The sequence below is a fragment of the Hemibagrus wyckioides genome, linkage group LG20 (genome assembly GCF_019097595.1).
Source record: "Hemibagrus wyckioides isolate EC202008001 linkage group LG20, SWU_Hwy_1.0, whole genome shotgun sequence".
Taxonomy (NCBI): Eukaryota; Metazoa; Chordata; class Actinopteri; order Siluriformes; family Bagridae; genus Hemibagrus; species Hemibagrus wyckioides.
In genome coordinates, this window is record NC_080729.1 from 14,796,623 (window position 1) to 14,918,518 (window position 121,896).

At 39.6% G+C, this 121,896-nt stretch overlaps 2 protein-coding genes across 4 annotated transcripts; both read left to right on the forward strand.

Moving 5' to 3' along the window:
• The first annotated feature begins 39,619 nt into the window (after positions 1-39,619).
• gna11b (guanine nucleotide binding protein (G protein), alpha 11b (Gq class)) lies at positions 39,620-86,957 on the forward strand. 2 transcript variants are annotated; one of them, XM_058418369.1, is made up of 7 exons: positions 39,620-40,324; positions 67,761-67,945; positions 71,054-71,208; positions 74,777-74,905; positions 79,323-79,452; positions 80,022-80,175; positions 81,304-86,957. In XM_058418369.1, exons 1-7 carry the CDS (start codon positions 40,189-40,191, stop codon positions 81,492-81,494), a joined length of 1,080 nt encoding a protein of 359 aa, XP_058274352.1. In that variant the 5' UTR covers positions 39,620-40,188; the 3' UTR covers positions 81,495-86,957. The 2 variants fall into 2 exon arrangements, with proteins under 2 accessions (XP_058274352.1, XP_058274353.1); XM_058418370.1 differs by lacking the exon at positions 39,620-40,324 and adding an exon at positions 46,925-47,169.
• Positions 86,958-91,139: 4,182 nt separating this feature from the next.
• chico lies at positions 91,140-118,774 on the forward strand. Of its 2 annotated transcripts, none has more exons than XM_058418434.1 (7): positions 91,140-91,840; positions 105,062-105,159; positions 107,460-107,523; positions 112,860-112,904; positions 114,159-114,221; positions 114,612-114,686; positions 114,854-118,774. In XM_058418434.1, exons 1-7 carry the CDS (start codon positions 91,814-91,816, stop codon positions 115,097-115,099), a joined length of 618 nt encoding a protein of 205 aa, XP_058274417.1. In that variant the 5' UTR covers positions 91,140-91,813; the 3' UTR covers positions 115,100-118,774. The 2 variants fall into 2 exon arrangements, with proteins under 2 accessions (XP_058274417.1, XP_058274418.1); XM_058418435.1 differs by having other exon boundaries at positions 114,857-118,774.
• Positions 118,775-121,896: the final 3,122 nt, after the last annotated feature.

Genomic DNA, 121,896 nt, shown 5'->3' on the forward strand with positions numbered 1-121,896 from the left:
TTATTAAAATCTTTTAATTAGCATTTTTTCAAATCTCTGTTGAGTCTGTTAGAGCTGTGTTAAGAAATCACATTGATTTCGCATCTACAACTGTGTTTATTACCTGATGTCAGGCAAAAAATGTGAGGTTGAGGTTAGAAAGTAGCCTAAATAAAAACATTGTGTCACTTTGGAAAAATATTGTTTCGCGTTCTTTAAGTGGAGATGACAGGGTGTATTATTGGCTCTTCCAAATTGCAGCCACAGTAACGTATGATGGGTTTTCCCAGGCTGCCACTCAGATAGCCTGAAATTATGCTGTTTCCATAGCAGTGCTGGCTGCTTTTTTCTTTCTCCTACAATGGCAGTGTTGCATCTTTGGCTTGACCTGGCTAATCTAACTAGGGAATACCATCTAGTTTAGTATTTTGTATTCAAGCTTTGGGAGTAACTGGTCTGAACAAGTGCCAAGAGCTTCAATACAGCTCAATGACATCCAGTTCCTTTCTTAAAGCTTGCTTAAAAAGCTTGGATTGGTCTGCAAGGGAAGAGGGTGAAGGTACTTCCAAGATCACTAGCTGCCCCGTATCTCCACCTCAAATATCTAGTAAAGCACTCTAAACTAAAACAAGCAGCCATTCACCTACGGTATTGAGTGCATCAAAATATCCAGCATGGAGTCTCCTCATGAACACATACAAGAGCTGCACTCTAAAGGAGGAGGAGATGACAAATGCATTGTTCAGGAAAAATACTATGTCCCAATATTTTTTTAGCAGTTGATTCTCCTGTGAAAGGTTTTCTTCTCACTTGCCACTGAGCCACAATTCAGCACTCAGAGATACCGCCTACAAGCATCTGAATCACTGTGAGCACACCATCCACCGCCACACGCTGAACCAAACTCCATTACCTGCTCTCTCTTCTTTTTGGTTATAATAGTTATTATTTGTTTGCGCAAAACCCTAATGCCATTTCAAATGAGGTGTGGAAACATCTAGGTTTTTTAAGATGTGGGGAACTTAATTACACTGTTAAGAAAAAATATAATAATGTAATCTGAAAGGTAATTACTGCCATCCTGAGCTGGTGGAAAAGTTGTGCATTATTAGAACTTAAACCATTGGCATTTTATAAGGACAAAAACAAGCTCTGAATGTTTCTCTGGGATCAATACTGATTTCCATATCAGCCAGCTAAACAAAGCCCCTAGGTGGATCATCCAAATCCATTTACATTTCTGGCATTCGGCAGATGCCCTTTTCCAGAGCAGCTTACATTGTATACAACTGAGGGTTAAGGACCTTGCTCAAGGGCCCAGCTTGGTGGACTTGGGATTTGAACTCACTTCCATCCGATGAGTGGGCCGTCACCTTAACTACTAAGCTACCATATCCAAACAAAAATCTGATGAGATCTGAGGACATGTTCATGGAGCAGCATCACAGTGCATCACACGAATTATTTAGAGTAACTATAGGCAATGGTTAATGACTCCTGGTGGTCCAGGATCCTGCGTTCTCATTGCCATGGCCTGGGTTTGATTCCTGGGCAGGGAGCTAACTCAGCCACTGAAGCTAGTCCCAAGATCAGATAAAATGGGAGGGTTGCGTCAGGAAGGGTATCCAGAATAAAACCTGTGCCAAATCGAAACATGTGGACCAAATGATTCACTATTGCGACCCTGAACAGGAAGCAGCAGAAAGAACAACAACAACCTATAGGACATGGATCTGATTGGTGCAAAATCATGATCTCTTATGCTCCTGTCACGTTAATACCCTGGGGAGGAAGGCCCATCAGTGTCTTTACCACCTTAGATGCTTACGGGACTTTAAACTGAGCTTCTAAGGTGCTAAGGAGCTTTTACACCTTCCCCATGGTTGCAGACACCAATCTGGATCAATGTACCATACACACTCAGCTCTTTGCCCTGCAGCATTTCGACAGCAAGTAGTCCTGGATTAAGGCCAGTAAGAACCAGGAAGTGAAGGACCTCGGCCACTCGAACAATGAACTATTCATTCTGTTGAGGCCAGTAAACAAACCCAGAGTGTATGCGGAGGAGCTTCTTCCCACAGGCCATTTGGGCCCACAACCAGGACTGAGAGGAGGAGACTGCAAAAAATGAACAATAAGTGAAACTTGATTTTTTTCTAATTCATCTAGTATTTCCTAACGCAAACCTAAGTTTCACGTTGCATAACATCACAAACCCTATTGAAAGCACATTGAGATTAATCCAACCTATCCAAGATAGGAAGAGACACCGCTTGTGTGGGTTTAACAGATAGCAGCAATACATACATACACACAGCATCAAATAGGCTAAATTAAATTCCAGTGTAATAAAATGTATAATGAGAAGGATATCAATATCGGTCCATAACTGAATCAGGCAAAGCATCTACAGATAGATCTGTTTCCAAATCATTTAAAATCAAGCATCCAGTGATATCAACTTCTTAAGTTTTGGCTCATTTTGAAAGTAGCTCCAGGGAGAAGGAGTAGCAAATCTGAATGCCTTTTCCCAGTTTAGCTCTGGTGTTTCACCTCCAATCCCACACTCACAGTCACCAGCCTCCTGATTCTGTTCGCCTGTTCTACATTTACATTTCTGGCATTTGGCAGATGCCTTTATCCAGAGAGACTTACAATTTATCTCATTTTGTACAACTGAGTAATTGAGGGTTAAGGGCCTTGCTCAGGGACTCAGCAGTGGCAGCTTGCTAGCCCTGGGATTCAAACTCACAACCTTCTGATCATTAGTCCAACACCTTAACCAATGTTCTCAATTATTAATGTTTGATTAAGACTCTTTATAAGCACATTTGCTTCAGTTTACTGTTGTGACGTATATGCTCAGTTCCTGAGAGTTTGTGGTGTTACTAAGCTTGCTTACTGCTATATTGATTTCCTGCTTCTGGATATTGTGTGTTTTGGACTCTGACCTTGCCTAGCCCATGTGGATCTGTCTTTACCTGTTTGGCCCTGCTTGACGTTTTTTTAAAAAACTTTTTTAAAGTATTTTTATTTTGAAATTGTTCTATTGGTTGAACATTTTGCATATTTTAAGAAATGATTTCTTTTAAAAAAAATTATCAAAAGAACAAGAAAATGTGAAGAATGAAATTTGTTTAAAAATATCCAAAAATATTTTTTTCCAGTTGAATATATTTTTTGCCTTTCCTATATGTATAGATAAATTATATTTATTATAATATATATATTAGATATAAATTTAATTTTGTATTATTTTCTTTTCTTATTTATTTATTTATTTATTTATTTATTTATTTATTTATTTATTTTTTATTATTATTATTATTATTATTATTATTATTATTATTATTATTATTAATTTTTATTTGATTTTATTTTTACTTTTTTTGTTTTATTTTTTGTTGTTGTTTATGTGAATTTCACTGAATGCTGTACTGTGTATGGTTGTGTATATAGCCAATAAAATATAAATTTTATTTGATTTTATTGTACTTTATTTACTCAATACCAGAGTGATTTAAATTCACATAAAGCCATATCTGATTAATTAATTCTGCATTAATTGCATAGGATTAACAGACCCCTCAGAGAATCTATCATTTGTGTGGAAATGTTTATCTGTGCTAAACTGTACAAAAATTTCCCATCAGATTTGGAACTCTTTGCTGATAAAATGCAACAAATGTGTATTTTATGTGATAATTTGGATTTAGAGACATCCCCCAAACAACCATAAAATGAATAGCTGCAAACAACAACAACAACAACATGTTTTTGTTTACACAATGCACACAAACTCGGGAGCTCTCCTAGGATATAAATATTTATTGATCTTCTATGAATACCACATTTCTTGCGGAGACGCCCCTGCAAACAGGTTCAGAGTAATTTGTTTCCAGCATGATAAATGAAACCTGGAAGATCTTATTGGAAAGTGTAAGTCTGTCGTTTCTGAAATCCTGAGGCTCTTTTCCTCCAGGAGGATTAATTAAATTAAACAGCTTCTGACTAGTTCGAGTTGCCAAGGTGTTGCCTCACTCCTGATCAGTTGGTAGTGGTTTGATGGATGAGCAGGACCATGCGGGGGAATTTGGTCTGAAGTTCATGCATATGATAATCTAGCAGCTTTGGGCAGATTGTGTGTTAGCCTGGAGAGGCATGCACACACTAGCGCTGATTAAACAGAATGGTTCGCGGTGTGTGAAGATGGTGGCAGTGTCGGTACACCAGCTGTTCCTGAGCACAGACGCTTCCTTCATCTGATTTTCTTGACGTGGCGTTGAAATCTGTGGAAGAAATAACAGAGCCGGGAGTGGGAATGTGTTTCCAATATGTGTGAGCTCAAATATATTGTTCAGATCAATGTGTTCTAAACAGGTACTAATATTTGTAACCTGTATAAGAGGTACAGAAATTTTCACTGTAATCCAAGCTACCTGAATTGGCACAAGCACAGGAGTCTTCTTTTAAACTACTATGAAACTCCTTCTATGATAGCTGTACTCATGTCCGAAGCATATAAATCGAAGAGAGCTGAGGCTGAGTGTATGTTGTGATGATGTCACATGATGTGTCTTGGCAGAAATCTTCAAATTAATCAGCACTCTCCTCCGAATATCGTGGGATTTGTTCGATTTTGTGTTCATTTCTGCGATTGTGAAATCCTGGAGGGACTGAGCAAGCAGCACAAGAGGAATGTTATCACTTTCATGGTGCAAGCAGGAGGTCAGATATAAAGCTTATTAGGATTAACATGAACAAGCAGCACTGTGCAATGTAATTACATTTACAACATCCTTTTGTAAGTGCTTGGACAGGGTTGTGGGGGTTTCATTTAGGCTAGCAGTTTGTTTCGATTTCAGTTTTGAGCAAGGACAAATAAAAGGAATAACTGCGTGAATAGGATTTTAATAAACAGGCCTGCACACATCTCTAGTTAAGAACGATTATGAACTGGAGCTGAGCTTGAGGAATTGTCACAATTCACAGAGCACACTGACAGTGCCGGCTTTTCCATCCCTCGTCAAGTTCTGCAGCAGTTCTGGAGCCGGCAGTGCCGGAGGGTTCATATTTAATAAAAACTAAAAATCTTTTAGATTAGGCTATATCTACTTTGAGTTGGAATATAGATTATAGATATAGATCCGTATCTATAGATTTAGATACGGATACACAGTGTCAAAGCATTACACCAGTATTGCACATGCTATTTCTTATTATGACTCTTGTTGTTGAATGTTTTCATTCACTCGAACCATTTCCCCTGATGAAAGTTGACAGTCAGTCAGTCCAAAAGTGTGTGTGTATGTGTGTGTGTGAGAGAGAGAGAGAGAGAGAGAGAGAGAGGGAAACCTCCGACGTGGCTCTGAGAGCTGATAAACTAACGAGTGCACGTGGGTATGTGATGCTTTATCAGAATACTGAGCTCATGGTTACAGTATGGCAATAATTTCCATTTCGTCTTTGGACACCACTTTGAGTCAATGGGTACGGCACTCTGCCTAATAATGTAATCCAGAGCAGGGTGACTACTGTCAATTACACTCAATTACAGGTAATGCTCCCACTTCACTGTCTGAACTGACGAGAACAACATGTGCACTCAGATGGAGAGAGAGAGAGAGAGAGAGGTACACATACGCAGAAATTCAGGAAGAGAATAAAGAAAGAGGTGACAGGGACAAAGAAAGAAGTGGCGTGAGGATTACACGCTTGCCTTGTATAGATGAAAACAACCTTCAGTGTTTGGTGTCTGAGGTAATTAACGTCCTGCATCCGGCGGCACAGAATCAAACGCAGTGACTGAAACAGCCTTCAACCCCCAGGATACATCAGCGGTGCCAGTCGCGTGACTCTCATAACAATCCAGGGCCACCTTAAAGAGAGAACACAAATACAATCCGTAGTTGGGTTACAAAGCAGGTTCTGTGCTGAGGTTTGAAGATAAATGGAGGCAATGTTTTTTTCTCCTTTCAACCATTCACCATTCACACTACCAGAGACAGACGTGTCTTTGAACTGGGGAGAAAACCAGAGAATCCAGAGGAGACACGCAAGCTCTGCACAAATACAAGGCGAGGGTGGGAATCCAACCCACAACTCAGACGGTGTGAGCTAATAAACACCTAAATCATAATATTTCTGCTTTAATATGCAGTATACATCCACTTAACAGCTCATGCTTTCCCAAAAGTCATTCATTACACATTATGAAAAATGTACATTCAAGTTTGATAACATTTACTCAAGCCTGTCACCTGAACACCTTCTTCTTTATAAAATGGTTGATATTTTAATATTCTAGAAATCAGGAGCTTAGAAAAATAAGAACATAACTTTGAGCTTCATTTATTTATTTATTTATTTTGTTTGTTTTGTTGTTGTTTTTGTTTTTTTCAATGGTATTTTGAAATTGTCATGGTCTACTTGAAAGATCACTCTGGATAAACAAATAATAAATAAATAAATAAATAAATATTTTAATTTAAAATTTAAATTAAATGATTATCAAGTCCTCAGTGTCTGTATGCTATGTCTATCAGGATGCTAGTATTGTTATGTATGTATGTACATTATGTATGATATGTATTGTTGTTGTTAAAATATATATATATATATATATATAATTAATAATTATAATAATAATTATAATAATAATATTTTATGGGGGTTTTTTCTGTTAGATTTAATGTTGAAAAAGGATTAAAAACTTAATATGATTTTTTTTTTAACAAAGCTTTATTGGCAACTTAATTACAGACTCAATCCACTGATCTCAAGTTAATTGAACTGAAACCATGAATTAAGATCTGAAGTGAAACAAATGATTGATGCAGAATATTTTCTTTGTATACGTCTGATCAAGCAATGATCCATATTGTATATAAATTAACACTGTTGTTGGATGACGTTGCTATACCCAGCGACAGTGACTCCAGTTTTGGGCAGCAGCACATGTGGATATCTGTTACGTTACAGTCGAGAAGTAACTCTCACTCCTCCGTGCCCTTGCATTTCTCTCCTTTCAGAAAACGTGTAAACAGTTTTTTTGGCGTTCTTTTCAGCTGAAGTGCGCATGCAGGGCAAGAGAAACTGAGAGGAGGGAGAAGTAGCAGCGTGGAAAAACAGGCTTATTGTCAGAGTAATTACAAAACTTACACCCCCGAGTGAAGCACGAGTGACTGGCCACAAGCATTAGAGTGGAGAGAGAGAGAGAGAGAGAGAGAGAGAGAGAGATGAAAAAAATATAAATTTCAATTCATGGCATCAGCTCTAATTCATGCATAATAATCTGCCTACATAAATATGTGCATTGTCCATACATGAATAATGAGGTCAGTTACATATACATAATGTTTTGAACCACAAAGTAAAAACTTGCAGATAAACAGATTGTGGTAACATCTTCATCTCATAAATTATTAAAACTGTGTTTAGAATTGTTTGCAGGTTGGTAATGTATCAGTCGAAGCATTTTCATCCACTAATAATTCATCATAAAGCTCATACATATAAGGAATCATTTTCAGGGTGTATGCTATCAGTAGCATACATTTTCATCAGGCCCAATTACACCACCCCAGCCTTGCCTATAACAGCACATATTTTCTTCCTCTTGCAGCATCTGTCAACACTTAATTTTTTCATTTATTAATAAACAACACGTCAATTCATACCTATAACTATTTATAGTCCAGCTTAATGTGTTGTGGAACGTCTGTGAGACATATTCGTGTTATAGTTATTAATATTATAACATCTATAAACAGTTCCCACACTGAACTGCAGCCACAGATTAATACTCTTAGCTGTGATGCTTTCCTGCTCATCAGAGTTGTAAAGAGTGATTAACTTAGACTATTATTTTAGGCTTTTTCACTATACACCGATCAGGCATAACATTATGACCAGGTGAAGTGAATAGGACTGATTATCTCCTCATCATGGCACCTGTTAGTGGGTGGGATATATTAGGCAGCAAGTGAACATTTTGTCCTCAAAGTTGATGTGTTAGAAGCAGGAAAAATGGACAAGCATAAGGATTTGAGCGAGTTTGACGAAGGGCCAAATTGTGATGGCTAGACCACTGGATCAGAGCATCTCCAAAACTGCAGCTCTTGTGGGGTGTTCCCGGTCTGCAGTGGTCAGGATCTATCAAAAGTGGTCCAAGGAAGGAACAGTGGTGAACCAGGGACAGGGTCATGGACAGCCACGGCTCATTGATGCACGTGGGGAGTGAAGGCTGGTCCGTGTGATCCGATCCAACAGACAAGCTACTGTTGCTCAAACTGCTGAAGAAGTTAATGCTGGTTCTGATAGAAAGGTGTCAGAATACACAGTGCATGAAGGGTCAGGGCTGTTTTGGCAGCAAAAGGGGGCCCAAGACAATATTAGGTAGGTAGTCATAATGTTATGCCTGATCAGTGTATTCTTCCTGTCCATGCTCGAACCAGTTTAGAAACTGGTGTGTTTGAAAATCCCAGAAGGATCAGCCATTTCTGATCTACTCAAACACTCTGGGACATACAGACAATGGTTACAGTTAAAGTCATTGAAATTTTCCCTGCAATCTGATGAGCTCTTGACCTGTTTATGCACTGTGCTACTTTAACATGAGTGGCTGATTGAACAGCAGTCCTGCACTTGATATCGTCTTCCTGATGGGAGAGGACAGAGGAGAATGGTTAGACTGGTTTAAGCTGCATTGATATGGTCTTTTCAACTGCCTTTTTTGCCCCTGGCACTAACAACCACATTACAGTTATAGTTCCTGACAGCATGTTTTCTCCCCCATGTTGAATATAAATATTTAATGAAATACTTGACCTTTATCTGCATATCTTGCATCAGGCTTCTGCTACATGATTGGCATTTTTGCCAACTCAATTGCATGAAGCAACAGGTTTAAAGATGCTCCTAATAAAGAGGTCAGAGAGTGTATATAGTGAATACTAGTGTTACTAGAAAGTACTGTTCTGGTTTGATGATGCTGTGCATATTGTAGTCTGGTACTAACAACTATGATACGGTCAAAGCTACTGAGATCAGCAATTTTTAAATAAGTATAACAAGATGAATGAGTAGGAAGGAAGGAATTAGTGCTAAATTAATAATGAACTCAGAAACTACACTGACCTATTAGTTCCTCAAGAGCCCTTGGATGCTGTTGCAGATTTTCCTTCTGAGCCTGGTTCCTCTCAAGGTTTCTTCTTCATATCAACTCATACCTTGCCTCCATCGCCTCAGGCTTGCTTATTAGGGATAAAATAGGGATAAAATTTAGGGATAGGGATAGGCTTTTCCCTTCAGGGGTCACCACTTATCCCTCCATCTTCTGCATCCCCAGCACTTGCACCCACTAGCTTCATATCCTCATTTATTCCATCCATATACCTCCTCTTTGGCCTTCCTCTTTGCCTCCTGCCTGGCAGCTCCATGTCCAACATTCTCCTACCAGTATACTCACTATCCCTTCTGTGAACATGTCCAAACCATCTTAATCTGTCCTCCCTAACTTTGTCCCCCAAACGTCCAACATGAGCTGTCCCTCTGATGTACTCGTTCCTCTGATGTACCGGTTCACAATAATACTGTACACAATAATAATAATGAAAAAAGCAACATTTTAATGAAGCACAAATGATATAGTAGCATATTAGCAGCCTGGAATGGTGCCATAGTCAGTTCCTAGAGTTCATTTAATGCATGCCAGAAACCACTAACAACTTAGAATGATTTCTGAGCACATGAATACGATCTTCATAGAAAGTGTTACCAGGTTCATTTATTAAGTAGCATCTCTTGAGTGAGCACTGCTGCCTCGAATCTTTTTGCAAAACATACAGCTGCTGGAACATAACTGTGTTACAGACTGCGAAATAAAGCTTCTTTTGCTAAAGTAAATGTCAGAGAGTGATTGCAATGGGGGAGGTGTTGCCTATGGGACCACGGTCTAGAAGATGTCTTATTATGGAAGATGTGAATCATTTGGAAGAAAAAGAAAAGAAAGCCTGAAATCACTGAAAGGAGCGATTCCAAAAACAGCATTGTTTTTCTCGTCCTCGGTTTGCTTGAAGCAGTTGACCCCGGTGCTTTTGGATGCATATGCGGCTGAATCAGAAAATAAGCAGAGCATCAGCAACCTCCTACAAGCATCATGAAGAGAAGCGCAGCACAGTGCAGGAGACAGAGCATTTAAACATATGCCGTACGAGTGCCCTGGATCAGTTTGAAGATTCGTTTCTTCTTGTTTTCATCATCGCTGCAGTTCATCAACACAGGCTAGACTGGCTAATTAAAGGTTTTTGTTCAGACTCTTACGCTTTACCAGACACCACTGTTCGGACAGCGGGGAAGTGTTCCAGGACTTTTCTCGTGAAATGATTCACTAGTTCCTGTTTGTCGGTGAATCAACAACATTCGGCTTTCTTGCGCGAGGAAGAAAACCAAAGTCGATCGTGTTCTTTCACCCATGATGACTGGATCTATTTCTCCTTGCCTTATCATAAAGACAGATGGGCTTTGAAAGACAATTCTCACTGGAACACTTGTTGTCACTGAGGTGGCAAAAATAGATCTCTGAAGCACTATGGTAATGATGATGAGTTTCACCCACGCAATTATCTCACATCCCTCTCTCACTCCTTCTCTCTCAATTATTACTGCCATCACATACTCATGCTTTACATACAAGTCTTTCAGTAAAAAAAGTTTAAAATGACAAAAAATAATTTTTTTATTTATTTGTTTATTTTGACCTTTGAGCATTGAGCACGGGTTATGCCCTGTAACATTAGATACAAGATATAAAGGAAAATCCACCCTGACTTTATGACTGTAAATTTGTAGAATTTTTTATTCATTTTCTTTCTGACTTTCTCAGCTTTTCTTCATCTTTACATAAAAATAGAACTAATACTATAAGCCCAGATGCTTATCTGACTTTCATCATTTTTAAATAATATACATCCGTGCTTAGAGTTTGCACTGTTACCTTTATTTATTTATTTATTTATTTATTTAACATTTATTATTATTTATTTATTTTTTATTTTATTTTAGATTGCCTCAGCTGAAGACCAGACAGAGCAACAGATAATAGTGTCATCACCATGTAACTGAAAAGCAGTTATTAAATGTCAGACATTATTGCAGACCTGATACACAGTTTAAATGAATACACAGTCAGCATCCACTTTATTAGGAACACCTTTACACCTGCTGATTCATGCATGTATCAAATCAGCCAATCATGTGGCAGCAGGGAAATACACAGAATCAAGTAGATGCAGGTCAAATTATTGTTCACATCGAATATCACAGAATGGGGAAAAGTGTGATTTCAGTGTTTTTGACTGTGGCATTGTTGTTGGTGCCCAATGGTTTGTGTATTTCTGAAACTGTTGGTCTCTGAAGCCTGGCATTTACAACCATGTTACAGTTAAATTTACAGATATTAACCTTTATAAAAAATGTTTCATATGAACATAATTGAAACACTTGAGCTGTATCAGCATGCTTCAGCCTCAAAAAGTGGTCAGTAAGTCTATATAGTGAATACTAGGGATCATGTGGCACTCGGTTTAATACTGATTTTATCAAAGTCTCTCTCAAAATACAGAGATCTTTGACTTAAACCAGAGAATCTTATATTAGCTGTACCATGCAAGCCAGCCATGCATTTGATACATCCAAGAAAAGAAAAGCAGAGGCTTTCTGGTTAATTAACGCCATTTATAATGTGCCTTTTCAAAAAGACACAAATCACTGTAGTGTAATTGATATAATTGACTCCCTCTGGGACTCGAGTGCTTAAGGCAATGCCAACAGCAGACGGCTCCCACTTCTTAGCCGCGGTCTTCTGCTATGATATTTTGCTCCAAGGGTGGTTTTCAAGAAAATATATTAGAGGATCTGCAATATGTGCAGTGAGTTTGAGTAAGAATGGATCAATGTCATTTAGGCCCAGAGGACTTAAAGGACCACTTCTCTCAGGAGTGGCACAAAATGAAACCCGTCACCCGTCTCATTTCTGCACGGCTCTTTAGCAATGAGTAAATGACAAGCAATAAGATAAAAGCAACTAGACAATCATTTAAACAGATCCAGAATGAAGGAAATTGATATGGCACAAACATTATTATGGTTTAAGGAGTTTACTCTTAAATGAGAAAAAGATGTGGTATATTGCAGGAACATGTCTGATGCAATGATATTGGTTCTCTAATTAAGGTGGTTTGCATATTTCAGTTAGATTTGTTAATTACAATTAAGAAAAATGAAAAGCCAAAAACATCTGTACAGTATATCGTTTTGTATATTTAATGTATAGCTCCTGTAACCAGGAGCCAGAATTTTGGTGATGTCAATATATTACAATGCCACGGTTTCTAATCTTTGTTATGTGATTCTTTCATTCGTTCATAAACCAATTTGAATGTTTCGATTTACAAAAGAGACTAAAATTAATTAAAAAAAAAAAAGATCCAAAATTGCACCATCAATCCACGAGTTAATAATAATTGGTGGTTAGCTCATGTATTTTATACCACAAGGGTTGTGGGTTTGATTCTCGAGTTTCGAGGGCTTTCTCTGGGTACTCCAGTTCTCTCCAAAGACATGCATTGTAGGCTGATTGACATCTTTAAATTGTCTGTAGGCACCCTGCCTAGGGTGTCTCGTACCTTATGCCCTGAGACCCCTGGGAAAGCCTCCAGATTCCATGTCACTCTGTGTAAGCATGCACTACAGAAAATGGATGGAGATGAACTGAACAACTGAAATGCAAAAAGAAAAGACAAAACAAGCATTATTTTTACAAACCGCAGCTTGAGACTGTGAGAATATTTAGCTAAATAGGCAAAGACAAAGATTTGGTACAGATGTCTCATGATCATCTGATCCTCATATTTTTTGATGTAACCCCCCAATTTCATCCAAACTTAAGACTGGCACTGAGAGTTAACCCTCCAGTGGTTGGTTGGTTCCCTGCCTGGGAATCGGACCCCGGGCCACAGCAGTGAGAGCACGAGATCCTTCAGCTGGACCACCAGGGACTAATCTATCTATCTATCTATCTATCTATCTATCTATCTATGCACACCAGCTAATAGTACTTAAACAGGCCAATAAAAGAATAATGATAATTATTGAGGCTGGCATTTTACAAACTGCTCATTTTTCATTCATTCATTCATTCATTTATGTAAAACTCACATATCTACTTGACTTGACTTGAAGCTGCAGACATTTATGGATCTCAGAGATGGAAAAGCCCAGCACAGTGAAATGTATATTATTATATAGCTTTCTCGACACTGATACCATGGAAATGTGATTAAAATAAGTTTTAATGTAATTCAGGGTTTCAGACCCGACGTTTTCTGTATTCGTTTTCTGTTTTGCTGTGAGGATTATATCACATCATCTTCTGCTTTAGATCCAATGTGATTCTGGACAAAGGATAAAGCGCTTACTGAAGATGAATGAATGATCTTCTGCTTCTTTTCTGGCAAAGACATGATATGATTAAGCTGCCTGGTGATAAAATCCAGCTTAATCTCACCAGCTGCCAAAACCCAGGCTGAGCTGGTAGTATAATTTGGCCAATTGGTAAATCATTTTCATCCTTATTAACTCTTTTTACAACAGGCCAAAAAAGTGGTCTGTACCTGTTTTGTTGTGTCCATGTTCAGCATTGAGACTTGTCACACTCCAGAGTGGTAGTTAATGACTCATATGAAATTTAGGCACTCAGGGAAAAACAGAAACGGTTAGGTTTTTCACACATCTTCATATCTTCAAAGTTAATGGTGATATCAAACCCATTTCTGCTCTCGGATATGTTCTTGTGCTTGATCATAGGCATAAACTAATTTTATTCCAGGCTTGCACTGATAAAATAAGTCATTTGTTTATACTGTTTGAAAATGTCCAATAAGTTGATTTCCATTCTCCCAGTGCAATGAACCACTGTGTACTGGTATAAAGGGTTAATTGTCTTAATTGATCAATGGATGTTTGAGATTTTCCATAACTTACTGTTTATTTTCCAGCTGTCAGATATAACATGTGTTTTGGTAGCTTGTCAGAAGCTGGAATTTTCTATTACCTGAAAAAAATTCATCCATCCATCCAGCCATCCATTTTCTGTACCACTTATCCTACACAGGGCCATAAGGAACCTGGGACTTGGAGCACAAGGTGGGGAACATGCTGGATCCGTCTGAGCGGTTGGTGATTCTTGCCTCTGCCTTCTATGTGTGTGATGTTTGTCTGTTCATCGTTTTGGAGGTTTACTCCAAGTACTCCAGTTTCCTTCCCTAGTCCAAAGACATGCATTATAGTCTGAATGGAATCTCTAAGTCATACTTCACCTGCACCTCCACCTTATCTTACCCTCCTACCACAAACTTGCCCACTAATGTACAGTTAATGTTTCTATCTGCACTGAATGTAGAATTTGTAATTTCTTGTACCTGTAAAACCCGCAGTACTTGGCAATAAAGCTGATTCTGATTCTTCTGAAATTGTCTATAGTGTGTAAATGGGTGGCGTCTTGTGATGGGTGGGCACCTCGTCCAGTGTTTACCTGCCTTGTGCACTGGGATACACTTCAGGTTCCCCATGACCCTGTGTAGAATAAGTGCTACAGAAAATGGAACTTCTTTCTGCTACTACTAATAATAATGATAATAATTTCCATTAAATGATAAATAGAACTCAGCTTCCTTCACATAAAACCAAAGGCACTGGAGCTCCCTCTCCTTCATCCACTGTATGTGATTTGTAATAAGTAGGAAAATGTCACCATAGCCACAGCTGGCAGACCTGAAGCTGATTTAGCAGCATGTGCAATTTTGTAGAAGATTCTCAAAGCCCTTCATTCGAAGCCCCTCGATCTGCCAAATTTGTTGGCGAGTGTTTAGCAGGCAGGTTGGCTGAAACAGTGAGCTCTAGCACTCCTGCTGATCTCCATGCACGTGACGGCGCATTTAGCCAACCCGGACACCTGGACACTCGAGTCCGTTTACACGTGCTCACAGTTTGCGCGCTCCTTGAACGTGGGGAGTGAGTTTCTAATCACTCAACCAGGTGCAGAAATGGATACGGCGTCAAAGAATGACAGGCAGTTCACGAAGAGGCGACAGGGTGTAGGAACAGAGAAGAGTTTTGGCGAAGGTAGTCAGTCCTGCTGAGACAATTACCTCAAATGATTCCCCTTCCTGTCAAACAAATTAATGTTTTCTCTTCACTAATTGTGGCTTCCTGCCTCGCTAAAATGGAAAATGCCCTCGTGGATGACTGTGCAGAACAGGCTGCTATTTTGTTATGTGGCAGTTCATTATAACAAAACAATTACAGGGTTTGAGGTTATTATTAAAAACAATATGTTGCAGGTTAAGGTGCAGACAAATAATTGGCCACGCAAGAAACTTGTTCATGCTTAACTAAATGGTTATATAAGCTTTATATATTTCTTTCTTTCTTTTTTTTTAATCTGTGCACATTAATCAAACCGTGAATCCTGAGGTCATAGTCACTGAATTGACAAGCTGCTGCTTTGCAATTAAATACAGAGTGTATCCAAGAACTTAGTTTATGTCTGTTCATGGATTGGTAAATACATCTATAATATATGGATCTATTCAAAAACAATACCAGGCCATATTGTTTTCATCCTTCACAGAGCCTTTCTCACATCTTTAGCCTCAGATTCCTGCTCTTGACTGATCATGGGTGGTTTTCTGCTCTTGTAGCTTGCCTTTGACATGTTGTGCTTTCTGAGATGCTTTTCTGCTCACCACGGTTGTTCACATTATCACCAAAGTCTTCCTGTCCACTTCAACCAGTCTGGACATTCTCCTCTGACCTTTCTCATCAGCAAGGGTTTTTTTTTTATAATGCAGAAATTCTGCTCACTGCATGTACTTTGGGTTAGGGTTAGGGTTTGGGTTAGGGTTTGGGCCATTTTTTAGAGACAATACTCAAACCAGCCAGTCCGGCTTTGACAACTATGCCATAGTTAAAGCCAGTGAGATCACATGTTTGATGTCATCATTCACTGAAGCTTTGGCCTGTATCTGTATGATTCTATGAATTCCACTGATGCCACCTGATGAGTGAGTGAGTTTTTAACTTGGTTTCTCAACACCGATATCCACAAACACTGATATATGTTTCTTCAATGGTCATTTATTCGGATATAGCACTACATTGGTTGTACCAAATGATAATTTATGATGACCGAAGGCACAATGTCACAATGTGTCTGGCTTTTTTTTTTTGTTCTTTTTGCCTTTATTTGTGGTGACTACAGTAACATGGCAGTGAAGTGGTGAGTGTGCAGCATGTGCAGTTAGCCAGCGGGGGGGCCTTCTTCTCCCTGATTCATCCCCTCTCTAATTGGACAGTTCCCCCATGCTATTTTTCATGCCTAATAATGCGTGACACATAGCAGCACATCTAAAGCCTGATTTGAGGACTCAAACCGAGTGTACAAAAACGACTGGCCACAGAAACTACATCCAAGACATGTGGGGATAAAGCTGAAATGAACTGACTGTGCTACTGCCAAAAAAAAAAAAAAAAGTGAAATCAGATGAAATGATATGAGAAATGCTGGTGAGGGGGGAAAAAAACAATGAGTCTTCTGTACATTCTACCTTATTTCTCTAAATCATTATTTAATCACATGGGCATGTTGTGGACCCAAACCTATAAGGTTACAGGTTTAAACAATAATTAAGTTAGAAGAATATTAATCCTGCTTATTGTTAGAAATGTCTCTGCAACTACATTCTTGAAAAGAGGCTTGGGGTTCTATATAAAAGCCTGGGGTTCTGTATTTGGCCAATAGAATATTTTCCCAACAACTGGTTCTATATAGAACCCTTAGAGAGCATCAAACCTTTTATATTAAAACAGTTCTGGGGTGTGAACATTTTGTCCTCAAAGTTGATGTGTTAGAAGCAGGAAAAATGGACAAGCGTAAGGATTTGAGCGAGTTTGACAAGGACCAAATTGTGATGGCTAGACGACTGGATCAGAGCATCTCAGAAACTGCAGCTCTTGTGGGGTGTTCCCGGTCTGCAGTGGTCAGTATATATCAAAAGTGGTCCAAGGAAGGAACAGTTGTGAACCAGTGACAGGGTCATGGGCGGCCAAGGCTCACTGATGCACGTGGGGAGCGAAGGCTGGCCCGTGTGATCCGATCCAACAGACGAGCTACTGTTGCTCAAATTGCTGAAGAAGTTAATGCTGGTTCTGATAGCTAGGTGTCAGAACACACAGTGTATGATGGGTCAGGGCTGTTTTGGCAGCAAAAGGGGAAACAACACAATAATAGGCAGGTGTTCATAATGTTATGCCTGATCAGTGTATAATTCGGAGAGTGTGAGATGAAATCAGTGCCATCACTTTGTGGAATTTTATCTATATGTAGATAACAGTGTAGATGTTTTGACATTATTTTTGAAAAGATTAAACTAGTGAAATAATTCAAAGTGAAATGATAGAAACACTTTAATAAGAGGGAGGGGATTTCTGTATTGTCAATACTATGGACAATTTGGTCATAACACAGTATTGATGTTTTTGTTGAAATAAATTTATACTGAGTTAGTAAATATTAAAGAACCCATACATGATTCTAAGAAGAACCATCTAACTTGGATTCTAAGAGCTCATTTGATTCATTTCACTGAACTGTTCAAATTAATTCTGTATAAAGAACCATTTTGGGGTTCCACATACTATGACATTCACAGACAACTGTGCTACACTTCATTCACAACCTAGTATTTTCTTGTTTAGTCTTTCTTCTCATTATAATGCTGTATGTTATTTCCATTTCAGATCTCCATGTTCCTTCTCTTTTGTAATACATCCTTCTCTTTTGTGTACATAAGGTGCTATTAGAATGCCCAGGGTTAGTGGGCACCTGTGCAGAAAAAGCTGCTATTTTGTGGTATATATATATATATATATATATATATATATATATATATATATAATAAAAAAGAACAATTACAGGGTTTGGGGATATTATTATTATAATTGCAAGCTAAGATACATGAATACAACCTGTCTATGTTTACTAAATGGTTGCGGTATATTTCTGAACTCCAAGAAATCTTCTTTATCCCTGTTATTAGTTATAAAAATAGCCTCAGCAAAGCATGAAATCGAATGAGGCAGTTCTCAAACTTTTTGTAGCCAGGAACGTCTTTAAAATAAATGAATCTTACAGACTCTGACAGTTATTTTATGAATATTAACTTAAAGTTTTTAAAGAATATTTTTCCAAAATTTTCCACTGATATAACAACATTAGGTCTGACTTTACTTTGGGGCTTGGACCCCTAAATATGATCAGTTTGATAATCTGGATTGTGATCTTCACTGTAATATTAAAACACACACACACATACAGATAATAATATTACAAACCCCTGAAGTAATTTAAGTAATATAATGTTATGTTGTTCATGAGTATAAACTACTTAAATGCTAACATTTAGAACACATTTAGGATTTCTAAAACTAATAACAGTTGTTTCCTTGCCTGGAACTATACTTACTGTAAAATATATATATACATATACTTACATACAAATTTTAGGATCCACATCTCTATCAAATAAGAAACAAGTGGTCTAGGAGGATTAGCATATTTATGTCTAAAGAGTCAATGTTTGCTCTTCTGATTAAAACAAATAATTCACTTGATTTGGTTTAATAGTATGAATGATGCATAATTCCCAACATTGGAGTTCGATCCAAGCGTTAAGTTCATATCCAACAAACAACATCTTGGCCAACATCTCTGTCTGGCTTGTATAATCTCTGAGTCGCAGCGCCTCATCAGCACCAGACCCGACATATGTTACAGCAGATTGGTATCCAGGATACACTGTGTGGTTGATCGCGATTGATTGATGGCATGTTGAGCAAGAGGAACCATATATTATTAAAACCTCCTTCTGTGGATTCTCGTGGTCTCGTTTATAACGTCGCCTTAATACCCTGTTCCTTCTCCCGGTTCTCAGAGGAATCAATTTGGCCAAATGCCACACCACAGGAGAAGCATTAGTTAAAGCATACAAACTTGGCTTGCTCGGCTTTCCAGAACAGAACGGTATGATCAATGCACTCTCTCTCTCTCTCTCTCTGAATTTTCCCAGGTCAATGGTGTATTAAATATCAGAAAGGAAGCCCACTCCACTAATGGCGGCTGCTGCGACTCCAGCGATGAAGTCAATTACGGAAACAAAAGGGGCTCGGAAATGGTGCGATATTTGCAATTGATTTCACTTGGTTTGTACTAAGGCACTGCTTCTTGGGTTGTACTCACCGCCGCAGGTTACGGAAAGAGCTGACACAGCCAGTCTCTGCTACACACCTGCCTCTCCATTTCTCTCTCAGTGTGTGTATAAACCTTCTCAGCAAGGAGAAACACACAAAATCACGTTTCACCAGCGCACACATCGCATTGCAATTTAGCCGGGACAGAAATTGCAAAGGAGTCAGAGGCTTCGCTGTGTTGCCCGTAACTTTGGTAACACGGTTTGCCTGCATTCAAAATGGAAACGGCTGGCCGAGGAGATAGTTTTTCAAATGCTTCTCCCTGTTAAAATGAAAGCAGCTTTAATTTTTCAGGTTATGAGCATTGGGGAGCTGTAATGAGAGACTCTGGCGTGTGCAGACATTCACCAGGCAGACCGGAGGCAATAATAAGCAGCTCGGAGGCATGACATTGTTATAACTCCTCTCACAGCCTACTGGGTACATCAGGTCTCACTCATAGCAACAGTTCTCCCACTCAGCACTAATGCAGTGAGAGATGGTGTGAGATGGAGGATGGGGTACAAACAAAGATTTCCTCACCAAGGATGATCACAAGCTTGCAAACGAATCTGTCTATAGTATTAATCTATTAACACCACCGATAACAATAATATATTTTACACTCCTGGTATAAAATAGAACATGGTTTGCAAAATAGAAATAACACATGACAGTTTAGAAAAATAATAAACATTGGAGTGTTGTGGTCCAGCTACAGTGTAACTTACCTCTACATTTTTTCATTTTTTGATTTATTAATGAACAACATCATGTTTTCTATCCATTTAATGTTCTGGACAATTATGAAAGAAGAAGAACAGTGATATTCTTTTCTACGCATATATCTTAGCTTGTTAATAAGTTGGGGTCAGAGCACAGGGTCAGCACTCCTGTAGAAGAGACTTTGCTCAAGGGCCCAAACAGCGGCAGCTTAGTGGGGCTGGGGCTTGAACCCCTGGCCTTCGGATCAGTTACCCAGTGTCATTAAAGAAAATGAATCCAGAATTTCTGATTAAAAAATTCAATAGCTCGAATTAAACATTAAACATCGCTGAGCAGTCTTAACCCGATAGTGTACCCGTTTATTTTTCATCCACTCGTCTTTTATCGCAGCATTTTCCCACAAGAACCTGCAGACTGTAATACTCAAGCTTGAGTCGTTAAACGTGGCTCGACGGAAAGATTTAACTGTTCAACCCAAAGCACATAACTGCATTTTATACTGATTGCACACATCTATCCAGCTCTGCTTCCTTTCTTTTAATACCCTTCAACCTCCCATCGCAACCCAGAGACTGTCATACTCCTAACCATTTTAAAGCCAAAGCCAGCAAATTTGGTAGAAAGATTCATCTGTCCAACCCAATACAGATTCCCACAATTCATACCAATAGCACATATCTACCCAGCAGTATTACCCATCATTTTATGAGATTCTACTGAGCTTGAGATTCAAAACAAAGCAAAATTTGGCCCCCAAAAAAACCTGAGTGCTTTTTATACTAAGATCCCAACCTTAATTAACCTTTCTTTCGTCCATCCATCATCCAGTGACACCGATTGATTTCACATTACTGTGAACTTTCAAACCACAACAATTAATTCTGCTAGAAAGAAGCAGCCGATTCACAATTTCATAAGACTCTATCTGATTTAACGGCCGCTGCCTCAAAAGCAGTGTATTACCATTGCTAGAATTTAGATTAGACCCAATAACAAAACTATTAGAAAAGCTGACACTAAAGCACATAAATTAATTTTATGTCAGCAGTAAAGAGAGTATTTGGAGCCACTAAGGTTTAATTCTCAACTCTACACCATTTCTGTGAAAACCAATCTACTGCAACTTATCAGCAAGCAAATTTATCATTTTTCTTACAACCGGTTCTTATAGTAAGACATCCTGATCATTTATATCCCTCTTATTCCATAGCAATTTCACACCGATTACTAACATTAATTAATACTCAATGGTTCGAACATATGGCACGTCATAATTTTGACTGTTTCCGCTTATTTTTATATCACAGTATGGTTGAATGCATTTTTTCCCCGTATAACGGTAGTTCATAGAAGTGCATATTAATGTGCTAATGTTTCTATAGTAACAGCTCATACATCAGGATCTCTAAGACAGATGCTCCACATAATCTAAGACTAATAATAAACAGCTTGTTGTTTAACAAATTAACAAACTAAGCTTGGTGAGTGTATGTGTGTGTGTGTGTGTGTGAGAGAGGTGAGAGAGAGAGAGAGAGAGAGAGAGAGAGAGAGAGAGAGAGAGAGGGAGAAACAGGACTGTAAATCACTGTTATAACATAGGTGAGAACAGAAACGTGCCTCTTGGACATTCCGCAACATTAACCCTTACAATACACCATCACACTAAGTCTATGAGACTATGTCTTATTCTCACTGATACTATGTCTCATTCATTAATAAATTAAACAGTGTAATCAAAGGCAAATCGCTGTTACATTAGTAAAGTAACACAGTCCAGTTATTCAAATGTAATGCATGTTGGAGTGGTGTGAAGCGGCATGACGCAGAGCATGAGTGCCTCTACCACTGTAAAGTGCATTAGTTTCAATTAGCAGCACAACCTGGAGTGACTTATTTTACTTATGCCAAAGCAATTGCATAATATATGAATGAATGAGGTGGCACGGTGGCTTAGTGGTTAGTACATTCACCTCACGCGTCCTGGGTTCGAGTCTCGCTCCCGCTCACTGTGTGTGTGTGGCATTTGCATGTTCTCCCCGGGCTTGGTGGGTTTCCTCCCACAGTCCAAAGACATGCTACTAGGCTGTTTGGAGTCTCTAAATTGCCTGTAGTGTGTGTGCCCTGTGATGGGTTGGCACTCCGTCCAGGGTGTATCCCTTGATCCCCGATGACGCCTGAGATCCCGTGACCCGAGCATAAAGCGAATAAGTGGTACAGACAATGAAATGGAAAAAATGAATGAATGACACAACACACATTTTAATGGTTACATTAGTATTGGAGAGCATCTGCAAAACAAGTTAGTTCCTGATATCACTTAGCATCTAACAGCTGTTCCCTTAATAATAGACTCTCTTTTTTTCACTTGTTTCACTAAGACACAAATTGTCATGATAGAGAACCTGGGAAATCCTAAAGACATTGCTATGGTCAGAAATCAAATGCAACATGACAATGACAGTGACACTAGAGACTCCACCCACTAATAATTTCTTACAGGAACTTCTTATCATCGATCAAGTAGATTGATAGAATATGTTATTTCTAGCTGTCTATGTGACAGGAATTTACTCCAAGGTTTTGTGTTCATGCTGTCATTCAAGTTTGGTTGTTGTTGAACTGTTCCTAATAGTCAGTAAAGGGCATACTGTCATTTCCATACCAGTGTGTTACTGCATATACAATTTTCGACATCTATAATCATTCAGTTTTTTTGGTGCTGCGATCATACAACTCCCTAAGAATGAGAAAATAAAGTACTAGAACAAGCACATTAATATCAACTTGTGATTTAAACTACTATGAGAGCTGCTTTTATAGAACATGATTTAACATACAGTATTAACTGACCAATCAGAATCACGAATTCAAGACTACTGTGCAATTATAAAGCAATTACTAATTGTGAGATTATGTCCAAATCTCAGATAGTTGTTCATCTGTAACCAAAGCTTAAATTTAATACAAACCGGTTCTAGATTTTGGTTGAACTGGACAAGATTTCTGTGGCCAATCAGTTGACCGGTACTAGTCATCAATACAAAAGTATCAAAACCTGCAAATCCAGACATTTTACAGAGTTAAGTTTGTTCGTTAAAAGTGAAGAAATGCATGAATAATGCAAATGTATTTGTAGTGTTTCTTTTCCCTCTGCTCTTTAGAGATACACACACATGCTGAGAAACACAATCACTAACTGAGACAGAGTCGCAAACATTCGCAATCTGTGACAGAGGGAAAGCAGTTAACAGTGGTGTAATGGCTGAAGCAAGCATAGCATCATTTGCAGTTATCTCCTTCCATTAAACTGAAAGAAAAAACCCCTACTGTGTGTCATGGCTTGTGTGACATTGTGCAAAGCCCACAAATCTTTGAGTACATGACAATCAGAGAAAAACCTTTCGCAGAGAGGTGTGTGAGTTAGAGATAACTTGAGTTATTTTAATTACTTAAATAGAAAGCATTATTGGGTGCCTTTATTGAGCGGAGAGATTTAAGTGTGAAATTCATAAGCAGTGAAATGAGAAGAGGGAAATGACTAGGATGTCCAAGAAATGCATCAGTTCCCAGAGACGGTGGAACTGTAATGTTATATATGATGCATTGCAGCTGTCCATCTGTTGTGCCTTAGTCACAAAAACTGCTTTTTTATTTCTTCCGAATCGAAATGTTTGCACAGCTGTAGCCACGGAATGTCAGGTCTTCCAGTGCTGATATGATGGGATTTAGCTCTTATGTAGTCTCAGTGCCAGCACTTTCTTGTTCATAAGCCACGTGGCTAGAACTGATAGCAATTCATACAAAGCTTCTTGTAGGTTTTTCTGAAATTTTGACAGGCCCTTTTGTAAGGCGTGACAGAAAAACAGCATGGCATCAAGCTGGAAAGTAGATTTGAAGCATTTGAATGTGTATGACTTTTGTAAGAAAAACACAGCAATCAGCCATAACATTTAAACCACCTGCTTAATATTGTGTCGAACCAAAACAGCTCTTATTCTTCAAGGCATGGACATGAAGGTGTGCTGTGCTGTGGTGCCTAGCATTCAGATTTTAGCAGCATATCCTGTAAGTTGTGAGGTGGAGCCTCCATGGATAGCACATCCCACAGATGCTCGGTCAAATTGAGATCTGGGAAATTTGGAGGCCAAGTCAGCACCTTGAACTCTTTGTCATGTTCCTCAAACCATGAACAATATTTTCAGTCTGGTACGAAGCATTATCCTGCTCAAAGGGGCTTCTATCATTGTTTCTTTCTTTTGGGAAAACTTGGATCTTGGCATTCATGTGGATGTGTCTTTGACACATACAACCAACTTACAGATCAAGTTCACCACTTCATTGCAGAAATAAGGTAGCGGTGTCTTTCAGCAGGATTGGGCTCTTGGTTCAGGGATGGTTCAAGGAACATAGCAAAGAGTTCCAGGAGTTGACTGCCTCCAAATACCCTAGAACTGAATCTAATCAAGCATCTGGACAAACAAATCAGATCCATGGAGGCCCCACCTCAACCTTGCAAACTCAGCCTTGAGACTCAAAAGATCTCCTGCTAATGTTTTGGTGCCAGATACCACAACCTTCAGACATTCATGTTTTGGTGGCACAATATTAGGCAGGTGGTTTACACCGATCAGGCATAAAATTATGAGCACTGCCAGGTGACGTGAATAACACTGATCTCCTCATCATGGCACCTGTTAGTGGGTGGGATATATTAGGCAGCAAGTGAACATTTTGTCCTCAAAGTTGATGTGTTAGAAGCAGGAAAAATGGACAAGCGTAAGGATTTGAGCGAGTTTGACGAAGGGCCAAATTGTGATGGCTAGACCACTGGATCAGAGCATCTCCAGAACTGCAGCTCTTGTGGGGTGTTCCCAGTCTGCAGTGGTCAGTATCTATCAAAAGTGGTCCAAGAAAGGAACAGTGGTGAACCGGCGACAGGGTCATGGGCGGCCAAGGCTCACTGATGCACGTGGGAAGCAAAAGCTGGCCCGTGTGATTCGATCCAACAGACGAGCTACTGTTACTCAAACTGCTGAAGTTAATGCTGGTTCTGATAGAAAGGTGTCAGAATACACAGTGCAGGATGGGTCAGGGCTGTTTTGGCAGCAAAACGGGGACCAACACAATATTAGACAGGTGGTCATAATGTTATGCCTGATTGCTGTATATTATGGCATTTAAGATATTTAAGATATTTTCACTTACTAAGATGGCTTTTATTGCAGTGTGATGTTTCCTGTTTTTGGAGACTGATATCGTCATTAACTTAAGGTGGTCTTATAATAATATCTATCTATCAATCTATTTATGATTGAAATTTACAAATTCTAATACAATATAAATGACCATTTGTTGAACATTTTTCAAGTTTCACTGCTCCAATAAAACATGTACTCAAGCAGTTAATTTAATACTCAAGCAGTAATTAATTTAATACTTAAACTATATTTATACAGATTTCCTTTTCTGATGTGCATAGTCTTTTTTCTTAGTTTAGAACTTTGAAGCAGATTGAACACAAAAAAAGACGATCTTCAAAACTCTTTAAAGTGAGTAGATCCATCACGTCAGTATCGCCCAAACCGCTGTATTAATAAACAGGTCCTTGTTAGCTGTACTGATTTCAATTCCTCCAAGGTGCTTAATCACTGTATTAATTGGATCAGACTGAGTCTTTTGATGAGTTCAAGATTGTAACACTGTCACAGATGGGAGAATGCCTTAATCAGAGAGAGAGAGAGAGAGAGAGAGAGAGAGACTTGGAAATATCTGAGAGGACTTACAGCTCTGCGGGAAAAGTAATAGGACTTGTGTCTAGTGATACTGATATGACGGCTTCATTATTGCTATTTTTTCAAATTATGTTATATAACAAAGAATGAAATTACTCTAAATACAAGAAGTTAGATGCCAATGATATGTGATGCTATGGTGCATGTTAAACTGCTATTTATTGAGCTTGTAGACTGTGAAAGACAAATAGACAATACAGAATAAAAATTCACAAAACTATGAATTAGCAGATAACATGAATGTATGGTGACACAAATGCAACTCTCAACCATTAATAATTATTTTTACGGCTGTGATTCAGACCATTTGAAGTGGTTTACAGTACTGCCAGGTTTGACTAGAGGCATGGACTCTGGACATGGATGTCTGGCTGTCTGGAGAATAAATGTAGGGGTTTTTTTTTCATTTGGCCTAAAATCAAACCATATTGCCTGTTTCCTGGTAAGAAAGGATCAATTAAATGAAAAGAAAAATAATAATTAAGAAAACCTTTTCTTACTTAATGTCCCGAACCCTGTAACTAGTCTCTGGTCTGATGAGCTGCCTTCTGCTAATAATTAACACTCCATCCTTGGCAAACCATGTTTACATTTATACATTAATCAGCTGTGCTACAGGATTTTTTTCAAGCATTTGTTTCAGACCAGTGATATACAGTGGAACCTCGGCATATTGATTCAATTCGTTCTGGAGGCGAAAGTCTGTATTGCGTTATGAATTTTCCCGTAAGAAATAATGTAAATGCAGATAATCCGTTCCAGCCATCCAAGAATATTACCAATATTACCAATTTTCAAAGGTCAAGGGTCCTCACAGGAAGTCATGCCACCAAGCTTGGGCTAAAAACCAGAGGTGGACAGTAAAGAAGTACATTTACTTGAGTACTGTACTTAAGTACACTTTTTGAGTATCTGTACTTTACTTGAGTATTATTTTTTCTGGATACTTTTTACTTTAACTTCACTACATTTGAAAGACAAATACTCGACTTTTTACTCCACTACATTTCTGTCATGGTCATTGAGTAGAAAGTAGTTACATTAATCATAGGATCAATTGCTGACAAAATGGACAAAGATATGCTTTGTATATTATACACCAGCAAATGCATTGGTAATGATGTTAGTTAACACACAAAAACATATGCTGTGTTCAAATCCTCATACTATGTGTTCTAAATAGTATTCAAAAATAGAATTAGTATGCCCCAAATCGTAGTATACTGAAAAGAGTATTCCAAAAATTCCTGGATGGTCTACTACTTCCGCTAGAAATTCAAAGTGCAGAACAATGCACACTCTAACAGGTAATATTGCCCACAGCGCATTGCCCACAGTAGGGAGGAGCCTGGACAATGGTGTAAATGCATATTAAAACGGTATAAATGAATTGTGGAAATATATATAACTCTTTGTTAAAGCAGTGTTGCTGTTGGGTGGTTGTACAGCTACAGTTGTGTAGCTGGGTTTTAAAGCAGATTAGATTTTTTTTTCCTGACCAGTCTTCATTTACAGACCATTTGATTGAAATGTGCATGAGTGGATACACATAGATGTGTACAGGTAGATCTCAAAATTTAGAATATCATGAAAAAGGTCAATATTTTTTGTCACTCAGTTCAGAAAGTTAAACCCATATATTATATAGATTCATTACACATAGAGTGAAATATTTCAAGCCTTTATTTCCTGAAATTGTGATGATTATGGCGTACAGATAAGGAAAACTCCAAAATTCTGTGTCTCAGAGAATTAGAATATTGTGAAAAAGTTCAATATTGGAAAGTCATGGTGTCACACCCTAATCAGCTAATTACCTCAAAAGACCTGCAAAGGTTTCCTGAGCTTTTAAATGGTCTCTCAGTCTGGGTCAGTAGGCTACACAATCATGGGGAAGACTGCTGACTTGAAAGTTAATGACAGTCAATGACACCCTCCACAAGGAGGGTAAGCCACAAAAGGTAATTGCTAAAGAAGCTGGTTGTTCACAGAGTGCTGTATCCAAGCATATTCATAGAAAGTTGAGTGGAAGGAAAAAGTGTGGTAGGAGAAGGTGCACCAGCAAAAGGGATAACCGCAGCCTTGAGAGAATTGTCAGGCAAAATCCATTCAACAATTTGGGGGAGCTTCAGACGAATCCTAGACATGGCCTACAAATGTCGCATTCCTTGTGTCAAGCCACTCCTGAACCAGAGACAACGTCAGAAGCATCTTACCTGGGCTGTGGAGAAAAAGAACTGGACTGTTGCTCAGTGGTCCAAAGTCCTCTTTTCAGATGAAAGTAAGTTTTGCATTTCATTTGGAAATCAAGGTCCCAGAGTCTGGAGTAAGAGTGGAGAGGCACAGAATCCATGTTGCTTGAAGTCCAGTATGAAGTTTCCACAGTCAGTGATGATTTGGGCTGCCATGTCATCTGCTGGTGTTGGTCCAATGTGTTTTCTGAAGTCCACAGTCAACGCAGCCATCTACCAGGAAATCTTAGAGCACTTCATGCTTCCTTCTGCTGACAAGCTTTATGGAGATGCTGATTTCATTTTCCAGCAGGACTTGGCACCTGCCCACACTGCTAAAGGTACCATAAGCTGGTTCAATGACCATGGTGTTACTGTGCTTGATTGGCCAGCAAACTTGCCTGACCTGAATTGTCAAGAGGAAGATGAGAGACACCAGACCCAACAATGCAGATGACCTGAAGGCCGCTATCAAAGCGACCTGGGCTTCCATTTCACCTGAGCAGTGCCACAGGCTGATTGCCTCCATGCCACGCTGCATTGATGCAGTAATTCATGCAAAAGGCCCAACCAAGTATTGAGTGCATAGAAACGAACATACATTTCAGAAGTCTGACATTTCTCTTTGAAATATCCTTTTTTATTGATCTTATGTAATATTCTAATTTTCTAAGATACAGCATTTTGGGTTTTCCTTATCTGTAAGCCATAATCATCACAATTTCAAGAAATAAGGTTGCTAGTTTGCTACAAAAGGTACAAAAACAATGCGTTGACATTTACTTTTGATACTTAAGTACTTTTAAAAACAAGAACTTCTGTACTTTTACTTAAGTAAAAATCTGTCTTTACAACTTTTACTTGTAATGGAGTAATGTTTGACCAGTAGTATTTGTACTTTCACTCAAGTAAGGAAGTTGTGTACTTCGTCCACCTCTGCTAAAAACAGAACAGACCGCCCACACCACCAATCTGTCAACAAGAAAGCGTGTGAAAAATCACGTAGCTTTTGAACGCATGCCAAAGGCAATGTTGGTATCATGGGTTGACTTTTTCAAAACAGCTTTCTCTGACTGAAAAAAAACATTTGTAAACTTGCTTCGCTTGGCTTCACTGACGCAAACAAGTTTTGAAAGGCGTACTTAGCCGGCGTCCGGTTTGTTCGTTTGCTAATAATGCTTCATATGCCGATGCAAATTTCTTGCATAATTTAAATTCATAAGGGAGGGCATTCATATGCCGAGGTTCCACTGTACTGGTTAATAGTTACCTGGCTAAAAGCATATCCATACTGTATAACATAATCCCAATTAAGTTATGTGAACTTATATCTTTTCTTTAACACCAATTGGCAAGACAAGGTACAGTGCACTTTTTCGGAGGCTCAACCCACAATATATAAAAATACAGAGACGGCTTTCAATAAATGAACAAGTAAACAATCCAAACACGGCTAGATTAGATAAATCCATTATGATTTAAATCAAATTGTTTTCAAATTGGGATCACATCCCAGGCAGATAGAGAATTTACTGCCTGTTCTTTTATTCATGCACTAGACCTTGTTCTGACTTGCTAAGCAGACCCCTGATCCAAATCTCATTAAAAGCTTCTTCATGGAAATATGAAGGTATGACAAGGTCATTTAGTGCCTTCAGTCTAGCCATCTCGAATTTTACAAGGGGAGTCCAATTTCAGCATGCAGTTGAGTCTATGTGAGTATGATTGCTGATGGCTGGACAGAGAGATACCTCTTCTCAAATAATCGCCCCTCTGTCCAGCTTATACTTGCAAAATTATGTCCCAAAGGTCAGGACAGAATTCAAGGATTTTAAAGAAGTAGACTGCTTCTTCGAATATGGAGAGCTTGTTGTTTCTTGAAGGAGTCTAGAGGAAAAAAGGCATATTGTTTAGTAGTTTGAGTTGCCATCAGTGCTCCGTCACTCCTCTGTGGTTATGAGCCTTACTTATGGCTATTAGCTCACCAGCTCACTTGGAAAACGTGGCTCAACATGTTCGAACTGGTAATCAATGGGCATTGGGCAATGACATTGATTTCTGAGAACTTTTGCTTTTTTATTGCTTTATGATGCATCTGTTCAACAACCATAACAATCAGCCATAACATTAAACCACCTGCATAAAATTGTGTAGGTTCCCCTTGTGCCACAAATACAGCTTTTCAAGACATGGACCTCTGAAAGTGTGCTGTAGTATCTGGCACCAAGATGTTTAAGTCCTGTAAGTTGTGAGGAGGAGCCTTCATGGGTCAGGCTGCTTGATCGGATTGTGAGCTGAGAAATTGATATTCATTTAATTTGAATATTATGTAGGTTGAAATCATTTTACATTTCATTGTCTGTACCACTTATCCGATCTATCATCAGGTCACAGGGAGCCTGTGCCTATCTCAGGCGTCATCAAGGCAGGATACACCCCTGGACAGAGTGCCAACCCATCGCAGGGCACACACATTACGGGCAATTTAGAGACTCCAGTCAGCCTAGAAGCATGTCTTTGGACTGTGGAAGAAACCCACCAAGCCCGGGGAGAACATGCAAACTCCACACACACACTGAGCGAGACCGAGACTCGGACCCAGGACGCTGCAGGTGTGAGGCAACCGTGCTAACCACTAAGCCACCGTGTTACATAAATAGGTGAACAGTGAAACAAAGTGTTGATGTGATACCTATGTATATATTATCAAAAGAATCACTGAATTCTTTACACTAAAAACATTTATTGTTATTGGTGCATAGCTAAATCCCTGTTTCAATCTTTAATCCTATTTTGTCAGCAGTCCTGCTGTGATTTGTTAGAAGTAACCTATTATTCATAATATGAAAAATTGTAATTTAAACTTTATAAATATCCAACTATACTTCAAAAAATGACACCTTACCTCGTGAAACTATCCTGAAGATCCTATCCTATTTGGAAGATGTTTGTTTGTAGCATTTTACAGAATTATCTGCCAAAAGAATAAGTAAATGTAAAGCTTGTCTAGAAATAGGTTTAATAATCTGCTGTAATCTTATAATAGAAAATACTACGAACAATATTCAAGATATTTTCACTTGCTAACTTCTTGTGGCCTGTAGCCACACAGTGGAGCTAATTACTGAACAGTGCATGACGGGTAAATAGAACTAATACCATGGTGTTGATTCTGTATGATTCCTTTTCCAATAACTTCACAGCTAGGTGGACTTCTACAAACCTCCATATAGTCGTGCTTTCTCTCACACAAAGCTGTGATCTCCTAATCCCTATTGCAGTACTTTCCCCCTCGTCCTTGCCGTACAGTAAGCTCCACACACCCCGCTGTGCAGTCAGATGGCAGCAGAAACTTCCTGCGCATTTATGGTTGCCACTGGCAACAGAGGTTCGGTGCTTGTGAAGCCCCAGCTCCGTTCTAAAAGCCTGAGTCTAGATTAAAGACTGAAATACCAAAAGCCAATATTTAAACCATGTGTGCGTGATATCTTAAGCTGAAGCATGGAATCTGAAGCTGGTGTGTGTTTACAGGTGACCCAGTAACAAAGGAAAAGGAAAAGAGCTAGCCGGCATCCTGTGTTTGTTGTTTGTTTACTGCGTAATTCACCGATCATTTCCTCCATTAACACCTGAGACAAACCGCCATCCTGTTGGTCTTTTAACAGAAGAGGAAAAAAAAGCCATCTCATTTACATTTTCCTGACAGAAAGAAGTCTTTACATCTCTCACTCCCTCCCTTCTTCCTTCTATCTCCTGCTGTCAGTTAGCAGGCACACTGTTTGCAGTTTGGCTTGCAGCTTCACAGCCATGGAGAAGCCCATATTGTGTTCAGTGGCAGAAGATTCAGCTGAGGGAAAGAGCAATGGACTGAAAAGGGCTTAATTTTCATTTTACTACTCTGAGCGCTACTGCACAGAGCTTGAAAAAGGATTGCTCTCTTATTACTTTCAGAAAAAGTTGAAATAGTCGAAAATCTGATTTGCTATTTGTTACTGAGTTGTCTTAGGGGCAACATGCAGAGCAGGGATGCCCAGTCTCATCTGGTGTGGGTGCAGGTTTTCATTCCAACCAAGCAGAAGCCACACTTTTACAGAACGTCTATTGCAAGTCAAGATCTACTGATTAAACAGGTGGAATCAGATGTGGCTCCTTCTGGATTGGAATGAAAACCAGCACCCACACTGACTTTTTGTGGATAAGATTGTTCATCCCTGATGTAGAGCCTCACAAATCCAGGATCCAGGGTTCAATCCTGGTTTAATTCTACCTTGCACAGCATGCTGATTGGCTGTTCTAATTTGCCCCTATGACTACATGAGGGTGTGAATGTGTGTGCATAGTGCCATGTAATGGACTGGGATTATACTAAAGAATGAAATTAATAAAATGATTATAAACTCCAGGTTCCCTGGATTGACCCTATGCTTGGGTTACTGTGTGTACATAGTTCCCTAACTCATATCTCAGGCAAATATGCAGGTAATTCATGCCTGTATTCATGCCCAGTGTTCCCAGAGATGTACCACCAATGGTTACATAATGAAACTATTGGCTCAATAGTTGCTATGTAGTTCTTTATATGAAGAAATTTGCTCAGAGTAGTTATAATCCTACAGCTAAACAAAAATGGGTTGGGGTGCCAAAACTTGTGAGCTTATAGGTTTATTATTATTATTATTATTATTATTATTATTATTATTATTATTATTATTATTGTTGTTGTTGTTGTTGTTGTTGTTGTTGTTGGTTTTTTTTTTTTTCAAAACATTTACACTTTAGTTCACCTGTTTATTTACTCCAGCTGATGGAGAAATTTTAAATATATTTATAGCGTGGGTTTATAGAGCCCTCTGTTGTGCATAGCAGTAATAACAAGAGTGACAATAATTATATAAAAACTGTAGTTTGTCTCCATCTTCTGGTTAAAATGCACAATGCAGTTGAACTATCTGTTGATTTACTAATGGGATTTAGCCAGTGCGGCCCTGCGATGGACTGGTGACCTGTCCAGGGTGTACCCCTGCCTTTCGCCCTATGTGCGCTGGGATAGGCTCGAGCAGACCCCTGTGACCCTAATTAGGAATAAAGCGGGTATAGACAATGGATGGATGGATGGATGAATGGATGGATTTAGCCAGTGCAGCAATATTTCAGTCAGTTTGTCAGTCTCAGTCCTCTCCTCATCTCTCTTCTCTCCCCTTCAGCAGTACTTATCAAAGCTGCTACTCAGAACTGAATGTAGTGTCACAAATTGGGTTGGGTTGGCATCTCAAATTGGTCAACTGTGGTGCAGAAAATTGACAGAAAGTTGATTATGTTGGAGCAAATCGGGTTAGAATGTACTGTCGCAAATTGGGTTGTGCAGCAATCGGGTTCGGTTGACATCGTAAATTGGGTTGATTGTTGAGCAGCAAATTGGGTTGTGTTGATGATGCAAAATCCATTCGACGGTTGTGCAGCAAATTGGGTTGATGGTGGCAGCGTGAATTTTTTTTGGAATGTAGTGCTGGAAATAGCGTTGGCTGTGCTGCAGCAAATGGAATTGGTTTGATGGTGCAAATCAAGTCAACTGTTGTGCAGCAAATCGGGTTGTGTTGACGATGCAAATCTGGTCGATGTTTGCAGCAAATCAGGTTGGATGTGGAGGCACAAAATTTGTTTTAACATAGTGCCGCTTAGAATATATTGTCACAAATTAGTTTAAAAAGGTGGTGTCACAAATCATGTTATAAGGTGGTTTTGATAAAATCAGATTATAAGGTGGTCAAATCAGCTGAAGATGATGTCTACATCAGCTTAAAAGGTGGTGTCACAAATCAGGTTGTAAGATGGTTTGGTGCAAATCAGTTTAATAGGTAGTGTCACAAATCAGGTTATAAAGTGGTCTTGGTGAAATCAGCTTAGAAGATGGTTTTGGTGCAAATGAGTTTAGAATCTGGTCACAAATCAAGTTATTAGGTGATTTTAATGCAAATCTGCTTAGAAGGTGGTGTTGCAAATTGGGTTGGCTGTGATGGCATGAACTGAGTTAAAATTGGAGGAACAAATTTGGTTAAAAGTGATGCAATGCAATACAGGTTAAAAGCTAGTGGTGTTGGTCAAAATCAGTATAGAGGGTAATGTCACAAATCATGTTATAAGGGGGTTTGGGTGCAAAGCAGTTTCAAAAATGGTGCAAATCAGCTTAGAATATTGTTACAAATCAGTTTATTCAATTTAAATCAAATTTTATTTGTCACATACAAAATCATACCGACGTCTTTGTTCCAAGAGAAAGATAAATAAGATTAAAGAAAAATAGAAATATAAAAATTAACAAGTTTTAGAAATATGTAAAAATATGATAATATTAAAAATATATATATATAAAAATATTTTAAAAATTTAAATATTTAAAAATATGATCAATTAATGAATAACCAATGAGATATAGGATATATGCATATACAATATCTATCATATTTTACCATATATATGATATATGGTAGAACAATATATAATATGTAAGAAAATACAATATATCCATGAGATAAATATATAGATATAAAAGACATAAATATGAATATCCAATTAGAATCATAGGCAGCACTGCTAATCATGTTGGGTTGGAATTAGTGATGCAAACTTGGTTGGCTCTGGTAGGGCAAACCAGGTTGTGTTGTTGCAGCAAATTAGGTTGATTCCCAATGCAAATCAGGTTGTCTGTGGTGTCGCAAATCAGGTTTAATTGTAATCATAAATCAGGTTTGTTTGCAATGCAAATCTTGTAAACTATGATGGTGCAAATTGGGTTGATTGTGTTTGTTTTTAATAGGTTGTGTTGTCGCTGCAAATCGGGTTGAATCAGCAATGCATATTGTGTTGGCTGTGCACCAATTAGGTTTTGTTGGCTATGCAAATCGAGTTTGATCTGGTTGTGTAAAACAGGTTACATTCTGTGCAGATCTGAATCTTTGAAATTGGTGTCCCAAATCAGGTTGTGTGTTTGTGCAAGTTGGTTTAGAATGTGTTTAAATCATCATAGGAGGTGGTTTGGTGCAAATCAGTTTAATAATTTTGCAAATCAGCTTAGAAGGTGGTGCAAATTAGTTTATAAGGTGGTCTTTGTGCAGATTAGCTTAGAAGGTGGTTTTGTGCAAATCAGTTTAGAATGTGGTGTCACAGATCACCTTAGAAGATGGTGGAAACTAGTTTAGAAGGTGGTGTCACAAATTAGGGGATAAGTCTTTCATCCAGTCTTCCATTTGAATCTCATGTAGATAATATCACTAGGGTATCCTTCTTTAATCTAAATATGTCACTACATTATGCAGAAATACTAGTTAATGTTTTTGTTACCTCTAGGGTGGATTAATGTAATGCCTTACTGTCAGGATGTTCCAGTAAGTGTATAAGCTCAAGTTGGTCCAACTAAAAGCAGAAAATATGAACACATCACCCCTATTTTCGCCACACTGCATTGGCTTTTGCATTAATCATAATATACTATTTCTGACATATAAAGTACTGAATGGTCTTACACCACAGTTTCTAAGCAAACATTTGTTTTTTTATGATCCTCCATGCCTACTTTAATCAAAAGGTGCAGGTTATTTGTTAGTATCTTAAGTAGTAAAGGCTAATCTATCTATCTATCTCTATGTTGAGCCAAACATGCTACTCCTGAGCTCCCAGTGTTCTGAGTTTTGAGTGTGACTTTTTCTCCTCTCCGGACATGCTTGCTCTATCCTGATGCCCTACATCTGATTGGAGTCTTGTCACTTGGTGGTGCACACTGCTGCTGGGGATGGCTTAATGTAGAGAGCCTGGAGACCCATGCTGACTGCAGTGGATGGAGATTATGGCACCATCTTTGAACCGCTGTTGCACCGTTCAGTTTTGTGCTCAGGCTTCATAAGTGAACATTTGAAGGAATTTACGTTAAGTCTAAAATGTACTCATTTGACCATGACTGAGTAGATCGGGTTGAGTTGGTGACGTAAATCAGGTTGACGGTTGTGGCACAGATCTGCTTGAACACTGGTTGTGCAAATCAGGTTGTCTATCATTGTAAGTCGAATGGGAATGTGACTGTGTAAATAATATTGGGTGTGCAGATCGGGTTAGAGTTTGTGGCTCTTTATCTTTCTATTTGTTGAGCCACACATGCTACTCCCAAGCTCCCAGAGTTCTGAGTTCCCAGTGTGATTGCTTCTTCTCTCTGGGCATGCCAGATTTATCCTGATACCCTACCTCTGGTTGGATGCTTCTTGGTGCACACTGCTGCTGGGGATGGCTTAATGTAGACAGCCTAGAGACCCATGGGACTGCAGTGGATGGAGATTATGGCACCATCTTTGAACTGCTGTTGCACCTTTCAGTTTTATGCTTGGGTCTTCATAAGTGAACATTTGATCGAATTTGTGATAAGTCTATAATATACTCAGAAATTATGCAAATCGTTTCACCATGACTGCGTAGATTAAGTTGAGTTGGTGACGCAAATCAGGTTGACGGTTGTGCCACAGATCTGCTTGAACATTGGTTGTGCAAATCAGGTTGTGTATCATTGTAAGACGAATGTGACTGGGCAAATAATATTGGGTGGGGTGTTGCAGATCAGATTAGAGTTTGTGGCTCTTTATCTCTTTATTTGTTGAGCCACACATGCTACTCCCAAGGTCCCAGTGTTCTGAGTTCCCAGTGTGACTGCATCTTCTCTCTGGGCATGCCAGATTTATCCTGATACCCTACCTCTGGTTGGATGCTTGGTGGTGCACACTGCTGCTGGGGATGGTTCCACATGGACAGTCTGAAGACCCATGGGACTGCTGTGCACTGAACCACACGGAGACTATGGCACTGTCTTTGGACTGCTGTTGCGGTGGTCGATTCTGTGCTCAGGTCTTTATAAGTAAAAATTTGAGGACTTCGGCAGGAAGGAATTTGTGTTAAGTCTACAGTGAAATTTCACTGACCTATAAGTTGCTCAAGAGCTCTTGGTTGCACAATTGCACTTGACTATAAAAGGTTGTAAAAAGGACATTATTTAAATTCTCACTTTGAGTCTCTCAAATGAGTCTGGATCCTCTCAAGGTTTCTTCCTCATATCATCTCTGGATGTTTTTTGCCACCGTTGTCTCAGGCTTAGGCAATTAGGGATAATTGAATTTCAAGCTTTGAATTTCAACATTTTTTTTATATTTCTGTAAAGCTGCCTTGATACAAAGTCCATTGTTAAAAGTGCTATACAAATAAAATGGAATTTAATTCTTTAATAAGATGGTTTTGGAAATCCATTTAGAAGGTGGTGCAAATTAGATTAGAAGGTGGCGGTTGTGCAAATCAAAGTAGAAGGGGCTGTCGCAAATCAGGTTATAAGATGGTTTTGGCGCAAATCGGGTTGAATGGAGGTGGAGTTTATATTGATAGGTCACTGTCTCAACACAGTTTACGCAAGAACTTGTATGGTGGATGCTCAACATAAACAAATGATAATAAATAATTGCTGGTATGGGGACTTGTTCTGTTTTTTAAAATTTTGTAAGGAGTCTCTATGTAGCAGACAGAAGTTATGTTAAAGCTGGTTATGTTTTTCGGTACAGACAAGTCTGTGGCTTTTCTGGTTGCAATTTCTTGGCTTTTAAATTCATGATAGAGAAAAAATAGAGGCAGATAAGGAAACATTGTAGATGTTCCACAGTATATAACAATAAAAATAATAAATAATTAATTGTTAGCATTAGTGAATTGCTATGGTGGAGGAATAAAACTTACGTTATTATTGGAAAATAATCAACTTCATGGAGGTAAATTCCTGTTCAGCTCTATCACACCACACGACCCACGCACTGGATATTGTCCTACAGTATGCTTCATGTTATATTCCTTACTTTTTACAGCACACATGCTTCACACTTGTTTTGGGTGTGGTATGATGAATAATATCTTCATAATGTGTTGCTTAGTCAGAGATTTCATTCCTGTATAATAAGCATATGCTTGTTGCCAGAAAGTGCTTCTCTTCCAGTTTTGTCTGATCTGACTAATAGAACCTGGTTTCGGTGGCATCTACCAAACTCTTTTTATGTTTGCAGTTAGATAAAAGAAAATGCATAGTGGAATAATGATAATAATAATAATAATAATAATAATAATAATAATAATAATAATAATAATAATAATAATAATAATAATAGCAATAATAATAATTTCTTTAAACCATGCCATTTTGTTTTGTATTTTTTATACACTTTTATATTCTTTACCAGGCAGGTTCATAATGGCTCCAGTTATTTGTTACTTCCAAAATAGTATTATTGCCATAGTAATAGATATGGGTGGTGCTGGTAAATATTTTTTAAAGGTACTGATTGATTTTGAAAGTCAACACATTTTTGTTTCATTTGTTTATTATCTACTAAGATTACTGATGGGATTTTGGTATCTTTTATATATGTATACTGCATTGAAACAGGAAGTCATGGATGACTAAGAGTTCTTGATAGATAGATAGATAGATAGATAGATAGATAGATAGATAGATAGATAGATAGATAGATAGATAGATAGATAGATAGATAGATAGATAGATAGATAGATAGATAGATAGATAGATATTTAATGCAATATAGCTTATGGCCACTAGATGTCAACAAAGGTCTGCCATTTGTTTTCAGGTTCAACATCTCTTAAAATACTTGTAAATTATCAGTTGTAAATAATATCACATTGATTTTAATTGCTATCCGGGATTAAAATATTAACAAATCTCGGTTAATGATTTAATTTCGTCTATGAAAGACAATTCCTCTTATCATTTGTGTTATATATCAAATATACACAAATATATATCATTTGTGTGCAATAATTCAATAATTACTAATTCAGAGATTTCTTGTCTATGGAGAAAACATTTATTTTTGACCTTAAGACTTTCGTTTTTGTTGTTGTTTGTTTGTTTGTTTGTTTGTTTGTTTGTTTAATTGCTAATGCACTGGGGACCTTGACAGAAAAAAATACATTTTGTAAAAAGAGAAGAAAAAAAAAGAAAGAATCCATGAAATATTAAAGATTTTAATTGAAATAAACACTAATGCAATGTGGTCATTACTGTATAATGTTTGAATAAAAATTAGAATTAGTTTTAAAATAAGATCAAATAAAATGAACACATTTAGTTGAAATAAAAGAAAATGGATTAAAATAAAAAATGAATTGAATTAAATTTCAGTTGAAATAAATACTAATGTATGAGGTAAATGGTACAAAATAAAATAAAATGAAAATAAAATAAATTAAAATAATAATAATAATAATAATAATAATAATACAAATAAAATTAATTTCAGTTGAAATGGTAGTATAATTAATAGGTGTCCTTATTAATAAGTTTATTAATAATTAATAATGTAGTTGGTGCAAAATAATCTAAAATACATCAGAGTTGAATTAGTTCCTAATACAGATGCTGGACTAAAAGGATCAGGTTGTGGAGTCATTTCATGCAGCACTTCTCTAACGCCTGCACGGGCGGATGCGGCGCGTGCCCAGTGCCACCCGCTTTCCCACTGCGTTAACGCGCGCCCCGTGTTTCTGAGCGCTCGCGCCTGCAGGTTGGAGGAGTGCTCTCCTCGCGCGCGCGGCTCTGTAATCTCGCCTTTTCATTTCTCTCTGCAAGACCAGAACAGCTCCTGGACGCACGGACGGACGGACGGACAGCTTTAAGCAGCAAGCACTAAAGGCACAGGTCTCCTCCTCCTCTTCCTCTTCCTCCCCGTGTTTCTCCTCCTCCATCACCGCCTTCGCCTCCCCCCTCCTCCTCCTCCTCCTTCTTTCCCCGGTTTATTCCTCCGCGATTTTTCGCCGAGATCCGCAGCCGGGTGAACGCGGAGAGCTTTTCGGTAAGGGGACTTTACTCGAGAGCGAGGCCCCCTGGCCCCCTCCTCCTCTTCCTCCTCCTCCTCCTTTTCCTTTTCCCCCCGCTCCCTTTTCCGCTTCAGACCCGTGTTTGTTTTGTTTTTTTTTTATTTTATTCTATTCCGTTTTTTTTGGTTTTGTTTTCGTGCGATCGGATTTATTTGGAGGATTTGGGAGCTCCGGACGAGGCCGCGGGCTTGAGCGCAGGAGGGGGGATGACTTTAGAGTCTATGATGGCTTGCTGCCTGAGCGAAGAGGCGAAGGAGTCGAAACGGATCAACGCCGAGATCGATAAGCAGCTGCGCCGAGACAAGCGGGACGCGAGGCGGGAATTAAAGCTTCTCCTTCTCGGTAAGTCTTGAGCGTCTGGCGTGTGTGTGTGTGTGTGTGTGTGTGTGTTAAACAAGAAAAAGAAGCGAAAACAGATCCTTGTCTGTGGTTTTGGCGTGGGTTCATATTCAGCCGCCCAACAGGTTTGACCGTGTTCAACTGTTCCTGCACGGGTAACGGCTCTGCGCTTCACATCAATGGACGCTAAATAAATATCAAGTCATTTATATAAAGCCATGGCGCTAACGATTTTTTCCCCCTCTCCTGTATGAATATGAATATGAATGGCGCAGTCAGAGTCTCTCTCTCTCTCTCTCTCCCTCTCTCTCTCTCTCTCTCTCCATACTTAACGCCCCCCCCCAACGCGACACTTGTATGTAGGTTAGTTAGCCTGCTTAGCCGCAGTGCTAACCGTTAGCATTGCTAGCTTTAGCCTCTGTGGGCCGACCCCGAACAGGTTGAGAGCAGAAATGTGAATGAAGTGTTTGCTTACAGGAATATTCAACATGACTTTTCTACAAGTGTATGGTTGCTGACACAAGTACGAGGCGCTTTCACGACATGACAGCTTTATTAACTAGTCTGTCATCTAGCAAATATTGTTGTTGTTGTTGTTGTTGTTGTTGTTGTTTTCTAGCTGTGAGATTTCAGAGTAATGCGGTTTTGTTCTCCCATAGCCGAAATGCCCGCCGTCACTCTTTAATACAGCTCTCAAGTGATTAGCCTAACATCAAGCTGCTTTAGCACTCGACATGAAACCCTCTCCATGACTAGGCCTTGTGTGTTGCACAACACTGATTTTTATGGCCAGCAGTGAATCATAACTCCGTCCTGTTGATTTCTACTGGTTTGTAATGGTCCACTGTAAATTCTACTGGTTTGTAATGGTCCACTGTAAATTCTACTGGTTTGTAATGGTCCACTGTAAATTCTACTGGTTTGTAATGGTCCACTGTAAATTCTATCGGTTTACTGACCGGTCTGAGGGTGGTCCGAAGAAGTCTGTGGTACGGTGTGTCTGTGTGACACTTCTCAAGTATTTAAGCCCTATTCGGACGGGATTTGGTTTCTTTTTGTGTGGTTGTGGGATACTGTAATTATCTCCAGAGCATCTGTAAGATTTTATTTGTCACCTCCAGAAACCTCCAGTCATGGTGTTTTGGTTTTTTTTTTTTTTTTGCATTCCTTTGTCACCTGCTGTGCGTGCACACATCTGGAAAGGTTATGCATCTGGTCGATAAAATGACCTGTAGAGATAACCAGACCAGAAACAATATACGAATAATAATATCATGGCCCTAAGCAATGTGTTAAAGTTTCCGTTGTATTCCTGTGGGGTGGTGGTGGGGGTTTCGTCTTCAGCTGAAACCAAGTTTAAAGCACAGGGAAATAAAACGGAGAGGACGTTTAAAAGGACAAGCAACACTTCCAGGGATTTTTAGGCAAGTACTAAATTCGTAGCCCCGGCTTCGACCTACATGCGTGTCACGTGACCTATGCACGTTATAGCAATTAGGTGATTATTAGTTGCAGTTGTCTTCAGTCATCCGTCGCCTTCTTCCATTAGGGTTCACCGCAGCGGATTATTGGTTGTACAGGTTTGGAGCCGGCACTGAGAGTACCCTGGCTTGTGAGTGCACCCCTATCAGATGGCATGGTTCCCTTGCTTGGAAATCGAACCCAGGTGGTTGTTGTGAGAGCACGGGATCCTATCCACCGGACCGCTTAATAAAGGACTGAACAATCATTTTCATGAACGATATGTTGTGTACATAGGATAGTCATAAAAAAAAACTATAAGGAAGTGATAGCTTAGTGTTTAAGACATTGGACATTATATCAGCATAGGCATTATCTGTAACAAAAATGAAATGGAAGTGCACCCAAGACAAGCTTGGAGATGCTGTTACACTAATGTTAATGCATTTGTTTTCAAGTCACTTTTGATGGTTCCTCTCAGTGACATGTGATCCCTCGAATTAATTTTTTGCATGGCGCAACAGGCAACTTTTGGTGGTTTGCAAATCACACACACAATACAGGAATCTGAATTCACTCAGAACCCAGAGATGGAAATGTTAAAAAAAAAAACAGAAATGATCCCGATCCAGTGAAATAATGAAAGTGTAAACAGGGAATTTGTGGTGGTGATGATTGTTGTGTCTGTGGTGATCTTCAGGCAAGGAACAGGGAAACTCTGATGTATGGACAACGTTCCTGGTGACATAGCCAGAGCTGAAAGGATTCAGTTAAAGCAATAGTGAGATCTGCAGTCAGCTTTAGATTCAGATCTGTTGCGATTCCAGGAGGAAGAACTCAATCAATTTGTCAAACTTCAACACAGTGATTCGAACTTTTCTCAAATTGATCTCGAGCGAGCGAATAAGTCCACGTCTCGTGGGTCTTTACACCATACTGTCACCAGCCAGCACCAAGCATCATGGAGGTTTTGTAAGAACTAGGCTACAGCTACACACAAGACAGTTTGAGGTCATCATTCCACTTCCACACCGTCTCCTAATCGGCAGGGTTTATTTTAAAACGACGGCCGTCTGTGGCCACACGCCCATGATAGTGCTGTGGGTGGAAGAGCTGAAGATCCATTAGGAAGTCGGAATGCGCGCTTTATCAAGCCATGCCAGTTTGTTTCGAGATCCGGACGTGTTTGTTGTGTGACTTGGACGGTGGAGTAGTGCTATCTGACTTAGGCACGCTCTGCATTCATTTCCTATTCATTTCCGCTCGCCACCACAGAACTGAGGGCATAAAAAGGGAGCTGATCAGTGTGAAAGGAGTGAAGAGGAAGAAAGTTTGGGCAAGCCATCTCGAGAGAAGTCAGCATTTAGGAGTGTGTGTGATGTGGCAAAAACATATGATATTTATAGACGTTCAGATGATATGCAATGTGCGTTATGGTTTATAGGCTTGCTGACACAATGCAGGCAAAAACCTAATGCCTACCAAAGTATTAATTTGATCCTGAATTCTCAGCTTTCAGTCCAATTTTGTTTGTAATATTTACAAAAAAGTGTATTGCGATGTGAATAACAATGTTACATCATCATATAACCCAGCCCTAGCTACTGTTATCTGTAGTTCAAAGGGTCTGTCTAGATCGTTCATGCTGAATTAAAACGTCCTCCAAAGCTCTTTGTAAATGAAATGAAAACCTATAAGTAATGAAATAATTCAAACCTGTTTTTTAAGATTGTGTAATGATCCATCAGAGCAGCCTAACGCCGATCAATCAGGACTCGGGGGGTTAAACGGCATTAGTCCGATGATTAATCTGCAAAGAAGTGAATTTAATGTCACAAGCTTCATGAGTCAGTACACAAGAAAAGCCGTGATTCATGCTCGAATTAAATTTCCAGTAAAAACATTTAGCCGCCTAACCTGCCGAGCGGAAGTCGAGGCCGAGATGCTCTGCCAGATTTCTCACCAAGCTGTTCATAAGAAATGTTTTGAAGCGTAGGGACTTTTAGCGCCTGTTATAGCGATGCCCGTTTTAACTGATTGGTCAAAAAGTGTTCTGTTTTCCTTCATAGAATTAAAGATGATTATTTATTTATGCATTTTTATGAAAGGACGGATGGCTTCCTGTTTCCAGTTTCTCAGTAACATTGCAAGCTGAATTATTTCAAGGAAGGGGGGGGGGGGGTAAACAAGATGATGGTCAGGCAGCAGATGTTTATATCTTTATAATGTAAGTGATAAGATAAGCTATGTTATTTTATTGAAATTCCACAACTTTTAACAGAACTCTAAACATCAAAAGTATGGAATATTACAGAAACTTTTTTCTTCTTCTTCTTTTTTTCCCCCCTCTTTCCGTCCATGTCCTGTTCGTTTCAGGAATTTTCTTATAATGGTTTAAGCTCCTAATTTAGTTAAAGTGGTCAGCATAACCCTGGATCAGTCTCGAAAAGTCTGGATTATCCAAATCCTTAATCAGCTTTAGGAAACAATTCTCTGCTCCGATGCCGGATGGTGATCTGTATATCTGTGTATTTTTTTTTTTTTTTCCACAGCACCGAGAAAGAAAGGGGAATTATGGGTAAGCCTGGTTGGCTGAGAAGGTGGCATGCACACCTTCGAAATCTTAACACCTCGTGCAAATGTGTGCTTCTGTCCCAAATGGTGTCTGGTTGAGCAGACAGGTGTGTTCTATATAGTAGACCTGAACTGTGAAACTGTATAGTGGACTGTATGGACTGTATAGTGGACATGCGCTTGTATGACCTGTATAAAGTATATACGCTCATATGAAATCAGTTCAGCGTGTTTCACCGACGTGGTTCATCCCCGTCTCAGGGAACCGATGGGAAGAAAAACAGGAAGATAAACGCGAAGCTTGGCTTAGTTTTTGATTGACAAATGCATCCCAAAGGGTCAGCATAAGAATTCAGGGTGTGGATATTTTGGGCAGTTTGGATTTGGATGTTGATGAAGCATTTTGTTGCTCTTTGCTAAATAGGAAAGCATCGATACCCTAAAGATAGTGTTTAAACGGATTATTCCGAGCTTGGAGTACTAAAAAAAAGCGCACAGATTCTTTTTGGCATCGTAAACACTTTTAACAGACAGGTTTCTATCCAAAATATGATATTAATGTCGGATATTACATCACCCAATGTGATTTAGACTTAAACCCTGGCTCTGTATGTTTAGTAAAATGTGCTCATGGCTATTAAACTAATGCTTATGGTGGAGCGTGTCGCAGGGTCACAACCCAACAGAGATTTGATTTCCCCCAGCGCCGGCTCCTCTCATGCATCCGATTCAGCTGTAGGAGCAATGACGAGATGAATCAGGAACATGAGCAGAGCGTTAAACTCTCTCGGTCTGGCACAATAGAAAACCAGTTTTGCTGGAAGAATGGGAACACCGAGGCACGTTATTCCTCTGAAGTGCTGCAGAGCTCAGGTGTTGCCTTGTTTACCATTCAGGACAAACGCTCATGCTTTCACTTTCTTTTCTGAACCTGTTGAAAGGCCATCCATGTCGTGTCCTCTGATCCTCTTCAGAAAAATCAAAACCTGCTGAAAAAACTCAACAGATGAGCAGGGGGGAAAAAAAGCAGAGTTCTGCAGCACCTCCCACTGCAGAGCCTTAAGACGGCCGACGTCGGCTGTGCAAACACAGGTTTATAGACTTTGGACTTTTCATTAGGAGGCGATGAAACGCTCAGGCGCCGTTTGCGTCAGGCACGTAGTGTTTTCGATGACTGTTAGCCAATCCGGAGCATAATGGGAATCAGAGTTTGTACTCGGGTAAGGTAAAGCCGGTCCAGCTGCTTCAATGGATGTGCGGTCAGAATCAGAGGAGCGTGTCTTTCAGCTGATCTTTCAGCTTGGAAACATGTCTCAGACTCACTTGGCTCTGGTTGACGTGATAAAACTTCACCTATTTTCTTAAATGTCCTGACAGGAAAGAGTTTCATCGTTGTAACAAATACAACCTGACTTGCTGGACCAGGTTATAATTGCCCTCGCTTCCGTCTATCTTGTAACAATTTTGACTAAAAGGCCAAACGTTTTCGTTCACCTGACCGTTGCCCGTGTGTGTGTGGTTCTTCCCTAAACTGTTACCACAAAGTTAGATGTTTTGGATGTCTGTGTATGTTGTAGTTCTTCATTAGATTGATATAGAAGAGGTTCAGACACTACTCCAGCATGACAACGTCCCTGTGCACAAATCCGTGAAAACATGGTGTTAAGGATAGAATGGACGAGCTCAAGTGGTCCGTGTCCTGACCTCAACCCCACTGAACATCTGTGGGACGAACTGGAACGCCAACTAAACACCAGACCTCTTTTCTTAACACCAGCGCCTTATCTCATTAACATCTGCATAGCTAAATGAACACAATCCCCACAGCTACACTCCAATATGTAGTGGAAAGGCTTCCCAGAAGAATGGAAATTACATGTGTAGAAATATTGTAACTGTAAAGAGGAGAACCAACTTGTACGGGTGCGATGCTCAGCTGTCCTCATGCTTTCGGCCATTTTATTAGGTACGCTGGCATACGGAACGTGAATTTAAACAGGGTCAGGTTGTCAGGAAGGAAGGAATGGAGGATCATCATGTCATGCCCCACGTTGCTGTTTTCAAGCACGAATTACGGCCGGTTTGGGAAAACAACCGGTGACTGGTGTCTTTTGGTTGCCATGACAACAACATGACTAACTTAATTTGACCTTCATTAAAATCAGTCATCAACAGAAATAATGTTTTTAGAATTTTATTGTTGAACGTGAAGAAATCAGCGGTCAGGGTTGCCAGATCTGCTGTTTCCTTAGTAAATGGAGACTTTTGGTTCATGGGTTTGGGAAATGTCTTTGCATTAGATTTGATAGGTTTTATTTATTTATGTACTCAATGGCGGTCAGGTGGGGATGCTGCAGTGGGGTTTTACGGTCAATATATTTCAGTTTAGTTTATATATGCACAGTCAGCTCTGTGGATGTAATTAGCAAATGCTGCTTACAGAATATTTACATTATCTAGCTATACTGTGAGCAAGTACAGGAAGGGAGGATTGTCGTGTCTTTGGTCAGTATATAAAAAGGAGGAGCTATGATTTCTTGGTCAGGAATCGTTTCTATAGTAACACGTTCACAAGGATGTGGTGTTCTGCAGGATGAAACACCTTGTTGAGGAAAGAGGTGATCAGAGGAGAATGGGCTGACAGGAAGTCTACACGTAACTCAAACTAACACTCTTTAAGCATCTCAAATAAGCATCGTGCGACGTGACACCTTGAGCTGGATGAACGACAGCAGCCGAAGACATCAAGTTCTTCTTTTGTCAGCCATGAACAAGAATCTGACGCTGTTACATGCACAGAGGTCCATATAATAGTGAGTTGTTTTATTTTATTATTTATTTATTTATTGTCCAGTTTCAGTGTTTTTTGCACCAGCTCTAGAGACTGTTGTGTGATACCATACCATACTAAAGTCACAGTGATCAGACGTTTTTATTTTTTGCATGCGGATGTGTGATGTGAAGCTTTTGGCCTGTATTTGCATTTATTTATTTATTTTTTTGATTCATCCAGACATGTGGTGCTGTTGCTGAATTACTAAGTGCATGACTTTACTGTTCCTAATAAAGTGAACATTGAGTGTGTCATATATATAAACGAAAAGGGCTTAACAAGTATGAGTTTAAGCGGAAGAAAAGGCACGAAGTGGCTGCTGTAGGAGAATAATCACGGTGTGTCTGTTTGTCTCAGAGCCCCATGTCATGCTTTATTCCTTATGCACTATAATCACCTAATGCTATTTAATAGACTTTTTTAGAAACCTCTAATGATATTCTTCTTTCTTGTGGAATATTTTTATCCCTCTCCTTTCCCTTTGTATTGTGTGTGTGTGTGTGTGTGTGTGTGTGTGTGTGCCTCAGTTCTCCTTGATGAAATGCTTCAAGGTGGCTGAGTGACCCAGGTTGCTCCCCCTGTGGCTATATAAATAGAACAGGTGCCACTCTTCAGCGTCACAGAAAGAGACCTGCAGGGATGGATGAAGCGCTCTCTCTCTCTCTTTCTCCCCGTCCCTCCCTCCTGTTCTCCTGTTCTCATCTGCTTCCCTCATCTCATCTCAGTTTCATCTCTCCTCTTCATCTTGCCCTTTCCTCAATCTAGATTTTCAGCTCGTCTCCCTAAAGCAGCAGGTTGCTTTCAGACACAAGGTACATGTGCGTCTATACAGATGACTTCATAAACATGTTGATCGTCAACGGTACATTAGGTAAGATTAGGTGCTTTTTTCCTTCCCCTCCAAGATGAGGGCACCTCCCCCAGGAGCTACAGCGGCTCGTAAAATGACCGACAGCAGGTGCATCCAATTACAAGCAAGAAGGGGAAAAGCATTCTGTACTGTGAAGGTCCAGTTTTATTGACCAGCCTAACCTTTGACCAAGTTGCAGACTTGTTTAATTGCCGGTACTAGCAATACCTGATGCAGATCTTCAGGGGAAAACCGTGACAGATGTTCCCGAAGCAAGATATTTATACGCAAAAACCTTTTGTTAGCATTCAAACAGACAGAACTTTTCGGAAGAAAAAAGTGGGTCATGCACGTGAGTGGACTAACGTATCGATGGCAGATTAGTAAAACACGTCACACGCTGAAATTCTGACAACTTTCCTGAACTGATTTGTACATCATCCTGTAAATTCCTCTCATGCGATAAAGGTTTTATAGTTAGTCATATTAGTGTATGATTAAGGGTTTACCTCACTTTTTTTTCAGGAACTGAATTCAGAATAATGTAATCTCCCCCTCTCAGTGCACTGCATTTCCTCAAAATTAAGACGGCTTGTTTCCTCTCATTCTGACCATGATGGGCTGAATACCGACACTGTAAAGAGTAGGACTTTATTAAACGTTTCCAAGAATTTCAATAAAGAAAAATAGCGCTTTTTCTTCAGCGCAGCGCTATGCTCCGGGAAGGAACTCGCTCTCTTCTGTCGTCTCTCAGCTCAACCACAACGAAACCAAGAATTTGCCAAGAACAATAAAGCGCTTTAGGGTTATTGCGTTCCCAGTACAGATACAGCCTACGGGATTATTATAGTCATGTGACCTGCTAATGATCCAACACAGCAAGCGCTTCTTGAATTCAATTTTCATTTCAAAAAAAGAAATTTGTATGAGCTTTTAGCTATCTATTAATAATGATAAACTGTACAAGTGGAGAAACGTGCCAATTTTCCTGTTTCTTTTCTTGGAAAAAAAAAAGGAAAGATGATATTTTTCCAGTGCATTGGGCATTGTCTTTGAAAATTATGTTCAAATTTTTATTTTTTTGTATGCACAAACTGTGCAGAAAGATACTAAGATTAATGAAATCTATTTAATTTAGTCATCACTGATGACTTTGTGGTTTCAAATAGACAAGTAACTGGTGATATTTCTAGACTAGGCAGTTACCGGCAAAAGAGAAACGACAAACAACAAAAGATAGAAACAGTCGATTTGTCATGTGACTGTACAACAACCATGACTGCTGGTTTAGAGCTTTCTGTAGCGTCTGACCGGGGCGTTGAAGTCATTTCAGAAAGAGTCGAACGCACGTGAACAACACCACAAAGTCGTAAATACGAGCGGGATTGCTTTTTCTGTTGGAAGTTCTCGAGTAAGAAAATAAATCAACCGATGCAGCAGTCGTAGTTGATGGTGAATTTGTTGAAGTTGGGTGTTGACTCATCTCAGAAGCTGGTTTTTGAGATGAGTAGTGTTTACAGGTGTGTGTGTGTTTTTGAATTGTGTTTGTGAAGTCGCACAAGCTTGTACAAAATACGATAGCATTGTACAAGATATATTAAGATGTGTAATATGTAAAGATAACTTTTACCTAGGCTTCGTAAATTCTAATAGAAAAGTAGAGAATACCTTGCCGTATTATTATTATTTTTTTTTTTTGTAGGCAATTAAGAGACCTCCACCTTGCTCTGACCAAAGTAACCTAAATGCAGCTGATGTCGTAATTACGACTTCCCAGTTCATAATTACGACTTCCCAATCACGGCAGGTAAATGCACAGCGATGGAGCAGCTGAACGTGACCGGTGGAGCTGTAGCTGCTGAAGTGTTCATCTCCTGTAAAAGTAAAATTACAAAAAAAAAATAAAATTATACAAATTTTCGTATGTAAAAAAAAAATATATATATAGGCTATATATATATATATATATATATATATATATATATATATATATATATATATATATATATACAAAAAAAAAAAAAATAAAAAAATAAATAAATAAATAAATAAAAGCAAAAAACCCCACAAATAAATAAATAAAATTGAAATAAAAAAATACAAAAGAATTACAAATTTTTATTTGTAAAAATTTTTTTTTTTTTACAAAAATAAATAAATAAATAAAATTGAAATAAATAAATATTTTTTTATTTGTGTAATTTGCTTTATTTATTCACTTATTTAATTTGCTTTTTTTAATTGATTAATTTTTTTTTTTTTTTTTAAAAATCAGAGCTCACCACATGACAGGTGGTGTCCCACATCTGGCAACCGCAGTTACGCAACCCGGGTTCAGCAGCAAGACTAAAAAGTGAAAAGCAGGAAGGACGAGTTTAAAAAAAGAACGCTGACGCTCAGCACGGTAACCGCACGGCTGATTTTACACCACAGGCTTCAGTTGGCTCGGCTCGTCAGCCATGTTGCACACTTGCACTCCTCTAACCCCTCTTTTATTATCCTTGACACATTTAATAGATCAATTTTTTTTTTTCCTTTTTCTAGAAGAAAGTAGGCCATGAAGTTGCTGAGCATAAGGGGGAAGTGTAGCATGGAGGAGGTGTGCTCTCTTTAAAGGGATGATTTTTTTTTTTTATGGAAAGAATGTCTTGCTTTTGATTGTGTCACGGACTCGTATCTAGTCACCTAGTCGTAATGCTTTTGTCTGTCGTAAGGAGACCGCTGTCATGGCTACAGTGCTGCTCTTCCTTATAACAGTACTAGCTGCATAGAGCTCCAGACACGAGCACGTCTCTTATTTGGATTTGTTTACAGCATAGATATGACTGTGATTAAAGTTAATAGGAAATGTAAAATGGCAACTTGAAGAGTTTAGTAGTTCATGAACAACACTTTCTTTCCATTTGTCCATTTATAGTTCTGTTTCATGCTGTGGAACATCCTCAGAAACTAGATGTCTCCTGTTATCAGCTTTAAACAGTCACTAGTCTGTCTCTCTTTTAACCCCCCCCCCCTTCAGTCCTGAAATTAGTAATATAAAATAACGCAGCATATCCATGTTACCAAGAAAGTCCTCTGTCCTGAAAGTAGATCTGGAAAAGTATTGACATTGGAGACTCCGTCCACAAATGGAAAACATCCACTTGGAGTATTTTTCTTTGTTATATTTTGTCTTTGCTTTGTTTTGCAAACTCAGCCATTGTAGTACATAATATATGCTACATACACTGTATCGCCAAAGGTTTTGGAACACCACTCCAAATCATTGAATTCTGGTTAGTTTTCAGGGGTTAGGCTCAGCCCATTAGTTCCAGTGAAAGGAACTCTTAATGCTTCAGCTTCATATCAAGACATTTTGGACAATTTCATGTTCCCAACTTTGTGGGAACAGTTTGGGGATGACCCCTTCCTGTTCCAACATGACTGTACACCAGTGCACAAAGCAAGGTCCATAAAGACATGGATGAGCGAGTTTGGTGTGGAGGAACTGGACAGAGTCCTGACCTCAATCTGATAGAACACCTTTGGGATGAATTAGAGCGGAGACTGCGAGCCAGACCTTCTCATCCAACATCCGTGACTGACCTCACAAATGCGCTTCTAGAGGAATGGTCAAAAAATTCCCATAAACACACTCCTAAACCTTGTGGAAAGCCTTCCCAGAAGAGTTGAAGCTGTTATAGCTGCAAAGGGCGGGACAACTCCATATTACATTCATGTGCGTGTAATGGAAGACTTCCCAAAACGATTGGCAATGTAGTGCATTTGTTTTCATTTGTAGTAGCTTAAAAGAAGAATCCTGTGCTTGTGCTTATTCCATCTGAGTGGGGAAAACAGCACAAAAATTCATAAAAAAACAATTTTTCAATTTTTATTTTTATTGATTTCTTTTTTTATGCAGATTGGGAAAGATACAGTATCACATAATTTTTTTACATAACTTATTAGGTTTAATCACAATAAACCTAAAAGGCGTTTTCTAAAAGTAGACGGAGGCTTTAAAATTGGGTTTTTGTAGTTTGTCTGATTTGGTTTATTTATTTTAATTCTTATTATTTTAGGAATAAATCTTAAATAAGATTTATATATTTTTTTTTCTTTCATTCTATACTGTGCAAAGCTTCTTTGCGACACTGTCCATTTGTTAAAAGCATTATACAAACAAATTGAATTGAAATTTTATTATTTCCCGTACATCGCTGCCAGCCTGTGTTCCTTTCAGCCACTCTCAGCAATTGTCCCATCAGTTTGAATCTTATAGATGCGGACAAATTGGAGCCATGCACTCGTCTCCTCTTAACACCACATTCTTCTTAGACATTTACGCCATTAGCAAGGCATCCAAAGTGAATCAAGGCATCATATATGCCATTAGCGAAGGGGTCCAAAGCGACGAATCGAATTTGTTCAAGCCTGGGAGGAGATGATGGACAGTAGTGAAAGGAGAATGTCTGTGATACTATACAGCAGAGTTAAGTCCATTAATACGCTATTTAAAGAGACGTGCAGACTCGAACGTAGCTGCGATCCTGTAGAGTAACGAAGGATTAGAGGAATTTCCCTGCTTTGGAAATCATGTTTGAATTGATTGATATTTAGTGGTATTAATGGCACCATGTTCTAGTTACAAAACCACTCGCATGAATAGAGCATTTTTTAAATAATTTTTTTGAGCAAAAACTGGAGTCGGATTTTTAGATGTGCATATCGGGGTTCATGCTCAAATATGTGGAATGCGATATGCAAATCCGACTAAATGCAACCGTTCGCCAGCTGCAGGGTTCAGTGGCCTCGCGTTTATCAAGTCAGAGTCGAGTTCTAACGCTGCATACAGTGAGTGAGATCAGAGAGCATTCATTTTCAGCGACTAGATGTAGGAGAGTCCACATGAATGCCGTGATAAAACTGAGAAAACTTCATGCAAATGCTAAGCTACTTGGAGCTGCTTCTCCTTCATCTCGTATCATATGATGCATACACCGATCAGGCATAACATTATGAGCAGTGAGAGGTGAAGTGAATAAGACTGATCTCCTCATCATGGCACCTGTTAGTGGGTGGGATATATTAGGCAGCAAGTGAACATTTTGTTCTCAAAGTTGATGTGTTAGAAGCAGGAAAAATGGACAAGTGTAAGGATTTGAGCGAGTTTGACAGGGTCATATTGTGATGGCTAGACCACTGGATCAGAGCATCTCCAAAACTGCAGCTCTTGTGGGGGTGTTCCTGGTCTGCAGTGGTCAGTATCTATCAAGGTTCAGTGATGCATATGGGGAGTGAAGGCTGGCCCCGTGATCTGATCCAACAGACGAGCTACTGTTGCTCAAATTGCTGAAGAAGTTAATGCTGGTTCTGATAGAAAGGTGTCAGAATACACAGTGCATGATGGGTCAGGGTTGTTTTGGCAGCAAATGGAGGACCAACACAATTTTAGGCTGATTTGTTGTTGAACGCTAGTTGCGCTACCTAGTAGGAACACTTACTGGCAACTTCATAGTACTGCGATTAAAATCACTGACTCTGTGAACGTAGCTTCAGGTGAGATGAAGTAGGATTGTATAGGTTTCTGGTCATGAGAATTTTGACCCCTTATGGTGGTCACACCAAGGTAGGAACCCTGTGTGTTCTGTGCCTGCTCTGTCAATTTATTGTTCGAGCGAGTTTTCATTGTCCGTAGCTCGTAACTGGTGTATGTAAATCTGTGGTTTCGATCTGATTTGGTGACCACAAGCACATTGTTGTGGTTAGACCTCCATGCAAATGCTCTATTGCTGATTTGCATGTGTTGGAGCAGTAGCTTGCCAATAAGGTCCTTCACACTGGAAAGCATTCCTGACCATTACATTGTGTGTGTGTGAACCCAGGGGTAAGTGAGGTGGTTGTGAGCACAAGTTTGATCCAGAACATATCGCACTTCTGCAGAGCTACATCTCTCAATCCAAAGTACACAGCATGCACCGTTAACTTCCTGCCGTTCAGTCGATTCAGGGTTTTCTGGGTTTCAGATATGTTTCCACCGCATATTGAATCGCACTATGGTTTGCTTGGAAGCTGACCGAGACTGCCTCTCAGGCCTGGGTTTATACTGGCTCAGCAGTATGTGTGGGAAAGCAGTCCTAGAAAAGAAGCACACAGCTCTGTTCATGGTTTATCCTGCCAGGGGTTCTGAATGTGGCAGGTTACTAATTTAAGAAAATCAGTTAAAATTTGCAAGTCGTTAACATTTCCTCGCTGTCAGTCATTGACTTGCTTACGTTAGGAAGCTTAGACATTGGTCCACGTGAGTCCAAATGAACCGGTTTTTGGTTTGGTTTCACACTGCACGTAATTAACCAGAAAAGACCCAGAGTTGCTCTGTCTCTGCACCATTCCTCAAGCAGGACACCAGAATTATAGGGGAAATGAGTATTTATCTATATATCTATCTATTTCTACAGCATGCATCAAAACGTAAATCAGTCTCCTGAGATGCGCTCTCGTTACATAATCACATATTTCATACCTTAAACTCACCTGAGCATGGGCTTAAAGCTGGCCTCTGATGAACCGGATCTGCACTTCAGATATGATTTCATAATCATATAAACAATTCGCTTAAAACATCTCATGTATCACATTCCATACCCCCCCCCCACACACACACACACACAGTTTCTACAGCTCTGTCGTTTGGCTCAGATTGATTGGCTCATACATAAATGAAAGCTACAGCTACAAGATTTCATCCAGTATGACTGAACTAACCGTCTCGTTTCACGCTCTAAGGCATGAGCAGTGGGAGAAGCGTCAGATCAGGCTGGAATAAACAGACCGGTGCTTGACCACTTAGAAGCCACAGGAAGTGTAACACCAGGCGTCTTTATGTGCAGTGAGAGCAGGCCTATGCTATTTCCTATTAAAGATACCGCCACCCCCCCCCCCCCTGCATGCAGTAAGTAAGGTACTAAAGTGCAAACGCTTCTATTTCAGCTGTACACAAGCTAAGACTCCTGTATGAAGGGTGGGGGGGTGGGGGGGTTGTAGGCCTGTCACCATGGTAACAGCACAGATTTTTGAGCATCATCCACCCACGTGGTGCTCAGTCTGTCTGCACATGCTTGTGTGTGTGTGTGTACATGCATGCATATACTGGCCTCTTTAAACACACACACACACACACACACACACACACATAGCTCATTGCTTGAGACTCCAGCAGGACATAAGGGACAGGAGTAGCCTAGATTGGAGCGATTTTTCTGGCCCACGTTCTCTCTCGTCTCACTCCGTATGGAGGCCACTCGTGCAGAGCCGCAGCCCGAGGCACTGCATTATCCTACATTTCTGCAGGGGCTGCTCTATCTCTTTCTCTCTCTCTCTCTCTTTCTTTGTTCTCCGAACTGAAAAATGGCCTTTCTTCTCCTTTTTCTTCATTTTGAAACGATTACTGTTTATTTCTGCTCACGCCACAGCAATCCTGAAACAATTAAACAGAGATACGAGAGTTGGCGAAGGATTTACACGAGATTTTAAGCGACAAAAAAACTCAGCTGCACACAGACAGGAAAGCAAGGCACCCTGGAGATGTGAGGCCGAGTACCTGCCCCCTGTTTCTGTAGTTTTATGGGTAATATTACAGTAGAATTGCAATGGATGAGGAAGTGCTGTAATGTGGTTCTAATGAAGAGCACAAGTAAAGCAGCGTCATTCATGATACAGCTCCTGTAGCAGAGAGGGGTTAAGGGTTAAACTGTTGAGCCACCACTGAGACTTTTTCCACTATTATCTTCACCATATTCCATTTTTATATTAGTCTGTGAAGCACTTCAACCGTAAAAGCCTTGGTGGATGAGTTGTTATGATGATGATAATATATTTAAAATTTGAGGTCAGTGTTGGTCAGATCTGAAGATGAATCCAAGACACCCGAATAATCCGAATCGAGAAATCAGCAACACTGTGTATGATGTATAATGAAGTTATTTAAATAAGCAACCTGAAACTATTATGATAGTATAAAAGTTTGGGGGGAAAAGGTGATAGTTTTATACTATATATATTTGTTTATCATGTGGAAATACTCCCTATTTCAGCTTCACCCATGGAATCTGAGGCTAAAATCAGTTCTTTTTTGGCTGGCCTTGGAGTCTTCCTTTAGGAAAAATAGCTCCAAATACACAATATTGTCAAAAGTTTTGGGACACCCCTCCAAATCATTGAATTCAGGGGTTGGGCTTGGCCTCTTAGTTCCAGTGAGAGGAACTGTTGATGCTTCAGCATACCAAGACATTTTGGATGACCCTTGCTTTGTGCACTGATGTGCAGTCATGTTGGAACAGGAAGGGATCATCCCCAAACTGTTCCCACAAAGTTGGGAGCATGAAATTGTCCAAAATGTCTTGGTATGAAGCTGAAGCATTAAGAGTTCCTTTCACTGGAACTAAGGGGCCGAGCCTAACCCCTGAAAATCAACACCCAAATGTAATGATTTTTGAGGGATGTCCCAAAACTTTTGGCAATATAGTGTATCTGTGCATCATCATATTTAAGTACAGGGAAAAACTCTTAAAATACAGAGCTATTAGGCATGACCTAAACAACGTGCTTGCACATATGTGGTTAAATAGTTTTCTCAACACGCTTGTCTGACTCCACTAGTCTTCATCGAAGGCTAAGGTGACTCGTCTCTCTGCGCCTTATTTGGGAAACGGTGTTGGCCGTGTGGAAAAAGAGCCGCTCTGCACCCGGCACGTACGATAATAGATGGCCTCCTATTTCTAGGCCATTTTAAAAAATAGAATGGAGAAATCTTTAAGTGATGAATGTCCTGCACTTCTGCTGGATGATCAGGGCTTTGGATGTAACCAGAGAGGTTGTGTGTTCTGTTTCACCAAGGAGGGAGGATGTATGTGTGTGTAGGGGGGTGTTGTTATCTTGTGACAGGGTCACGTGAAATAAATGAGACATTTGATTTAATTCCTTCACGATTGCGCTGTTCAACTGGTCGCTGCACGGGGAGACGGATAGGTGAAGACGAGGACATGTGAAAACACAAGCAGACCTGCATTTAAACAAGAGGTTGAGCTGCTCGGGGTTATTTCCTGTTCGTGTGACTAATCGGTGAGTGAGCGTAGGAATGTTTTTTTGCATCTGTGTGTACTATCAGGTCAAACTGCAGCCTGAAATTTTGCACGGTTCACTCCAGTGCACACACACACACACACACACAGAGGAAGAAACATTGTGTTGCATCTGCATAGATAACTATACCGGTATCAGTCTCAGTCTGATAGCATGTTTAATGCAGATTGGACACCTTATACAAGACCCACACATGGACAGACTTTTAGCTCAAATATGTATGAATTTGATAAGAGAAGACTCATGACCGAAAAACATTGATATTTATATATAACAGTGCAATCTTCCTGTATTGCTGTGAGTAGCACATGCAGCATGTCTCACATCCCTCTTCTAACACTCACTAAAGACCTCTATTCATAAATAGCGAGGGATAAAGCGAACCCTTTTTTTTTTTTTTTTTTCCTTCAAACGAGACGCGAATGATTTTTACTTCATTCAAGGACACGCAGTAGCAGTCGACAGCTTGAAAAAGCAAAGCTATTATAATCTCACAACCTCCATTTAGTCACATGACGGGTTCAAGCATTTGCGCTTGCTTTCTTGGAAAACTGTGCTGAATGCAGTGACCGGAAGGTAATAATATATCAACGGTCGCAACATCTAATAGGAAAAAAAACGGCAGTAAAAATGAATTGAATTTCGTTATCGATTAGCTGGACCGTGGTATGAAGCACGCTGGTGGATATGGTGGGGTGTGTTTGTGGAGTAGAGAGAAGTGTTCAATCAGACTTCAGGCATCAGTCTTATTATGCTTTGACTTGTCCTGGAGGATCCAGTTTTCTAGCAGTATTATTTCTTTATGGTCATATTTACAGATCTTGTTGCATTATCTTTGCTTATACAGAGTCAGTTCACTGAGTCAAGAGTCACATGATGAAAATGACTCGCTCAGAATGAGTTTAGGGGTCAGTGTTTCAGTAAGAGAGACAAATGCTGGGTATTTGTTTTTAAATGTCTGGTCAGACGCAGAACTAATAAGCATTTGCAATGCGGGTAATATTTTCTTGTCTCCTCAGAGACAACTCTGGCATCCTGACAGCAATAAAATGAGCACATTGGAAAAATAGTGAGTTTCTGATGGACTGAATATTTTTACAAAGCCAGATGTTTGTGTTGTGTGATCGGATCCTGAGCTAATCTAACGTTAAATGCTGATAAATTGATAACTAAAGGATTGGAAAATTTAAAAGATTCGGATCAGTCCATTTAAGGTACTGAGAGTGACACAACTAGTTTTGTTTGTTTGTTTTGTGTTTGTTTTGTTTTTTTTAAGGCAATGATATTGTGCATATGTGAGTATGAAGGTGACGCTTTATACCTGTAGCTGCCTCGAGAACGTTCTCCTTTATGCAGCCTGCTGGATCTTGCTTTTCTCACAAAGGTTTTCGTTCACCTCCTAGAAATGCTTTCCCAGATGACTGGCTTTTTTTTTTTAAAATTTTTAATTTCTTTTATTAAATAATTATTTACATAATTGGGAAATTACACCAGGATTTTATGTGCATTATGATTATGATATTAAATGGATTTTGTTAAATAATCAAATTAAAATAATCTACATACATCTAACTGATTAATTTAAAAAAAATTAATTCATTATTGATTAATAATATATATATGTATACACACACACACACACACACACTAGGCATAACATTATGACCACCTGCCTTATATTGTGTTGCCAAAACAGCCCTGACCCGTCATTCACTGTGTATTCTGACACCTTTCTGTCAGAACCAGCATTAACTACTTTAGCAATTTGAGCAACAGTAGCTCGTCTGTTGGATCGGATCACGCGGGCCAGCCTTCGCTCCCCACGTGCATCAATGAGCCTTGGCCCCGCCCATGACCCTGTCACCGGTTCACCACTGTTCCTTCCTTGGACCACTTTTGATAGATACTGACCACTGCAGACCGGGAACACCCCACAAGAGCCCCACAAGAGCCGTTTTGGAGATGCTCTGATCCAGACATCTAGCCATCACAATTTGGCCCTTTGTCAAACTCGCTCAAATCCTTATGCTTGTCCATTTTTCCTGCTTCTAACACATCAACTTTGAGGACAAAATGTTCACTTGCTGCCTAATATATCCCACCCACTAACAGGTGCCATGATGAGGAGATCATCAGTGTTATTCACTTCACCGGTCATAATGTTCATAATGTTATGCCTGATCGGTGTGTGTGTGTATATATATTGTTGTGGTCAGAATGATACATTCTCAAACCAAAGGCGGATTATCCTGCACTAAAAAATGGTGATTGCTGATTGGTTGATTGTGTTTAGTTTCTTATGATCTACTGCTTTAATGTGAGTGTGGATATTCCTGCATAAATCTGTGCTTTCCTCCTTTAATGAAATGTTTCAGATTTTCCTGCGTCTTTCACGTTTACGTTTTCAATCTCCGTTCTTCCCCGAGTCGTTTCTGAAGACGGTTACCTTTTCATTTGTCCCCATTCTATCAGTGTTGTTTTTTTTTCTTTCCTTCTTTTTTTTTCCCCCACCCACGTCTCACACTCATTCATAACACGAGAGAACGAGAAGGAAATCGAGTTCATGTTTAATGTCCTTCATAAAACAAACAGGAGAGAGAGGGGGAAGTGTTGCTATGACAACCAAACAATTGCCCTATCAAACAAGCGAACGCTGGTGTTTTCTTTCGATTTATTAATTTATTTATTTTTAATCCTCATCCCATATTTGTGTCCAAGGTTTATTTTTTCTTTCACTTCATATTTATGGATTGTAGTTCCAGTTCAAAGTTTTTCGGCATGGAGGTTGAGAAATCCCTTTTAATAATCTTTCAGAGGTGGTTTTCAAACTATTGCACTTGAAAGAGTTGCAGAGACAAACCAGGTTTTACACAAAAAATGAGTTGTGGACGCAGTGAGGAGGCTTCACACACTTCCCTGGACAAACATGATGCATGTAAAAGTCGTGTTCAAGCAAATTTATTCACCCTATAGTTTAGAGATGGTGAGATCAAGCTTGACAATCTTGACAATGGGGTTGCGAATAGGGGCTGAGGTTAGGGTTATGGGTTATGATTAGGGGTTGGGGTTAGGGATTATGGGTTAAAGTTAGGGGTTGAGGTTAGGTTTGGTTGAGTTTAGGGGTTGGGATTAGGGGCTTGGGCTAGGGCCTGAAGATGGGGATTAGGGGTTGGGTTTAGAGATTATGGGTTAAGGTTAGGGGTTGGGGTTAGGCTTGGTTGAGTTTAGGGATTAGGGGCTTGGGTTAGGGGTTGGGGATAGGAATTAGGGGTTGGGGTTAGGGATTATGGGTTAAGGTTAGGGGTTGGGGTTAGGCTTGGTTGAGTTTAGGGATTAGGGGCTTGGGTTAGGGGTTGGGGATAGGAATTTGGGGTTGGGGTTAGGGATTATGGGTTAAGGTTAGGGGTTGGGGTTAGGCTTGGTTGAGTTTAGGTGTTAGGAGTTGGGATTAGGGGCTTGGGTTAGGGTTATGGGTTGGGGTTAGGGTTAGGGGTTAGGGGTTTGGGTTAAGGGAGCAGAACTAGCTGTGCTCCCAGTCTCAGAGGGACAGTGTCTCTTCCTTTCTCACTGTTGATCATAGCAACACTAGCAATAGTGAGCTCATCTATAAGGAAGAGGGCAAATTGCCATTTCTTCAAGTGTGCTGCAGCATCACTTAATATAAAAACATCAGAAATAACATCATTGCCGGGTAACGTTCTCAAAAGCAGGACTTGTCCATCCCTGGAACTTTCCCCAATAAGGACATTCAGTGTATTAACTAGAAAGTCTGGAATACTTCATACAAACTGCTGTGTATGTTTGCCTGGTGACACAAGCTATATAAATAAATTAAGACAGATTTGCTTTAGCACAGCAACATCGTGTCCCATCGCGCGATCAATGAAGTAGATTTTTATCTCCAGTAATTGCACCTGGCCTGCGCCGATGCTACGTGTCTTAGTAATATTGCTAAGTTTGTTTATCGACCTTGCCAATAGCAAACATGCAGCTTAATGGCTTCCTTCATTGTCGTCCTATTGTTATTGAAGAGCATAAAATCCAAAGCAAATATGAAACTTTGTCACACCCAGTGTAAGAACAGATAACTGTCGTGACACAGCGGTGTGTGTGTTTATAGCTGATATGTGTATATAGCATGTATGTAAAGTATTTTACAAACCTGGTCAGGAATTGCGGTGTTTATATTTTTGTTTATATATTTTAGTGTCCCCATGTGATTTCAGCACTCTTTCTGGTGATTTCTTGGTTGTTAAACAAACTTGTTTTGCTAACAATAAGAGATGAGAAAGTCTACAAAGTGCTTCCTCGCATGGAGATACATACACATACACACAACACGGTCGTACTATAGGAACATTTTGCGCACTGTGTAAACTGTATACACTGATCAAAACTGAGAAAACTTCATGCAAATTCTAAGCTACTTGGAGCTGCTTCTCCTTCATCTCGTATCATATGATGCATACACCTATCAGGCATAACATTATGAGCAGTGAGAGGTGACGTGAATAACACTGATGATCTCCTCATCATGGCACCTGTTAGTGGGTGGGATATATTAGGCAGCAAGTGAACATTTTGTCCTCAAAGTTGATGTGTTAGAAGCAGGAAAAATGGACAAGCGTAAGGATTTGAGCGAGTTTGACAAGGGCCAAATTGTGATGGCTAGACCACTGGATCAGAGCATCTCCAAAACTGCAGCTCTTGTGGGGTGTTCCCGGTCTGCAGTGGTCAGTATCTATCAAAAGTGGTCCAAGGAAGGAACAGTGGTGAACCAGAGACAGGGTCATGGGCGGCCAAGGCTCATTGGTGCACGTGGGGAGCGAGGGCTGGCCCGTGTGATCCGATCCAACAGACGAGCTACTGTTGGTCAAACTGCTGAAGAAGTTAATGCTGGTTCTGATAGAAAGGTGTCAGAATACACAGTGCATGAAGGGTCAGGGCTGTTTTGGCAGCAAAAGGGGGACCAACACAATACCAGGTAGGTGGTCATAATGTTATGCCTGGTCAGTTTACATCCTATCTATCTTACATTCGTCTTGGACTATGTGACAAATAAAGAACCGTGAACCATTACTTGTCATGTCACTGGTGTAAAATCCAGCCGTTTCTGATAACTGCTGAATTTTTTAGCCAGTGGCTCCTGTATGTTGTTGCGATGTCATCATTTTTAGTCTAGCTGAGAGATTTCTAACACTGTGCAGATATGACTGCCTTTTTTTTTACCTCTCTCTCTCTCTCTCTCTCTCTCTCTCTCTCAAAAGATAGAAAAAGAACAAAACTTCCAGTTTAGGCCATGCCCACTGTGCGTGTTTAAAAGCGAACACGGATACAGATATCTGACTTCCTAAACAGCTACCAATGACACAGTGGTGCTACCTTCCACCTTTAGTGTATATCCAGTTAAGCTTAAGCAGCTCGATACCAGACTTGTAACGCTCCTCGTGATATCATTTTTATTTACTTTACGAACCTGATCTTCAGTTCAGCAGCAGATTAGCTGTGTTAAATATTTGTTTTCTTTGTATCGGTATCACATGATGGGCGCTGCACAGGCAGCTTCTCATTCCGAATGCTTTTGTCTTCTCAGTAATCGCTCTCAGGTTTCATATGTCAGATTTGAACTCGGGGTCAGGTGACCGGGTTTCTGGAAGACCAGGAAGAACTGTGTTATGTAATCAGGGAAAGGTTTGTGTGTGTGCGTGAGAGAAAGAGAGAGATTAAGTGCAGGTGATGGGAGAAGTGATGGCAGGATGTGTGTTTTGATGCACAGAGAGATGAAATGTGCTTACTGTGGTTGTGGTTTGCCTCCTGCGGATGTGGTAAAGCTAAAGGTTGGGTTTTATTGGTTTCTCTCTCTCTCTCTCTCTCTCTCTCTCTCTCTCTGTGTGTGTGTGTGTGAGCAAGCTTGTGTATCCGTATTGTGTGGGCGACTGAAGGCCTGTGTGAAATGCAAGAGAGAGATCAGAACTCATCACTCTCCGTGTTGAACAGATTTTCCACAGGCTGCTGTGTAATGTGTCCTAGAAAATCTAATTTTTTTTTCCCCTCCCAGTATTGAGATTTCCAGCGTTTTAAGCTGGAATATTACTTGTAACCAAAAAAAAAAAAGGTGTAATTTATTTGTTTCCTGTTTTTTCATACACACAGGTTTTCCATGCACATGACTTTTTTCCCCCACTAATAAAACAATAAACGACACCTCCAGGTTATATAATCGGTGGGGAATAAAAGCTGGCGAGACGTGCTGCCGTTACCGTTTACACACCGAACTGGACTATTTTCCAATAACAGCATGTACTAAAGTGTTTTCTCGGAATTGTTTCATGAGCCACACATTCATCCATTAGTAGTTATGAGTTAACACTCCTCTATATCTCGTGAAGTTAAAACACTTCAAGAAGCCGGTCATGTAGCGGAGAAATCGCAGTAAGCCGAGTGTTACAAAGACACTGGAGACTCCTTCTGTGAATGGTATTTAGCAAATAAACATGTCCTTGCAGGAAGGGCCTTTTTCTGGTCATTTCAAACAACCACCCATTATTTTAATCCACTTGCTTTAGATTCTGATGTGGTGATTTCTGATGCAGATAAGTCTCTGTGGATGAGCTGGGACTGTAGAAACAATACAAGTGCTTTAATATGAAGCAATCATTCAAATATCAATACAGAAACATATACATACACCGATCAGGCATAACATTATTAGCAGTGAGAGGTGACGTGAATAACACTGGTTATCTCCTCATCATGGCACCTGTTAGTGGGTGGGATATATTGGGCAGCATGTGAACATTTTGTCCTCAAAGTTGATGTGTTAGAAGCAGGAGAAATGGACAAGCGTAAGGATTTTAGCAAGGGCCAAATTGTGGATCAGAGCATCTCTAAAACTGCAGCTCTTGTGGGGTGTTCCCGGTCTGCAGTGGTCAGTATCTATCAAAAGTAGTCCAAGAGAGGAACAGTGGTGAACCAGCAAACAGGGTCATGGGCAGCCAAGGCTAATTGATGCACATGGGGAGCGAAGGCTGGTCCGTGTGATCCGATCCAACAGACGAGCCGCTGCAGACCGGGAACACCCCACAAGAGCTGCAGTTTTGGAGATGCTCTGATCCAGTCGTCTAGACAATTTGTCCCTTTGTTGTCAAACTAACTCAAATCCTTACGCTTGCCCATTTTTCCTGCTTCTAACATCAATTCTGAGGACAAAATGTTCACTTGCTGCCTAATATATCCCACCCACTAACAAGTGCCATGATGAGGAGATCATCAGTGTTATTCACTTCACATGTCATTGATCATAATGTTATGCCTGATCGGTGTGTGTGTGTATACATGTATTTAAAAAAATATATATATTTTTTTTAGTTATGTTGATCATTATTCCAGTCCTGAAATCTCTCTCCATCGCTCGTCACTTTTAGCCTGTGACGAACCTCATCGCTCTGCTCGGTGTGCAGTGTGTAGTTATTCAGGGGCTTTGTCTGTAAAGAGGTGCTTGAATTTATCTTAAGGACCTCTACACACTGCCATCAGCTCTTCAGTTCACACTTACACACACTCACACACTCACACACTCACACACACACACACACACACACACACACTCATTGACAGCGGAACTGGCGTACACCTGTTGCTTCCCTTCCTTCATGAATATTCTAGTGGAGTTGGATTTAAATATTGACACGAGCTGCTCATTTCTATTTGAGCAAAGTATTGAAGAAAACATCAACACACTAGAAGTAAGCGTGGGTAATTACACTCTGTGTCACAGGTTATAAATATCGAGTCGGGAAGAAAAGTTTAAGCCCCTAGATAACGCCTTTGAATACAGGATAAAGGGGAGGAAAAAATGTAATGTCAAATGAAACTTTGTTTCTGTGGAAGAAAGGAGAGGGGATATTAAATCACAGAGGTTTTTCTTTCGGTCATTTTTTTCGGACCGATTCATGACTTGTGTTTCAATCCTTAGTAGAAACAGCAGGTAATCCGAGTTCCTAGGAATCCCTTTAAATAGATCTTAATGCTAATAACCGCTCTTTGTGCTGTTTAGTGCAGTGTTATGTCACTCTGGGAATGCCAGCATGAAGACTGGAAGAAAGACAGAAAAGACTTCTGTCGCTCTTAAAACGAAGGACAGAATCAGGGTCAGGTTGACTCATTCAAAGCTTGGGTCAAGCTGCTTCGAGCAGTTAAACGCTTCCTTTGCCGTCCTGAAAATAACCTATCCAAACAGGAAAAGAGACGAGTTAATGAATCATCGGGGCACGGAGCTTAGTTTCAGAGTGTCAGCTTTGTGCTCGTTATGTGAGAATGTGTGAGATCCTTAATGATGTTTTTTTTTTTAAATACTGTCTCAGACCAGTTTGTGGCCTTCGTTTTAGAGAATATTTTTTTGTTGTTGTTGTTTTTGCTTTTTCTCATTAGTCATTTTCCTGTCAGGAAACGAGGGGCTATGGTGCATCTCTCTGGGTCCGAGTTTTGTTGTTTGGCATGCAAAGATTAAAATAAAAATGACCTGCTGATGTTTTTTTTCCAACCTGTGGGCGATTCTGTGAATACTATTGACTCCGCTTCCTGGGCTCGGCTGACAGGAGTGCAGTTTGATGCGTTTCAGCTCATTCAGCTGTGCAAGCTTTACTGTGAGCATGCTGTGCATTTTGAGGTGCTTTTCTGTTCACTACGGTTGTAAAGAGTAGTTATTGAGGTATCACTGCTTTCCTGTCCTGTTGTTCCCTTCTGATCTTTTTTTTAATGCATATTTTTGGATGCTGTAGCTGTTTGGCTTTACGTTATAGCTGTACTATATTGCAAAATGTTTTGGGACACCCTTCTTCCCCAAAGCATTGAATTCAGCTGTTCCAGTCACTTCCATGGCCACAGGTGTATAAAATCAAGCACCTAGGCATACAGACTGCTTCTACAAACATTCGTGAATGAATGGGTCGCTCTCAGGAGCTCAGTGAACTCGAGCGTGGTACCGTGATAGGTTGCCACCTGTGCAATAAGTCTCCAATAAATATACCACAGTCAAGTGTTAGTGGTATTCTAACAAAGTGGAAGCAATTGGGAACAACAGCAACTAAGCCACGAAGTGGTAGGTCGCATAAAATCACGGAGTGGGGTCAGCGCATGCTGAGACAGTGCACAAAAGTCACCAACCTGATGCAGTCAGTAGCTACAGACCTCCAAACTTCGCGTGTCCTTAGCTCAAGAACAGTGCTTAGAGAGCTTCATGGAATGGGTTTTCATGGCTAAGAGGCTGCATCCAAGCCTTACATCACCAAGTGCAATGCAAAGTGTCGGATTCAGTGGTGTAAAGCATGCCACCACTGGACTGTAGAGCCGTGAAGACATGTTCTCTGGAGTGACCAATCACGCTTCTCTGTCTGGCAATCCGATGGAAGAGGCTGGGTTTGGTGGTTGCCAGGAGAATGGTATTTCCCTGACTGCATTGTGCCAAGTGTAAAGTTTGGTGGAGGGGTAATTATGGTGTCAGGTTAGTTTTCAGGGGTTGGGCTTGGCCCCTTAGCCCCAGTGAAAGGAACTCTTAATGCTTCAGCTTCATATCAAGACATTTTGGACAATTCCATGCTCCCAACTTTGTGGGAACAGTTTGGGGATGACCCCTTCCTGTTCCAACATGACTGTACACCAGTGCACAAAGCAAGGTCCATAAAGACACGGATGAGTGAGTTTGGTGTGGAGGAACTTGACTGGCCTGCACAGAGTCCTGACCTCAACCTGATAGAACACCTTTGGGACGAATTAGAGCGGAGACTGCGAGCCAGACCTTCTCGTCCAACATCAGCGTCTGACCTCACAAATGTTCTTCTAGAGGAATGGTCAGACATTCCCATAAACCTTGTGGAAAGCCTACCCAGAAGAGTTAAAGCTGTTATAGCTGCAAAAGGCGGGCCACATTTATACCCTACAGATTAAGAATGGAATGTCATTAAAGTTCATCTGCATGTAAAGGCAGACGTCCCAAAACTTTTGCCAATATAGTGTAGCTGTGTGCTTTTTTTTTTGTTTTGTTTTTACTTTTTTGTTGTTTTCAACTTTGGTTCATTTTTAGCCATTTTTAGCCTTATGGACTGAGACATGTCATCTGAAGTCAGCCAAAACATCTTTAATTCATGTGCGTTGAAGTTGAGTATAGCGATCATAGAAGTCATTACATGTGTTTTTACTAGTAGGTGTTAAAAATAAGAATCCTGCTGCAAAATCAAGCACATTTGGTCGCTACGTTCACAGAACTGTGCCTTATTTGTTGATCTCTAGCTCATCTAATATTAATAACCACAGTTAACAGTCTGCGTATATAACGTGTTTGATTACTGCAGGAAATAATTTGGTGAAAGTTACCCTGCCTCCTGACTCGAATGAATCGCCTCTTTCATCGATGAGTGGATGTGATGTGTTTGAATGAACCTATTGACTTTCTCCAGCGTGCGTGTCTCTTGCGAGCGCATGAACAATGTGAAACGGACGATGTGTGAATGCAATATCGAGGGAAGCAGTAGTATAACACGATGAACATCACAGGAACTGACCTTTTTAACCCTGACCTTTGTCCTCTCCTGCTTTGATGTCAGGTACGGGAGAAAGCGGTAAGAGCACATTCATCAAACAGATGCGCATCATCCATGGCACCGGGTACACGGACGAAGACAAGCGCGGCTTCACCAAGCTGGTCTACCAGAACATCTACACGTCTATGCAGGCCATGATCCGTGCCACAGAGACGCTCAAAATCGCCTACAAGTATGAGCAGAACAAGGTGAGGAAGAATATGATCTGATCCATGTTATTGACTGAAGGAAAGCCTGATTCACATTAAATACTTTTATATAATGCAATTTCTGAAGTGTTTAGTGATGTGGAAATGAGAGAGTTGGACAGATTAAAACACTAAAGCGCTGCCGCATGACTCTCTTTAGATGAGGAGGTGAGAGAGTTGGACAGATTAAAACACTAAAGCGCTGCTGCATCACTCTCTTTAGATGAGGAGGTGAGAGTTGGACAGATTAAAACACTAAAGCGCTGCCGCATCACTCTCTTTAGATGAGGAGGTGAGAGAGTTGGACAGATTAAAACACTAAAGCGCTGCCGCATCACTCTCTTTAGATGAGGAGGTGAGAGAGTTGGACAGATTAAAACACTAAAGCGCTGCCGCAATCACTCTCTTTAGATGAGGAGGTGAGAGAGTTGGACAGATTAAAACACTAAAGCGCTGCCGCATCACTCTCTTTAGATGAGGAGGTGAGAGAGTTGGACAGATTAAAACACTAAAGCGCTGCCGCATCACTCTCTTTAGATGAGGAGGTGAGAGAGTTGGACAGGTTAAAACACTAAAGCGCTGCCGCATCACTCTCTTTAGATGAGGAGGTGAGAGAGTTGGACAGGTTAAAACACTAAAGCGCTGCCGCATCACTCTCTTTAGATGAGGAGGTGAGAGAGTTGGACAGATTAAAACACTAAAGCGCTGCCGCATCACTCTCTTTAGATGAGGAGGTGAGAGAGTTGGACAGATTAAAACACTAAAGCGCTGCCGCATCACTCTCTTTAGATGAGGAGGTGAGAGAGTTGGACAGATTAAAACACTAAAGCGCTGCCGCATCACTCTCTTTAGATGAGGAGGTGAGAGAGTTGGACAGATTAAAACACTAAAGCGCTGCCGCATCACTCTCTTTAGATGAGGAGGTGAGAGAGTTGGACAGATTAAAACACTAAAGCGCTGCCGCATCACTCTCTTTAGATGAGGAGGTGAGAGAGTTGGACAGATTAAAACACTAAAGCGCTGCCGCATCACTCTCTTTAGATGAGGAGGTGAGAGAGTTGGACAGATTAAAACACTAAAGCGCTGCCGCATGACTCTCTTTAGATGAGGAGGTGAGAGAGTTGGACAGATTAAAACACTAAAGCGCTGCCGCATCACTCTCTTTAGATGAGGAGGTGAGAGAGTTGGACAGATTAAAACACTAAAGCGCTGCCGCATCACTCTCTTTAGATGAGGAGGTGAGAGAGTTGGACAGATTAAAACACTAAAGCGCTGCCGCATGACTCTCTTTAGATGAGGAGGTGAGAGAGTTGGACAGATTAAAACACTAAAGCGCTGCCGCATCACTCTCTTTAGATGAGGAGGTGAGAGAGTTGGACAGATTAAAACACTAAAGCGCTGCCGCATCACTCTCTTTAGATGAGGAGGTGAGAGAGTTGGACAGATTAAAACACTAAAGCGCTGCCGCATCACTCTCTTTAGATGAGGAGGTGAGAGAGTTGGACAGATTAAAACACTAAAGCGCTGCCGCATGAATACTTTTAAGTAGAGATGACGCAAAGGGTCAGTCTCTCTGTTAACTGAGCAACATGATAAAGTTTAATGTAATCCAAAGTTGATTCAGAATTTAACTACAAAATAAATCTCGATTAATGATTAAAGTTCACGTCACTGGAATTGAAGTCAACTTCTGTTCTGTTCACTTATTCACTTATTCGGATCTGAGTGAAAATCCTCCATCCCGATGTTTCCTCTGAAGCTTCTTCATTGAACACTGAATTTTTTTTTTAACGTGAAGTTATGTGAAGACTCGCTGCTCAGTACTTCAGTGAGGATGTGGTCTGCAGCAGCACCACAAACATCTCGACTCAAAGCAAGTTAGACTCGCTGGAACATTTTTGGCTGCACTTTCTATTCCTCTTGGCTTCACCTGCCCCGCACCGACACCCCGCCGGCGCTCCACAGAGAAAAAAAGAAAGCAAAGCCTGCAATTACGATTATCCCTCAAGTGCACGCGCTACGAGCACAAGTGATACTCTTCAGAGCCGACTTTATTTCCCTGAAACGAAATGCCTCCACCCCAGTGTTATATAAGTTGTGAATAGCTTTACACAAGTAAAATCTGGGTAATAATAAACCCGAGCTGACATTTAGCCATGAGCAATATAGCAAAAGTTCATGTAAATGCACTTTAAAAGAAGGAACTGATACTAGAATTTGTACCACTGTTTTATTTATACGAAATCAAACGATGTTTATTTATTTAATTGTCCCCCACACATCCTCGCTCGTTCTGACTCCCCAAAAGCATCACAGCTTAAACTTGGTAGTTAAACAGCACACCGAGTCTCGCACAAAACCCTCACTAACAGCTGAGGTAACTTTTTTTTTTTTTTTTTTTTTTTTACTTTTACAACCTGCCCAAGTCATAATAAAGACGACCTGAAATCAAAGCTGATCTTTGTTTTATTGCTCGCTCACGGCCTCTGTAATCAGTCTGTAATTTTCCACCCAACAGCAGCCAAACTCCCAGCCTCCTCTTCCTTCAAACGAGCAGTGAAGAATCACAGGCATGACAATTAAAAGAAGGAAATAAAAAAAATACAAAAATAAAACAACACCTTGACGTTGAGCACAAACTTTTGCAACCGGCCAGACTTCACGTCTGTGATGAAATTTTTATCCCGTTCCTAAGTTTCTGTCTCGTCGGCTAGCACAGGTTTTCACAGGTTCTAGGGTGACCTTGGTCTAACATCTCCATGTTTTTCCTACACACCCAAATGCCACTTCTTTTGGCAAAGTCACACTGTAGAAGAAAAATGGTGGAATTTTGATTTGTCCTCAATAAACGAAGAGCAAGTGCAATCCTGCCTGAGAGCATTCTACCAGATGAGATCGAACACAATCGTTACTTTTGGGGGACGTCATCGAGATGCTACCCTGCGCACAGCTGAGGATCAACAGCTCTGTAAATAAAGTCCTTACACTCCTAAGTAGTTCTGTTGTAGATATGTAGGTTATGAGGAACGTGGATTTTGTTAGACTCTGTAAATGTTGCTCCTTTTTCCTGCTGTGTTCATTTCCTGTTTTTTGGGGATTCAACTACAGGCCAACGCCATGCTGGTGAAGGAGGTGGACATCGAGAAGGTCTCGTCATTCGATCAGCCCTACGTTAGCGCCATTAAGATGCTGTGGTCAGATCCAGGCATCCAGGAAGCCTACGACCGCCGCCGAGAGTACCAGCTCTCCGATTCCACTAAATAGTGAGTTTACACGCACTTTCCAGACACGTGAGCTCCAGCGTTAAAGCTATACAAAAGAGTTTTCTGTAATAATTAATGTGTATGAATGAGAAAGTGAAACTGATGACTAATAGAAGTAAACTGATGGTTCTTGAGTAGGTTTTAAACTCTCTGAACTCCATCTGATCTTACGTAAAGGTTCAGTGAAAAGCCTCTGTTCATTATCGGAGCGCTCGGGGGCACAGCGTCTGAATGTAGCATTGATTTAGCAAAGTAGGATGTAAACGGGTTCAATGAATTCATGAGCTTGCACCAACCGTGATGCTCAGGCACAGTCCTGGGTCATAAACCTTTGTCTCAGTACAGAATTCCAGAGCAGCACGAAAGACTAAAGACAAAACGGCGCCCCCTGCCTGAGTAAGTGTGTATTACATGCCATGTGACAGAAACTTCCAGGATTCTTGCTGCTTGGGAACAAAAATAATAAGAATACAATCTTAAATACAGCAGTCTTGATTGGCTGCCCACACGTTTATCTACATTGCAGAGTTCCTCGCTGAAGGAAGTTCACACAATGCTGTCGTTACAAGTTATCAGTTTCATCTGAAGCGGTTAGTGACGCGTGAACAAGATCGCGGTCGTTTGTAAACAGGCTAGGTTAAAAAGTCAGCTGTAGTTATTTTTTTAAAAAAAGTACATGCGTCAACAGCAGGAAAGCGTAGTTCACATCCAGCTTTATGATCGTTTCACTCCGACAGATTATGCTATCAGTGCAGACGCACATGACAGCTGTCGTGGTGTTGTTTATTCACGAAACGCGCGTGCTTTATGATCATTTCTCTCCAATTGAAGATGAAGCATGATCATTGATGTATACTAGACACTGTTGTTTTTTTTTTTTTTTTTTAATAATTATAATACTTGAGCAGAGATTCCAAAACATTTCGGTCTCCATTCATATTCAGCTCGTTAATGAATATGACATAAAATCATTTATATGTACGATGATGTAAATACATCTTCCCGACAACGTATTCATCAGAACTCGACAGACATGGCCTCAGGATCACCTTAGCTGCTGTCAGTTACTTCATGATAAATGCACGAACTGATATATTAAGAAAATAATGTAGTTATGCTAGAGATGCAGCGCATTCAATACGAATGAAATGAAGCTCAGTTGACTTGCATGGTCCAGTCAGGGGTGGAGTTTGCAGGGGGTTGAAAGAGAGGTAGCCCACCAATAATCATAACTAACAATCAGAACCCCGAACCCAGTATTCATATGATTAACAGAAGTATACACCGATCAGCCATAACATTATGAGCAGTGCCAGGTGAAGTGAATAGCACTGATGAGCTCCTCATCATGGCACCTGTTAGTGGGTGGGATATATTAGGCAGCAAGTGAACATTTTGTCCTCAAAGTTAGAAGCAGGAAAAATGGACAAGCGTAAGGATTTGAGCGAGTTTGACGAGGGCCAAATTGTGATGGCTAGACGACTGGATCAGAGCATCTCCAAAACTGCAGCTCTTGTGGGGTGTTCCCCGTCTGCAGTGGTCAGTATCTATCAAAAGTGGACCAAGTGGTGAACCGGTGACACAATATTAGGCAGGTGGTCATAATGTTATGCCTGGTCGGTGTATGTAGGAGCTATTGATTTTGTAGCATTATTGAGAATATGGATAGACAGATGATTGGATATTTGGATGGATGGATGTTTGTTGGATGGATGGATGAATGAATGGATTCATTTTTTTTTTAGTTATTTTTTTTTAGTTAATTTTTTTTATTTAATTAAAACTTTTCCTATTCACACTTCAACCCACAATGTTCAAATCAAAACGATGTCCTTGGGCCCAGTGAAATGAAGGAAATGCAGTATTAAAGTTTATTCAGGTGTGTGTGTGTGTGTGTGTGTGTGTGTGTGTGTGTGTGTGAGTGTTTGTTGGTTTTGCCACATACATTTACCTATGTACCTTTCATCCTGCAGCTATATAAATGTTCTTGAGACCTGGGTTCCACCTCCAAAGTACCCTTTTGACCTGGAGAATGTCCTCACCAACACTGTTACAGCATTGAACCCACACTCACACATACACACACTCTTATACACACACACACACACACACACACACGCGTCTCAAGGCTACTAACAATTGTCGGTCTCCACACTGCTGTCTGGATCTGGTTCTAAAGATTGTATGGTTTATAGCCTCAATAAGTTTATTGATTGAATTTCCAGACAGTTTTTGTCAGAGAATTTTACAGCAGCGTTTCAGCAGCGTTAGATTACAAAAAAGTAGTAAAGGTACTTGTCTGGATTATTATTATTATCACGTAACTAGATGCAGGTTCAACAAGCATTTAAAGAAAAACTTTTACTTCCGGCCTGAAGTGTAAACCTTAGATTGTCATATGATGTGTCCAAATAGTCCAGTCATGTATTCCATAAAACTGCTAGGATACGATCCAAATGGCAGCAATACGATTCAGTATATACCATAACACTGAATCTGCTGTACCAGTGAACAGTTTCTAACTTCAACAATGTAGAGTTCATCTTAAAACTCGAGTTTCTAGAGAATTTCCTGGTGTCCTTTTTGAATCTGGTTCCTCTCTATGTTTCTTCCTCATGTTTTTCCCCCTAACCATAGGAGTACATTCATTAAGGTATCATTTCTATCCTGTCTCTCTAAAATGTTAAACGCATTTTAGAAATAAAATTGTATTGAAATTGAATAAGATCATAAAGCAGTGATTTATAAAATCATGAATTCATTTTTAGTATCTTACAATCGAACTGTGTACAGAGACCTGGAGGAAGCCTAGAGTTAATTATTCAACAATAATGAGGAGAAGGGCTAATTTGAGTAACAGGAAGAAGGCTCTTATCTAGTGAAACGATCGGTCATTTTCTTAGAAACATAAAAAATTGTATATTTCTTAACCACAAAAGCTGGTCTAGCACTAGCTCTGGGATGCACATCCGTGACGTTACGTACTACGCAATCACGTCGGAAGGTCACGCGTGACAGGTGGAACTACAGACCCGGTGTTTACTAGTGTGGGAAAGGAGGACCGCTACCTAAACACTGGGTCTGTAGTTCCACCTACGTCACACGTGACCTTCCGACGTGATTACACAGTACGTACATTTAAACTGCATTTTGGAAGTTCAAACTCACGGGCACCATTGAAGTCCACTATATGGAGAAAAATCCTGAAATGTTTTCCTTGAAAAACATCTAACTAAAGAAAGAAACACATGGATGATAAGGGGGTGAGGAAATTATTTGTAGATTTTTGTTCTGGAAGTAAACTTCTCCTTTAAATCCAAAATTCAATCCAAAACATCCCATCATTACACCCCTATTTTTGACGTAATTTTTCATGATTCCAAGATGATCTCATCATAGCTCACATTTCCACACCCTGTGGATCTTCAGCTCAGTGTAATGGACCGTCTCAGGACAGATGCTTTCAGCACCGGACTCCTCAACTCCTCGCTGGTGAAGCAGTCACAGCTGATTGTTCTGTAAATGCTCTTCACGATATTCCTCTGTTTCTCTCCTCTCCCGTTCACAGCTATCTGTCCGATCTGGACCGCATCGCTGAGCCATGCTATCTGCCCACCCAGCAGGACGTGCTCAGGGTCCGAATCCCAACCACGGGCATCATCGAGTACCCTTTCGACTTGCAAAGCATCATTTTCAGGTAGAAGACTTTTTTACTTTATTTTTTTATTTATTTAAAATCACGCTCTACTTCATCGATGTCTGTGATTTAGTGACCTAAAAAGATCAAACTGAACCCCAACATCAATCAACAGCTTTCCTTGCTGCAGATCTATTGATTTTTTTTTTATTTTATTTTTTTTATTTATTTATTTATTTATTTATCCCCCCCCCCCCACCCCACATCGAGCTGCAAAAACCTGCAAACCTTGTCTGGTGAAAGAAATATGGCTTCCCAAGAAATTTTATTTTATTTATTATTTTATAAATCAGATGAACGTTATACATTTCTGTCAGCATGCACGCTCAAAATGTAAAACAAGAAACCTAGAGGTCCGAATGAGAACCGTCCAGTCGCCTGCTTTTAAAACTTTGAATCGTCTTGTAGGTCATCCGTTCATAAAACCGTCTCCTCTTCCTCCTTCTCTCTCGCTCTCCGTGTCCGTTCTGAAGTTTAGCAGCTTGTCCTACATTACGGAGTGTGTGTGTGTGTGTGTGTGTTTGGAAGTAGGTCAGCGAGCCCCTGGCTGAAGGAAATGAGGACGGCCGATGTGAAGGAGTTTTATTTTAGGCAGGCGCTCCTAGAGGGCCTCATTTATCAAAGGCCCCTCTGTGGGCTGCTGGCTCAGGACTGGAGCGGTGGAGCTGCACGGGGGCGCTGTTCACCCCAAAACCTGCCATTTAGCCCTCGGCGCTCGTCCGTCTCTCTCTCTCTCTCTCTCTCTCTCTCTCTCTCCCTCTCTCTCTGCTCTATCTGTACACATAGTTTAGGTGAGCGCTTTTTGGATCTCGTTGGATCAGAGAAGCTAAACAAATAGGGACTAATTCATTTCTGCTAGAAGAGATTATGTAGGTTAAGTGACACTCGAGATCACACCGACACCCACGGTATTCACTGACGCAGTCTACAGCATAGCATTAGCGTCTCACCGGTTCGAGAGATTTTAATCAGAACATCTACTCCGTGATGAAACTGCGTCCACACAGGATGAGAACGCAGGAGCACTTTATGCATTAGCCAGGTCATTTCTAATTATATTTATTAGGAGGCATGAATCATCCTCTTTCCAGTGATGAGATACACGTCTCACTGTGTGCAGTAGATATGATATGATATGATATGATATAAACAAGTAAACGATTTATTACACTTCGTGTTACTACTGATATTACACAACACACTCTGTACAGTAAAAGTCTTTAAGACAGACGAGTTCACATGTTACAGATTCTCTGTAGTGTAACCAGCTGAGGGGATTTTGCCCTTTTTGGTCTCATTAATATCCAGAAAAATATAGACTGTTCCAGATAGAAGTGACAAACTGATAACTGATAAAATTAAAGATGTGTACTGAAAAAAAATCTCTCTCTCTCTCTCTGTCTGTGTGTGTCTCTGCATCCTGCATCTCTCTCTCTCTGTCACTGTATCTCTCTGTCTCTCTCTCTTTGTCACTGTATCTCTCTCTCTGTCTCTCTCCCTTTCTCTCTTTGTCTCTGCCTGCCTTTCTTTTTGTCTCTCTCTCTCTCTCTCTCTCTTTGTCACTGTATCTCTCTCTCTGTATCCCTCTCTCTCTCACTTTCTCTCTGTAGGTCTTTCTCTCTGTCTCTCTTTCACTCTTTGTCTTTCTCTCTCGCTCTCTCTGTCTCTCTCTCTCTCTGTCTCCCTCCCTTTCTCTCTTTGTCTCTGCCTGCCTTTCTTTTTGTCTCTCTCTCTCTCTTTGTCACTGTATCTCTCTCTCTGTATCCCTCTCTCTCTCACTTTCTCTCTGTAGGTCTTTCTCTCTGTCTCTCTTTCACTCTTTGTCTTTCTCTCTCGCTCTCTCTGTCTCTCTTGCTCTCTGTATGTCTCTGCCTCACTCTCTCTGTCTCTGTATATCTTTCTTTTTCTGTCAGTCTCTTTTTGTTCCTCTTTCTCACTGTCTCTGTCTCTCTGTCTCTTTCACTCTCTTTTTGTCTTACTGTCTGTCTCTCTTTCTGTCTCTCTCTGTCACTCTTTTTGTCTCACTCTCTTACTCTCTGTCTCTGTCTCACTTTGTCTTACTGTTTCACTCTCTTTTTGTCTCACTCTCTGTCTCACGTTCAGCCTTTCTCCATCACTCTCCTTTTGTCTTACTGTTTCACTCTCTTTTTGTCTCACTCTCTCACTCTCTGTCTCACGTTCAGCCTTTCTCCATCACTCTCCTTTTGTCTTACTGTTTCACTCTCTTTTTGTCTCACTCTCTCACTCTCTGTCTCACGTTCAGCCTTTCTCCATCACTCTCCTTTTGTCTTACTGTTTCACTCTCTTTTTGTCTCACTCTCTCACTCTGTCTCACGTTCAGCCTTTCTCCGTCACTCTCCTTTTGTCTTACTGTTTCACTCTCTTTTTGTCTCACTCTCTGTCTCCCTCAATCACTTTCTTTTTGTCTTACTGTCTCATTCTCTTTTTGTGTGTCTCTCTCTCTCTCTTGTCTCAGTGGCTGTTGTATCTTTAGTGGACATTATAATAGCCCTTTTGATGATGCTATCATGCTAGACAACTGAATGCAGCAAGTAACAAAATCACAGAGGTGTCATTCTGGACAGAACTAAAATTATCCAGCGCCGAGTTTGGTCAAACAGCAGCAGTAATTTGGTCTGTAATTTTCTCAGGGCAGTAGATCTGATCCGGATGAAGATAAAATCACAGAGAAACACCTGCAAATTGTAGAATTATCCCAAATTCACACGTAGACGTAATCTCCGACAGAGAAGACTACATCAAGAGGAAGTTCAAACCCAGGTCCAAGATTAATCCTGTCTGAATAGACCTGTAGTTCCTTCACTGGATCAATGCCTCTAATAGAACAGACAGCATGCTGATGTGAAGAGGAAGTTCAAATTAAGTTCAAATCATCACATCATTACTTTCCTTCTTTTCTCATAATCTCACTTCCTGCCCCCCCCCAAGTCTTCATTCCTGTTCTCCAATTTCAGAGTGCATCCATTCCTTTGTTCTTGCCTTCACGGTTATAATTGTTAGATTTTTTTTTAGATTGTCACTTCTACTCAAGTTTGTTCCTCGTATTATTTCATTTCTTTTCCTAACTAGAGCTGTGCTGCTTCAGGTTCCTCCATGTGCTCTGATATAAAACACTCATCAGTACCAAGAGACCAGGCATGTGCAGGCAACTTTACAGAATACAGATGTTAAAGATGATTTTTAAAATCTGGCAGAAACACACATACACACACACACACATGTGCATGGTGCATGTAACACTGAGAAACATGGGCTCGTAGGAACATAGAGATGCACCATCTTATTTCTTCTGTATTATTATTTATTCTAATCAGTTTATAATGGTTAAAGTTGTCAATTAATGAAGCTTTTATTGTCATATCAACGATATATATAGCTGATGCAGTACACAGTGAAATGAAACAGTGTTTCTCCAGGACCCTGGTGCTACAGAAAGCAACACAGAGCTACACTGACCATTCATTTATCCATCTATTTCTCCATCCACACAAACATCTATCCAATCATCTGTCCATCCATATTCTCAATAATGCTACAAAATAAATAAATGGCTCACACTGACCAGGCATAACATTATGACCACCTGCCTAATATTGTGCCTGTCCCCCTTTTGCTGACGAAACAGCCCTGACCCGTCATGCACTGTGTATTCTGACACCCTTCTATCAGAACCAGCATTAACTTCTTCAGAAATTTGAACAACAGTGTTGGATCGGATCACACGAACCAGCCTTCGCTCCCCACGTGCATCACTGAGACTTGGCCGCCCATGACCCTGTCACCGGTTCACCACTGTTCCTTCCTTGGATCACTTTTGATAGATACGTACCACTGCAGACCGGGAACACCTCACAAGAGCTGCAGTTTTAGAGATGCTCTGATCCACAATTTGGCCCTTCGTCAAACTCGCCCAAATCCTTACGCTTGTCCATTTTTCCTGCTTCTAACACATCAACTTTGAGGACAAAATGTTCACTTGCTGCCTAATATATCCCACCCACTAACAGGTGCCATGACGAGGAGATCATCAGTGTTATTCACGTCACCTGTCAGTGTTCATAATGTTATGCCTGATCGGTGTACATAACAACACAGAGCTAAGGACTGAAAGTAAGTTGTCCTAGCTACATAAAGTGCATTGTGTGCAGCCTAGTGCAAACAGACAATACAGGACAGATGCACAAAATAGCAATGACCAGTATTCATTCTGTATGTTATACAGTACAGTGTGCAGAATAGGAGAACTGTAAACATAGAGGGTTCCTGTAAACATATCCACTTCTGTATAGCAGCAGTTTGAAAGACAAGTGTAGATTTTGTCACCTGTAACTAGAAGTAATCATGCTTATGGTGGTCATTTTAAGCCTGTTGTTATTATTATCCTTCCTGCTCTCAGAATGGTGGATGTTGGTGGGCAGAGGTCTGAGCGCAGGAAGTGGATCCACTGCTTCGAGAACGTCACGTCCATCATGTTCCTGGTGGCTCTGAGCGAGTACGACCAGGTGCTGGTGGAGTCCGACAACGAGGTGAGACACGCGTAGCTTAGTACATAACAGTTTGTGTAGATTTAAATAATCTAATTTATGTTGCTTTAGTGCTGAATGCATTTGACCAAACCGCTGTAGTGTTCAGAAGTACAGAGCAAACATGAAGCCAACACAGTAATGTCAACATTGCCAGCTAAGTAATAAGTGACTTACACTGGTTGTAGTGGTTACAGTTTCAACAACTGCGTTAACTTTTCAGCAAATGCTTATACATGGCTTGTTTCTTCTGCCACTGTCACTCCTGGTTACTGAAGATTAAGACATCCATGATGTCGGACACTGTCGTATAAAGCACTATAAAACTTGTATCCTATTCCATTATAGTCCTAGAGGCATGATTCACTGCCATACATAACAATGAGTAATCATTTATATACAGTATACAGAGCAGCGTGTTGGCACAGGAAGTGCTTTCTGAATGTCGGCAAGCAGTGATTGCAGTGTTTACTTTTGAATCCTCTTAAAATAAAGGTTCTTTGTCAGGGTTTTAATCGCTGATCATTGACTATAAAGCTGTCAGTACTAATGAGCCATCCCTTTCTTCTCAGAATCGTATGGAGGAGAGTAAAGCGCTTTTCAGGACGATAATCACATATCCGTGGTTCCAGAACTCCTCGGTCATCCTCTTCCTCAATAAGAAGGACCTCCTGGAGGAGAAGATTTCCTACTCCCACCTGGTCGACTACTTCCCAGAGTTTGATGGTACAGAATAATTGGAAATTGTATTATTAAGTTACAAAAGAAGTGCACCAATAGCCAACATACAGCATGCGAACTTCATTGAACATTTATCGCATTACATTTAAATCTTTTTTCTTTCATAAATATCAGGGATTCTATTTATGTATGTTCTTGTATCTACAGTATGCCTTCTAAGGTGGTGGCTTAGTGGTTAACACATTTGCCTCCCATGTCTGGGGTTCAGGGTTTGATTCCCACCTCTGCCCTGTGTTTGAGTTTGCATGTTTTCCACATGCTTTAGGGGTTTCCTCGAAGTACTCTGGTCTCCTCTCCTAAAGACCTGTAGGCTGATTGGCTTCTCTAAATGATCTGATGTGTGTGATTGTGCCCTGTTATGGCTTGGCACCTTGGCCAGGGGTGTCCCCCATCTTTTGACCGGTTACTGAGATTATCCTGTGTGGGATAAGCAGTACAGTAGATAGATGGGTTTCTAAAATTGAGTGATCTGAAATGAGCATCGAATAGGGTGAAGTTACACCGATCAGGTATAAAATTATGACCACCTGTCTAATATTGTGTTGGTCCCCGTTTTGCTACCAAAACAGCCCTGACCTGACGAGACATGGACTCCACTAGATCCTTAAAGGTGTGCATCTGTGGTATCTGGCACTATGACGTTAGCAGCAGATCCTTTAAGTCCTGTAAGTTGCAAGGTGGGGCCTCCATGGATCGGACTTGTCTGTCCAGCACGTCCCACAGACACTCGATTGGACTGAGATCTGGGGAATTTGGAGGCCAAGTCAACACCTCAAACTCGTTGTTGTGGTCAGCAAACCATTCCTGAACCATTTTTGCCTCGTGGTACGGCGCATTATCCTGCTGAAAGAAGCCACAGTAATAACCTTAAAATAATGTTATGCTTGATCAGTGTATATTTCAGGGAGAGTTCTGGTGTATGTTTTAATCTGTAAACCTTCACACCAATACAAATGGGTCTATTAAAGGTTTAATACAGAATCCTTCGTTATCTGGAAATAAACTGATCACTTATTTTTCTCACTTCATATCTGAAGTTTGTGTTAAAGGGTCACATCAGCTCTTGAGTAGCGCTTTCTTTAACATTCCCGTTCCGGCGTCTTCCTCTTGCAGGGCCTCAGCGGGACGCACAAGCAGCGCGGGAGTTCATCCTGAAGATGTTTGTGGATCTGAACCCCGACAGCGACAAGATCATCTACTCGCACTTCACCTGCGCCACAGACACGGAGAACATCCGCTTCGTCTTCGCCGCCGTGAAGGACACCATCCTGCAGCTCAACCTCAAAGAGTACAACCTGGTGTAGGCTGCCATCGCCGGAGACTGCTCTCATACTTCAGCACAGAACAGACACACACACACGACACACACAACACACTAAATTACCAACGGTCCACTTTGTTTTCCAGCCTCCTGTTTTTGTTTTTCGTCCAGCAATTTGAGGGTGTTCCAGATCTTTCCTGCTTTTATCTTCTGTCCGTTTTGCCAAAGCCTGTCCACTTTCTCTCGTCGGCAGCTCGTGTCCAAGCTCTCCCTTCCTTCTATCCCTCCCTCCCTCCCTCCCTCCCTCTTTTTCCATTGTTGGACCGTTGAGAATTTTTTCAGATCAGATTTGATGACCGGGGCGGGGTTATAGACACAGACTTCTCGTTCTCATTCTCGTTAAATATATATACATGTTTGAAAACGTCAGAAAGGGCAGAATCGATCAGACGATATCGCATTTATCGACAGCGACGCTCGCGGAAACTGGAATTCGACATCTCTCACTTCTCCTTCTGCTTCTCCATTCACATCTCCATTCTGCCCGCCTGCCTGCCTCGATGGATGGATGGATCTTTTATTTTTTCTTCCTTTTTTCCGGTTCTATCACCCTGCTAGTGAAAAAGGGGGGAAAAAATTTCAAAAAAAGCAAGTCTCACCTTATTCACACCCGGACACAAGGACAAGCGCTGTGGTGCTAGAAGTTCCGAATGGCTCCCTTACATGTTTTCAGAGGAGTCGAGAATCCAAAGGGGTTGTTTTGGGGTTTTTTTTTTTAAGGTGGGTTCGATGGGTGGTGCGAGGCGAGTCTTCACCTCACATCTATGAATGTAAACTTTCTGAGCATTGTAAACAGGGATGGGGGAATGGGGTGGGGGAGGACGTAACACCAGAACGAAGAGGAGGCGAATCGGCGTAACATCGCTCATTTTAACGATAGGTTACTATAGCTACTGCTCTCATCACATGAAGTATGACAGCATCCTCAATCAAAGATGGGTAAGAATCTGAATTATTTTATTTTTTTTTAAGGATTATCTGGATTTATCAGTGTGTAGTACAGATTTTGACTCGGTAGGTATCCACACAGGTTAAGATGCTCCATCACTTCTTTCCTGTATTCATTTTAAGGATTTTTTTTTTCTTCTGCTTGCATTTTTCCCTTATACACACTTTCTCTTTCAAAATCGGTCGCCGGTACCGTACTTTTTGCATGACTAGACTTTTTAAAGAGAAAAACAGCAGCGCACTCAGTAATACTCCAGATTATTCGATATCACCACCAAGCAGTGGCCTGACGCACATGTTCTTTTATTTGTTTACGTTTTTTCTTTCTTTCTTTCTTTCTTTTTAAAACACAGAGACATCTTGTGAAATAAGAATTTGTGGACACGTACGTTCATTTAGCTTTGTTCAGGGTCAGGAGCTAGTGTGAAGCGAAGTGAAAAGTGTATGGGGGGGGCAGGAAGTCGCAAGTTCATTGATTGTGTATATTTATATTTGTAAATACGTATACACTTTATTGCTTATGTAAAAAAAAAAAAATAAAAAAAAAAAGTCTGTGGTACAGTATCTTTGGCAAAAAGGAAAAAAAAAATTTACTTCGTAATTGTGTACGGTTTCGGTTGGTTTCTTATGAATTATGATATTATTGATACTGTGATTTATTTTTATTTTTTATTCCCCCCCCCCTTCTGTCTTTCTTTCTTCACTACGATTATTCCCGAAGACATGCGCATAGCCGTATAAGGAAGCAGTTATGAGCAATAGCGTGAGAAATCTCGAGAAAACCACGAGCACCAGGGTGCGAATGTTCTTATTTTGCAGTATCTAAAGATATGAAAAGGATTTCAAGAAGGGGAATGATCTAAATAAATAAATAGAAGTGTTTATTTATCTAATTTATCGACCAGTTTTGAAGTCGGTGGGGTCTTTTTCTGCTGTACAAAACTTTATTAAATCTATATTAGCTCTTATCACAACTTTTCCTTAAAATTAATTGGCAATTTTTTTCACAGTATGCAGATTTTCTTTTCTTTATTTTTAGTAAATTTCTATGTGATGTTCGAGGAAAGGAATGGGTTTTTAGGACCGATAGATACATCTTAACGTGTACGATTTCTTTTCCGATCTAATCACTTTGCAGCATGTTCTCATCGTACAAAAGGACGAGCTGATAGAAGGATAAAACAGGTCTCCTTTCATATTTTATCATCAAGGGCTAAAAAGAAAATCCTCACATCACACGTGGGCAGGTGAAGAGGCGCCGTGAGAAACGTCTTACATGCTCAAAGGAGCAAGGTGCATCTCATCCCCTCCATTTTAAGTTCGAGTATTTATAAAGCACTTTTAATGCAGCAGGGGTTGACCAAAGTGCAGTACTATTAAAGGCAGCATCATTAGAGACATACAGATAAAAGAATTAAACCCAGTATAATAATGAGTTTATGCTCATTTGAACGTTATAGAATAAATAAAAAATTAAACTAGACTTAAAAGTATTAACAAAAGAGGCAGAGCTAACATGGAGGGAAAGCTGAGAGTCCCAAACTACAAATGATCAGGCATAACATTATGACCTGAAGTGAATAAGACTGATTATCTCTTCATCATGGCACCTGGGAGATATTAGGCAGCAAGTGGACATTTTGTCCTCAAAGTCGATGTGTTAGAAGCAGGAGAAATGGACAAGCGTAAGGATTTGAGAAGGGCTGAATCGTGATGGCTTGGAGATCTGAGCATCTCCAAAACTGCAGGTATCCTTACAGGACCTAATGGATCTGCTGCTAACATCTTGGTGCCAGATACCACAGAACACCTTCAGGGATCTAGTGGAGCCCATGCCTCGACGAGTCAGGGCTGTTTTGGCAGTAATATTAGGCAGGTGGTCATAATGTTATGCCTGATCGGTATATAGAGATATATATATACACACGAGTATAGAAACTCAACACTGTTATTAAAGATGCGGTACCTTGCCTTGTGCATTAATCCTGGCAGTGTTTCTAGAAGTTTCCGAATTCCCTAGTGCTAAATAAATCTAAAGTGAAGCATGGACAGCATCTTCATGTAGCCCTGAATTTCACATGTGTTCAGAACAGTAGCATTTTCCACTTTTTCCACCCCCCCTTGCTTTACTGTTTCTCAATACACTAAAACTTTTCTGCTTTATTCATTTTATGCAAAAGGTCGGTTTATACTTAATTCATTGCTCACCTGCATATTTTTTATGAAGGATTGAAAGCTTTGTGTCATCCGAAAACATCCTTCTGTCCAGTTTAGCGAATTAGACATGCATTTAAAATGGTACAATTTATATCTTCCTGTAAAGCTGCTTTGCGGCAGTGTCCGTTGTTTAAAGGGCCATCCAGATAAAATCGAATCGAATTGAATTCATCCACACCGACATGAGGACCATGTCTCAAGTCCACTTTACCTTCAAAATGTACAAATCTAGAAAAGACAGAAGGCCAGAACGATAAAAAACACGATCCTTCAGTAGATTTGAGGTCTGTACTGTCTGAGAGCTTCTGAGGACGTGAACAAGCAGCAGACATTTTGCGTTCTGGTCAATAATGTACATACATTAAGGAAAGTTTTGCTCTTGCTTTTTTACTTACACACACACACACACACACCTTTTAGCAAATCAGTGTATAAGTCTACAATTCATTTGGAGGTGGTGAAATCTCCATTAGGCAAAGCTGAAATCTGACCTTCCTGAATAAGGAAGAGCTCAATAGTCCAGTATTGGTCATTTAGAAGTAAAAAAAAATTAATAAATAAAACCAGTATTTTAATGAATCTCTCCAGAGTAAGATTACACAAAAACGAATCACCCCGAAAATGTACGAATTATGAATCTGCATCCCTCGTCTTCGTATAGCTATCATACACACTATATCTGTGATTAGTTTCTAAGATTTAACGTCAATACGTGTATTGCAATACAGCCAGAAGTCTCAGGATGACAAAGCTAGGAATATGTATTTGTTGGGGGAGGAATAAAAAAAAACCATTGATTGTAATGGATGGACATGCTTGTCCTATGGAGACTCTTAAGACATGTTAATGGTCTGATTATTTTAAATGCACTTTCTTTTTCATCCTTGTTGTTGTTTTATTTTTCTCCTCCCACTAAAACTTCCAAAGCCCCTTTTTGAAAGAGCAAGTCCAAGTACTTAAGACCTCTGGAATTGATGGAACAGATTCCGTTTGCGATCATCATTAAATGAAAATCAGTGGAAAAGTATTTACTATTTTTTTTAAACTCATCTGCACAGCGTTCTTTAGGAAAATGTCTACCTCGATGAGATATTTTTGGGGCATTTTCAGTGTCACGACGCAAGAAAGCACAAACACAGCACAGTGTATTGTGAAGCAGATTACTGATTAAGAATCTTTCTGGTCTTTTTATTTTATTTTGTCATTTCCTATATATATATATATATATATATATATATATATATATATATATATATATATATATATATATATATATATATATATATAATCCCAAACTCTTAGAATGCAGTATTGGCTAACATCATGCAGTAGTTATTTAGCATTTCTGTATCATCAGAGTGCCTGAGATGAGTTTTTAAGCATGAATCACGGTTTACACCCGGGTATAGAAGGTGAGAAATACATTAGCACAAGAGAAAGTGGTACGGTGTGTGTGTGTGTGTGTGATTCATACGAGTAATTCTCCATGCTGAGGAACAAGTCGGTAATGTTTTATATAGTGACACTACTACTGCAGGCTAGTACTTTAAAATTCTCATCATGGAAGTGGCTTCTATTTTCCTCGCCGTTTTCTAGACGCCATTGAAGTCATTTTTCCCCTCAATCTCTCGGCAAAGATGATGGAGAGTGGCATATCCCCTTTCCTTTTCTTTTTGTTGTTTCCCCCATGACACCGGATGTAAATGTTGTATTATATCATGTGCCAATCCCTTCCATGGACACTGACTTTATATAAAGTGCCAACTGTCTGTCCAAATCCAACGAGGACCGAACCCTGAGACACGACAGTCCCCTTTTTAAAACCCAACTGAAACTATGTGTGTGTATATATATATATATATATATATATATATACATATATATGAGAGAAAAACACAATGAAATTTATTCTAGATTTAAGATTTAAGATAAAACTGCTGTTCTTTTTTGTTTTTTAATAAATTGTCATTTTTAAAATGCATGTGCTCTGTGTTGGGGTTGGAATTTATGGGCTAAGAAAATATTAATATTAATATTAAAGCCCTCAAGGCGAGGGATCATATTGGATATTGATTTACAGCATTCTCGCCATATATTTTTTTGTTTGTTTGTTTTTTTTGTTTTCGTCTTTATTTGTATTGATTCATTTCAACCACTGTTGCCTGAACCTCATTCAAACATGGAAAAGATTTTCATAACCGCCTTCTAAAAAAATCTATTGAAAAAAAAAAAAGTAAAAAAGAAAGTATCTGTTTTAAATTGAAATAAATTTGTTCCTATACTTTGCTGCCTTTTTCCTGTTGTCTTTTGACTTCGTAGCAGTCCTGTGTGATTTTCTTTCCTTGACTTTGATTCATAGGTGAACATTTCTCTTGTTGGCTTTAACACAAATCATCTTTACCATGTGGTGAAAATCATCCGCAGTGAAGCGTGGTGGTGGGAGCATCGTGTTGTAGGGATGCTGCTTTTCTTCATGATGGATGGCGCCAAACATGGTGTAAGACCTGTTCAGCCCCACAATAGAATTTCAGACTAAAAGTTCAAGATGACCATGACCTTAACACACAGTCAAAGCTACACTGGACACTCGAGTGGTTCAAAACCAAGAACTGAGAATCTACTCTTCACCAACAGTCTCCGTCCGGTCTGATGGCGCTCGAGCAAGAAGGATATTAGGATCCAGATGTGCAAAGCTTATCTAGCCATATCTCTGAAGACCTGTAGCTGGAAATGCGGTCAAATGTGCTTCTATCAAGCATGGAGCAAGTGGGTTAATACATTTGGAACCAACTTGTCTGCTTTTTGTTGTTTTACTAATCTTTGTCACCTTCAAAAGTTGTGTTAATCAAATGGTAACAATTCCAGTGATGTCTATTTCCATTCCATTTTGTGATTGTTCTGCCAATCAATAACAAGAGTTTTGAAACTTTTAAAGAAGACTTTTCAAGGTTTAAGGTGTCCCTAATTTGAAATAAATGACTAGAGAATGTTTGAACATAATACATTACACAGTCTTCTATACATAAGAACATGTGATTGTCAGGTGACTCTTGGTTTTTAAACACTGGGTTTTGCTTGTGATGACTTCATTTCAAAAAAGATAAACCAGCATAAAGACCAGAGAGCTGTCTATGGGAGGAAAGCGAACTGTTTTTGAAGCTAATAAAAGAGGGAAAATTGATCAATCATTGTAAAAGCACTAGGCATAGCCAATATAACAATCTTTATGGAAAAGTATTTCTTACCAAACATATACCCACACATTTTATATGCATGAAGACTAGTTATACATAATCATACGAATATTAGAAGATAATATGTATGTCAGTGAAGCTAATAAGCTTGAATCAAATACATTTTCCCGGCTATAGACAATAAAATGTGGGTTAAAAAGAATCAATTGCAAGGTTAGAGTTTACTTGACTCCAGAGATGTTAAAGAAAACGTGAAGTCTAGAAGAACTAACTAGAACAGTAACAGTTACACTGACCAAGCATAATATTATGCCTAATATTGTGTTGGTCCCCCTTTTGCTGCCAAAACAGCCCTGACTCGTCCTGCACTGTGTATTCTGACACCTTTCTATCAGAACCAGCATTAACTTCTTCAGCAATTTGAGCATCCCCACGTGCATCAATGAGCCTTGGCTGCCCATGACCCTGTCACCGGTTCACCACTGTTCCTTCCTTGGACCACTTTTGATAGATACTGACCACTGCAGACCGGGAACACCCCACAAGAGCTGCAGTTTTGGAGATGCTCTGATCCAGTCGTCTAGCCATCACAATTTGGGCCTTGTCAAACTCGCTCAAATCCTTACGCTTGTCCATTTTTCCTGCTTCTAACACATCAACTTTGTGGACAAAATGTTCACTTGCTGCCTAATATATCCCACCCACTAACAGGTGCCATGATGAGGAGATAGTGTTACTCACTTCATCTGTCAGTGCTCATAATGTTATGCTTGATCGGTGTATACTTATAGCATATATAATTATCTTATATTAAGTATACATGTATATATAATTGTTTTATATTTACATTTTTTAAAAATTATCTCCTTTGTGTTATTTTTTAGGGGAAAAAAAGTCAACTTTAAGCATATAGTTTCCCCTCAAACGTCTTAGCAGAGCTAGCATACATTTTCACAGAAAGCTAATCAACCACCTCAACTATAAAGCCAAGCTACATGTTGCCTACATAAATTCTACACAAATATGATTTTAAAAGCTTAACTGAATTATAAATTAAGTTAAATATTTTTTATTTTGCTTTAGATTTCTTTCTAAAGCCATTCTGTCTTAACAGACACAGTGGAAAATTCCAAAAAATGAAGCATCTTCCCTATCAGGGCCACATCTCCCCAAACCAACATCATCATCATCATCATCATCATCATATTCTGGGTCACATTACACAAATGTATGAATGAAATGCATGCATAGTAAAGCACAGGCTAATGCTGTGTTCATTTAGTGGCATAGCAATATTTTATCATTTTATTCATTTTATTACTGACATCGCTTTTAAAAATCATAAGCTAGAAACATTGCAAGGATTACTTCTTAGCAAAGTCAAATGTATCAAGTGTTGCCGATTCTAAATGACAATACACCGGATTGTTAAATTATTAAACACCTTTCCAAGCATTTCTACTCATTTTGAAACTTGCTCTTGTTCAGATCTTTAGCATTTATTGATACAGGGGAGGGGAAAGCAAAGAAATCTGCCAGTGGACAGGGTTGCCAGATTGGACTGAAGATTTCCAGCCACAACTACAGCTTAAAACCTGTCCAGCCCAAAATGCATACTGTGATAACTAATACAAACAGAAAACCCAAAACAAATGGGTTAGTGCAAAGGGAACTATTTAGACACACACACTACGTTAGCTACCTGTATACGTTTTGTTTAATTATCAAACATGACATCCGAATTTTTAGAAGTTTTAATTTTCGTTTCAGTTTTAACTTTAATACATAAAAGTGCTTCTATCTATCGAAAAAAATATAATTAATATTATTCTTTTTTTTTTTTTTAATTATTGACCAAAGTCGTGATTTGGAGCCCCCTAGCGTCCGGGGCCCATATGCCCAGCATACTCTGCATCCCCATAACACCACTACTGCTGATGAGAACATCTCTTGAAATATTATCCATATTATAGGTCTCCCAATCTTTTCGGTAGGACTTTCTATATTTACACCACTTTGGCATGATGATGATGATGATGATTGATGATGATGATGATAAAAAACACTATGTCACTATGTGATATTGGCTTAACGATTACAACAACCCACCAATCATGACTGAAGTCTGACTGGACAGGACTCTCCTGAAGTTTATTGGCTAAAGTTAAATAAAGTTAAGTTGTCTTTATTAGTCACATATACATTACTGGACAGTGAAATTCTTTCTTCTCATCCTTGGGGGTTGGGGTCAGAGCACATGGTCAGCCATGATGCAGCGCCCCTGGAGCAGGGTGAGTTGGGGGCCTTGCTCAAGGGCCCAATGGAGGCAGCTTGGCGGTGTTGGGGCTTGAACCCTGATCTTCCAGTCAACGACCCAGAGCCTTAACCACTTGAGCAACCACAACTAATCTAACCCATATTATTAAAACGTCAAAATTACACATTATACTTTATTCTGAAGTTCGTTTGAATGGAAAATTAACAAAATATCATGTCTATGATCAAAAAATAAAAACCCACCAGTTGCATCAAAAACCAGCCCAAATTTGTTTTCCCCAGTTAGACGTGACCGAAAGGAGTCTAATTGTGCGGGATCCCGTCCAATCTGGCAATACTGCAGTGCCAATGATGTAAATTGTTATTCCATTTAAAGCTTGAAATTTGTCACGTGCTAAGAAGTCATTTCCTCATTTTTTTTTTCTTTTCATCAACTCGATCAACTCCACGTCTATTTGCAAGGATTTAACAACTAAATGCTTTATGTAAAGAAGGAGCCCATTTACAGCATGCAGGAATGAAAGGGTTTGGCCACATGGGGGCAGCTCGAGATTGTACAATGACACAAGAAACCGGTTAAAGCTTCAACACAAAGGAAATCAGAGCAGCTTTCATATTCCCTTCTGGTTTTTATATATATATATATATATATATATATATATATATATATATATATTTATATATATATATATATATATATATATATATATATATATAAAAGATCCGGGTTTTTTTTGCAGATTTGCTTCATTGCTTCACTCTAATTTTAATCGTAAGCGATTTTTACTCTAGTTCTGTCAGTCGTGTTTAATAATTAATGATTGATGTTAACCTCTTCCGGCGAGTATTTATCCATAAACGTTCTTTGCATATCATTTGAATATGCTAATTACGTCGCTTGCGTCGCTCTCCAACGTTTGGAATCCAAGTGCGAGGGGTTGCGCGTGGGGGCGGGACTTCGGCTGGTTGGGTGGAGTCAAACGCGGCGGCACTTCCGCACACTGTAATCTAATCCGTTTGACATCTAAAATGGGCCTTCAGAGCGCCGAGTCCATCCCGCAGCTCACGGTTACTTGCAGGAGAACCGGATAAAGACACACACGGATAAAGATCGGACGCGTTTAAACCACTGGATCCGTCAACTTTGGTCCTTGATTTTGGAGCGGGAGCAGTTTCGCAAAATTTTTTGCTTATTTTTTTTGTTTGTTTGTTTGTTTGTTTTGCTTTGCATCCGCAGAGTGTTTGTGTGTAATAACTTACCCGGCATCTGGATTGTCCGCTAAAAAAAAACCCCACATCATTTTGTCTGAACGCATCTTTCTCTCTTTTCTGCTTTTGCTCTCAGCTCCGTATGATCCTGCAGGTTTGGATAAGCAAAGCTAGCTTAGCTGAAGTTAGTTGTTCAGGCTAGCCGTGGCTGGGGTTTAGCTAGCAGATTGTGCACGCGCTGATTTCATTTCCAGAGCATTGCCCCCTTTTTTCTCCCCCTGCTTCATTCCAAAGAAATCGGAGGCAAAAGCGTCGACAGATATATATCATTTTTTTAATACAGCCACCTTTTACCGCGAGGCAAAAAAAAACAAGAATAACCTAACCAACCAAACAAACAAACAAAGGATTTGGGTTGAGTTTCACTTGGAGAAGAAAGAAACACCAAGAAACTGACATGATGTTTCCACAAGCCAGGCACTCGGTAAGTGTGTGCTTATTGTACCATTTTATCTATTCAAATCTCTCTTACCTTTCTGACTACGATTACATCAGCTGGATCTTTTCATATATGCATGCATTTGTTTTGTTTTTCTGTCTAGATGGACTTGATTTTCTTTGAATGCAGTTTTGCATTTCTCTATGTTCATAGTATCTATTCATTCATTCATTCATTCATTCATTCTAGTGCAATGGTATAACAGGTGTGTAGAAGCCTGAATAATATGGTTTCCTTCCTTAAACGGTTGCTCACTATGTTGGGAATAGTGCATCAGTGCAGCTTCACGTGTGACCAGAATGCAGGTGTATGTTAATTTAAAAAAAATATAAATAAATAAACATTAAGAATTTTGAACCTGGTCTTCTTGCACGGAGAGCATTGCATTCGTTTCATCTTCTTTTTTGGCTTGACGTCATGAGTCTGGAGGTTATCAGGGGAACGCTGGGTGTGAAGTGGGAACACACCTTGGACGTGGTGCCAGTCTGTTACAGGGCACCATTCAGACCCTTATAACACTCATTCACCAATTTAGTGGAGCTGTTTTTATCTACTGCCACGTATTTTGGGAAGTGGGAAGAAACGTGGAAGAAATCTGCATTGGACAAAAATGTAAGACTTAAACTTGGCTATGAGCTGAAGCGTAGAAAAGGAATAACGCTGGCAGGAAACCAAACATTTGGGCATTTTAAGAGAGCAGGAAGTGAGTACGGTGAGCTTCTTATCTTGCTTTGTCTGCAAGTTTGAGGAAAAGTGTAAGATCTTACTATTCTAGAAACACAAATGGTAATTGCACATAGTGCTCTGTCGTTCATTTGATTGATGTAAAGCTTCTATATAATAAAGTTGAGGTTTTCATGTTCTAGGCAACCATTTTGTTCCACAAAGGCTTAATGGTGGTCCAGTGAAGCAATGAGGCCACTTCATTTTTGTTTAAGACAGACAAAGATGCTGATTAAAGGGCTGAAAAGGTCAAGTGTACTTCCCTTTTTTCCCCCTAGCACAGCTTTTCATGCTTCTTTTCCATCGGTGAGGCTCCCCACACGCAGCACTGTGTTCTTTATTGAGTCCCCTGATGTTGGTTTGGTTGGTGTCAAGCTCTCTGGGGGTCTCCAGCCTAGAACACAGACAGAGCTTTGTATACAAACACAAGGTCATTAAAGAGACTGGTAATTAATGAGGGGAATTGGCTCGACCTGCACCTGCAAGCACGGTTCATTTCAGGCCACCCAAGCTACGCCGAGGAATCCCATTTGCATTTTAAATTCACTCCGGCTTTCTGGAGACACTTTTCCTTTCTTGGGTTGTAATAAATTGCCCTCCTGAATTCACGGTGTTTAAGGCTTCTGAACGAATCTGCCATTCTGACTTCAGTTTTAAGGATAAATGTTCTGTATTATGCCACATTTTTACATAAAAGCACACACCATTATCCACAGAAGCCTTCGAGGCACCAAACATGTCGCCTTTAAAAGCCCTTTTATCCTTTATAATGATACGAAGTGCTACTCTTCCATTTTTGAACTGCTGCTCATGTTGCATCACAGGAAAGTAATTGTAACAGATTTGGAGAAATGCTCTGTTTGCCCTCTTCCTCATACTGGATCCCACAAATTGCCTATAATTGGCTGATGTGATCGACAGGAGAGAGAGTGAGAGAGTGTACACATCATCCCTCCTACCCAGAATGCATGAACAGTTTTGCTTGGATGGCTTTGAGGGTATTCTAATGCCGAGCACTTATCTGTTGTTCCACTCGAGCTCCAGTTATATTACAGTTTTGCATAGTTTTTGGCAGAATACCTGCATATTCCTAATTCTACCAAGATTATTGGCCATGCTTTTATCTCAATATTCTCACTTGATGTGTGGGGTGCAGCAGGTTGTAGGATTTGTAACAAATATTACACCATGAGGTGTTTCATATCGCCGTGAAGCATTATTCTTATGAGTAAAATAGCCTACATGTCCATTCATCCATCCGTTTTCTATACCCGCTTTATTCCAAATTAGGGTCACAGGGATCTTCTGGAGCCTATCCCAGCACACGTGGGGACGAAAGGCAGGGGTACACCCTGGACCGGTCGCCAGTCCATCACAGGGCCACACATGTAGACAGACAACCACACACACTCACTCACTCCTATGGGCAATTTAGAATTACCAATCAACCTAATGTACATGTTTTTGGACTGTGGGAGGAAACCAGAGGAAACCCACACAGCATAGGGAGAACTCCACACAGAAAGTCTGAAATTTTTTGTTGTACAAAAGATCTATAAAGCGGTAGCATTCTTCTTTTCTAAGTTGTTGACCTGCTTGTCCTGTGTACTCGGCTGCTGGTTTGTCCACCATCATTGTCAACAATTATTCCCTCCTCAGCTTCTCATATTTTTCCTTTCCTGATAAATTAATAAGACAAAAAGACCACAGTTCGGTGTGGTGTAGGGGTTCATGGTGGCTTAGCGGTTAGCGCATTGGGGGTTTGATTTCTGCCTCCATCCTGTGTTTGGAGTATTAATTTTTTTTGTTTTCTCTATGTTTTGAGGGTTTCCTCTGGGTATTCTGGTTTCCCCTGCCAGTCCAAAGAGTCCAAAGGCTGCTTTGCATCTACAAATTGTCTGTAGTGTGTAAGTGAGGGTGTCCCAAGTTCTTTGGCATAGGCTCCAGGTTTCCTGAAATGCGGCATAGAATCGGTGGTACAGAAGATGGATGGATGCGAAAGAATGTGACTTGTTCAGTATATCATAGATAGATAGATATATCTATCTATCTATCTTATAAAGCCAAGTGTACAGCCTAAGATAATAATGGAGCTATAATTCTGCACTGAGTTCACCGACTCTGCGTGACTCAAGTCTTATTTGCAGTAAGATGATGTATGGAACCTCAAACCCGAGGGATTAGACAGTCTAAATACTGATTAAATAAAATTTGCACAGTCCACGTTGTCATTCCAAGCTAAATATGATAGGAAAACCCAGGTCATTAAAAAGGATCTAATCTCTCATTACTGCGCATACTTTCCATATCACAAAAATCTGTAATTCGGCTCTAAAGCCAGCGTAAGTATCTGTCCCGACCTCACCATTAAACCGCGAGATGTTCAGTTCTTCCATCGAATCTAGGATTAGGACAAACGGATGGAATGGAAATGCGGTTAAATCTTGACCTTCTGCAAGTCAGCTGGCTTTGTAGAACGAAGAAGGAAGAATGTGGATTCAGTCTGGCTGAATCTTCACTCTAGAGGTTAGCCAAAGGGCCTTGTGAGGCTGCTGGGTAAATTGTTAAGCTTTAAGCAGGCTGTTGAAAGGCCTCCGCTCAAGAGGATTTGCTGTTCCTGTTTCCTGCCCGGTCCTGCCCGGGGTTGTTTCCTGTGTAAACAGATAACACGAAGAGAGATCGGACTCTCAGAGCGTCGTGTTTAAAAGGCTACTGAGGCCGTGTCTGAAACCTATTCTGACCTATCTGCCTAAATCTATAAACCAATACAGATTTTGCGCTCTATAAGGGGGACTTCAATGAGAGGTAGTTGGTTGAATTGAATTAAAATATGTACACATGATTTCAATTGAGAATCATTACCACAATAATTCATTTTTGCATATACAGTATCATTTGATTGGGTATTTGCGAAGCCGTGAATAAAATCAAACACCGAGCTCACACGTGAGCCGAGAATCGAACCCGCTACACTGGTATTTTGTAACAGATGCGTTATTCTACCACATGTTTAAGCACAAACTTAAATCTATACTTATAGTTTCCATCAGCATCAAAATCCTCGCGAGATTTCACAAAGGTTTTGCAGAAGATAATGAAAATCATGTGTCACCGAAAAAGGCATGGAGGCGTCTGTTTGTTTCCTCTCGCTTTAATGAACCGAGGTTGAACATAGGGATCTCCTCCTGAGGAAAGGATTAAACATGGCAGGTTGCAGGAATCCTTTGACGATAAAAATAAAAGGCGCCGTTTTGTTCTGCAGTCCGTATTTTCTAGCCCGGATTTTTTTTTTTTTTCTTCAAACTTAGACAAGTTCTTGTCAAGATCCTGTTCGGAAACCTGTCTTTGATGATTCTACTCAAGAAAAATCTGGCAACCCTCAACCATGAGCTCCACACAGATGATTTGCGTTGCGTAATCTGAATGGAAAAAAAAAAAGTAGCTACAGAACCCGACTCTCAATATGTGTAACTTTCCTTAAATTAAAATTTACGTCTTGTTTGGACTCGAGTCTTCTCTGAATCTCTGAATACAGGTCACCCTTGTCCAGTTCAAAACAGGTAGTGGAAGCTTTACTGGGTAAGGTTATGGGTTCGGGAGCTCAGGGTTCAAGTCCATCATGGCTGCCCCTGCTTTCAGACCTTAATTGCCAAAGCTGGGATATACAAAGAAATGTGTATGTTCTGTAATGTGTATGTGACAAACTAAAAACGTCTTCTAATAGTGATCCCATCTTTTTATTAGCTGAGTAAAACGTTTTGTCATATTTCTGAGTAGAAGTATAAATAGTTGTAGTATTTTGTGTTTTTCTTTTCAACCAGCACTGTATTGGATGGAAAATAGTTACTGATATATTGCTATGTTGTAAGTTCAAGCCTTAAAGAAATGCTTAATTCTACATCTGGTAATTGTTTAGCATCCCTATCCTGATTACGACAAAATCCTTCCCTAGAATCAAACAATATCTTCTCTGTCAAATGATTTAGTGGCTCAGCCATGAATAAAACATGCTCTCTAAAACGCATTACTGCAATCTGCATTTCGGTATGCAATCGATTGGAGCGGCTGAAGCAACGCCTCGCGTACAGAAATGATCTGCTGTAATGATGATTATAGTGCAATTGTCAGTTCTGCTGGTGTTTACTGCATCTAGCTGGTTAGGAGGAAGGAGGTGACTTGAGCTATGGTGATGAGCCTGCTGTGATCAAGAGGTCACATCTTCATATTTCTTGTTTATAGCCGCTTATGACACTGATGTCTGCGTAGACAAATGTTCTGAAGTCTACGAGCATCATTTAGAGGGAAGACTGATTACTACACACACTGTGGAGGGGGGTAGAGATGCATATTTTCGAGGCCTGAATAGCTTTTTTTTTTTTTTTTTAGTATAGCAGAATCACATAGACATGGGGAAAAAATGAAATAAGAAAAAAATAAATTGTAATATATTGGCTAAAACCCAGTTCTGGACTAATATAGCAAAAGAAAAGTTCATATTAATTTTCTTTTTTTGTTGCATAAATTGTAAGGGAATTTCTTTTTAAATTTTAGAAATAGAAATAAATTAAATACAATTATTTAAACAAGGTGTAGAACCGTGTTAGCCAATGAGAAACATGCTTTACGCTGTGAATAAAAATGCTTTCTGTATATTTAGATACTGTTACCTAAATGTTGTTAAATTGTATAGAACAGTACAATGTAAGGTGTGCATTAATTCAGGAATTCTAGGGAATTCCATTCTTTATAACAGATGATCCTTTCCATTTTTCATATTCAATGGTAGTTTCCTACCTAGGCTTACCTACTGTTTCACAGTCATCTGTAGAACATATGTGAAATCGTATCGGCTATATCAAACGTTCAGGTCAAAAATTTGTTGAGTAAATTGGATAGATTGGAATTGAGTAGAGTAGACTAGAATAAATTGAGTAGAATAAAGAGACTTGGATAGAGTAGATTGGAATTGAGTAGACTAGAGTGAATTAAATAGATTGGTATTGAGAAGAGTAAAATAGTGACTTGAGGAGAGACTGAACTGCTAAATTGGAATTGACTAGAGTAGAATAGAGGGAATTGAGCAGATTGGTGTTGAGTAGAGTAGAATAGAGGGAATTGAGCAGATTGGTGTTGAGTAGAGTAGAATAGAGGGAATTGAGCAGATTGGTGTTGAGTAGAATAGAGGGAATTGAGCAGATTGTAGAGTAGAATAGTGTATAGGTAGAATAGACTTGAGTAGAATCAAGAATTGGATAGAGTAGATTGTAATTGAGTAGAACAGAGTGAATTCAGTAGAATTGAGTAGAGTAGAATAAAATGGGAGTGAGTTGAGTAGAATAGAATGAAGTTAGTACAGTAGAATAGAGGGGTTTGGGTAGAGTAGAATAGAGTGAATTGGATAGGTGGGAATTAAGTAGAATGAATTGAATTGATTGAGAAGAGTAGAATAGAGTGTATTGGTAGAGTAGAATATAGTGAATTGAGTAGAGTAGATTGGAAATGAGTAGAACAGAGCAAATTGAAAAAGTCCATTAGAACTGAGTAGACTTGAGTAGAATAGAATTGAGTATTTTAGTAATCCCAACAGCCACAACACAAGAGCAACAGGGAGAACTGTCGAGTTATTTCCAGACTGAGACTGATCTCTGTACAGAGTAAGTGTATGAAAAACATCACAGGCTGTAGGTTAGAGGTGTATGAGGAGGTGTGTGTGTGTGTGTGTGTGTGTGTGTGTGTGTGTGTAAAATAAACCTACAATGGTTAGAATTAAATTTATCAATAAAATGGCAGTGCGGGTGAATGTGCAGTGACACTATGCAGAAAGTGAGTTGTTCAGTATGCAGTGCAGTAGATGACTAGGCAAATCCAGTTATGCTTTGTGTACAAGTATTTGTTAACCCATCTCTGTTGCTTCTACTCTAGAAAAGTCTGGCAACCCTGCAGTCATGAGCTACACAGAGATGATTTGCGTAATTGGAATAAATTGACTACAAACACAAATTTGCCCCATTTTATAACAGGTGCTAATCGCGTCTCCGTTTTATTTCTCATACGGACCTGCTCTCAAGACTCATTGTGACGTAAAATGTTTCGTAAATCATTCATAAATTCTAACTTCACTGATGCAACAGGACGAGAGATGGAGACGTGTGGAGAGAAAGAAATTACACGCAATCACACACACACCTACACTCCCATCAGTGCGCGTAAACACACACACACACGCTTACTCACATACACCTATCCAGCTGTGTGCAAAAAGCTTCATCGACTGTAGCACAAAACCTACATGCATTTATCCCCCTCCTCCTCCTTCCTCCCTTCATCCCTCCAGCTGTTTTTCTCCATCATACCTCCTCAGCATGTACACTGAGGGGGTTTTGCTTGCTCTTTTGTCTTTCCAAGACATACACAAGCACACGACACAGTCTCTCGCACACACACACACACGCACACGCTCCCCCTACACACCCAAAGTAATGAGCCTCGGCTGTGTGTGTGTTGTAGGGGGAGGGCTGAGGGCAGCGCCAAAGGACATTATTAAGGCTGGTTGAATTAACACCGCTGCCCTGTGACCGTACTACAAACCCCCCCCCAGCAGGACGGGAGGTTAATCCCCCGCGGTCCCCATCAGCGCTAAACAAACACACACACACACACACACACACACAAGCACAATCCGAGATGCATGCAGACCTCCCATTTCTCCTCGCCCCCTTCCTTCCTTTCACTCGTCCTCCTTATATATATATATATATGTGTGTGTGTGTGTGTGTGTGTGTGTGTGTGTATATGTATATGTGTATATATATATATATATATATATATATATATATATATATATATATATATATATATGTATATGTATATGTATATGTATATATATATGTATGTGTATATATATATATATATATATATATATATATATATATATATATATATATATATATAATGTATGTGTGTGCACAGAACAAGCTGTATGTCTATTTCCAGTAAAATGCCGTGCTTCTTCGTATCTGCTTCCTTTAAAGCGCTTCACGTTGCTATTATCAAAGCAGAAAGGGTTCTCTCTTTTGACTTTGGCTTTCTAAGATCCTTACAAAACCCTGATCAGCACGGCGTTCGTTTAAAGCATTTACTTCTTGGAAACAGGCGGGTGAATAATGACTAAATTACTAGCTGAGAAAATATCATTTCCTCAGTAGAGCTGCGTGTGCTGTCAGGAAAGAAAACTGTACACTGGGGTGGAATCTTCCAGAATGGTTTCTACCTACTTTATCTCTAGGCTAAAACTAGGTATGTAGTTTATCTTGTAAAACTGAACTCTAAAAGAAACTAAAAGGCATGGGTCAGAATTGGTTTTTTAAATGGAAACTACGTTCACGATGCACAAGTTTATTTTTCCTGTGTGAATGTGATAGGAAGTCTAAAACGAGTTTGTTTTTTGTGAGCATATGCGCAATGTATTAAAATCACAATTATTCGGAGATGGCACAAAAACAAGACCGTTTACACACTGGGTTGTTTTTGGGCAATGGGGGAGAGGCTCTTGATCTCCGGTTCGCGTTCACATTGAAGACTTCCTTCTGGATCATTTGTTATTTCCTGCGTCATGCACACAGGTTTGCTGAATGGTTTTCCTCGTAAAGGTTCTCAAAACCGCTGGTAGCCACGATGACTCTCTTTTTACCGGCATCCTCAACGTGACAGGAAGTAACATGAACCGATCCTGTTCCTCACACCTGATTTAGACACGAATCCTGGACCGTTTGAGCGAGCTGTGGTGTTGAATTTTTTATGGGATTGGTGTAATCCCTAATATATCCGTTTAAGAGCTTTTGTCTGTGGTGGTATGAAACATAATCTGCTCAGGCATCAGATCTAGTACACGGTTAGAGAAAGGAAATGATTATAAATCACTCAGAGGAGGATGGGTTTCCTTTTCGAGTCTGGTTCCTCTTAAGGTTCCTCACCACCATCACCTCCGGCTTGCTCATTTAGGGAATCATCTAAACAATGTATAATCCGTCGTTTTTATCCTGACTGTAGATTTTTCTGTAAAGCTGCTTTACGAGTAATGTTCATATAAATAACAGAATTGAATTGATAGCAAGTTATTGAAGGCAATAGGAGTCTCACAGCATGTCTGAGAATTCAGTGAAACGAGCAGAAATGTGAGTCTATGGACAGACACACAATCACACTGTGTTCAATAAAAGGATCAGCTTCAGTGGACAGGAGCAAAGCTGACCGAGATCCAAACTGAACTCCTAATGACAACAACAGAACTTAAAGGTGCTAAAACTTTCATTGTTCTTCTTCTTCCTCCTTTTTCTTCATCATTATTTTCATCTCCTCCTCCTTTGCTTTCTTCTATTCCTTCTTCACTTTGTCACCTCCTTCTTCTCCTTCTGTGTCTCCTTTTTCACCTTCTCCTACTTCGCCTGCTTTATTCAATTTCTTCTCCTCCTTTTCTTCCTTCATCACATTCTTCAGTTTCTTTTACTCCTTCTCCGTCTTCTCCTTCTCCTCCTTCTGCCCCTTCACATTCATCTCCTCCTTCACCTTCTCCTTCTCCTTTTTCACCTTCTTCTCATTCTGCCCCTTCTTCACATTCGTCTCCTCCTCCTCCTTCTTCTCCTTTTTCTTCACCTCCCTTACCTTCTCCTCCTCCTTTTCCTCCTGCACTTTCTCCTTCTCCACCTCCTTCACCTTCTTCTCCTCCTCTTCCTTCACCTTTTTCACCTCCTCACTCACCTCCTTCTCCTCCTGTTTCACCTTCTCCTCCTCCTTCTTGTCCTCCTTCTTGTCCTCCTTCTTCTCCTCCTTCTTCTCCTCCTTCTTCTTCACCTCCCTCACCACCTTCTCCTCCTCCCTGACCTCCTTCTCCTCCTATTTCACCTTTTTTACTTCCTCATTCTCCTTTCACCTCCTTCTTCTTCTCCTCCTTCTTCTCCTCCTTCTCCTCCTTCATTGCCTTTATTTAGCCTTCATCATTACCTTTTTTCTAGTCTTCTGTTTGTTTTATGGTCCTTTACATCCTTTTAGTTCTCTTGGCACTCTGTTCTCTAACTCTAAGTGGCTGAGTTATCACCCTCGCTCTGCTAGCATCACGCGTACGTCTGAGTGATAAAAGGTCTTGGACTCAGGCTGTCATCAGTTTTTTGATTGCGAGGTGATGATTGATCATGGTCTCCTGAACTAGTTGTACTGAAAGTGTCTTCTGGAAGTCGTGCAGCATGTTTTGTCCACACACTGACAGCGCTATATTGACTTATATGAAGATCATCCTGAAGTGTTGTTTTTTTTTTTTTTTTTTTGTCTTGTATTACAGGAGTTAGGCAGCGAGTCCATCACACTGAGGTCAGCGTTTTATTTAGCGGTTTATTTTTTTAAAAAAATACACAAATCTATAGCTTGCCTGTTTAAAGCAAACTCGTTGAAATTCATGGTTTTATGCAGGAACTCCTCTGGCAAGCAAGAACGCTCTCCCATCTCACACACACACACAGAATAGTGAAAAGGTTTGAGTACTGTAGCTTGCTCTGTACACAGTCCTGACAGTCCTGCCAATGTTTTTGTGAACACACACACACACACACACACACACACCCCACAAGCAATAATTGCACTGAGATCAGTCATCCTGTCAAAGCATGGCGTGCACACACACATGCACGCTGCGTTCAAAAAGAGTAATTACTCAAAGATTTTCTCTTGTGAAAGTGTGTCTCCCCTCCCCTCTCTTTTCCCACACACACACACACACACACACACACACGTGCATGCACACAGTGCCCTTATTTGATGAAACAAAGGGGTCCTCAAGAACATGGAGGTGTGTGTGTTTGACACACAGTGCAGCAGCAGATGTCTGGGTCACACAGGCCAAAGCCCTTCATTAGCATGAGAAAAGGGCCTGCAGGAAAACAGCAATCTCAATCTCTCCATCTTTTTCTCTTTCACATTCAAGCTCTCACCATCCTTCATTCAGGCGGTCTTACCTTCTTTCTGGCAATTCCTCTCTCTCTCTCTCTCTCTCTCTCTTTCTTTTCTTTTCCTTTCTTTGAGGCAGGAGTGTGTGTGGGTCACAGGTGAGGCTGATGATTTTTTGCAGCATGGCTCTCTAATTGATTTCTAATGGTAGTGGAGCAGGAGTGGGATTACTGAGGGCTTCAGTGGAGTCCCCTAGCAACACACACACACACACACACACACACAAATACCTCCTCTCTTACTTCCCACTTATACAGCCTTCTACAGGTCAAAGCACACACACACACACACAGTTCGGTTCCACAGTATTCAGCAACATCAGTATTATTTTTTTCGTAGTTTAAACTGCATTATGAATAAATTCATGAATAAATTTATTCTTTTCCAGGTTTGTGTTTGTCCATTTTCCTTTCTTTCTTTCTTTCTTTCTTTCTTTCTTTCTTTCTTTCTTTCTTTCCTCCCTCCCTCCCTCCCTCCCTCCCTCCCTCATTTATTTTATTTTATTTTATTTTATTTTATTTTTTCATCCATTTTTTATACCATTTTTCTATCCCAGCACACATTGGGCAAAAGGAAGGGGTATTTTTATTTTATTTAATTTTATTTTATTTTTTTCTGGAAGTGACTTGAAATATATGTTAGAAAATGCCAGATATATTGAAGTTGTCTTTTCTCTCTCTCTCTCTCTCTCTCTCTCTCTCTCCCTTTTTTTCATACATCTTTTTCTGGAGCACTGTCTTTTTCTGTTGTTGTTGATGATGTCACTTCCTCAGCAGTGTGTGTGTAGACAGTGATAATCTGGGATTCGCCTCGAGGCGAACTGCTGAAGTTAAAATGAGAGTTGGTGGATTTTTCCATGGTGCTCTGAGACCTTCAGGAAATAAAAGATCCAGTTCAACATCAGTGAATAAATAAAAGTCTGAGAGGAATTTATTATAGGATGGTACATGGTGCCATGGTCACACTGGGGCTTGGTATCCATACAGATTTCTTTTGCTTGAGAAACGGGGTCCGTGTCACGGTGACATTGTAGCCGTGTTAATATTCAGATGCGCAGTATGTATTTATGATTTGGATGCGATTTTGAGTCAGGTGAACGGTGGCATTGCCGAGGAATAAATCCAGCAGCACCAGCACTGATCATCAGAACCTTTCAGATTCCAGTCTGCAGCATTTGTAAGACTTCAGGCTGTAAATGTAAAAGTGTCATTTTAACCAGTTTGGGTTGTGAATGTGTGACCTTTTAATTCCATTAGAAATCCTGTTCTCTGCCAGGATAACACTAAACTCTCACACTGATCTGTGTGTGTGTGTGTGTGTGTGTGAGCGAGAGAGAGAGAGAAGCTTTGCAGTCCTGCATATTTGTTTTACATCAGTGCTGCAGGCTTTGCGGTTGTTAACCATAAAAGATCCTCATTTGCGTGTGTGTGTTTGTGCGTGTGTGTGTGAGCGAGAAAGTGTGTGTGTGTATGTTTAGAGGAACAATGGGCTCCCAGAGGAGAAGCTTTGGGCTACACAACAGAACACTGCAGGGGATAAACTGCTTTACTGCACACCCAGACACACACACCTACACGTGCATACACACACACACACACACACACAGATTTAGCCTATGCAGCAAATACAGATTCATATGCCATCAGATTTCTACACACATGCAGGGATGATGGTTTGGCAGGTGCATTCAGTCTGACTGCAAAAATGTTGAAAAAGAACAAAGAGGATATTTTCGGACTCGTAAATGAACACTGGCTTCGATGCTGATGATTTAATTAAGCAGTTATTTAAGGCTGGTTGAACAGAGTAGGGCGTTTTGGTGGTTATGGGTAATAATATCAGGAGTGTGGAATATAATATGGGAATAAAGTGATATGAATATTGTGATTCAGGAACAGAATGGATTTTTTGTCAGTAATTAATATTTGCAATCTGTAATCATGTATTTCATTAAAAATAGATTTTTTCAAATGTGTTCAATGAACACAGCATTAGAAACGAGGCTTGTCTGATTTGGATAGATTCGTTCATTGAGTCACTGATTCATTGAATCACTGAATGACTGATTTGTTGATTCCTCCTCCGTCTTGGTCCTGGTCTATCTTTCTTTCTTTCTTTCTTTCTTTCTTTCTTTTCTTTCTTTTCTTTCTTTCTTTCTTTTCTTTCTTTCTTTCTTTTCTTTCTTTTCTTTCTCATTCCTCATTTAAGTATAATATCAGAAGTCTGGAATATATTTTTTTTTTTTTATCCTTTTCAAACATTTTAAACAGCTTTTTATTTTTTTTTATTTTTTTTATTTTTTAAGAGCTGTGCTTCTCGAAGTGTGACCCCAGAGTACCCCAGGGTTTCAGAAAGCAATAAACAATGTCCACTTGGGGTGTAAAAATCTCCATAGGAATAACCTGAGGTTTAATTTGATGCTTGTTAACAGCTCTGCATCCGCATGTCCTAAACGTCCTAAAAAGTCTCACTTCTCCTCTTTTCCAGGCCGCGTCTCAATCAGCACAACCGCTAAAGTTCACCACCTCGGATTCCTGCGACCGCATTAAAGACGAGTTCCAGTTTCTCCAAGCACAATATCACAGGTATGTGAGCCAGGATTCTACCGGAGTGTAAAATTCAAACCACATTTAAATGACTTCAATATTGGAACATTTACCTAATGTACTTAGATTTAACTTGGATATTTTGGATTTGAATGGATTTGAATAATAATAAGCCTGAAACTTTATACAGAGACAGAGGGGACAATAGAAGCAGATCGGATCGAACAAATCAGACTTTTTTTTATTTCAAAAGTGCAGTTCTACATGTAGAAATATTTCCCATTTCCTATAAGGAATGAATGGAAAATTTTGATCGTCTGAATTATTTGAGCAAAAAAAAAAAAAAAATCCCAAATATTGTCTTGTACTACAAAGTATGCATACAAAGTGCACTAGAAGTCGAGTACATCATCAATTTTGACATTCGGGACTAGAAAAGCATTTTTTCTGCATTAGCCAGATTGTGGCATCAGTTCAGTGAAAGTAAGATCAGGAAGGTTTCAGGAAATTTGCAGCATCATCTTCCATGTTGCTTAATAATGTAAACAATGTAGGAAGGATTTGGTATAGAGACTTGCTTTAAAGTGCAGAAGTTTATTTTTTATTTTTTATTTTATTTTATTTTTTTAAACCAGGAATATGGGGGGAAAAGTTTTAAATGATTATTATTATTATTATTATCTTTATTGTTATTATTTGTAATAATAATAATATTAATAAAAATATTTTGATGACGATGATTATTATTATTATTATTATTATTATTATTATTATTATTATTATTATTGCTATTAACAATATTTTTTCTGTCCAATCATTTGTTTTATTATTGGACATTAATATTGGACACAGCCATTCAGCATCATCAGGTGATCTGTATTGAGGGGAAAAAAAATGTTTTTAAAAACACAACTATCTCTAAAAGTGTCCATGTGAAATTTTATGGCTGTTGAAGTGTAGGTATGGTGGAAAAAAATTTTTTTCCAAGGTACACAGTACACTGCGTTTCTTCTCCTTAACAGGATGGACATCGACTTATCAGACATTTCGAATCGGTTTAAACAAATGAATTATTTTATTGTCGCAAGTCTGATATAAAATGAGTCTGTTGGCTTTCAGCGTGAGACGTGTGATTTTCCCTCTGTTGGATAACCTTACACTGGTTGAAGAAACTCCTTCAAGTTTTAGATGTTTATGAACAAGCGCTTGGAGCGTCTCAGAGAGCAGAAATGGGTCCTCTTAAGCAGCTTTTGTTAAGCAAAACAAAATTCGAAAACTTTTTTTTATTCATTGGGATTCATTGCAATAATGACCTTTGAATCCTATTGGACCAGCATCATTCATTTCCATATGTAACCCTTCATACACACGTGACTCGGAAAATGTGGGTCACTACAGGAGGAAAAAAAAAAAAGCTTTGTTTTTACATTTTTGTTCCTGAAAGTCAGTGAAAGACGAAGGGGCGTCTGAGGTGCTGCTTCAGCTGGACGGCCCTGACGGACGAGTGGAATGATGCAAGGAGGCGAGGAAGAGAGGAGAGTGCGAGTGTTGAGATGTCAGATCTGCTGCAGTCTTTCAGCTGCTTTATATTTAACACTTGCGAGTTGAAAAGAGAAAGTTGCGCTCGCTTTGGTTCGGTATCTGTATAAACATCGCTCCACCAATCGTTTCTCGTTTGTTCGGTACTGACCAATCAGGTGGCACTGGCAGTGAGACCCGGTTGTCATGGTGATAGAAACGTAGCCTTTTTCTTTTCCCTCCCCTCTCTTGGGGAAGAGGGATTAGGTGAAGTGGAAATGACAGCCTGAAGAAGTGTGTGTGTGTGTGTGTGTGTGTTTAAGCGAGTGAATGTGTGATCGAGCGAGAGAGTGAGAGAGAAAGAGAGAGCGACACCTCCCCCTTCAAAGTAACTTCAGGCTTGAATGTAAATATTTTACCTGATACGCATACTCACCGGCACGGTTCGTTTCAGCGGTCACACACACACACATCCAGATTACTATTCATTCACTCTGTGTAGAAGTTTTACTTTGTGTACTGTACGTACTGACTTGGTGAACAACTTCTTAAAGTGCCCTCTTTTTCCCCCCACTTCTGTGTGTGTGTGTCTGTGTGTGTGTGTGTCTCTTTTTTTGGGTCTTTGTATGTCCTGTGTGTGTCTGTGTTTGTGTGTGTCTCTCTCTCTCTCCCTCCCTCCCTCCCTCTCTCTCTCTCTCTCTCTCTCTCTCTCTCTCTCTCTCTCTGTGGGTGTGTATGGCTCTTCGTGTGTGGGTCTGTCTGTCTCTCTCCTTGTGTGTGTGTGTGTGTGTGTGTGTGTGTTCCTGTCTCTCCTGCACCAGTCTAAAGTTGGAGTGTGATAAACTGGCCACGGAGAAATCAGAGATGCAGCGTCACTACGTCATGGTGAGTAAATGATCATCATGAGCATCATTGTACATAAAGAGGTAACTAGAAAGATTAGTGACGTGTGTGTGTGTCCTAGCAACAGAGATTACCAACAGCTAAATCTTAGCATCAGAAGCTATGCTCATGTGCACTTTTCCGGCCAAAAGCTTTAGAATCATGGAGGCTGAAATCCTCATTTTTAACACACATATTATACAGTGAGCTTTTTATTGCAATAAATAGTCCGGGGATTGAAAACAGCTGCAAATAAATAAAGTTTTCATCTTTAGAAAGTGCTTGATGTGGATGGTCAATGATGAACAGTAGCAGTCTCTGTAGGTGATGTGCAGCTGGTGAGAATAACGACGTGAGTCACGTCCTGTTCCCGAAGCTCCAGCGTCTGATTCCTGTAAACCAGAATGACTCTTAAGCATTAAGACTAATACTAATGTCCTGTCCTGCTCTTAACACCACACAATGCTGTTAGTCAGAAAATATGGGTTTAGAAGTCTTTCGGAAAAATCCTTGAATTCTTATTGAATATTAAAGTGAAGGATTTAGTGGGTGTTTTTGTTGGAATGACCTGTTTTATCTAACATAGATAGATAGACAGACAGACATAAACAGGGATGAATAGATAGAAAGGCATAAACAGACGGATAGACTGATTACATAAATAAACACAAACAGATGGACTGAAAGACATATAAAAATGAATAGATGGAAAGAGAGATAGATAGATAGATAGATAGATAGATAGATAGATAGATAGATAGATAGATAGATAGATAGATAGATAGATAGACACAGACAGACAGGTGGCCACAGACAGATAGATAGATAGATAATCAGGTAGACAGACAGGTAACCATGGATGGATGGAATGATGGGTAGATAGATACATAGACAGACAGACAGGTGGCCACAGACAGTTAGATAGTCAGATAGACAGACAGGTAACGATGGATGGATTGATGGGTAGATAGATACACACACAGACAGACAGATAGACAGACAGACAGACAGGTGGCCATAGATGGATGGATGGATGGGCACAGACAGACAGGTGGCCACATACAGATAGATAGATAGTCAGGTAGACAGACAGGTAACTATGGATGGATGGAATGATGGGTAGATAGATACATAGTCAGATAGACAGACAGGTAATGATGGATGGATTGATGGGTAGATATATACACAGACATACAGACAGGTGGCCATAGATAGATAGTCAGATAGACAGACAGGTAATGATGAATGGATGGATGGATTGATGGGTAGATAGATACATAGATAGACAGACAGACTGAAAGACATGTAAACAGGGATGGATGGATGGATAGATAGATGGATAGATGGATAGATGGATAGATAGATAGATAGATAGATAGATAGATAGATAGATAGATAGATAGATAGACACAGACAGACAGGTGGCCACAGACAGATAGATAGATAATCAGGTAGACAGACAGGTAACCATGGATGGATGGAATGATAGGTAGATAGATACATAGACAGACAGACAGGTGGCCACAGACAGTTAGATAGTCAGATAGACAGACAGGTAACGATGAATGGATTGATGGGTAGATAGATACATAGATAGACAGACAGACTGAAAGACATGTAAACAGGGATGGATGGATGGATAGATAGACAGACACAGACAGACAGACAGGTGGCCACAGACAGATAGATAGATAATCAGGTAGACAGACAGGTAACCATGGATGGATGGAATGATGGGTAGATAGATACATAGTCAGATAGAAAGACAGGTAATGATGGATGGATTGATGGGTAGATATATACACAGACATACAGACAGGTGGCCATAGATAGATAGTCAGATAGACAGACAGGTAATGATGGATGGATGGATAGATGGATGGATGGATAGATGGATGGATAGATGGATAGATAGATGGATGGATGGATGGATAGATGGATGGATGGATAGATGGATAGATAGATGGATAGATAGATGGATAGATAGATGGATAGATAGATTTAAATGAAAAACTAACAAATACAATTTAATACATAAATACAATAAACAGTAGATAGATTGTAGAAAGTTTAGAGAGAGAGAGAGAGAGAGACATTCCCATGCTATTAATGACTAAAAATAAGCTTGAAATGTCACTTTTTTGTGTGTAAGAAGTTCTGATTAAAAATGCTGTCTGTGTCCAGCATGAGCAAAGGCAGCAGCTATCAGTGAAACGTAAATGAAATGAAACAATACCTCAGTCACACAAGTTAGAACACAGGAAAGCCGCGTGTGATGAAAGGATCGAGAGCGTCACCTCACACTGCAGTGTTTTGTCTCTGATCGTGTAAAACGAGGCCAACAAGAACTTTCAGTATTAATGATTTCTTAAAAGACAGACACACAAGAACAGATGAGCGAATTTGTCTCTGTTGGCCTAGCTATCAAAACACACACACAAAATGACTTGTGCTCTTAATGTTCAGCTCAGATTTGAATTCAGGTTCAACACCATCCAAGAATCTAAGGCAGGAAGCTCCAGTTGCAAATGTGTTACGTTTCCATGTATTCATTTGGTGGACACTTCTGTCCTGAGATCATTTGCATCAGAGGCAGAATGCAAACCAAGGGCCCAGCTGTTAAGGAACATTTCGATGTTGAGAGCTGCAATAACATTGCTCCATATTCAACCCCTCTCAGTAGGCCAGAGTTTAAATCGTCTAACGATCAGTTTGTAAGCGTCCTCCTGATAGCACAGACCTCATTAAGAATGATTCTTAATCGGACGGATGGATGGATAACTGGATAGATAGCTATACAGATTGATAGATAAATAGACAGATGGATGGACAAGCAGATGGGTAGTCAGATGGACGGATGGATGGATAACTGGATAGATAGCTAAACAGATTGATAGATAAATAGAGAGATGGATGTATGGATAACTGGACGGATGGATGGATGGGTAGGTTGGTTGGTTGAAATAAAGAAAGAAAATGAATTCCATTAAATTCTATTAGTAATGAATTAATTAATTAGTAAATTTAAAAAATGTACAATTATAATAACTGACTAAAAAAATCACACATTAGTTCCAATAAATAACTAAACAAACAAATAATTTGTTTTTTATTTATGTTTTTTTAATTTTATTTTAGCTATTTTATTTGTTTGGACACCATGCATGACACCAGCTAACTTGGTGAAAATGTGCTTATGATATTTACCTCCTCAGAAATAGAGACTTTACCAGCTAACACTGTGTGTTTGATAAATCTAGAGTAAACCCAGACAGCTTCTCTTCTGATGTCGCTCTTTTTCTTGTAAAGCCGTGTTGTATGAAACAGGATGGTGCCACACCACTATAATCATCTTCCATCTTCCTCCATCTTGGCTTTTCTGAAGAGGTCATGCCTTGACATGATGTTTCAGTCTTCTTTTGATACGAATTCATGGTCAGTGTTCACCAGACTTAAACTTGTTCACACTGAGCTCACGTTTCCAGCCTTCACATGCGTGAAAATGGAAGTCAGTGGAAAGAAGAGTGTAGTGTGTGCCTTTATTCAGGAAGGAAGCAGCATTACAGCACAGAATTCTCAAATCTGATTGGTTAAAAAGGAAAGTGTTAATTTTGACTTTTCTGTCATTATAGCCCTGACCTTGGCTGCAATCTTATTTGTAAATTACGTAAAGTTCTTTGCTTTGTTTTATTAGATATGGCTGTGTTCGTTATTATGCATTAATTCTAGTGTAATAATCATGCTGTTAGTCTGAGAACCATCCAGTTTTCCCCCAATCAAACCCTGACTATGAACTGGGTCACCTCCAGTCTGTCCTTTACTGTGATGGGCTTTTTTTTTTCTTTTTCTTCGTCTCATTATGTTCCTTTCTTATATAAATCTATCATTTTTATTTCTCCAAATAGAACTGCTTGTATAGATTACAGATATCGTCACACAAATTGTGCAACGAAAGCGTGCAGATTGAAGAAAACCGTCACATCGTGCCAGACGTCTAGTAAATGGAGTTTTATTTTGTGCCCTCATTCCTGTACGCTGCTGTTAGTTTCACGCATCAGCGTCACGGCTGCCTCGCCTCGCCTCGCCTTCCCCCATGCCGTCTCTCCATCTCCCACTTTTCTTTGGCCCAGAACCCTGGAGCGTTTCTTTTCTCTCCACACTGAAACGTTCTATTGATCGGCTTTAAATATGAAGTCAAAAGAGTGTACAGGCTCATCGATCAGCTCATAACCGATCAATACGAGGCAGCATTGTAACAGCAGCAGGGCAACAGAACGGCTGCGTCTCGGGGGAATATGCGAGGCGTTCTGCCTTACAATACATGTTGTGCCTCCAAGCAAAAGACTCGGCTTGTTGCAACAGTGGGAGGCAGAGACTGCAGGGGGATTTTGCTGTTTATGTCAAAAATATAAGTTTGAGAAACTAGTCGTAAGTCTTCTTTGAAATTTAGAGCTGGTCCTAAAGGATATTTTAAAGGAGTAAAATCATTATATTCTGAGATTTAGAAAGGAAACTGCAGTCAGTTGTATATTGCCAGAATAACAGAACTGTAAAATGCAGATTTGTACTTATTTTTACTGGAGAATTTTGACCTTTTTTCAGAGTTTCTTTCTTTCCATTGTTGTTGTTGTTGTTATAATAATAATAATAATAACATGCCACTTTTTCCTATTTGCATATAAATCTAATTTTATATTTCCACTTTATCATTTTTCTTTTTTTTTTTTTTTTTTGATCTGTAATTTGAAGAAAATTTTTTTTAATGTTTTAATAAATTTCACCTTGGACTTCTGATAATGAAAAAAAAAATATATTTTTAGAAAATAAGTAATAAGGTAAAAAAAAAATATCTTTTTAAAGAGAAAAATAAGATTTTGTTTCCTCTGAATATTATGACAATCTGTGTCATATAAATGCCAGGATCTTCTTTCAGAATTTGTTTCAAACTTGATAGATAGATGGATAGATAGATGGATGGATGGATGGATGGATGGACAGACATGTTGTTTATATGGTACAAACACACAGTATAATCTAATTATAGACTGAGTGGTCACTTCAGCGTGCTCCTAATTGATCAATTTGCTGTGTTTAATCGGATTGTGACACAACTATAACCTTCCTGTGCCTGTAATGACATGTTACACATCATGTCCTCATGCACAGTTCAGTTTAGTGGTTTGTGATTTAGGGAATTTGTGTTCTTAATGCTCTGTGCCTATAATTTTGCACCCATGGTGACTAAAACCTCATTCAGCACTAGTGTGCAGTGTAGCGTGTATAGGGCTGTGTCCTAAATCTTATCACTTAATGGCGTCTCCTCTCTGTTGCCTTTGCAGTACTACGAGATGTCGTACGGGCTCAACATTGAGATGCACAAACAGGTGAGTGACTGTGACAGTGTTGTCTGAGAGGATGTGTGAAGGTAAGTTTATCGAGGCTGGTATATACGTGAATGTGAACGTAGTAGTAGAATAATTAACTGTTAGAACTTAAATGGGAACTAGGAATTGTGCCATTATGTTACAGATTTAACACCTTTAATACATCTACACTACATCTAATTGATCCTACTCTATGCCGTGTAACTCATTTAAAGGTCAAAAGTGCTGCTTTGTTTGCTGTCGATTCTCAGAGCAGCCATTTTGATTGTTTGCTGAACCCGGGGTTGAAGAGATCATCTCAGATTTCCTGTGTTTTCTTTGGTTTTTACTAGTTGGAGGTCAGGAATCCTAAGGATCTTATCTATGATTTGGCAAAAATAAAAAATCAGAAAGCTTATTTTATTAAAAATAATACTGTGTATTAACTTTTAAGTGAAAATTAAGCAGACATTATTATTTGCTTATTTTTGGCTTGTATATTGTTGGAGGTAGAATATTATAAAGCGAGTTTTGGCTTATGTTTTACTTTTTACAAAAAAGACTTTGTAATAATATTTTTAACCTTCGTTATTAAATTATTATTTATTTGTTATTATTAAGGAATTAAACAAAAAGCATGTTAATGAAAAAACGGAATGTTGCCCAAAGTTAAGCTACCAGGGTTTGGTTGGTTAATTAATTAATTTATTTATTTATTTATTTATTTATTTTAGATTATTTCATTTTATTTATTTTATTTTAATCTATTTTAATTAATTTATTTATTAATTTTGATTTGATTTGAATCTTGCTCTTAAGGATTATTCTGCTTATACCACATTAATTTCAAGAAATTCTTACATTTTTCGTTAATTACGTATTGTTTATCCGATTGTAGTTACACTCAGTGGTGTGGGACATCCTGGAAACTACTTCCTGTTGTTCTCGCTCACGTTAGAAAATTCCCCTTTCCCTCTCTTTCTCTTAAATTTAATTAGACAAGACAAGCAGCTTGTCAGGTCGATGAGAAACCTCACCATCTTTCGTAACTTTCCCCATTAGAGAAGACTTTACAGCTTTACCTCAAAGTGCTCATGTCACCTTAACCATTGTGACCAATCAGAATGGAGAATCTGGGAGCAGCAGTGTGTCTTTTTCCAGAATTCCTCACACTTTTATTCCACTCAACAGCATGAAATGTGTGAAAGCTGCCACACTGACATGCAGGATCATCTGTGCTGAATGACGCTTTTCTGTCTTCTTTTCCTCCCTCAGGCTGAGATTGTAAAGAGGCTGAATGCCATATGCGCTCAGGTGCTGCCCTACCTGTCCCAAGAGGTATGACACGTATTTATATATATTTTAAGATTAGAAATAAAAAACCCACACATGTCTAGTCAGCTTGACGGGTCGATTCTGGGCGTATAGACGGTTCATCTTTTTTACTGCGATGCTACACTGTTACACAACTCTTTGTGGTTTATTATACGTCTAAATGAAGCCACACTCTCCCCGTGCTCCTGTACCTCAGACATTAACAGCAGATGAAATTACATTTTGGATATTTGACTGGTCCCCATAAGGAAAGCTGATTTTTTTTACTATTTTTTTTCCAGGATTTTCTGTTTAAAAACTAAGATACTGGATACTGAGGTTAAGGTTGTAGGGTTAGATGTGGGTATAGGCATAGCATTTATAAGCTGTATTAATGTGTGTGTGTGTGTTTAGCATCAACAGCAGGTCCTGGGAGCAATTGAGAGAGCCAAGCAGGTCACTCCACCAGAGATGAACTCAATAATTCGGGTAGGATGCCTGCTTTATTCTTCTGACTGTGTGTGTGTGTGTGTAAAAATAGGATCAGCTGTTTGTTGTACGTCTTGTGCCCTTTTTGGCTGTTTGTTCTCCCTCTCCTTTTCTTGTTTGTGTATTTAACCTTGAGCTTTGTGTGTGTGTGTGTGTTTTGTGCACAGCAGCAGCTCCAGGCCCACCAGCTCTCTCAGCTACAGGGTTTGGCTCTGCCTATGACCCCTCTGCCCCTGGGCTTGACCCCTCCGACCTTGCCTTCCTCCTCCTCGTCCTCCACCGCTCCTGGTCTCTTCTCTCTCTCCAGCATCCTGGCGTCACACGCTCACCTCGCCAAGGAAGAGAAGAACGCCCGTGATGCCGCGAACAGCGCCGACACACACCGCGACGACGACGGAGACAAATCCGACTAAGCCCACTTTAACGCTTCTCTCACCGAGGCGAAGAGAGCACAGAGAGACAATGACGAGAACACCGCCTTGTTTTGTTTTTCCTCTCGCATCCTCCTTCTAAAGCCTCTTGCTTTTCTGAATGCATGCCTTAGTTTAAAAAAAAAAAAAAAAGTCCTTTTTAGTCATTGCGTTAACAAAAAAAAAAACAAAAAAAAAAATCTATTTTCTTTCCTGATTTCCTCCATTGTGTTTGGGTTTCCATTATTCCGCTGTGGGATCCGCGGCTTCCTGCAGTCTGCTAGACTTTCCGATATCATCCCTTTAGAGCTCCTTCTCATACGAGCTCGTCCTCAGACTAAACAGAGTAGCTTCTGGATTAAGCCGAGGACGTGATCCTCTTTCCAGACGCTCAGACAATCCGGTATTTTTCTTTATTCCCGCGTTGCACACGTGGCAGAATCCGATATAGTTTGGAAGTTCTTGTAAAAGCACAATTATCCAAAATCAGCAATGTTATCGTAGAGTAACTGTAGACCCCAATTAGTTTTTTGTTTGTTTTGGCTCTATTTCTGTCTTTGTTTATCTTCTCTGCATAAAAACTTTGCATTTCAATCGTAAAGGTGCGGTTCGTGATCGTTAAAAAGTTGTTCTAGATCTATAATAATCCTATAGTTTCGAAGATCCCTTAGGAAACAGACCGACTTATTTCATTTCCATCTCCATCCAAATCTGATCAATCCTTTCAGCTTCCTGTTTCTCCTTTTTCCATTCCAGCGTGGTGGTGGTGGCATCATGTTTGGGTGAAAAGGTGATTAGTCAGAGAAGCAGCCATGCATGAGCTGAGCTACCACCACCACCATGGTTCACTGTGTCCATTCAGTCCATTTCAGTTTTTCCAGTTTCGTGTTCCCACTAGTCATCACTTGAGTCCAGCATTTTGAAAACTATTTGGAAGTTCAGTTTGTTCATCTGCTTTGTGTTGTCTTCTAGATGGGATTATGTGCTTGGCACTTTCTCAGTCTTAACTTCGAGAGAGAAAAAGAGAGAGAGAGAGGCTGATGAAGGAACTCTTTATAGCTGCTATAATGTAAGTGGTAACAGGAACGACTTTTAGTTTTTTCGTGGAAATGCCACAGCGTTAAACGGAACTATAAATGGATAAACAGTACGTGTAATAGTTGCCAAATCGATGTGGTCAGAGGAAAACAACGCTTCAGACATAACCACATCGTCATTGATTAGTTTCCTATAACAGCATGCTGCATCGTGGGGTTTTTCAGGCATATCTACGCTCATGTTTTATTATTTTGCCCCTTATCGTGCTTCACTTCAAAAGCAGACTAATGGAGTGTGTGAGCTAGAACCTTTTCCTCTTCTGCTACCAAAAGGAGGTGTATTGTTTTGCCTCTTCTTCCTCTCTCTCTCTAAGCTGTGTGCACATGGGGGTGTGTGTTGTAGATGGTGTATTTGTGCCATATACACAGGAAAGGGAAGTTTGTTCATGTTCACCGAATGATCAGGAAAAACGAAAAGAAAAGTGCAGCTTTGTTTTGACGTATCCAGGACGCGCTTTCGGTCCGAGATTTCTCATTCGAAGCCTGCGCTCCTGTGATCTTTCAGAGGTGAGCACTTAGTTCGAAATCCATTTCCCGAATGAATCGATTTCTACCAAACTACGACTGCTCGAAATAATGGTCTTTATAGATCCTGTTCTGTGTTGCACCCCCCCCCTCCCTTTTAGAAAAGGAAATTAACACCAAGAGAGAGAGAGACAGTTCTAACATCAGCATTCGGCTGTAATCTGCAACCTCCGAGCTGCTTTGCACAAGACTACAGCGGAATCTTTTTTACAGTCGACACAGACGTCAGGCTTAAGAATGCAAATATGGCTTATTTTTTCAAGTACAAAAGAAGCAGGTGACGGTTCAGCGGTGAAAACGATTAGCACAGAAAGGATCGAATCTAAGGGTCTTGGCACAAAATCAGTTTAGAGAAGCCAGTTTGTAATTTTGTCGCTTGAAAAATTTGCCGAACGAGGAAAAGTGTGATCCATTGGCAGAGCAGGATCATACTAAATAATGACAATTTCTCACTTTATTTGTTTTTAAAGCTCCCCCTCAAGCAGAACTTATTTCCGCCATGTCACCACAAGGGGGCAGAATTTCCTTGAGAACATGTTGTGCCTGTTGTGAAAGTACAGTATATGGGTTCTGTTTGGCTTGTAGGATTTTACTACCTATAGTACGTTTTTAAAAAATCGTTCTAATCCAGGGGTCATCGATTTCTAGGCTGGAGACGGAACGGTTCGAGGATTTCCGTGTGTCCACAGCGATGTTTAATAGAGGTGGAGGAGCAGGGAAAGGGTCAAACTGTTAAATGTCCAGTCTTACAGGACTGCAGAGAGAAGAATTCATTATGGACATGCTGTGTAGAGGTATGTTTGGGAAGGTGTGTGTGTGTGGTAGGATAGAATAGTATTGTTTGTACTGTATGTATTTTAGTACATGCCATCAACCCCTGTCAGTCAACACCTGTGCTGGGATGGACACTGGTGTTGGATCGTTTTGGGTTTTTTATATATATATATATATAAGTTCAAAATATTTCCCGAAATTTTTGTCATTCAGCTTGAATGAAAGAACGAAAGAAAGAAAATAGCTACTCACACAAATGTTAAAAATGCCTTAGAAAAAGGTTTCATTAAGGTTTCATTTCTTTCCAGTATATAAAAAATGAACGTTGGTCACCTTTTTTTTTATTTTTCTTGTTCTTTTTTTTTTTAAAATAGTTCTGTTTGTGATTGCACTTGATCGTCACCGTGAGCGGGGAAAAGAAAAGAAACAGGGAAGCAAGACAAGTACACAAAATCTTACTGGAAAAAGATTCAAACCAATCAAATAGTGTGTGTGTGTGTGGGTGGGCTTGTGTGTGTTTATGTTGTGAAGGGACAATTTCTAATATATGTATAAATATATCAATATACATATAATTTTGTAAACATTTTGTATGTATAGAGCTACATTTATCGTGTGTGTGTGTGTGTGAAGGAAATGTAGTGTATGCAGTTTTGATGACTGAGAGCCTGTCCAGTATATTGATTGAGACTTGCCTTGAAATACGTAGATGTATTTCAGGAAAGAAAAATAAATAAATAAACTAAATTAAATTGGCTGTAGTTGTTACACTAGGCAGCAATCTGCACATCATTTTCAGGACCTGAAGTATTTGTTTTCCTTTACACTCCTTCGAAAAAATAAATAAAAAAAAGTGATCTAAAGCTAACGTAGCTCTGTGGTCAGCCGAGGTCCAGACGATGGATGGTCAAGTGCGAGTTGTAAATACAGCATCCGTTTTCTCAACACCTGTAAAGTTAACGTTCGTTTCGGATCCGATATTAGAATTTCAACCCTTCTGATTTCTTCCTTTTAATTTTCTTCTTTAGTAAGTTTTTACTTTTCTCTTCTCATTTCGTGATGTGTGTTAAACTCTTGAGTGTGTTCTTGCTGGAAAGTGTGTCAGTTGTGTTATGAAGATCAATGTTATTGTTTTTGTTTTGTTTTTTTTTGTTTGTTTAAGGAGAAAAAAAAATGTGAGGGGAAACTTAAAGTTCAATTTGTTTCGTTATTCAAGACTGGGATTCTGCAGTAAGGAAATATTTATGGTGCCTTACAAATAAAAGCTTCAGTGTACCTCTAAGCATGCGTCTGGCTTTTTATTTTTTATTTTTTATTCATCTAGCCTGTTATGACTGGTCCCAGAATGTAAGTGACCGCATGATATGAAATATTAAATCATGTAACGGAACAGTGAGTGCATGTCCAATAGATGGAGCTGTTTTTTTACTTGTCCAGCAAATATAAACTTGCATGACTGTACAACGCCCATGAGAAGAGGTGAGCATTCTTCAGTCACATGGTTCAGGCTGAATTATGAATCATTTACATAGAATCATTGTTGCGTTTTGTAATAGCCTAGTTGTTGAGACATTGTGCATTTTGAATTGGTTCATGGTTTACATGAATTATTTAGACTGATTCATGAATCACTTGGACAAAATCGATTCATGATTTAAAAATGACTTCTGTAGATGGAATCATTTATCACTCGAAAATGTAAAAATTATATAGGGTTAAATGAATTATGTAGAGTGAATCAAGTCTCACTTAAAAATAACTATGTGTTTTAATAACTGGATTATTTTTAACTGAATCATGATTCACTTGCACAGAATCATGTCATGATTAAACGGAGTTGTTTAGATGAATCGTTCAAATGAATCACTTTGACAAAAACAATTCCTGATTTAAATGATTTTTCTGTAGCGAATCATGTATTAGTTCTAACTTCGTGGTTTACTAAATGAATTGTTTGAACTGAATCATGTCGTGATTTAACGGAGTTATTTAGACGAATCATTTAAAATGAATCATGTAGATTGAATCATTTATCACTTCAAAATGTAAGAAATATAAGAATAAAGTGAATTTTGTAGAGTGAATCATGTTTCACTTAAAATAACTTCGTGGCTTAAATGGATTGTTTGAACTGAATCATGATTCACTTGCACAGAATCATGTGGTTTAACGGAGTTATTTAGATGAATCATTTAAATGAATCATGTAGATTGAATCATTTATCAATTCAAAATGTAAGAAATATCATAAGAATAAAGTGAATTTTGTAGAGTGAATCATGGTTTACTTAAAATAACTTCGTGGTTTAATAACTGGATTGTTTTAACTGGATCATGATTCACTTGCACAGAATCGTGTCATGATTAAACGCAGTTGTTTAGATGAATCACTTTAACAAAAACAATTCATGATTTAAATGAATTATGTAGAGTGAATCATGTTTCACTTAAAATAACTTCGTGGTTTAATAAATGAATTGTTTGAACTGAATCATGATTCACATGTCGTGATTTGATGGAGTTTTTTGGATGAATCGTTTAAAATGAATCATGACTCACTTAGACAAAATCATTTAATGATTTTGTTTAATTATGTAGATTGAATCATTTATCACTTCAAAAATGTTATTTATATATATATATAATAAATAAATATTTTTATTATAAAATATATATTTTAATTAATATTTTAAATTTTATTATAATATAATAAATCATTTCATGAGTTATTCAAAGTGAATAATGAATCAAAATCCATTCATTGAAATAAATTATATAGACAGGAACATGTATTACTTAGACAAATCCACATCATGAATCATTTAAATGAATTATCTAGACTTAATCATGAATCACTTAAAATAGCTTCATGATTTAAACCTGAATCATGAATGACTTGCACAGAATCATTTCATGATATAGCTGAGTTATTTAGACTGAATCATGAATCATTTAGACAAAATCATTGCATGGTTTAAATGGACAGTTTTATGTGAACCATGAGTCGTGTAGGGAGTCACTTCAACAGAGTTATTTATATTCAAGTGGTTATATCTAAGGTTAGAGTGTTACTCTTATGTACTTTATATGTACACCAGGGTCCTTAATATCAAGCTGTGTAACTAAAGACACAGAATGTGTACTTATACTTATTCCTCCCCACTGACAAGCATTTGTATTCTCTCTCTCTCTCTCTCTCTCTCTCTCTCTCTCTCTCTCTCTGTCTCTCTCTCTCTTTCTATGTCTCTCTCATTGCCTTTCTCTTTCTCTCTCTCTCTCTCTCTCTCTCTCTCTCTCTCTCTCTCGCTGTCTCTCTCTTTTATATATAGTTCATGTCTATCAATCGTTCCTGGAAACAGTGACTGTGTGATATTTTATTCTGAGGCAGTGGCTCCTGTCAGTGTTCTTCACTCTTTCATTCCTCAGCCTGTCACCATCCTCCCACCCCTGCTGCTTCCTCCTCCTCCTCCTCCACCTCCACCTCCTCCTCCTCCCCCTGTCTGTTTATCTTTCTATCTATCTTTCTGTCTTTCTCTCTGTCACTTTCTCCTTCACCCCCCTTTTCCTCTCCACTCCTTTCTCTGTCTTCTTTCTTTCATTCTCCACCCTCTGAGCCACGGCATTTGTCATTTGCTCTTTCTCTTTTTTCCCCTCTGTGGATTTTTCATGTAAATCACTTATCACTCTCTCAAACAGCTTAGTGCTTATGATAAGCTGTTGAGGGAAAGGGTAGTAAGTAAGAGAGAAAACACAATGCTGTAGAAAAATAACCAACAGCAAACGAGGTGATGTGATGCGGCCTGCTGGGAAACTTTCATTAATATCCTGCAGTTGATTATTTTCCAATAATGTTCCAAAGTGTTTATTATATTTACTGTTCAGGAATAATCATGACTTCCTGTTTTCATTATTTATAGCAGCAAAAAAGTTCCTTCACCAGGGTCTCTGTCTATGTCTGTCTATGTCTGTCTCTCTCTCTCTCTCTCTCTCTCTCTCTGTCTGTATGTCCCTCTCTTTGTCTCTCTCTCTCTTTGTCTATGTCTGTCTCTCTCTCTCTCTCTCTCTGTCTCTCTCTCTGTCTGTATGTCTCTCTCTGTCTGTATGTCTCTCTCTTTGCCTCTCTCTCTCTCTCTCTCTCTCTCTCTCTCTCTTTGTCTATGTCTGTCTCTCTCTCTCTCTCTCTCTGTCTCTCTCTCTGTCTGTATGTCTCTCTCTGTCTGTATGTCTCTCTCTTTGCCTCTCTCTCTCTCTCTCTCTCTCTCTCTCTCTTTGTCTGTCTGTCTCTCTCTCTCCCTCTCTTTGTCTCTCTCTTTGTCTCTGTCTCTCTCTGTCTCTCTCTGTCTCTCTCTCTCTCTCTCTCTCTCTCTCTCTCTCTATGTAAAACTAATGTCAGAACTGCTGTTAT

Coding starts and splice junctions, on each gene's coding strand:
- gna11b (XM_058418369.1), top strand. CDS start 40,189: ATGACTTTAGAGTCTATGATGGCTTGCTGCCTGAGCGAAGAGGCGAAG. Junction 40,325..67,760: donor ATTAAAGCTTCTCCTTCTCG/GTAAGTCTTGAG, acceptor CTTTGATGTCAG/GTACGGGAGAAAGCGGTAAG. Junction 74,906..79,322: donor TTGCAAAGCATCATTTTCAG/GTAGAAGACTTT, acceptor TCCTGCTCTCAG/AATGGTGGATGTTGGTGGGC.
- chico (XM_058418434.1), top strand. CDS start 91,814: ATGATGTTTCCACAAGCCAGGCACTCG. Junction 112,905..114,158: donor ACATTGAGATGCACAAACAG/GTGAGTGACTGT, acceptor TTCCTCCCTCAG/GCTGAGATTGTAAAGAGGCT. Junction 114,687..114,853: donor AGATGAACTCAATAATTCGG/GTAGGATGCCTG, acceptor TTTTGTGCACAG/CAGCAGCTCCAGGCCCACCA.